Below are 144,179 nucleotides of genomic sequence, written 5' to 3'. Positions count from 1 at the left end.
ATGTCTGTGTGCGTGCGTAAGTGCACATGCATGTCTCACCTGCACATGAGTTGGATTCTTACCATTGGGACAGATGTGTAGATGTGTGTGTGTGTGTGTGTGTGTGTGTGTGTGTGTGTGTGTTTGTGTGTGTCTTACCTGTAACTGAGTAGGAGGCCATGGCGTGTGTGTCAGGTGTCTGACTTGTGAACTGTGCCTCCCCAGGCTCCGGTGAACACTGCAGCATTCATCACATATTAACACCCCTCTGTTTACTGAAGCCCAGCGGGGATCTACAGACAAACAAACAAACAAACAAACAAATCAAAATGGATTCTCAGGGCCTTGCCATTAACACTGCCTCTTACAGACCAATATGTACTACATCCTCTAGTGATGGGCAGATGGCCTACACACCAATGTAAACAATGCCTTTGCCCAATCAATACCTCTCAAACTGATCCTTAAAGAACTGTCTCAACACACGGGGAGAGGGAACATTGACTGTCCGAGCACCAAGAGATGGGGAATGTAAGCATCCCTTTTTTCACAGCCTCTGGCATCACATTAAATATGTCTAAAAATATCTCAGAACAACTCTTTTTACATTCTATAGCATTAGATCAACTGTTTTGACTCAGAGAAAATAGATAGAGAGGATAGGCCTCCAAATGTCCTGCAGTGTGGAGGAAAATAACTAGTTTCAGTATGATTTCCACACTATTGAAAACGGTCCTCATCTTGTTCCCCTAGATCTAACATCACAGCTTTAGCCTATAGGAATAATGTGATAAGTGCTATATGTGAGTAACTTCATAAATCAGCATAAATGCATAAATCTATTATAAGTGAGCAAAGAATGAAAGACAGTGGAAGTCTAGATAATAGTAGATACTTTTCTCTGAGCACAGGGGCGCCTTCACAGCATGCTTTGAGCAAATAGTGAAACGGCCTCAGTTGCAAACACCGGTGAAAGTGGTGTCATTTGAAGCTTTGTTTATGCTTTTCACCTTTGTCAGAATAAAGTGGGATTCTAATTTATCCTCAAGCACATGCCAGACAATTTGCCATTAATACTGCAAAACCCTGGTGATAATACACTGTGCCAACAACGGGGAAAATGGTGCAGACTCACCATTGCTCAACAGATCAGCTCCAACTTCTCACCCTAACTGAAAAGAGGATGTGCTGACTTTCTACTTCCTTCTGTGGCGGCCGTAAAAAATCTCATGTTTTTTTTTTTTTCGTTTTTTTAGCCATGCGTGATAAAACCTTTGTCATTAGCGGGGGGAAAACTGACATCACACCACAGCACCTGGTGATGGTTACACTGTAGGTCATAGTGAGGAAAAGGCAATGGAACTAGTACAGAGCTCAGGATCACACAAAACATCAGTTGTTTTGAAGAGGGGTAAGCCACGTACTACAAGGAAGGATAATTACAAGCAGGCAAGGTGTGAAGGCACCCGTCTGCTGAGCTTCAAAGGAAGCAGGCAAGCGGAACAGAGAGCAGACGTGTGCGCCTAGAGCCCGGCGACACGCGCATGTGTGTGTGTGTGTGTGTGTGTGTGTGTGTGTGTGTGTGTGTGTGTGTGTGTGTGTGTGTGTGTGCCTGTGCATTTGGGTGTGAAAGGGGGTCAGAGTGAACATGTGCATGGGGGTTTGCTTATGCATGTGTGCACACATTACAGTCAACAACGAAAACAACAGCAACTAACTCAAACCAAAAGGAAATGTTTTTCAGATATAAAGCTATTCCTTTATCTGGTTCACGTAGGTAAGTAGTTAAGTAGTTAAGGTGTTAAAGGGATAAGTAAGGCGGTGGGTGGGTGAGTGAGTGGCAGGGTCAAGGAGGCAAAGCTGTACATGAGATACTCCAGAAGTAGACTGACCATTAAGTGATTAGTGGACATCCCTGACCCAGCCATCCACTTCATGCCCAGTTAATGGCTTAGACAGGCTGATTACTCAGGCCACCCCTGCCTTAATGCAGCCCAGCCTGACCTGTGCTAATGACTTACAACCTAGTTGTCTTATTAAACAAGTTCTAACTGTCTCCGGATATCACAAGCTCTCTCTGCTGGTGCTTTCCAAGTATATGATCTGCCATCTCTTCTGCAGCTTTATCTGAGTTCCCCTTCAGACCAAAGGCATACTGGGTTGAGCTTCACTTCCTTTCCAATTCTTTCATGATGGGCTTGACCTTTGGCTAAAATCAAGCTTCATATTTTTGTGCAGCATCATGTTTTCTGTAATACATCTTTCACATCTTACTCCTTTAACCCAAGCATACCAAATTATAACGCCACCATCCGTGTGAGAGATCACAGAAGCTGATTCCTCTTGCCTGCAGTAAAATCGTAATGTAATATACAAATTGATTCATTCATATTATTTTTTAAATGACACAGAAACGAGGTAGGCTGGACAGACAAACAGGCCACCCCGACAGTGGCCTTGAAAGAACACTGAGGGGCCCATTTCACTACGAAAAAGAAAACCTGCAATCAGATATGTTGATATAGACATATAGTTGAGTAGACACCTTCTAGGGAGGCAGGCTGACAGAGCGATAATATTTGGGGGCGATAGATGAACAGTCGCGGAACAGCTGCGCGGGCCGTGGCCCAAAGGAGAACACCTGGTGAGGGTCACTGCCTCTACTCACCAGGAGTAAGGGCTGCTGACAGGCCCTCTCTCACAACTGAACAAGTGCCACGGCGAGGCTAAAATAAAACCCTGAGACAAAAAAAAAAAAAAACACTAAAAATATTCCCATCCCAACAACAACTGTCTTGCAGGGGCAGCCTGGGCCAGCTGGTGTCTGAGGCGTGACTGATTGAGGGGCTCCCTTGACAGCAGGGGAAAAGGACTGACGCCAAACAGCATCACAAACCCGGTTCAAAGCGTGGACAAAGAAATATCAACTGATACAAACCGAAAAGCACAGTGAGGAAGAGTGCATTGAATGGCAGCGCCTTAACTACTGCTGAACACTATCAAACGCTCTAACTAAGACGGTCTTTCATGCCGTAAAAGAAACCATTGTCACGAACAAGGAATTTATAGCAACGCTTTACAAAACACAAACAAGAAGGCACATATGTAATACGGTTCATATAACACATAATACCGGCTGACAAGTTAAAGCATTCTACCTTACTGCATGTCCACATAGCTGGGGTGCACAGCCAGCTAAGACTGTATTGTTATATTCAAATCAACGTGACCACTCACAACTTTGATGTGTTCAACGTCTTTATCGTAAATCCTCCTAGGTTCTGTAGCACGAGCCACGCGTAAGGGAACATAACTCAATTATTTTATATGTATAGGCTTATTCGTCTTATTGTCATCATCGCGTCCTCCTTCCTATAGCTGGGGCTGCAAAGGAAATGCTGACGTTAGGTTAGATTAGCTGCCTCCAGTTAGCTATTCTTCTGAATATGGTTTCAGATAGCGAGATGCAGCATATTCGCGAAACATTCTGGGTGTACACACTTGTGCATTCTGCTTGCGTAGAATATAATACTTTTATGATAGACAAAGTGGACCCGCTGGATATTTTATCCTTACCAGAAACGCTGCAATCGGCGCAGACTTCACTGTTTCGTAGTCGTTTCGACATCCTTTTCGCGTCAAATGCTAGCTAGAGAACTACCGTTAACTCCAATAAATCCCAAAGGTCAGGGGTTTGGGTATTTTCTTTTAAAGTCATATGGTCACTCGAAGATACAAGAAAATTACAAGTGTATTCCTCTTCCCTTTTCAGGTTGTTCATGTATCAGCCTGGTGAAGCCTGGTGCCCACTGACTCAAAGGTGCTAGCTCAGGACAGACTGAGCAAATGAGAAGTGCAACCAGCTAACAAGCTGACAGCTGCAGTGCAGGACGGGAACAGCAAGGGAGCCATTTAGGATGTATAGAGCATTCAGTCATTATTTAAGAATTACATGACATCTTTCGTTAAAATGTCAGAAACAATGCAAATTAGAAGGCCAGTTAAAAATGGTTGAATGCATTGTATTCTGTATGTGATTTGTTCAATCTTTAGTCCTTTACTCTCTTACTAATTAGTCTTCATTAAGCATGGGAAACCGGCGATGAGAGGAAATGCAGATTATTTCCCTCACAGCTGTTTTGAATGTCTCCTTTTAAAGCAACATTACTTGTGTTTTTAATTTAATGATCAAAATCAGATGACACAGATTAATGTATTTGACTGAGGTCCCTTGCCCAGGCTTTTAACCACACACGATGAATAAGAAACCCAAGCTCAGCTATAAAGTCAAGGACACAAACAGCACAGGTAGTAGGATTCTTTGGAAACTCGTTAATCTATGAAAGATTACACTGTGACATATGAATATGGGGTAACCATCTGTTATGACTAAACCGGCTACGCAGAACGCATGACAACCTCAACACGCCCACAGTGCACACTTGACACTTTTGAATGGTCGCGACCAGTGGTGACGTCTCATTTCAATTTCCTATCATCTTACAACAAAATACTGCTATTTCTAAACTATATTATGGGGAGTGTCAATACGCTAGTTGCTGTGACATACATATTGCAGTAATGTTACAATTATATACTGAACAAGTTTTGTGATACAAAAAAAACACCCCCTATTTCACAATAGTTTGAGCCATTCACTTCCTTGTTTTTCAAAAGTTTTATTTTGGAAAGTTAGCGCACTCATTTCGCGATTTGCCTGGACGTTGGTTTCAATACTTGTATCACACAGGACTGTACTGATCAATATTTTCCTTGACATTTGCATTGATGCATTTTAGGGGTCGATGTTTGATATATTTTTCATGGCGACACATAGCTAGCCTATGCTAGCTTGTTGGAACATAAGCTAGTTTAAGTTTATCAAGGAAGAATGTTGCCTGCCGACAACGACGATTTCAGGACTGGGTTTCCATTGCACTCCTTCGTTTGGGAGAATGACTATAGGAATCTGGAAAAGGCGTTACCTACGGTATGCGATCCACCATCTGTTGTTTGAAATAATGGCTAACGTTAGATAATTGGCTTGACAGAAGTCTCTCACGTATTGGCTAGCTTTAGCTAGCTGGATAATAAAAACTAGCAGTTAGCTTTCGCTTGAAAGCATGCGAAAACAATGCTGTTGTCATTTGAACTTTATCAGACTAGTGTTGTGGTCAGTTTGGTTAGCCAATAAAGATTTCAATGGAAGTAGTTATTCAGAATCATGTTTATTGGCCAAGTATCTGATGCTTTCTTGCTGTATTGAATCTATGCTACGAACCCGTAGCTTGTTAGCATAACAGGCTATAGCTAGGTTTACTCAACTGATGATACGTCGAACTTGGCCATTGCAGGACGAGATACAAGGCTAACAGCGATGTAATATTTTAAGGTTTGGTGTGTAGTTGGCATTTGTACTGGGTCTTTTCATTGAGCTCCTCATCAAGTCATTTATTTTAAATACTGCGATCATTCGGTTCTGCACTTCGTTGTGAGATTTACATTTGGTCTATCTCAATTCACTGGATCTTTTGTTTCACAGAACAACGTTGAGGAGGTAGACCCCAGAGGACGAACACCGCTCCATCTAGCCGTGTCATTGGGCCATTTGGAATCAGTGAGAGTACTCCTAAGGCATGGAGCGGATGTCACCAAAGAGAATTCTAAGAATTGGACAGGTGGGTCTTGTCTCATCAACGTTCTTGTTTATTGAACGACTTTTAATGGATAGCGTTTACAAGTGGGGTTGTCTGTTGACTTGCTATCTGTGAAGTTGCCTTATTAGGCTTGTACTCACACTGATACACACACTCCCCTCCCTCTCAACTATTTATCATAAATGTTTTAAAATGTCCTGTTCAGTAAGCTGTTCCATTGTTGCGCTCTTCTGTAACTTCCTTGCTCTACAGGTTTCACTGGCAATGGAAAAGTGTAGTGAACAATTCATATGTTCCATCAATTCATCATTACTATGTTTGATTCAGGATGTTTGATTCAGGATGTGATGATGACATGTATGAGTTTGTGTGTGTCCAGTGCTGCAGGAGGCAGTCAGCACTGGAGATCCTGAGATGGTGCAGTTGGTACTGCAGCGACGGGACTACCTCAAAGCCTCCACAGCCCTCGGAGGGGTGCCTGAGCTGCTGGCAAAGATACGAGAGGTATCTCTCTCTTTCTCTGTCTGCGCCTCTCTCTCTCACACACACACATTCTGTTTCTCTCATTCTCTCTGACTCACTCTTTCTCCTTCCATCTCTTTCTGACATACTTTCCTTTTTTTGCCAACCTACCTTCCATCCCTATTCCTTGTTTAACTTGTGTCTGGCTCTTTTCTCTTTCTGAGAAATGGTGGCAGCCTTACATCTACCTTTAAGTATCAATGCAGACTTTTTTCTGATGAAGCTTCTGATCCTGGTTGTCTCAATTGGACATGTGACCTCTTCTTGCCTTGCCAAACAGTTCTTTACTATTCCTACACTTGAGTGGTCTCCCTAACCGCTCTTATTTTGACATTTTCAGTCTCCAGATTTTTACTTGGAGATGAAATGGGAGTTCACAAGTTGGAGTAAGTTAAACCTTTGTGCTATGCAAAAACACAAATGAAAAAAAAAATCTTCATCTATTTAATGTTTGAAAAGTGATGTGAACCGGTACTCACTTATCTCATCCTTGCTCAAGTCCCACTGGTATCGAGGGTGTGCCCCAGTGATGTGTGTCGCGTATGGAAAAGTGGTGCCAGCCTGCGGGTCGATGCCACCCTGCTTGGCTTCGAAAACATGACCTGGATCAGGGGCAGGCGAAGCTACATTTTTCGTGGAGATGGTGAGTGGCTTTATCTGATGGCATTAAGACAACCCTGGAGAAATACAGAAATGTTTTTTGTTATGTGCCATGCTATGTGCATTTCGGATAATGATATGGCGATTACATGATGTGCATTTTAGACAGCTGTACAGAGCTCATGGAGGTGAACCACGATGACGAGGTGGTGGACACCGAACGTTTCGACATTGAAATGGAGGACGTGACTCTTGACTCGATGCAACCTAACCAGCAGGAAGTGGCCAAAAGGCTGACCACGCCTATCGTGAACACTTTTTTGGACACCAAAGACATCGCCTTTGAGAGGTATGCCTAGCAGGAAAGACCAGCTCATAAACAAAACCACCAGGTTGTTGAGCTGTGCTAAATTCTGTTGACTTTTTACGACTGTGTCCCACAGGTCAAAGTCTGGTATCTGGGGATGGAGATCGGACAAAACAGAGGTTGTTAATGGATTTGAAGCAAAGGTGAATGAGACACTATTCAGAGCACCTGCCTCTCATTTAGATTTTTGCTTACTTCTCAAAGCTATAACAGGAAAAACATGTTTTTGTTTGTTTTTAAGGTTTTTAGTGTAAATAATGTGAATGTGGTGATTCGGACTAGGACTGAACACTTAACAGATGAAGAAAAGACCAGAATAAAAGGTACTGTGAAGGCTACTGTAAATCTTAAAACCACTTGTATTGTAGAAGTAGTGTTGCTTTGAAGGAAACGGTGAGGAACAATACATTGATGCATTAATGCCCTGGTGATTCTATAACAGTCTGCTTTTGACATTAGTGTTAAAGAGGACCTATTATGCTCAATTTCAATGTTTATTTTTTTACCAGATACATGCTTCAATGTTCCAAAAACACAGTATTTTTTCTCACACTGCATCTCTGTCTGAAATGCTCTGTTAGAGATCCTGCGTATTTAAATTTCCCTTCCCGATGAGCCCAGTGTGCTCTGATTGGCCAGAAAGGCAGGCAATAAGCATTGTTTTTTGCGAGATTGCAACATTTTGTTGAGTTGCAAGGAGGCCTCTCGGGCAGCTGAGAAAAATGGTTTCTGTGGGAGAGAGTTTCTTGCTTGGCTCCTAGTCCCTCAGCTTTGTAACTCTGCCGACTGTTTACATGCACAAAAAGCTATATAAAGGAAAGGGAAAACTGGGAGAGCATAATAGGTCTTCTTTAAAATACCTCTGAAAATGACAGGAAGGAATGTAAGTATACTAAATGTTTCTATCTTTGTCCTTTCTAGGTGAGAGGAACATTCTCGAATCACTTCTTGGAACTGTAGAGCAGCATGTCAGTGTCCAGGGGGTAAGCTATGATGACCTCATAACCTTTTGAACTGTACATCTCCACTCATAGATATTTTCCCATGTTGCTTTCAGTTTTTCTGATTGTTAGTTAACAAATACGGTTAACAAATGGCAACAAGTATTTCAGTAATTTGCTGCCAAGGTATTGCATGGATCTGATCACATAACAATACAAATATATAGTCTAGTAATAGTTATCCATGAGAATGTCACTTCTATTAAAATGCCAAATGCATTTGTAGGATCTCACTTTGGAGTATGCTACACCCACCAACCCAACAGCCATCACACAACAGGAGTACTTCAACCCAGACTTTGATCTGCAGGAAAGAGACATTGGCAGGCCAATAGAGCTCTGCATCAGGACCCAAAAGTAAGAGGGCAAGCAGAGAGACCAGGATGAGAGCTAATTTTATTATCCCATCACAGTTTGTGCTGCCAAACGTTGCAAAATAGGTCTTGTTACAACCTGAGCAACTGATTATGTGCTGTGGCTTGCAAAACTTTTCAACCCCCCTGAAAGTCATCACCCTTTTCACAATTACAAAAGATACTAACACATATTTTCCCAATCAATATATCTATTGAAAACATTTATGCTCTCCTATATCTCCAATATAAATATTAGTTATTTGTCTTCTAAAAAATACATTTTAAAACGAAATATACAACTTGCATAAGTATATAAAACCCTGTTCTTTGGAGTTCCAGAAGCATTTTTAAAACTAGCCCGGCTCCAGCGTTGAATGGTTGTGGTGCTGTTTCGCAGGTTCAAGGGCACTCTGTGGATGAGCGAGGAGTACCCACTATCCCTGGTGGAGCAGGTGGCGCCCATCATAGAGCTCATGTCCCGCACCAGCACCCACTTCGCCCGCCTCCACGACTTCCTCATCCTCAGGTTCCCTCCCGGATTCCCCGTCAAAATAGGTACCAAAAAGTATTTTATTCTTATTACACCCCTGGCGTGACATCTGGGGTTACACAGCCCTTTCTTGTAACCTAAGGTCTGGAAGGATTGAAGCATCTGAAATGGCCTTTGAGAGTGTGATCAATGATTTCAAAGTGAAAGGTGTGAGCCATGTCCTCGTTGCCCTGCAGAGATCCCGCTCTTCCACGTGCTGAACGCCCGCATCACCTTCGGGAACGTGAACAAGTGTAGCACGGAGGAGCCAGCCACCCCTGCCGCCACCCCTGCCGCCACGCCTGCTGCTACGCCTGATGCCACACCCTCTGGCACACCTGCGGCCACACCCACACCTTTTGGCACGCCTGCGACCACACCTACACCATCTGGCACGCCCGTGGCCACACCCTCTGGCACGCCTGCGGCCACACCCACACCATTTGGCACGCCTGCTGCCACACCCACACCCTCTGAGGAGGGAGAGGAAGGAGAAGCCACAGGTAGGACACGTGTTGGCCATCATGTGTTAATCTTGTAGATTAATTAAATTACTAGTGCATGCTTAGCTAATTATTCTGATCTCAAGGTCATGGTAGCAATTATGCTCAACAGTTATGAGTTGGATCTTAAGTATTGGTTGAAAAGCTCCAATTCATTTGAAGGCCCCCTTGCAGGTGCTTTTTTGAATGTATTCGCCTTTCTTTTTGAAATTTCGAATTCAGCGAGACTTGCTCCCCTGTTGTAAGAGTTTAGTCTGAAGTTGTGAAACGGGTGTCTCTTGCTGCTTTGCTTTCCTGGTATGACGTGTCTGAGCGTGACGTGTCTGTGTCTGCTTTTACAGGAGGGGTCCCGTTCCAGGTGTGCCCGTCGGTGTTCGCCGTGCCGGCTCACTACCGGCACCGTGGGGGCAGCCGGCACATGCCACCCATCCACTCACACAGCCACGAGGAGGAGCTGCTGCAGTACGCCATCCACCAGAGCCTACTGGAGACTAGCACAGTGCCAACTCAGGTCTCACACACACACACACACACACACACACACATTATAAAGACTCCTAGACGCTTACAATATTTCATACAAGTATAGAAACTATGCATACATTTATACAGAAATCCAGAGAATCCAGTTGGAGGAAGTAGTAGTGTTGTGTTGAGGGCTTACGGTGGCTCTTGTGTGTGTGATAGGAGGTGTCCTGGGGCGATGCCAATGGAACGCTCACTGACGCTATGAGGAGTAGCCAAAGTGATGGGTAAGCGCTTCCCCTGATCTCAATTTTATGATTTTCTTCTGCTCCCGCTCTCTCTCTGTCTCACTCACTCACTCACTCACACACACGCACACACACACACGCACACACACACACGCGCACACACACACACACACACACATATTCGCACATCCAGCACCCACTCTCTTTGAATAGTAAGTTGATCCAGAAATTGAATACATTCATGGACTGAATAGACTACCCAATTTCCTAACAGAAATCATAGACATATTATTTTTCTCCGTACCCTTTCTTATACAGGACCCTGTCGTCTGAAGGTGTTCTTGTGGATCTTGGGGACACCAGCACAGCCAGCTCTGTCTCTGTCTCCGTCTCCAGCCCGGACACCGAGCTGCGTCTGGCCATGGAGCTCTCCGCTCGAGCCAAGGAGGAAGATGAGCGCCGGCGGAAAGAGGAAGAGGAGGAGCTGGACAGGATACTGCAGCTCTCCCTGACTGAGAAGTAAAACCATCACATAAACAGACTGGGTACAGGGAGGAGAAAAGAAACGAAAAACAACTTAGGAGAAGGGAAAAAGGGAGCAAGTCCATATTTTGCTGTTGTAACACATAAAGATTTTGTTTCTAATTCAAGCTCGAAGTAATCCATAATCTTTTGCTACAGAATAGCAGGAAATCTGCAAACCGTCACTTAACATTTGTGGGATGGGAGTCATTTAGAGATGGGAGTATATTTCTGGAGCAGATCTCTGAGGCACTTTTTGCTGTGATCACCATTCTGAATATTTAAGACTCCTTGTGAATTGTAAGCCTCCCTTTCCTCACCCCACAGTGTTCTGTGAGTGCTTAGTTCTGCTCGGTCTTTTTCCATGTCTGCTTTTAAGTCGCTCAACGGTTTGAGTGCGTGGTGGGTGTGGGTCGCTTTCTGCTTTTATTCAGGCACTGAAAGGATACAAGACAAGATGATGTTTGTTGTTGTTGATGGTGCTGCTGGTGACACATTGTTCAGGTTGCGTGTTTTGTGTGTTTGTATGTACACACGTGTGTGTGAGCGCATTTTGCATAAGTGTTTAGAGTTTCGCGATCGAAATTTAGGGTCAGGTTTGGGTCCCAGGGCTTAGCCTTTAAATTGAACAGGCCATCTCAGGGTTCCAGTTTTCCAGACTAACGAAGTTCACAATAGTAGTGAACTTAACACGAGTAGAATAGGTTAAAAAAAACTAATACTCAACTCAGCTTGTCTCATGTTTTTAACAGGCTCGACATAAACATTTTTTAAATGAAAAAAAAAAACAACTGCAACTTTTGGTGCAGTATTTATTTGAACCAGTCTGATTTTAATATTTTTCCATAGCATCAACACCTCAACTTCAAAAACAGCAATAAATGCCATCGTGCCTCTTCAGTCACAGACATGCATATGCTTCACCTGCATAGGCAGCTCATGGGAAATCATTTTTCCACAGCAGTGTTGTATAGCCGGATGGGACAGTGATATCTGTTTGTTTTTTTAATCAAATGTCCATGCTCTGGAAACATAATGATGGAAATGGATGAACTGCCAAACCTAGATCCATAGGAAACCTTGATGCTGCTGCTCTAATGCAGTAATGGCTGTTGATCCTGAACCCTCGCCCCCATCTGCAATGGCGTATGGTGAAAACACTCTTTTTAAGGTTTGAAACGCAGCATATCATCAGATACTGTCTGATACCAATGTCTTGGGTTGACTCATGTCTCCCTGTTAGCATAGATGCGCAGTAGCTAGATCTCTTTAGGCCGATCTACCTATTTTTTCCTCTTTTCCCTTGGAAAGCAATGTCTAGGTAATCCGAGCTGTGCTCCTATAGTTGCCTGAGGACTTTTTTTTGGCACAGAACTGCTAATGCTTATTTTTGCAAAGGGCCTAACGTTCCAGTACATCCCATCATAAACTGGATCAGCACTGATCTACTGGCCAGTGCGACGCAGACCAAAACATGCTTCTAAAGGGAAACACTTTCCTTTCCAAACGTAAGGGTGTGAGGGCTTACTCATCTACAGAGATTTTTGTTGTTGTTTAGTTCATAAATTACTGAATACATTTCCTCCTGTCCTTTTACTCTGGGCTTGAACTGCTGAGAATCTCAATGCCAAATTGCCAGACAGTGTCCACCCTTAACAGACTTAACAAGAGATCAAGTGGTGGTTTAAAATGAATAGGTCTTAATCAAACCGCAGCATGCTTACAGCAGGTCTTACTCGGCATGTTTAAGAATTTGAGAAAGCATTTTATAAATGGTGTATGTCGGCGCAAATGTCTTTTATCCCCTTAAATAAAAGCACTTTATTTCATTTATGGTATGACGTATGTATGTCCTTAAATATTAATTAAAGGAAGAAATTAAAATGTCCAGGCTGTCCTCCTTCGTGCAGTGTTCTATGACGACCAGCAGGTGGCGGTGTCTTGATACTTTCCTGTGTTTGTTGCTTTAGATCAGCAGAGATCATGTTGTATTAAAACAAATGGTTGGATGAAGGGGGAAAAAGAATGAAGCAGGGTCCTAACACCCTCTTCATTTTCAGGGTAATTTGAATGTGGTTGAGTGATCTCTGGTTGTTGGCTATACATAGCCACCACCCACATTCAGATCCTGACATCTGCACATTTTACACAATGTAGGCCAATTACAGTTTCTGAACTGTGTACGTTATGCCAACCTGAAAATTACTGTGGTCAAATGCTGAAATTGTCTATACTATGGAGAATAGAATATTGAAGGCAATGATGTCAGACATTCCCTCTTGTGTGTTCAGGTTTAGCATTGATGTAGTCAGAAATGTACTCTGCTTATATGTACCACAGTGGAAGAAGAGCCTACTTTTTTCACCAGCCATTACTCCATTCAATTAGATGATATTATTATTATTATTATTATGCTCATTCGTGTTATCTTTATGTGAAGTGCTACACTTTTACAGTTGTAATCTTTTTGGGCTTGCTTACATATATTTTGAATTACCATCCTTCACTCCTGTAAATGGAAGGAACCATTTAGGAATCAGGGATAGGGCTTCATGCAAGTCTTAAGACTAGGCTCACCTTTATGAGATACCATAATGGAATGGATTTGCAATAAGCCCCTTCAAATACACCTGTAGTGGGCTATTTAAATATGTTTTGGGAAGTCATTCCCACAGCACTCCTAGAAAGGAAACGTACAAAATGTTGTTACTAATGATTGTGTGAGCTTAGAGTACATGAGCGTAGAGCAATCGACTGGTGTGTGAATGATGTAGGTGGGAAAGACATGAAGTCAAATGTAATAGCAAATTACATAACTAGCAGTCACAATGTGCCATACACCTGACCTAGGTTGGTGGGTACTATGCCAAGAAATGTTATAATTGGTAATATATGAGATGTTATAACTGCTTTATTTGCTCCTCCGCAAATTTGGATCAAGAGAGGACCACACTCCATCCTCATTCTTGCAGTTTGAATGATCACATTAATCACACACATCCTGAAAATCTTTGAGGAGTAATGATCAAATGCTCATAGTCCCTGTTGATGGCTTTTTGTCAAATCAGCAGGAAGACCTGCAATGAGAGAAGTAGGCTAGCAATGGGAAACTAGAATGCGTTTCGTGAACGAACTGCGAGAGTGTGCTTGCTCTGTGACAGAGAGAACAAGTGCCTATGAATTAACATGTATTTACATCTACTCAATCAGTGTAGTGGGGCCTTCTTCCAATATATTTTAGCAAGCCACCAAGCTCAACCATTATATTTTGGCTCCACTGACGTTTAGACATATGAGGGTATCTCAGAGTTTCGTTATACTGACTTACTGAGCTAAGTGAATTGTTGAAATTGCTATCTTGGTAAAAGGAAACATCTCTGTAACAATATTGGAATGAATGCGGTTACATAGCCAGCTTTACTTAAAGTTTATTGTAAGATAGGCCTATATGTTAGACTTAATGCAGTTAGAGTTAGACTGTAGGTCTAGTATCAAACGTAAGCAACACTTTTACTGTATAGCTAGAGAGCACGTGTATCACATTGGTTTATAGTCTGTCAAATTAGTTCTAGTTATTGGTGTTCGTTGGCATAAAAAGTTAGTCTTCTCTTATAAGCCTATAGTACATCTGATTAGAGCTAGCAACCATGAAAAACCTCTTCTGAAACTAAGAAGGATAACTATGACTAAATGTGACTAAAACTAATATGCATTTTTGTCCTAAGACTGAATCTAAAATAGCTGCCAAAATTAATACATCTCAGTGTTCATTTTGGCAGCTATTTTAGATTCAGTGCATATTAGTTTTAGTCACATTTAGTCATAGTTATCCTTCTTAGTTTCAGTCTAGTTTTCGAAAACTGAGCACACTACAACAGCTATGCTGTGTGTACATCCTCAAACGTTTTTCAGTTAACCTAATGATTCAAGGTCTCTCATGAATCATTACTCCCAGGACACGGGTTAATGTTAACTCACGCTATCGGTCACAACAAGTTACTTGGGATATGCTACCTCATAGTTAGCTAACGTTAGCTAGCTAAACGTTTACAGAGGCTAACGTGAAGCTTCAATCAAAAATTATTAGCTAGCTTTCCAAGCTAGCTGACACAACCTAAACACTCGACTGCCCCTTTGAAGTCAACTTAACGTTGGCTAATATATTCTAATAACTAGTTATCATTGACAGTTACAAGCTAATTTACCAAACTCCTTTCTGTCCTAAATTGAGCAGTTGCTGGTGTGAGCTACAATATGGGAGCTAGCAAAGCCATTTCTAGCTCTACTTCACAATACTGCTGCCTAGTGTAATAAGTTTACGTAAAACATAAATGTTTATAAAGTATCAGACATAAACAGGATACAACACACCAGTTACCAATTGATATTATGTGTTTATATATACCGAAAATGTCAGTAAATCCAGATGATGATTATGCTGCTGCTGCTGTTGGTCCCGTCGATAACCCTGGAGTCGCGACCCTGTCAGTTGTTTCCATGTGAAATCAATGGAATGCTTCACTTTTTGGCGACGTATTGACAACTGTCTGTCACTCGCACACTGTGCTTGTAAATTATTTTTCAAGTTTGCACGTACCTATTTATGCGAGTGAAATACTCGCACTGTAGAGCCCTGGAAGGTGTCTCTTAATATTCCTACAGTTGAATGGAGAACGACTGATAGAGCGGGTGACGTCACAATGGCTCAACCTTCCCCATGTTAGTCAATGAGAGAAAAGGGGGATGAAAAAATGGAATAAAAAAGGAGTGACAAGGAGTACCGCCACGAAAAGTCATAGCAGCTTGAACCGGATCGGGCCGGACGTTTTGGTGTTTGAATGGCGTCTCTAGCTCAATCGGGCGAGGAGTAGTTAGCTGCAAGAAAAACGTACGGAATAAACTAGAATGCGTTTCGTGAACGAACTGCGAGAGTGTGCTTGCTCTGTGACAGAGAGAACAAGTGCCTATGAATTAACATGTATTTACATCTACTCAATCAGTGTAGTGGGGCCTTCTTCCAATATATTTTAGCAAGCAACCAAGCTCAACCATTATATTTTGGCTCCGCTGACGTTTAGACATATGAGGGTATCTCAGAGTTTCGTTATACTGACTTACTGAGCTAAGTGAATTGTTGAAATTGCTATCTTGGTAAAAGGAAACATCTCTGCAACAATATTAGAATGAATGCGGTTACATAGCCAGCTTTACTTAAAGTTTATTGTAAGATAGGCCTATATGTTAGACTTAATGCAGTTAGAGTTAGTCTGTAGGTGTAGTATCAAACGTAAGCAACACTTTTACTGTATAGATAGAGAGCACGTGTATCACATTGGTTTATAGTCTGTCAAATTAGTTCTAGTTATTGGTGTTCGTTGCCATACAAAGTTAGTCTTCTCTTATAAGCCTAGGTAGTACATCTGATTAGAGCTAGCAACCATGAATTGAAGATTAAGGGGTCCCCTATCTCAGTGTTCATTTTGGCAGCTATTTTTAGATTCAGTCTTAAGACAAAAATGCATATTAGTTTTAGTCACATTTAGTCATAGTTATCCTTCTTAGTTTCAGTCTAGTTTTCGAAAACTCATTACAATTTAGTCTAGTTTTAGGCACATTTAAAATTCCATATTATAGCCACATTAAACTCATTTCCTTCCCTTCTCAGGCCCAGGGACCTCCTGTGTTGTGTCAACTGCATAGTAGTCTAGCTTGCAGTACTTACATTGTGGATGCAATTAGTCTCCAAGATACAGATCTCATGCCTACAGCTGAATTCGAATTTGTTTGTAATAAATAATCGAATGTGATGATGAAGTACGGTACGCAGCGTCTTAACTGAAGCTCAACTCAACTTGCCGCTAACGCTAACTGAAAACACATCGGAACACAGTGGCTAGCTAGGTAGCTAGCTGCTAATAAGTAACATATATAAGTAACACATCAGCAGTAATGAATCAAGTGTACTGATATTAAATGTACTACTAAATGTACTACTAACATGCCATTCTTAAATTAAAGCCAGTGACATGATGGTTAACGATTAACGAGTTAACGATGGATACCGACAATTAGCATACCTAGCTAGGTAGCATTACCATTGGATTTCAATGGCAGTTATGCTAGCTCTGGCTATCCAGTCAAAGGAGCCTTGTTTCTGGACACGTATCACTTGACGAGCGAGGGCAATACAGTCATCTGGAAAGTTTAAAATGATACTAAACGAAGGGAAATCTACTGTATGGAGAATTTTCTGCTCAGTAGACAATGCAGATTCTAATTAGGCTGGTGGATATGTCCAATGTAAGAAGTGTGAAGTTTTAATGAAATATGATTGATGCAACTGTCGTTCTCCATAACAACTTGGATTAACCTGGATGGCTGGATGAAGTTTCAGACCGAACGTCAAAGATCTTCAATGGTAAGACTTGTCGGTTGTGCCTCTGTTGGTGTCTCGTAAAACGTGAATTTTATTAAAGCATAGCGTGTGTATTGTGTAGCTATTTCATTCCGAGATTGCAGGGGAGTGAAATGCTCCGCTCTGCTGCTGGTATACAGACAGCCGGAAAGGTTAACAAACGGAATGAAATAGCTACACATTACACACGCTATGCCTTAATAAAACCCACGTTACTCACATACTGGTTAACACTGTTAGAGCGGGTGTATAAACTGTACCTGAAACTGTTGCCACTACATTCGTTTTAATATTTTGCACTCTCTATCTAACCACTTCTGGCATTTAAGAGAGCTTCTCCTATGTCAACTGATCTAATGTCAGTTGGCTAGAGTGCGTGACGTCACAATGGCTCAACCTTCCCCATGTTAGTCAATGAGAGAAAAAGGGGATGAAAAAGAGGGATAAAAAAGGAGTGGCAAAGAGTATCGCCACGAAAAGTCATAGCAGCTTGCACCGGATCGGGCCGGACGTTTTGGTGTTTGAATGGCGTCTCTAGCTCAATCGGGCGAGGAGTAGTTAGCTGCAAGAAAAACGTACGGAATAAATAAATAAATAAAGAAAACTTGACGATAACAATACTGTGCTTCCCTTCGGGCAAGCACACTAATAAATAAATAAATAAAGAAAACTTGACGATAACAATACTGTGCTTCCCTTCGGGCAAGCACACTAATAAGACTGTGTGGAAGTATGGTGGAGTCCAGTTGCGTCTTTGTTCTTAACTCAGGTGATGAGAAAAAGATGTGGTCCATGGAAGCACTCTGTTGCCATGGCAAACGATTAGGAGGATGTGCTCTTCTTCCCCCACCTTTTGCATCTGCCGCTAGCAAGAGAACAGACTGGTTATGAGAGGATCAGATTGACGGGGGTAAATGAAGGCCTGCTAATGTCCAATGGTTTGTGGAGACCGTGGACATGAAGAGGAACTTACAGCAGGTACCCATGTTTTAATCTGGAGAGACCTTCAGACATGCACAGGAAAATGAAAGACAAATTAAACTGAAGGGAAATGAGTCAGGTAACATTTATAGAGTATGTATACAACAGAAGTGCAACCCTGTGCAATATCACTTAAATGTCAAATGATTCAAAATTGTATAACATTACAGTTATTGCATTACTTCTGAGTTGAACAGTGTAGTATTTGCTCTTTAAAAACGAACAGTTTAGCTGTACTGTGTTAAAAATACAGGAACACAGTAGGAACTTGATGCAACACCTTTTGCACTTATGATGCTGAACACATTTATCTTGGTCTCATCCAGTGGTTTATTGGTCCCTGGAGAAGTGGGTATACTCTTCATTTTTTTAAGCAGCCCATACATCACAGGATAAACGCCCTGTTTTGAGAAGTGGGTATACGCAATGCTGACTGAAAAATAAGTAGGTATACTCCGTATACCCTGGACTACACCACTGGTCTCATCTGACCAAAGAATGTGCTCTTAATATTCATCAGGCCTCTTTTCATGTTCTTTAACAACGTTTAATCTGTTTAAGATTTTAAGAGCTAAATACTAAATTGGGTCCAACATGTTTGGCGTGAACCTGGCCACAATGAACACATAGTCCCGACAGTGAAGCACAGAGGTGGGAGTGTGGTGATATGGGGCTGCATGTTTGCAAAATGGGTTGGGGAGATGGCATTAATATACTGTATGGCACAAGATGATGTATTCTATACCCATGCCTGAAGTGTTTTGAGGAGTTTACTTCAGTGATGGCTCTGGGGCAGATTGCAGGTGCAGGTCTTTGAGGCTCTGTAGCGCCTCTCCGATGGCAGCAGAGAGAAAAGAGGGTGAGTTGCGTCCTATGACCTGGCTAAGTATGTCGCCTGGCTTGAATCCAATAGAACACCTTTTGGGTATTTTAAGAGAAAGGTAGAGCAACACAACCCCTCCAGAAAAGAACACCTGAAAAAAATTGTCTCTGTATCCTCCATGCCAGATTTTTTGTTTTTTAATTTTACAAGTACAAATACCATACTGTTCAACTTAAAAGTAATGCAATGACTGTAAGGTAATACAATTTTGAATCATTTGACACTTAGGTGAAATTGCACAGGGGGTGAACTCACTTTTGTTGTATAGTGTTCAACTGTAGACTTGTGTGTCAACGTGTGCATGCGTGCTTGTGTGTGTGCGTCTATCTGTGTTATTTATGTCTTGAAAATTCAATTATACTTGTGTATTCATTTCATCAGCCTATTTTAAGATACATTGTGAAATACGTGGGTTATATGAAACAGTGGGAATCACATTAAGATGACAAAAAGAAAACAGACAAGAGATCACTGCTGAAAGAATATTTCAGCAAGACTCAAGGCTCTGCTCAGTGATGAGCTGCAACCAATCTGATCCGAGACTGGTAGGTTAAACTGAAGAGTTTACTTTGTTTTGTTTGATTTCATTACTGTTGCTACAGAAGTCTATTAACGACATGACAGGGAAGGCATCTGGAGGGTTAAACAATGTTAATGTTTTTTAAGACACAGTGTCATAAGTTCTTCTGATGAAATAAGATATCTTAGACCTTTCTAAGGGGATCTAATACCACTAGGTTCTTGGTTTACATTCCCACGAGAAGTAGGATTTCATCTATTAGTGACAGCCACCAAGTATTTTACACCTAAGGCCATGGCCTGTTTTCTGCTTATTCCTGGTCACTATGCTGCAGAGAACCAATGATGGATTTCAGTAGAATAGAGAGGCTCCTTTGTTCTTAAAGGCGCAGTCTGTGAGTGTGGTGAAAGTCTTTTGATATGAGCCAATCAATTTACATCTCTCCCTTCCATGCTCCGAAGGCAACATGTTGATTGGCTGAAATAGTGGATGGCTTGGTTCAAGCAACTTTTATTTGTTTCCCATTGACAGAGCCAGGACTGTGTACAAACACCAGTTTTTAAGGGTACACATGAAACAGACAACTATAGGACAGTTAGAGGCAGTTCTCAAGAGTTTGACAAAAAAAAGTGTATTTGATTTGAATCGTGGACAGGACCTTTACATGACTATACTGAGAGACTGCCACTAAATGAGTAATTTGACATCTTCTTTCGATGAAATGGACAATAACAGTGACCACTGTCATCTTTCTATGGCCCTGTGTAGCTTTGGGCAAAGGTATATTCAAAATATTTAGTATTAACTCAGAAGATAAGAAAGGTCTTTTTGGATACTTTTAATTTCTCTATGACCATTATCAAAGGTGCAGTGTTTGGCACTGGTTGACACAGATCAGTGGACTAATCGCTGTAGCGGATACAGAAAATAACTAGTTTATAGCAATGTTATAGAACACATCCCAAATTTATTCCACCAAAACACAACATATTCACAAACAAAAATAAAAATACTAGCAATAAATATTTACACCAAAATAAGACTGATAAATATAAGGTACATTCTCCTTGCAAAGTAGTAAAAGTGCACATTTTAGGTAAGAAAGGTGACAAAACAGCAGCATAAAAGGGTTCTGGCAAATCAAATCACAGTAACCTAGGCCTATTCTGCAACTAATAGGCTGCGATAATAGTGAAGTGAATACATTTCACTGACAGTGGTTTAAAATGAAACTAGGAAAAGGTGTTTCAACAAAGAAGCCTATTTAGGCTTAGGTACTGCACACTCGGGGGTGAAATTGGCAAAGCTTACAGTTGTGAAACCAATTCCTCCCATCTTAGATTCCATGATTACGGCTTAAGGATCTGAAATGTAGCCTAGCAGCAAATCATTCGTTTGATAGTGTCCGCCCGTTCCATAACAGAAAGGCTCTATCCTTAACACAAAGACGAGGGTAAGTGAATCACTTGTGATTGTCCCATTGTGTGTCCTCCCGTGTCAAATGGTGTTTCCTTGGAGCCTGTTTCACCGACGACGCACAGGTTTGTAAACACACACAGCCATGATGATCATCAACACCAGCAGAACGGAAAACACACTCACGAGCAGTACTGTAAAGCAACAGAGAGTAATCATAAGGCCATTCTCAAAGATAGAGTAAAGCTTAAATTTGGTCCGTGTTAAGCGCTAAACAACCTTCGGGATGGTCTATATGCTAAATTAGTGCTGCTGTTTCCGGTGTAGGCTAGCTTACCCAGATTTTGATTCTGGAACACCACGTAAGGTCTTTCGCTCAGCCTAGATTCTCCCAGTTGACCGTTTGCAACAGTACAAATGGTGGATAGAAATAAAAGAGAAAACAATGTGTTAGAAGACAGATACATCGTTTAGGCTACACAACGAGCAGGTTCGGCATACCACACGATTGAGAGAGTGATTACGGAATATGATAGGAAAGTGGTGGAGCACTGGGAGGATATTGACATTTGTTGTTGCCCAGGGTCCTAAAGCCAACCAGTTCAAGAATTGAATCGCCATTTATGACATTGCCAGCTATACTGCCAAAAGACACACGTTTGTGTATTGGCAAGCTTCTATCAGTGCCAACTAGGCTGTTGTTGGTGTTTTCAAGGATTTTGCATGAATTTGAGGTAGTTAGCTTGCTAGTTTTGGAACAGAACTACTTATTGCTGCTTTACCAATAACGTTCTGATATAGCATGTTTCATATGTGGCTCTCATTTCTGGATTCCAGCACAAATGCACTATTAGGCCGCTTTTAACCCAATACGTTTTAATTCATTATTAATAAGTCCCACCCCGACCCAACTGCTTTAGAAATGTCCCTATCACACTAGCTTTATGATACATAGGAAACTGACAGTGGTATTTGAATCATCCAGCGATAACTCTCCAGTTACTCCATAAGCCATGTATTGTTCTGGGTGTCAGTGCATCTCACTCCATATATCCCACCAGGACCCAGGATTGCAGATGCATCTGTGTGGCAGCAAGCAGCTCGGCCGGCACACACAGCCATTTACTGGTGCACATAATGAAGAAGAGGCTGAATCCATTGAGGTCCCCGTCCTTTCATGTGGCGCCTCTGCGGCAGAGACAGAGGTACATCTCTGCTGCTCCTGCTCACACAAAGGGCTTTGATCACAAGTAGCTCAATAAGGGATTACATTATCTCCTTTATAGACCCTGACCCCCATACCTGAGGTCCTTGGTGCTGTCCACCAATGCCCAGTGCAATCAGTTCAGTAATTGAGGGGGCTGCTCTTTAATAAAACATCTCATTAAAGCATTAAAGCCGCGCTGCTCTTTTTTTCCCACTCTTCTCTGTCTTTTTTTCCCGTTGTAAATTGATGCACTATGGGTAGAGCTGCTTGATGCAAAACAACATGTTAATTAAGAGCGTTCGCTCAAGTGTGCACAGTGCAGAGTCCAAGAGCAGAGAGGAGAACTACGATTGTACTACTTGTACATCAGGTGCAAATATATGATTCGGGCTTCAGTATGACTGTGAGAAAAAAGCATTTTAGTGTGTGTTCTTATCTCTGGAAAATATGACAACAAATGCATGTTCTGTGCTCGTGTGTTCAATCGCTAGATATTCTGTTTGATTTTACTTTATTTTATTTATCAGTTACCGAAGAGAAATTTTTTAATCACAACATTTTTACACGCACATAAAACTTCTCCTCTCACACAACACATTCATATTATATTTGTACTTCAATTATGCATCCCATAGTTAGCAAGATTTCGATTCATTATAACATCATACAATTGAACATATGTTAAATCTTAAATACATGCTTGGCTTTTAGACTTAGTAACAGTATCTCCTGAACTGACAAAAGAACCTTTAAACAGTCTTTTCATGTAATTACATAGTGAAAATAGCAATATAGTTTTGTAAGTCTGGAGAGGCACAATATCAATACAGACAGTATAAGTCTTTGACATACGTATCTACAATACATGATTTAAGGCAGAAAACAATTACATTTTTGATTCACTAACAGGAAAGAGGGACAGAAGTGGACTTGTTTATATTTTGTTAATGATGAGGTAATCTTCTCACTGGCATATCATTTGCAAGGAATCCTCATCCTATGTCAACATGCATGCATATTGGATCAGCCTTGAAATATGTGGGATCATTTCCCAAACTCTCAATTTTGTCACATGGTCATTTTCATTACTATGAAGATACACGGACATAACTTTGAAGTAAGACCACAACCTATATTATTTGGTCATTTTACATTAGAACCAAACTGTTTAGGACCTTTTTTGGCGGGTACCACATTTATTTCAGAACAGTTATGCAAGGGGGCTACACTGATATTGGATTATCTTTATATGATCTTATTAAGAGTAAAATCCTCATGTTCCAAATAACGCACTCTCTCTTGGCTTTTTAGGGACCAGATTTGTACCACAGAGCCTCACATGGGGCCAAATATAAAACCCAATCATTACATTTATAAAAGTGTTCTCATACATATGTTAGTGTTTAAGACACAAACATGTCACATAACATAATCTTAGTTTACATCAAAATACATCAAAATTCTGTTTACAAAATGTGTTTTCAAGAAAACACCTCAATTTTCAAACAATATTTGGTAAAGAAATAATGTTGGCCTTTTTCATTAGTTTCTTTTGCTGCACTTTTATTGTCTGCCTTTCTTGCATGTCAAAATAGGCTTTTAAACCTGAGGTGGAATTCTAGGCTTAGTTTAATTTCATTGTCGTAGTTGGATCCAGGTTAAGATTTCAGAACATTTTTGACATCATATGTATTTAATTATAAATTAATAGTGGCTTTTACACCATGTCTTCTATAGTATGAATTATGAATTATTATGAATGATGTATTATGTGTATTACTATCTTGGAAGTTTTGTCTGGATGTCTTGTCTGGAGACCCAGGATAATGTCCAGTTCTGCCCAGTGCTGTAAATGACTATTGGACAGCAACCATGCCAATCCCATCCGTGTGAAGGTCCGGTAATGTTCGTTCTGGATTCAAACACACTGCAAGGCGCTAAAAAAACAACACAATGTGTTCAAGGTTACACGATGCTGGTAAGGTCTTGGGTGCAGAAAACCTCTCTGGGTTGGTCAGTGCAAATAGCCAGATATTCAGTCCTTCATCTATTCACTCAGTTTTCCATTCTAGTTTGTTGTTTTGAATCCAAGATGTCCCAGTTACACTGACCTGTATGTCAGGATACCCCCGGACACAATAACACATAATCTCTTGAAATCTATCTATCATTCATGGACAACTCAATGAAAATGATTCAAATCGTACCTGCTTCAGAGATCCAGGAGTCCACGCCAGCTTGTACACAATGTAAATGGGGATCCACATGAAGGAGGAGGCTCCAATGAGGCGGCCCACACTGATGGTCCAGCCTGGGTACTTGTAGTCGAACAAGGTAAGGGGCTGAGGGTTGAGTAGTGAACTCACTATAATATACTAAGGGGAAGGAGGAAAGAAAGCACAAGGGTTGATAATGGCTCTCTGTGGTCCATTTGCCCAAGATAGAGGACAATATTCACTTACACATATCTCATAAGGGAACACCTGCAGAAAGACTTCATGAAAATATCACAAAATGGTGAGTTTCAGTATATAAGCTCAAAATATCACATGTTAAAATTACACAAACGCACAAAAGGTGCGGGTCTGGCAGAAATCTGTTGGTTTGGCCATGATCATGTATACTATGGTTTGCTCCATTTTTGCCTATTTCCCTTGCTTTTGTATCATGAGGCATCTGTATTTTGGGTGTGAAGATTTCCATTTGCAAATTTTTTAGCTAAGAGGAAAGACATGAATCATGAACATAAATGGCACCAGAAAAGGGTTCTTCTAAAAGAAAATTGTAGAACCCCCCCGCTGATGTTCCTGAAGATTGTAGAAGCCCATATTCTACACTCCATTTCTCATAAGACATATAGGTTTTGTCTACAATATGCAACAACAGCACTTTTAAACAACCATGAAGCAGTGTTTGTGTATGTGTCTGTTGCCTGCAGGCTGAAAGTAAACACACTTTATCTTTCTTTTTTGTCTTCCAGGAGCGCAACAGAAAGCTCATAGTGAAAATGTCAGCCTTTCAGCATTGGTTCACCATGGGGAAAATTAGAAATGATATATGCAAAGTGGAGCCTGGAATATTAAATCATGCAGGGCAATAGAATTGACATTTTCACAGATGGGATTTGAAAATAGGAGCCACAACCAGGATGCAATATGGCAATGACCAAGAAAGGGAAGTTAGGTATGCTTCCCACTCATGTGAAAAAGGACAACAAACTATTGTAAATTCTACTGAATAGTATATCTGAGCAGCTATAAAGGCAGCAAGGCAAAATTATAACATAAAGATTTTCTTCTGTAGTAATTTCAGATTCTGCAGCACAAGTTGAATTTATGGAATTTACCTTTTAAGAAACCTGGTTATGAACTCCCATCAGCTCCCATGCATAGGTCACAAAGATTGCTTTGTGGAAGTTAATTCCCAGTGGACCATTTGTATTAAAGTGTGGTGCAGTCAAGCCCAGATCAACAGCTTGCTTTTCCAAGAGTGAAAACCTGAGCTTACAGACTGAATGACTTCACTCCAAAATGTTTTTTATAGCTGGCATTAAATGTCATGCATAAACCCTGGCTGCTTTTAAAAATGAGCTATTCCATAGTCTGTCCTCTGTTTTCAGACAACTAAAATAGACAATGTATTTCTTGTGTTGTATATTTGCGTGTGTGTGTGTTTTCTTGCTTGCTTGTGAAATTCTTTCGCTGCAACTTACGGCCAGAAAGGCTGGGCTAATGGCTACCCAGCACACCTTCCAAAACATCCCAGGACTGTAACCCAGCATGGACTTGATGTCATTACTGAACCTTGTGATACCTGAAATACAAGCAAAAAATAAGGTGAAACACGAAAGCACATGATCACTGAAAACAATTAAAACAATATCTTGTGTTTCACAATAGTAATGTATTTTCCTGTACTTTTAAAACTGTCATTAAGGATAATACGATTTCTCCATGATTCATGTTTTGTTGTTGAATGAAGTGGAATTAGTGGGCCACACAATTGAACTCACCGTAGAACCAGGAAACAGCGATGGCCTCCAGGAAAACAACAGCAATGATGGAACTGCCAACCCCAAACTCCTCCAGCAATTTAACCACATACGCACCCCCCTGTCAAAACAACCATTACTCATCAGCCCAAAGACGCCGACTGTTCTTTTGTCAGGAAGGATTAGGCCATGTGTAACATTTAAAAAAATGGTAACACTAGAGTGGGGGCATAGAGTGCCAGTACATCCAAATGTGCAATCATGAGTTGATGTAATTCAAACTAGTCATTTTATCTTTACATTTCATATGGTGGTGTAAATATATCCTCCCTAATGAAATTTCAGTAAACACAACACTATGTCCACAATTCACTCCTGCTGCTAAATATCAAGAGAGGGGTGAAAAAAAAGCCTTAAACCCACGTGAGTGAGTGTGCTGAGAGAGCCCATAAAGCACAGCACGACGAGGCCGAGGACAAAAAGCTCCCGACGCTGGGACAGGTAGTCTGGGTACTCATCCATGACGGCTGTGATGATAGCCTCCAGCCCTCCGAACTGAGAAATAAAGAGGAACAGACAGGCAGCTTGCGTTAAGACTTAATTCATTCCTTTAGACTGATGTTAGAGCTGTGCATGTTGTGGCTGCTGTAACAAAGTGCCATCTGAAAACATTCAGGTCAAGATAATGTTCTTATTTTATTCTGACATTCATTTAAAGGAAATGTACAACGTAGTGAGACACTGAACAGCTTGCAAGTAATCTTTGGGTCAAGGACAGGGGCTATTTGGATAAAAGTTACAAATTGATTCTAGAAACATACATGAGAGGTCTAGTATTAGTCCAATTTGTGTTTCTGTTAGATTGAGTCGTTCATACCGTGCTGTCCAGTCCCAGTGTGATCATCATCATGAAGAAGATGATGGCAAAAAATGTTGGGGCCACCATATTTGCAATGGCTTCTGGGTAAGTTATGAAGAGCAAACTTGGTCCTGAAAAACAATCACTCTCATTTACCTCAGGTAATGTGATGTTCACAGAAAGCGTGGGAGTCTATAAATCACTTTATGGTCATAAAAATTATACTTGTACTGTTTTTTTTTTTTAAACACATTTGACATACATTTGAAGAGGAATTTTGTCTGGTATGAAGCACATATTCAGAAGACTGTCTAAACGATCTAAATGTCACCTGTATCTCTTGCAACGTCTTCCACATTGACCCCACGTTTCTGAGCCATATGTCCCAACACAGTGAAGATGACGAAACCAGAGACAAAACTGGTCAAACAGTTCACCAAACTGGTTACTATGGCATCCCTGCAACATAGCAAATTGAAAAGCGAAAAGAAATATTTGAGTTTGTCTGTATTGCTCAAAAACACAAGAATGGTTTTATTGATATACACATTTGCTTATGTCCGTGTCTTAAAAATAGAATTCCTGGCATATGCATTCTCTGGATTTGTGTCTGCTCTCCCCATCTTGTTGAACGAATGCTAGGTGTAATGTTAAGGTGACGACTGATTCCAGATGTGCTTGTGTGAGCTGTGTGCCGCATTTAGTTTCTCTAAAATGGAACCGAATTGACAGTTTGTATCCTGCTGCAACATCACTTACTACTACTAGGCGTGTATACCGTACACTGTTCTTAAGGTGTGAGTTCTCCTAATCAGATTTAGTTGTTTAGCAGACATCATCAGTAAATCTTAAAAGTGCAGCAGAAATATTGTCAGTTAATGTGCTAGCTAAGGTCTGCTGCTGGGCCAGCTGCATCTGCTCTGTTGGCAGCGTTTACACAACCCATAAGTGTTGAGCAGGCACATGTTCATCCCAGCTGTCTGCACTGCACTGCACTAAAATACAGGCAGAAACATTCATGGGGGTCCCCCTTTGTAAGCATGTGATATGGGACAAGGGGCAAGTGCCCTGCAAAGAGGACACTTGTACATTTGGGGGCATACCAAATATGGGTTTTCTATACATGTGCTTTATCCATTCTTATTTTCATGAGTCCAACACATATTCCAATCATTAGTGAACACATTATTTTCAGAATGTACCTTCACATGAAAGGAATAGAAAGGAAGCACGTCAACAATCTTAAGGCAGTTACTGGAATGATTGCGTTCATTCATATCTTACAAAGCTCATTCAGGGCACTTCCTTGTGGGTATGCGTGTCTGGACAGTAGCATTTACATTAACCACATGCAAAAACAGAGCTGTATAGTAAACTTAATGAAGTTTACTCTTCTGGACTGGCCATAGCCAATTTGTCTCCATTGACTGTCGTCATCACTCTTTTTCTAAATTGCATTTGCCCTTGAAGAGTTTTAGGGCATCTGTTGAGGCCAATCCATACACTGACTCAATTGGTGGGTGTTTGTTTCTTCCTTCTTTGTGTAGACAACAGACCTGAATGTAAATGAATGATGCTTTCTATAGATAGCTCAGCTCGGTCATTAAAAATAGTCATTACCGTGCACCACATTAGAGATTAGACCAGGAGGTAGCAGGTACAGTTCTGTACAATTTCCTGGCTTCCTGACTTTAAGCCAACCATACCTCAGTGACACGAGGGCTCCACATCAGTACGATGTGATGGGAATAAATTGATTAACTTGGTGAACCGGATAGATAGTGACTGTGCCTCAGTTGTGAAAATGACAGTTGGATCAGCTCACTGACCTGTAGCAGTTGTTAGTGAAGGGATTGTAGCTGGAGAGTGCAAGAAGGACTCCAAAGCCAGGTCCTAAAGAGAAAAAGATCTGTGCGGCAGCATCTACCCACACCTGCAAAGAATTACACAGAAAATGACCTCTCTAATTTCATGATGAATGATACAGTGAGATCCAGATCCAAAAATACACAAGGTTACTTAAAATAAAGTGGGGGCATTTATGAATAAATCATTCTTCCCCTGAAATCCCCAGTGTTACAAAGGTCTTCAAAATTTCTTAGCAGTGGGGGCCACAGCATCATTGAGAGATCAGGGATATACTGAGTAATCCTTGCATGGTTGATCCAACTGACTGTTCACAGCACAAAGAGATCTGAAGAGCTGTGCTCAGTTTTGAAAATGAAGACAGAGTGTGTGGGGGATGGTGTGTGTGTGTGTGTGTGTGTGTGTGTGTGTGTGTGTGTGTGTGTGTGTGTGTGTGTGTGTGTGTGTGTGTGTGTGTGTGTGTGTTTGTGTGTGTGTGTGTGTGTGTGTGTATGTGTGTGTGTGTGTGTGTGTCTGTGTGTGTGTGTGTGTCTGTGTGTGTCTGTGTGTGTGTGTGTGTGTGTGTGTGTGTGTGTGTGTGTGTGTGTGTGTGTGTGTGTGTGTGTGTGTGTGTGTGTGTGTGTGTGTGTGTGTGTGTCTGTGTGTGTGTATGTGTGTTTGTCTGAGGTGGGGAGAATTTGTTTGATGATGGAGAGAAAAAAATGTAAACTAATTACGCATGTCATTATGCTTCCTGAGCTTTACTCACACATCTAATTCCTATCCCTGTGAGTGTGTGTCCATTCACAAGCATGAGCTACAGAGCTCATTGGGCAGCAATAACACAGGAATATACATTAGGTAGCAAAACTGAATACAACACCACCACTACCTTTGAAATACAATACAAAGACCACTAGTCAGTGCTACAGGCTGCTACAAAGGCACTCTTGAGAACATATTCGTCTTCATCTGACCATAGCATCTGGGTCTGGATAGAATTACCACGATGTGGGTGTATGTGTACTGAAATAGTTTTGTTGTTGTGCAGAGGTTATAAGTGGTATATTTAATTGACGGCATTCATTTTTGTATCGTTAACCCCGATTTGCTCTGGTGAGGTACTATTGCTGTTTTCTTTATATATATTTAGACATTTTCTGATGAGTCTAATGCTTATTTAAAATATCTCCGTCACTAAAATAAGTTATGACTTCCGTACCTCTGCCAGTAGTGCTTTTGATTTCCAATATGAATGTGTGCAGCAAACATGTTCCACCACTAGGCACAGGTGTGGATAGGGATGTGGATACAGTTACAACAACTCACACTGGTCTCCAGGAGTTTGTCCCACTTGGGCTGCAGGTAGAACACCACACCCCTCCAGGCCCCCGGCAGCGTGGCCCCGCGGATGAGAAGGATCAGAAGCACCACGTACGGCAGGGTGGCAGTCACCCACACCACCTAAGAGCACAGAGGCACCCTCTCAAAAGTCTTACTGGTCCTCTGATTGGGAGAGTTCTTGCATCCTACCTGGTAGAGCAACACTCCAATTATGTAGTGATAAGGTACATACATTACCTTCAATTTAGTCTCTGTTTTGTCTTTTTTTATTGTTAAATTGTTTGATGAATGAGTGAAAAGAAAACATTTGAAAAGCACGTGATCAGATGCATGCATGACAAATGGTCGATAATGTGGTGAACATTTGTATTTTACAATGTCATACATTTCATGTAAGCCCTTTCCATCAGGTCACCTTATATCCTTTAATCAACAGGTGTGTCTGTGTGAAGACTCTGTGATGTGGCACTGAACTCACCTTCCCTGAGGTCTTCACGCCCTTCCAGAGGCTGAAGTAGACAATGGTGAAGATGAGGAAGAGGCAGAGTGTGAGTTGCCAGCGGACGCCTCCCACGTTACTGAGCCCGTCGGAGTTCTGGATCTGCAGCACGTTCCTCCTGGTGAAGACAACACACAGTGAACATTTCTGCACCTCTGTAGTGGATGGATAAGTGTGAGCTTCATGTAAAGCCATTACTTCACCAGGGGCCATGGTAAATCAGTTTTCAGTCAGATCACAAGGGCTTGGTGAAGTGGACAACAATTATGGCAGTTGGCTCACTTATGGACCCACTGAGTTACACTTTTTTAGTGCTTTTACTTGTGCCATCCCTGTCTACCCAAACACACACACACACACACACACACACACACACACACACACACACACACACACACACACACACATACGTGTAGAACTCCTCTGCCGGTGAGCGAGAGAAGTTGGTCCAGTTGACGCTGTTCTGAAAGTAGTCGGTGCAGTTTTCCGTATTCCAGGCGTTGTTGCAGCCGGTCCAGGGTAGTGTACTGGAGAAGGAGGAGTAGAAGTAGAAAAGGGCCCAGGCAATGATGGTGTTGTAGTAGAAGGAGACATAGAGGGCGATGATGCAGATGGCATACCCTATTCCTGAGGCCAGCAAGAACAAGTGACAACAACGATTTAATATCAACAATCATTTTTGTATGGATTTCACAGCACAACACTTTTGTTTGCAAAGCAAATGCAATTAGCACCATAAGCCAAAGAATCAAGTTCAAAGTTTCTTTCTCAACTGCATCTAATGAATGGCAAACATCAGAGTGATGAGCAGTGACCAATTAACAACTGATGATGAGCAGTGAGCAGTGACCAATTAACAACTGTTGGGAGATGCCAAGTGAGGTACCTTTAAATATGGGACAGATGTGTTTCCATATGGAGATGGCCCCTGTCCTGTGGAACTGTCCCAACGCTAACTCCATGTAGAAGAGAGGCACACCTCCGAAGATCGCCATGAGAATGTAAGGGATGAGAAAAGCACCTGTGCATGAGCAGGAATAAAAACGTACACATCAACCAGTTACATCATCATAATGGTGAAGTGGATAACATAATCAGACCATTCCTAATTGTCATTTTAAACCAGACGGCTGCATTTGAACTTGATGGGAACCTTTAAATGTACATGTATGTGTGGCTGGGGGGAGGCATTGAGGGAGTACTAAGAGTGAGGATGTAAGAGATGGTAAGAGAGATTATGAGAGACAGACAAAGAGCAAAGGAGAGAGTCAGAGAGTGGGCTGCTTTTAGAATGTCACTTTGCTGATATTCCTTAATCACTGTAAATGAATGACTGTTGTTCATATTCATAATCTTGCAAATGAGATGGCATGCAGTGAAATTGTGTAAAACGATTCATTGCATACACTGGCAATTATCTATATAGAGACACATATTATTATTTGGAAAATGTTCACAGCTAAGGACTGTAATGAAACTGGATTAACATATTCTTTGGAGCTTTGAATACATTTCTCACCCACAACCACAAATCAGACAAGCCAAACTAAAATGTTTTATAACATGCAAAACAAGACTTGTGTTTAGCCTTAATTTAGGTAATTATAGCGACAGTAAATGGTAGATTAAATTATTACACGGATGCTCCAACAGATTCATGTCAAGATTATTTACTGAGTATACATCTAGATATGGAACATATTACTGTTCCATGACCTAGTCACTGGATGTATTAATTTAGGTCACGTCCTTATAAGGATTATTTTCATGTTTCCAAGGACTTGCTCCTGTCGTTGCGTTAATGTCAGTCATGTCAGTCAGGACCATGGATAGCTCCTGGTGTTTCTGTGCAACTCTTCTGACATCTTCCAGTAATAATTTTGTGTAATTATTATAATTACTGAAAAAACAAACAACCTTTCTATGACACACAATCACCCTAGTAGTGTTATATATAACATCACGATGTTAACTTATGAGTAGTTTTATCCACACAAAAAAAACTTACCACCACCATTTTGATAACATATATATGGAAATCTCCAGACATTTCCAAGATCCACAGCAAAGCCAATGACAGATAAAAGGAAATCCATCTTTTTGCTCCATCGGTCCCTGGTGTCAGTTTGTGTGATCGGCACTGGGTTGGTGTTGTATCCGGAGTTCGATGTACTCTGGGCACAGAGATTCCCACCAAGAGCCGAAGAGTCCTGTTGAGGCATCGTTGGTCGACCAGACACTCCGGTAGCTGAATAAGTAAGTTTTTTTTTTGTTGATAAAAACTTACTGCCGACTGAGGTAGAAAAGACTACCAAAAGTGGTGGTGTGCGGAAGAGAATATGCAGCACTTTTGGAGTCGCATCCAAAGGTGAAGGAGAGAACTCAATCCCACCTGAGTGCACATGCAGCAACCGAATGAGATTACCGGAGACAGATGTGCGCGAACGCACATGACACCGCTTTCTTTTTTGCAGAACTACACAATTGAGCCTCTCACAGACATTTGCCTTTGCAGTCTTTATTTAATTTAGTGACCATTGGAAGTCGTTTTTTCGTTTTTTACGAAACGTTTTAAACATATGAAGAAACTCTGGTGACAAAGAGGCAACTGAGTTTGCAGCACAGGAAACTGTGACATAAAACATTGTGCCAGGATATGAATCAAGTCCACACGATATCAAACACTAGAGATGAAATAATCTAATTGGCCAATGCGTACAATACCATTTATTTTGCATTCATAGTGAACCTGTGGGATTATTCGTTTTCTTCATCCTTTTTCTTTAAGAGACTAATTTATCAGTTTTCATTTTTTTCCCCTTTGAAGTTATGTGACAGTCCTGTTTAAAAATGATAAGTACTTGTGTCAACTTCTGTTGCATTACATTTTATAATTTACAATTAAAAAAATATATATATTTATATTTACATGTCAGACGTTAGAGATTTGAGGCTGTGGTTCATATCTCAAAGTTAAAGATATTTCAGACAATTAGCAATTATCCCAATACAGCAAGGCAATATAGACAGATACAAAAAAATGTGTACATAACAAACAGAGTACATCAAATAATTCAGTAGCCTCTAAGGCCTAGCCTACATCTCCAACAGACCATGTCCTAGGGAAACTGGTCATTTTATTGTTCAGAAAATCTGTGCATTCTCTTGGGTCACATATTCACATTTTACACATCTGAGGTGGGTGAAGGTCCTGAAATGAATGCATGAAATGGAGGAGATGGCATCATGTAACACAGCTCTCAAAAGCACAGAACCATTTTGAGAAAATAATTTACTGAACTGCTTTTAAAAATGTGTTGCATGTACTGTATGTCTTAACAAGAGGCACAAAGCGTAGCGCAGAACAAAACATTTTGGTGAGGCACTTTGAAACATGAACACAAACAAAGAGACATCTAAAGAAAAAAGCAGTGGAAACCCCTACATCTAAAATCTCTCAGTAGAAACATCTCAACATCCTCAACCTCTTCTCCAAACGACCTGACCAAGCCCTGATGGTTGTATTTGTCTCCAAAGCTCCTTTTACTGAGTGAGTCTTGGGGACATGCGTGTAGAACACGTGTGAACCTGTGACATTTTGCCTGATGATGTGTAAACGGCATCTTCTGAAGGCCAGGCCCTCTCGTGCCTGGAAGGCTTCTGTGGAGCCAGAGCAGAAAATAACATTTATGTGGTATGACTGGGCTCGTTAGCAGAACCTAATAAAATGAGTTTGTAATTGAATCCACCCGCTTTTAGCACTGGGTGATTTCTGAAAAGTCCTAACTGGATCTAGAGACTGCAGATCTCTTATGGGTCAATGGACCTAGAGTGCACAAACGAAGTTAGCCCATGAAAATGGAGCTGTCAACGGGACAGGGATGAATGGCCATCTACTGCGGCAGTGATACAGTTCAACCTCCTGTCCTTGGAAATACAAATGGTTGGAAAGTTTATTGGTTGGTTGGTTTGTTGGTTTGTTGGTTGTTTTTTTTTTTTTTTTTTTTTTTTACAGTTAATTGAAGTTTTAATAAAAAAGTGAGATATACCTTCACTCTATCTGCACTCAGTGTATTGCCATATACCTTACGATTTGTATTTTCACATAACATGCATAACATGTGAGAAACATGATTTACTTTTGTTGAAAGTTAAGGTGAAAGTCAATCAGAACCAATGAGTTTTTAATATTGCAGGTCTTTTTTAATGATGCCAAATCTCTATTAAAGCACTGACATAATCAGGCTACGAGCATCCATGTAATCTTGAGTAATGCCACTCTGCCATCCTCGTGACCTTTTCACAAGCTCCTTCAACTCACTCACCATTCGCCCCGGTGCTGAGCTAAACGACCAGCCAGGGTGAAAAACACATGGGCCTGTGTGTGTGCGTGTGTGTGTGTGTGTTTGTGTGTGTGTGTGTGTGTGTATGGGTGTGAGGGGGTTGAGGGGGGTTGAGGAGGGGTGAAGAAGTAGGAGGAGAGCACCCTTCCCCCCGACCGCTCCCCCCCAACCCTCGAGGGACCCGAGCTAGAATCAACCAAACCGGCAAATCCACGTCGCTGCTGGCATACAGTTCATGTATCTGAGATCAACGCTGCTGTCAATCTGCACGGGGCCAGCACGGGCTAGGGAACATCAGAATGACGGGGCCTCGCTCGACATGCCCGCGCGACCATTAGAAGCTGTCGACTCGGATCACACAGTGACCTGAGCAAGCCTCCCCATGGAAGAGGGGGACACGGATCTGGATTGGCTGCATGTGCCGGAGAAGCAGGTCGGGTTGCACTTTTGGCTGCTTAACCACAGTTTTCACCTCCCGATTCTTAACTATGGTTGGAACTTCCCTTTTATCATAATTATTGATAAAATACCTCTTCAACAGCATCATCATCATCCACTGTATCATCATCACCATCATCCTCCTCATCGTCATATTACTCTTCCTTTGCATCTTGTCTTTTTGGTCTTTCTCCTTCCCTTCTCTTCCTCCCACCTCATGTCCTTCTCTCCTCCATATTTGGTCTCCCATCTTGTCCCAATCAAATCATCTCCATTGTACTCCTTATCATCGCGATTTACCATTTACCGGTGAATCGGTGACACACTTCATCTTGTCATCCATGTCATGCTCTGTCATCGTCATGCCCCCCCCCGCCCCCTCCGTATTAATGTTTACTATCCCATCTCTCACCTGTGCATCCACTAATGCATTCACCCACTCTCATTTGTAGTGTTTCCCTGCATGTGTTTGTCCATTCTAATGAAGGGGAGCCCTGCTTGTTCTACATCCCCTTACCAACAGCTCCGTCACGTAGGGGATTGTACACACTGTGCTTCACCTCAGCCTTAAACATGGGAAGGATTACTGAGAAGTGTCGTTGTCATTTCAAGGGCCGATGCCTTGGTTTCTTTCAGGCCTGGCGGTTGACCCTCGGGTGGGGAGGGGAGGGGTGGCAGGGCAGGGGAGGGGTGGCAGGGCACAGGAGGGGTGGCAGGGCACGGGAGGTTTGGGGTTTCATTGGTGAGTCACTGTGTGAAACTGGTTGTGTCAGAGCCACCTCAAGGAGAAGTCCGTGTCCTGGCATTTAGCACATTTTGTAACACTCATAAATGCGTATGTGAGAGGAAGTGGAAAGAGAAAATACTGAAAAATATCCACAGACCTACAGAGGACAAGAGTTGGGTACTAATTTAGTGGAATTGTGATATACCTATGCAGGATAGCCACACAAGCTCCAACAGATGGCTTCTCATTTCTTTTGTCCTTCCTATTTACTCTTGTCTTCCATCAAACCATCTTGTTTTCCTTTATGATTATCACATCCACTTTTTACATAGTTTAACTGAAACCACTTATAATTGGGATCATTTACCAAATTTACAATTACACCACTCATTCATTTGAACAGATTTGATTTATGTAAGAAGCCTACAGAACATGAAGTTTGTATTCAGACTCTCTTGGAATCAAACAAATGACCATGTTATTGCCAGAACTTTGCAAATTCAAAACTACAGACCATTCGTTTACTGAGGGTATGAATAATGAATAATGTGAAATATATGTATGATAATATGTATAAATAAATATAATAAGAAGAAATATGAATAATGACATCATGACAACATCAACATTTACTAAATGACCCCCCATCACATTGTATAGTGGTAGATGTATATGTAAATCACCCCATGGCATTGCATAGTGATGTAATTTATCCCCTTGTCTTTTAGTGGCCATTTTCCATGCTGATGTTGGTTAAATTAATGCTGGATCCTGGGTGAAGGATCGATTACACCAAATGCAGTCTCCTGCAAAACTCTTTTAAATATCAGACAGTTATTGAGGAAACATAATGAAATTAGTTTCTGTCATCCACTTTGCAATACATTTATCTTGTCTTGAGCATTTGCAGTATAGTAGGAGATACTGACATTTACACTTAGGTAATCCTCTCTTGGCTGCATCTAATGGTGTCTGTCCCTGCAAATGTGTTAGTACCCTGTTCAGATGACCTTCCAGAGGCTCCTTGCACACTTGAATGCAGAGAGCAAACACTTAATCAACTCCCACCACGGGAAAGCTATTTCAAGTTATCTGAGTGCGCTGTCACAGTTTTATAATGTCTGGATGACTAGAAGTTGAACACTTCAAAAATATCAAGCAAAGCTCCAAAGACAGGCTTCATATAAGAATGAAATGGTGACCCAAAGAAACCATAGGACTCCAAAGTCTCTTTTTGCTTACTGTATGCTTTTACGTCAGTCATTTGTACAGCAAATGGTGTTTCGGATAAATCCATGACCACTGATCAATCCCTCTTATCAGTCCAGGGAAAGACAGATCATACGGCATGATCCTCCTGTTTGGATTTTAATTTGACACATTACATGACATACTTTTCATTTTTTTTAATGTTATTATGAAAATATTATCATATTTTCTGCAGTAAAGACCACCTCCAAATCCTCAAATAGATTCAACATTCTGTGTTTGATTCATTGCTCAACTGAGTGTTTCATGTGTAGTATTTCTTGCGTCTGGCCTTTTGATGTCTTCACATCCACTGTCCTGCCAGCCAGCACACTGCACTTGGATGGCACTTGGTGTGATTGGTGATGTTAAACTGAGAAACACTAGCTCGTTTCCATTTTTTTTTTATAATCCGAGTCAGATATTTAAAGGACCAATTCCCTGCCAAGCATGTGACCAGTCAAACCTGACAGCTGCGATGACTCCTAATGCTACATATGTTCTCACGTCTCGTGTTGGACGACTTTTACCCGTGCATAATCACCTCAGCGTCTGTCTGCGCACTGATGGAGGCTGGCAGTGGAAAGAAAAGAGATAGCGCTGGGTGCGATCATCACTGCATCATTATCTCTCTCTCTCTCTCTCTGTCTTCTCTGGAGGCCGGTGTCATCTTGGATTACCTGGCTGCCCTTACGCCTGCTCATGCTCCTGACAGCTCCGATCTGCAGGCCTCACCCTTACCTATTGCCCCTACAGCAGCCTCAGGGCCCCGGGAGCTCCGCAGTGAGCCAAGACGCGGTGCCAAGACCACACATGTCCACTCTCACAGTGTTTCACCAGTGCTTGGTGCCTCAGCCAATGAGTGTGATTAATGTATGGAAGACTCCAAAGTCTGATTTAGAGATTGTGTGATGTTGACTGGAAATGGTAGTTATCTTATGCCAGTGCTGTTGCATTTATCAACAGGTGTTTGTCACATGCAGCTTTAAACCTAGGGTTAGATATGTTTACTGAATGAGGACTCTGTGCAGAACAACATGAACAAATCTGATCACAGTGCTTATGAAGAGTTTTACGATGTCCCCATCTAGTGGCTGCATAAAAAAATGCAAGTAACCCTGTTGAATGTTGTCATTGACATCACAAAGCACTTCAAATGTCATCTTTTCAGAAATTGTAAGTCGAGCAAAAAGCAAAAAGACAGCATATATCATTCAGAATTGCCAGCAAAAACTGAGGCAAACATGAAGTATCACCAATATATTCTTGTCGTCTGTGAGTGGAGGTCCATGTAATGGTCTTTTAAATATGTTTTCTTTCCTTGGGGAGCATAGGCAAGGCTTAACTAAACTGTAGCAACATGTTTTAACATTATTGAGCAGCTGAGTAGCCTTAGGGAGCCTGTCCCTGTCAGATATCTGACTTGTGAGACTTGGAGCTGAGTTGTAACCATTCCACAAACATCCGTCAGTCAAATGGGTCAAAATATATATTTTTTCTATTCACCTTTTAGGAATAGAAATTCACAGACAATTTACTGGTGTGATGACATTCTCTCAGCAACATACATTGCTGATATAGCTCTGGATCGAATGTCATGTATGCAGTATTTAATTTTTATTTCCAGCGATAGGGCTCCATTTACCCAGGAGACTCGGTGAAAAGACCAGACACTGGCTGCACTGGCTCTGTGCAATTAGTGCAGCTAATAGTCCCCCCAAGGTTGCTTAGCAACTTGTCTCACTAGTGAGGAAGAGCTTTTGTGTTTGTAACCAAATTTCTCCTCCCATGCCAGCTGCAAGCTGTGAGCGCCTCTTGATGGTGGAAGATGGAAACCAGATAAAGGAAAGTCCCCCAACATATTATTCTTTGCACACTAGTTTTCCCCACTCATTTCTCACTGAAATAGTATGCAAGCCATCCTCTAAAATATGGTGTTGATCAGTCGGTTCAACCAAGATGTAGCTGCTTCCTCTGTTTATCTGGTGTCAGAGTCTTCTCAGCTTCTGTTTAGACACAGGGGAGAAAAACTGCCATCTCTTCTGGAGCCCCATGGAGCCGCAGCTTCTTGTTCACTGAACCTCTGCACTCTGAACTCAGACATCAAGCCCCTCCACATAGCATGAATTCACACATATGACATGCAAAGACACATGATTCTCTCCAAACTCCATTTCTAATTAAAGAAAGGTTTTATTTGTATGTGACAGTATTTCAATTGAAACGCGGTGATTTGGAGCCCTGTGAGTATTACATCTTATTATTCGGATGACTATAACTATAATGTACTTGAGCAGTGGGAGAGCTGGTTGATATTGGAAGCGGCATGGATATGTGAAAGTATATTATACAATTACATTAATGAGATTTTGACTGAGGATAAATTAATCTCTGTGTGTGCTCTGTGTCTTTACCTCATTAGCTCTGACAGTGGCTGTGCAAACAAACGCAAGAGGGTGGGGAATATGTTTCAGTATGTTTGTGTGGTGTAATGCTGTGTAAGTCTGTATTTCATCAAGCTGAAGCTGAAGCTTGTATTTTTCCAATCCGTTCGCTATAAGCAATTTATGTCATTGCAGCCCATATACCAGAACTCCAATTAATATTTAAAGTGAGTTTAGTTGTTCTATTTATTTTATTTGGATAAACAAAAACTAAATGTCATTTACAGAGTTTTTGTCATGGTGAGCTGACTGTCCTCTGTCCATAAAATAGTGCTTAATGTGACCTGCTGTACTTCATTTTTGTAATGGTAGGCTATTTCCCATACAACCATTAGGAGTGCCAGTGATTGAGAGGCAAACCTGATTTAGACCACAGTTCAAATTACCACCAGGAGGAAAATCTTCAGTTAGCCCTGCATTCATTGGTACATTTTACATCTTAAATCAGGGGATGTTTTCCAGGTCCTTAATTATAGTCAAACGAAATTATCTAGACTAACCAACATGTATCATTTCTCTGAAGAAAGATGTGCAGAGCCCAGACAACATCCAGTTTAATGGATATGAGACCAAACATCTCAGCAGATACTTCTGTCCCTCGTGGTGGAAAAAAAATACTTTACAACTGCATTATTGATAAAGAGTAAGCCTGTAGGCCAACAGCCTACAGCATAAAGGAAAGGTACGCAGATATCATCTTCGAAAGACCTTTTCTTCCCTAGAATGGTAGTCAGGAACTTTAAAATCCCCTTCTGTTAGGTTGTTAATCAACTGAATCAAAATCATCTGGTGGGTCATCATCATTTGGCAGTCATAGACTAGGACTAGGCAACGCTACATTTTCCAGTTGCAGATTTATTTCACTTTAGTCATTAATAGCCTACAGTAATTAAGAAATGTAAGTTGTATATGCTATCTCTTATAGGCCATTTGTTTCTGTGCACGGTTGCCTTCACTACTGAAATTCTGTAGTGATTAGTGTCGCTTTAAGAAACGCGCTGGTGGGGGCCGACCGTATCGCTACTTCTACTCAGTCGAGAAGTGGTGGCGGGCAGGGCTACACGCTTTGTCCACAGAGCTGTGCTTTAGGAACTGGAGCCATGGCAACCGCAATGGCAGGTGAGGCAAAATAAGCTTTTGAAGATAGTTTGCACTTAAAACAACATGGCATTCATAGTTTGAACCACTCCTCTAACAGTTTACTGACAAATTATCTTTTTTCTTGTTATCTTGCAGAAGCGGAGACGCGTCAGCGTTTGCTCAGGACTGTCAAGAAGGAGGTGGGTGTTTTTTCCGCTTCTGAAGTCTAATCAAATCTAATAAAACAAACAAGCGGATGGAGGGAAGGGCAACGCAAGCCTTCAACACAAGGCAGAGTAGACGTTTTATTCTGGGGATGTTTAAACCCGGCAGGAATAGATTTAGGTGAGCGTAAATATATCCAAACGCATATCGTTTTACTAAAGATGAACTCAAGTTGTCATATTTTGTCAGACTCGATAACGCCATGGAGTGATTTAACAGTAGGCTACTAAATAAACTAGGGTTATCTAGGATTCTTTATGTTCACTTTACATGCTTTTGTGTCATCAATGTAAATACAATGTATTTTTGAATTGGTGGTGCCTCTCCTGGCTGATGAACCATGAATCTAAATTAAACTTCCAGGTCTGGTGACTGTTTTGGTTGAAGCTAGGATCATGGATGGTGGTGATAATTCTGGCGCCTTTGATTTCATATTATTACCCTTTTCTTCTGTCAGCATTATTTTGTGCCATTTATGCTTTCTTTGAACTCCTGTCAATGTAGTCAATCATCCTTCCAGTCAGAAGAAGACTAAAATTAAACAGCTGTTATTGCATGGACAAAATATCTCATCATAGCACAGAGTTTCTACAGGCTACAACAATAAGTTGTCTGTGCCCCTCTGTTAACGAAAGAGAGCCAATAAAACAGGCATTAGCAATTGCTAAATGACTACAGACATTATTGGATTTTACCAGAGGTTGTCAAGATGGCCGGTTTCTGTTCATTTTGCTTCATCTGTTAGATTCTTCATCTTAAAGGCAAATGGTAGTGGTGAATCAAGAGTCAATGTTCATTGTCAAGTCATGAATACGTGGCTTGTTAGTGTTTTGCTGTCACCAGTGATGAGTCATGAAGCCTTTTGGGGACCCAAAGTAACTACAAGATAACCCAATAACTACAGAGCTTGTCAAGCTTCTGTGCACTTCAACTCAATAGTTTGTATTGGAAAAGATGGAAAAACATAAAACTGTAAAAAGTAGTCCTATAGTGTTGTTATAGTGTTAAACGTGAAGTAATTATGTTTATGATAGAGGATTGGAAAACAAATCAAATTTTACTGATTATTTGAAATGGCCAGCTTATTGTATAGCAGAAATCGTTGGAAAGGTCTTTTGATAGAAGTAACCAGTTAAGATTTGCTAGAAGTAACCAGAGACAATTAATTTGAAGGTAGAGTGTACATAACTGTGTATGATATGTCGGCTGTTGACACCAAAGATTGGCAAGTCATGGACCTTTATTATGCCTCAGCATGTGACGGACAGGCTGTCACTGACATCAAATGTGAGGATGACTGCCCTAGAGGTGCTGTAGAAAATAGCGAAATATAAATCAGTTTCGATGCAGCAATACTGCGATACTGCGAAATGCATCCTGAATTCCAATTCCAATTGGCTGTTGTGTCAGTCATTGATTTTCAATATTGATTTCATATGTTTAGGCAATTTAATGATAATAGGTCTTGGAAGAAAGGGTGGACCTAGACGTATTTGTTGTCTTCTATTTTTGTTCTAAAGTGTACTTCAACAGCCTTTTGACTAAATTGCTCAATTTTGATAAATTGATTCCTTCAAAACCCTCAATAGCGTCTGGAATTAATATGTGAATATGGATTCATCTCCACTACTGTCTTTTCCAACAGCTATGCCTTTGGTTGTGGCAAAATCATATGCTTTAGAATAGCAATTTTCATGTGAGTGCTGACAGTGTGGAGGATGTTGTGTCCTGGCTCTGCGTCAAGGTGTCAGAGAGTGAGGACGCGTTCCTAACCCCTCCCTCCCTAACGCACCCACACGCAATCCCACACCCATCCATGGTCATCACACCACTGCAGTGACCCACGTGCTGTCACACTTTCCGTCTTCGGGGAGGAACATGTGACCTTATGCATGGGAGACCATCTGCCCTTGCTGTAACAAGGTTCTGTTGGGATGGACGTTACCATTGCACAGCTCGCTTATCAAATGTCATGAAAAACGTTTTGATGAGAAGTTCACTCAGATCACTCCTTTTATCTTACAAAATTATTTATTTTGAAGAGCTTAACGTAGCAAGAGCAACAGTGCAGCTTATATGTGATGTGCAATGATCAGTGATTTGGAATTTACTGCTAAAATTCATTAGCTTAAATGATGTCTCATGGAAGACAATTGCCCATGTAACTTTGTTACTTTGTCTGCCTGCACAGAATACCTTTCTGAGGGCTCCAGTCTTAATTAATCCCTTTACCAGTCCATCGCCTGCAGTTGTATTTAAATACCCTCAACGGGATTGCAGAGCGGAATAACACCATGCCCAACCAAGTTAGGCCAATACAATGTGATGGATATTAGACGATGTAGTTAATATTCACCTGCACAATTTAGGGATTCCTTTTTTCGGGCTGTGCTGTCAAATCTCTTTGAGAAGGTAATTGTTGTGGATAGTGTTCAGTGGTGTTGACACAACCTTAGCACTCCCTTTCTGGTGCATTGTGCAAGTGGACAAGCCAATACTGTCATCTTGTCAGAAAGAAAAGCAATGATTAACAGCCCTGAAGGATATTCTTTGCCTATTCGTGGAAGGATTCACAATATGGGATGTGGCATTGTCTCTGGTCTGTCTGTAATTTCAACATCTGATTATAATTTGAGAGCATTTGGCATTTGAGACAGGAAACCTTATACCTATAGGAGACAGTCAATAAGATAAGCAAACATGACAGGCCAGATTTAGCACATACAGTATATTCAGGTAGACTCAGATCCTTCTTCGGTGTCATGTATATCAGCACATCGTAAAAACCTGCACAGTTCAAGTTTAAGTTTAAGCACATGTAAAACATGGACCTCTTTCTGCAACAGTGTATTTTTTAATCTCACTTGTTTTCACTGTTGATTAACAATTCAGATAGTTAAAGTTAATAGTTACTCAAATAGTAAACAGCTAACACAATTTGAACAACATTTTCTTTGGACATTATCATCCATGATTTCTGACCACATCAGTGTGTATGGCTCTGTTTAGCATCATAACACCTCTTTTAGAGGTCCTCCATATATTCCCTACTGCAGACTGTCCCTGCCCTAAGCCATAAACACAAACACACGCACACACACTCACGTGTGGGACACACCTGTATTTGCTTAATGGCAGAGCCAGCCCACTCGTGCTTGTGCACACACACACACCTAGCCCCGAGACACGGAGTTTATTTACCTTTCCCTATCTGTTCCCCTCCCCTGTCTCTGCCCACACAAGGAATATGGTTTCAGTTTAAGGCCACGGTGCAGTAAATCAACCTGACCTGAGGGAACCTGTCTGTTGTCTTTGGCCTCAGGCATGTACACCTCTCTGTGTCACAGTCGCTGAGGATCACTGAGAATGGATTTTTAAATGTCCTCCCTCTTGGCTAGGCTTTGCGTGTTTGCATTCAAGAGACTTTAATTCATTCACTTAACTTTCCACCTGAAAGGTATGATAGGTGTTGGTATTGTGGAGATGAATGTGAGATTTCCTTTCATACATTAAAAAATAACAGTCGCAATAGTCACGCGACCCGTCCTATCGATTTTTCTTTTTCTCTCTCTCTCTCTCTCACACACACACACACACACACACACACACACACACACTTATCTAAACACCTGAAAACCAGGCAGTTTGTTTGCTTCAGTGTTTTGCCATGGTGATAGCATCATACAAATATTGCCTGTTTTTGCCCGTTTGATAATTGGAGGCAACGCAAAGGTCAGAAATATTTTCCAGAAACTAGATTATGTCATTCGAAATTCAAATGGTTCTGTCTTCAGAACTGAGTTGCTTTGACACAGTATTCAGGTTCAGACATGGCCTTACATTATTAGAAGATTAAACTTGAGGATCTGACAGAAGAGGACACTGTATCGAAGGCAGAGTAAGTGTGAAACAAGATTGCTCACTGAGATGAAATGCTATATATGTTTGTTTAAGTGGTTTGCTTTTTTTGTGTCGTGAAACAAACAAGTTAATGTTATTTGACTATCTTATATTCTTGGTGCCATGCATTGTCATACAATTTTTAAATCATCTTTTGAACAATTGTCATGGAGTGCTAATGAATGATAGAGACTTGATTTATGAACACTACCGGTCAAACATCTTAAAACAGAAATGTAAGCAGTTCAGTGAATGACCTGAAATGGGACAAAGGCTTGAAGTAGTAGTTATCTTGATGGCGGAAAGGGCAACCAATAACAAGGGAACACAGACCGACCATTATAACCCCTTAAAAGCGAAGCTTTTTCCTTTAGAGAACTTGCAGAGAAAACCAAGATGTCAGAGTTCAGTTTCCTACAGCATCAAAAGGCACCAGGAAACTGGTGGGAAATCTGACAGGAAGAGATATGGCTCACACAGAGCCACAACAGAATCAGAAGACAAGGTTCTGAGAGTCAACAGCTTGCATGGCAGGCAGCTCACAGGACTACAGCTTCAAGCATAGCTTCACAGTAGTTGAAGTATGCAAATCTTCGTTTCAATAGTGAAGAGAAGTCTTCGAGCTACATGTTTGACAGGCAGTAAGAAAGCCATTGCTAAAATGGCAAAATAAGAAAAAGATGCTTGCCCAAGCCATGAAGCACTGGCAGTAGACTATTGAAAACTGGAAGAAGGTCTTATGTATCGATGGATCAAAATTTGACATCTTTGGTTCATCACATAGAATGGTGTTTGTACACTGTTGAGGTGTGACAGGACGGTTCCTCAGTGTTAAACATGGAAGAGGAAGCACAAGGGTCTGGGGGTCTTTTGCTGGATCCAGTCAGGCTATGTCAGAACTACCTTAGAAGAAAAGAACACGACAGTAGGCTTCCAATGGAGACTGTGCTGGACATTCCATGATTTAGATAGATGGATACTTTATTAATCCTAAAATTTCCCTCTGGATTAATAAAGTATCCATCTATCTAAATCATGGAATGGCCATCACAGTCTCCAGACTTAAACCCCATCAAGCTGGTTTTGGGACAAAGAACTGTGAAAGCAAAGTGAACGTCTGCAACACTGTTGGGAAGAACTCTCTGAACAATATTTGATATCCACTGTAGAGAGAGTACCGCGTGTGGGGTCAGCTGTTATATCTGCAAAAGGTGGCTACTTTGATTACTGGAAAACTGGAAGAATAACTTTTGACTAGTAATGTATTAACACTAACTGTACCAAAGGCAATAACTGAATGAGCGAGTGTTAATGGAATTGCTTGCATTTCTTAATGAAATATTGCATTGAAACTTTTTCAAGCAGCCATCACTATTGTTATCCCCATAAAAGGCAATAGTTTGTCACCACATTGAATGATTCCCTAACAAAAGAGAAACAATTCCTTATCTGAACAAAATGCGAGGGATTACAGGAATGACATTTTACTCTGAGATCACTATTTGATTAGTTTATCTTCCATACAAATATCTGGCAGGTCACCTACGCCTGCTTTCTGTTATGAAGCAACCTCAAAATAAATGACCTGTCAAAGGAAAACTAAATCTTTTGTGGTTGTTATACTAGAAAATGTTATGCGGATAGGCCTGTGTATGGCCTTTAAAACAGCAGATCACCTCTTTCATTGCCATCAGTACATGGGGAAAAGAGTTACACTTTCAGAAAACAAGCTACACTCTTTCCCTAAAGACATTTAAGACATTCATTTAGATTTAGCTCTATGTGGCTGTTGTCAAAGGCTCAAGACTGATTAAACAGCAGAAGGGTCTGTGTATGCAGGTTAAACACGAGGTTCTCATCAGCACTTGACTTGATGTGTAGCCTATCGATCCCTCTTCTCTTCCTGATTCAAACAAGTGCCACTGCTGCTGCGGTGCCCGAGGGCCTCTGCTGTCTGTGGCGACACATGTGACCCATCAGTGTGGACGCTGCGGTGACATCCAGAGGCGTGCAGGTTTTATCCCTTGCCGATGACAGACGTCTACAGTCTCATCACACTCCCTTTTAGGATTTATGCCCCCCCTTCCCCGGTCGCACTGACTCACACTGGAGAAAGCCTGACAGAATACCCCCCCCCCCCCCCCAGCCCACCTGCGCCCCTCACTTCCCCCAACCCTCAAAGCTCAAAGGATCTGAAATGATTTGCTAGACGAGGTGCTAAGTTATACGCCGTGAAGGTGGCAATGATGACGACAGAGAAACTCCCACCTCTGATTGGATTTTTTTTTACCGCCGGGGAGGTGAGTCACCGCCGCTGGCCGTGCTCCCGTTGGTGTTAGGCACAAATGCACACATGTAGGAACAACACAGGCACACACTACGAGAACTATGTGTACACAAAGCAGATAGTCGCCTGTCTGCACAGTTCAAATTTTTTAGGGCTATGTACTGTACCAGGAGATTATGTTTCCGTGGGATACAGCGTTCACATGGGATACAGCGTGTTTTCTGAAAAAAACATAGAACGTTTTTTTTAGCACAGCAGCAAAACTAATTGTCATGAAGAAATTCTTAGCAATGCTGTGGTAATACATAAACACAATAAAAACACCTTGAAAAAGACATTCCATCCCATTGTTTGGGAACTTGGCAAATTAACTGCACATTTGTCTGTGTCTCATCTGTATGTGTGTATGTGTGAATGTGCGCGCGCAGACTTGTTTGGGTTTTCCGCTGTAATTTCTGACCTGGGGAAAGACACACAGGGAAAGACACACAATAACAGGAAATTGCTGCCTCACACTGATTATCATAAGCCTAATTAGCTGGTTGCTGGGCAGCCCTAATTTGATAAAGGAATGGCATGTGTGATTGTGTCTGTGTTTGTGCGTGTGTGTGTGTGTGTGTGTGTGTGTGTGTGTGTGTGTGTGTGTGTGTGTGTGTGTGGTTAACGGTTCAGAAACACTGAAGTTTTGCTGGAACTGGGGAAGCACAGGTTCTCATGAGGACGAAGCTTTTCACTCCACATTCAAAGATTGCTTACCCTACACCCATTTAAAAAAACGTTTGGAGTGCTCATGTTTTCATCTACTGATGACAGTGTGATGTGTCTGAGTGTGTGCGTATATAAGACTGCAGGCCGGTGTGTATTGTTGATGCTGAAAGGCTGCTGCTCGGTGAGACTTCAGAGGCTGCTGCCTAAGGCACTCTGACATTCTCCCTGCTCCCTCTTCACCCGGCTGGCCCCGGAGCACCCATCTGAAGTTCTTTCCTTTCTTCCCCTGTAAGACGCCGAAGATTTGATCAAACCTCCTTTAAGATTCAGCCTCTCCACCTACCTACCCAGCCAGCAAGCCACCCACTCGACCTCACCTCCATGACTTGATAACTGGTGCAAACTGGCTGGTGACTCATTCTCTTGAATGTTGTGTGCTCGTCTTGCTCTACTCTTCCTTTCTCTCTCTCTCTCTCTCTCTCCCTCTCTCTCTCCCTCGTTCTCTCTCTTTTCCCACTACCAGTCTCATTGATGTCTTTTGCATCATCCTCTGATTATATATATCTCTTTAACTTTTTTCTTTCATCATCCTTTCTCTATGTGTTGAGTTGAGTTTTGCCAGTTGATCAAACAACCGCAAATCAGTGTTAAATGTAGAAATATTTGCTTGAGTTAAATTAGAAATGTAATAAAGAGTGGTACTGAGGACGTGGTTGCAAAGAGAGCATTCGGGGATACTGTTTACCTGTCACACAATCTGCCGCTAGTAGCAAGGCTAAACTTGGTGTTTTAAGGTTTTTGTCTTTCTTGTACCCTTTTCTCCCAAACCACAAATCCTTACTTGTCGCCATGGATGGTATGCGCTGGTGCTGAGCTCCCCACTCACTGATGGAGTCTTTCTTTCTGTTTTGTTTTAGGTGAAGCAGATCATGGAAGAGGCTGTCACCAGAAAGTTTGTTCATGAAGACAGTAGCCATATTGTGTCATTCTGTGGTAAGACTGCAGGGAAATGTACAGCACATTGTGAAATGAATTCGTTCCTACACTCACTCATAGATGGAGAGAGCTGGAGGAGAGGGAGAGAATAAAGTAATCTGTGATGGGAAGGGTAAAGGTGGAGCAGGATGATGAGGGAGGAGGATGGTGGCTTGGTGGAGAAGTACAGGAAGGGGTGATGGAGAATATGAAAAAGTGGCAATGGTGCTTTATGCGCTGTTGTGAGCTCATGTTAGGTTTATTTCAAATAATCCCGGCTCTCCCGGTTTCTCCTGGCTCTCCTGTTTTCTAGTGTGTGTGTGTGTGTGTGTGTGTGTGTGTGCTTGCATGCATGTGTGTGTGTGTGTGTGTGTATATGTGTGTGTGTGAGAGAGAGAGAGTGTGTGTGCATGTGTGTGTGTGTGTGTGTGTGTGTGAAAGAAAGTGTGTGTGTCTGTGTGTGTGTCTGTGTGTTTGTGTGTGGGTGAATGTGTGTGTGTGTGTGATTGTGAATGTGTGTTTGTGACTCTGTGTGTGTGTGTGTGTGTGTGTGTGTGTGTGTGTGTCTGTCTGTGTATGTGTGTGTGTGTGTGTGTGTGTGTGTGTGTGTGTGTGTGTGTGTGGTGTATGTTTAAAAGCGTGTTTGTGAGCACATGTTCCTCATAGCTCCATTAAGTGTTCAAAGTGCCTGTTTAAAAATGAACTGGTGTCCAATGGTTACGATCCATATGTTTCGTGTGGGAGACCGCAGTTTGGGCAGAGGGAGTGTTTGTTTTGGATGTCTCCTGTGGAGCATCATGGAAGATCCACCAGCAGACTGGGGTTGTCACACTGTATTACCCCACTAATGCCTCTGTAACCATGCTGAGTGCTGGGGGACTATTGATGCGAGAGAGAGAGAGAAAGAGAGAGAGAGAGAGACTCCAAATGCTTCTGTAGCCATGTTATATGTTGAGAGAGAGATAGTGCATTTTTCCCACCTAATGCCTCTATAACCATGCTGTTTGACGAGGAACTGGATGGTTGAGAACGATAGACAGAGAGAGAGCTGAAGGTTGGGTGTGTGCGTGTCTGTGCATATGCGAGTGATCACGCATTGGTGATCCTGCGTGTCATGAGTGTGATGGTGTGCAGTGCGTGTCTGTATGTACATTATGTGTGCGTCCATGCGAGTGAAAGCGTCCACCTGTCATTTCCACTCTCCATTGGCTGTCCAGCCTCAATAACCCCGCCCACCATCTGCCTCCCTCTTCCTGAAATGGCACACTGTGAGTCACACGCCGCCCCTGATCCTCCACTGGTGGACACACTGAACACAACCAAAACCAGAGACAAATTACAATCAGTGAACACACAGAACTTCATTTACTGTAATTACCACAGGCTGTGAAGCACCAGACAAAAGGCATTTTTTTATACTGTCCAAGCCTCCTAGGTGTATGTGTGTACATAATTCACTTGGAGTCAAAGTCTGTGCAGTAAATGAGGCTTTATTCACACAAGAAAGCACATACCTGAAGAGCACAGTCAGTGTGGACACATGTGTCCAATTTCCGATTTCAGTCCGATTTAAATTGGATATTGGACACATGTGTCTCCCCAGAACTAGATTCATTGTGTCCGACTTGAGTCCGACTGGACTCCGATGTAAACCCCTGGACACACGATTCGATTCCGCTGGTAATTGGACTGGGCGCGCATGTGTCTCTCGTATCTGATTCAAATTGGACAACAACAACTTTTGCACGTGCTTGAGATCGTGCCCACAGACATATACATGCATCATATATGTCTATGATATGATAATCGCTGCTAGACGCTCAGTTCTTGTGCTCCCTCTCATTCACGTTGAAATACTGAAACCGAAACTAAACCTTTGAAACTGGAACGCAACTGTTTGGGACAGAACCCGCTAATTCAGTGAACAAATATTTTCATATTACTTTTCCACCAGTTGTTAGTCATGTTATCCATTCATATCGATGTGAATCAATCAATACTAATACAACTTTAACTGTGGTGTGTTTTTGTTTCATTTCACAACGTATTTACTGTATAATCAACGGTAGCAGATGTAAACATTCCGCATTTGATTTGAACTGACGGCCAAGGTCTAGATTGGTCACTGCCATGTGCTTTGAGATAGAGCAGTTAACCCCCCATGGAGACCCCATGGAGAGAATTGGATGGGATCGGAGTGCTGCCATCATGTGCCCGCACTGAGTGTTTTGGCAGTTTTCTTGTCCCTGACTTGTAACTTGTAACTTGTACCTGCAATAGCCCTACTTGCCATATATGAAGTGATGTAGTAGCCAGTTGTGCCACAAAAATGTCTGTTTGATGTTCTGTTGTCAAAACATTGGGAGAAAAGCGCACCATCTGGCAGGGCTGTCTAGGACTGTTATTTTTTTAAAGTGAAGTAAACATTTTAGTGTCATTAGTCATTAGTAACGAAACTTTCACAATCTGTTACTTTTCTCAGTTCTTTTAGTTTGGAAGCAGATTGATAACAGCCATTAACTCCCTCTTTCTCTTACTCTTACTCATCCTCTCTCTCTCTCTCTCTCTCTCTCTCTCTGGTTCTCACTCTGCTGCTAAGCAGCATGTCTCTGCCTTACTGTGTGGCATAACCACAGCAGTAAGCAGTAAGTGTGAGAGTGATTAGCATAGAGGGCTTCATTAGAATGGCAACCTCACAATGAGACCACACTGCCTTTGCTGTGACATTCACAGCAGAGGTAGTAGCACGATTGCTGGGCGGTGCCAAAGCAGACCTCACAGAAAAAAAAAAAAAAATGCTCTCGCCGATGCACTCGTCTCAGTTGTGAGACAGGTGAGATTGTTCCTGTGACATTGTCACATCGCTGAACAGGCTCCTGTCTGAAGTGTACGGCTCTAGTGACAAGAAGATGTTGTTGTTACTAAATCTGGTGTTGAAAGCGACTCTGAGGTCTACTCCACTGTCAGAGAGAGCAGCTCCTCACAGCTCTCTCCCCCTGTGACAGTCGCTAGCGATGCCGAACCTCTCCTCTTCTGACACATCTCATTTAGCCACCTTCTAGGTTAGCGGCGTGAAAGACTGATGAGAGGCCATTCCTCTCCACCGTGTGATTGTATTTTTCACAAGAGCCCCAACTGCCGGTAAAAATCTCAGCTTGGCCCTTTGCCTCCAGACAGAATTAACCCTAGGCCTGGTATGTTGCTGTGGATATTGCCGTGGTAAAATTGCTGCCAGGTCATTAACGGTTGCCTTCACCACCAAGGACCAAGATGCTGACTGATAGTGGTGTATGTTTCCCCCCAGGTGTTGATTTTGGTTTATTGCTTTTGTTTTTGAAGTGTTTCAGCAGGTAGGAGTAACCTGATAAAAAGTATAATTTAAAGGTACAAACACGTTTTTTTTTGGAGCACACACATAGAACTAGACAGCTAGAGGACTACGAGGAGAAATTCAGTGAATTGGACAATATGTGTTAGGGATTAGAATCGTGTACTGCACCTTTAAGCAACATGTTGATGATTATGTATTACCAAGCTGGTTCTGGTGCCATATGCACAGATTGCATTCCGTGTCGACTCAACAGGAGGCCATGCTGGTCTGTTTGCTTTTGGGAGGCTGTTTTTTTTTTACTGCTCATTTGCGGTTTGAGTGAGGTCAGTGAATTAATGCTATTGTTTGTTTTCTTTCCCACTGGATTATTGTGCTACCAATAACCAAGGTAAATGTAATGGCGCTATTGGTCTGAAATGAGAGTATTCTTAAGGCACACAGATACACAGCCCACGTGCAAAGGGTATTCAGGCTAATGCTGTATACCTGAGCAGAATGAACTATTCAGCATTTCCCTGACAGACATCCATTTTCTTTTCACTTTCTCACATTCCTTTTTTGTTTTTCCTTTGGTGTCTTTCAACCCTTTTGTCACAATTAACCTCTTTATCAACAGACGCCAGATGATGCTCATGGAGCATTGAGAGAGGTATCAGGAGCAGGTCTATCCTTTCCTCTCATGGACACAAACACACCATTCTTACCCGCATCTCAAAGGCCCATTCTGTCCCCTCTGGTTCCATACACCGATATTGATTTCTTCCTATTCTTTGTGTTTTGCCTAATAGCTGTAATAAACCCCTCTCTTAGACATAGCCCACCTTCCATTAGTAGCCCTGCAGCACCAGAGACAGCCTATATTACTACAATTCAGCATCTTGAAAGGACAGAGTGTGTGTGAGGACCTCCCACCTAGTGAAAAATGGGAGTAAAGGAAAGACTTTGGCCGAAAGAAGAGAGAAAAGGAGAATGAAAGAAGTGATAGGTATCAGTCAGAAGACCAGGTGAGAATGAAGAGAGATAGAGAGAGAAAGAGAGAGAGAGAGAGAGGGTGAGAATGAAGAGAGATAGAGAGAAAGAAAGAGAGGGAGAGAGAGAGATAATGTCACCAAGTCTGTGAGTCACTGATTCGAAGAATCTGAAGTGCGATTGACAGATAATAAGAGGTAATAAAGGCATGACAGAGTTTCCACTGGTCACAGACCTGTGAGTTTAAGGGATTCTAAATGAGAGAAAGATGGAGAGAAAAAAAAGAGAGAGAGAGAGAGAGAGAGGAAGAGAGAGAGAGAGAAAGGAAGAATTAAACGAATAATATGTTAGAACTGTTTCTGACAGGAGAAAAAAAGAGACAGAGAGATAGAGAGGGGTAGTAGAGAGAAAAAAGAGAAGGAGATGGATGAATCACAGCCCAGCCCTTCACATCTCTCGCTGAGCAGGAGTGCACCATCATCAGGGGTTCCCATGACAACAGCCTTCCCTCTGACCCCATGGCGAGCCGAAGTCCTGGGAGATCTCTCTCTCTCTCTCTCCCCTCTCTCTCTCTATTTCTCTCTCCCCCCCCCCCCCCCTCTTTATCTCTCTCTCCCCTCTCTCTCTCTCGCTCTGTCTCCCTCTCGGCAGTGACAACACAGCTGAGGGCTCTGCCACGTAGGTCTCAGCACTGCTGTGTGTGTGTGTGTGTGTGTGTGTGTGTGTGTGTGTGTGTGTGTGAGTGTGTGAGTGTGTACGTGTGTGTTTGTATGTGTGTGTGTGTGTGTGTGTGTGTGAGTGAGTGTGTGTGTGTGTGTGTGTGTGTGTGTGTGTGTGTGTACATATGTATGTGTACACATGCTTTTGTGTGTGTGTAAGTTTCAGACTCTTTTGTGTGTGTGTCTGTCTGTTTCCTTGTTTTTCTTTATAATAAATATGATGGATTCACCCCTGAGGACATGACCTCTTAGAAATAGACACGACCATTCTTACATTTAGTGATCCTGCTTCAGGCTCTGTCCCATTGTGCAGACTTTGATGACAAAGACCACATCTTTATAGTCGCTGTCTAGAACTGTAACCACACTGATGAGCTTAGTCAGATGTGTCCAGCCATCAGGTCGTGGCATTGATGAGCACTGATTCATGTGGGCTTTGTCAAGCAGGAATAAAGAGAACTCTAGCAGGACAGAGAACCACTATTACAGTTAATATTGATACTGTGTGGGTGAGTGGGTTCTTCAGCGAATCAATAAAAGAAGAAAACACGACTAAACACGACCCAGCTTTCTCCCTGTGTGTTAACTGTTATTAACCATCTCTCTCTCAAATCAATTCAATTCACTCAGCTCAGTCCCAAGAGATCATATTAGTACGGCCTTAACACAGGATAGAGTAGTGCTTTTGAAGCAAGTAAAAAGACAGGTGCAGTATATGCTCAAGACACGTCAAAGGGGAAAACAAACAGACAAACTAAAGTGACTAGCATGACACAGTATGACACAGGATGTGTACATGTTCGTATGCATATGACAGAATGTATATACATGCACTCATTGTGTCACAGTACATCTATTTCTGTTTTTTTCCCTTTCTCTCGCTGTATGTGTGTGTGTGTGTCCGTGTGTCTTGATCTGAATGTGAATGTGTGTTTTTATCCCTGCCTTGTCCTCAGCTGCTGTGGAGGCATGCATCTTGCACGGGCTGAAGCGCCGAGCGGCCGGCTTCCTGCGTAGCAACAAGGTTGCGGCACTCTTCACCAAAGTGGCCAAGAGCTTCCCCCCGGCCGAAGAGCTGTGCCGAAAGGCCCAGGACCTGGAGCAGCTCATCGAGAGCAAGTGAGGACGCCACTCCGCCCCAGATCTCTCACCTATCACCCGACAGTGTGCTACACTCAGTCTCAACCCCTTCGTAGGCTGCACTACTGTGTGTTTCAAACTCCTCACACTATGCATTATATAATGCCACATTACCATAAAGCGGCCCCTCATCTGTGCAGGAGCCAATAGGACTGTGTTGATTTCTTCTCTTTTTGAATTAGTATGTGGAAGTGGTTCAGGAGGTACGTGTCCTGCCATGTTATATCTCCACCCTACAGCTCACACCCAAATTACCTTTTAGTGTACTAAAATTAGTGTACTACTTTTATTTATTATTTAGCCTCAGCTCAAAACCCTGGCTCAAAAGTATTTCTCATTAGAAAAAATACTGGCGAGATCTTTTAATCTCAGTATCCAGTATGTTCTGACACAGTTTCACATTTATCCTGTCTCTGTCTGTCTGTCTGTCTGTCTGTCTGTCTGTCTGTCTGTCTGTCTCTCTCCCTCTGTCTGTCTGTCTGTCTGTCTGTGCATTTCAGGAGGAGTCAGACCTTGCCTCGCCAGGACAGCACTCGCAAGCTGCCAAAGTTTCCTAGCTTCTCCCCCCATGGCTTCAAACACCTTTGGATCCGCACCGCCCTCATAGAGAAGGTGCTGGACAAGATCGTGCTCTACCTGGTAGAGAACAGCAGGTGAGCTAAGACAGGCGTGAGGTAAACAGATTCATTTAAGCTATAGTGGGTCTTAAATATTGGCCATCTCTCCCTCTTACATAACGTTATTTTGTTTGATGAAGTACAGAGATACTTCAGTTCTCATAAATACTGACACTGATGTCTTCTTATGTTCTAGTAAGTTCTATGAGAAGGAAGCCATTATGATGGATCCTGTGGATGGACACATTCTTGCCTCGTTGTTAGGTATGGTGTCTTTAATCATGCAGATTTATAAGCTACATTGAAGGCATAATAATAATAATAATAGTAATAATAATAATGTATTTGTATAGCACAGGTTATCATAATATACGTAATATAAATACAGCCGCGGAAAAGATTAAGAGACCACTTCAAAATTATCAGTTTCTCTGGTTTTACTATTTATTGGTATGAGTTAAAGTAAAGTTAACATTTTAGTTTTCTTCTATAAACTACTGACAACATTTCTACCAAATTTCAAATAAAAATATTGTCATTTAGAGCATTTATTTGCAAAAAAATGACAATTGGTCAAAATAGCCAAATAAATGGAATGTTTTCAGATCTCGAATAATGCAAAGAAAACAAGTTCATATTCATTTTTAAACTACACAATACTAATGCTTTAACTTAGGAAGAGATCAGAAATCAATATCTGGAAACACCGCATCTTTTTTGTTATTTTGACCAATTGTCATTTTCTGCAAATAATGCTCTAAATGACAGTATTTTTATTTGAAATTCGGTAGAAATGTTGTCAGTAGTTTATAGAATGAAACAAAAATGTTAATTTTACTCAAACACAATAAACACCAATAAATAGTAAAACCAGAAAAACGGATACTTTTTTTAAAGTGGTCTCTTAATTTTTTCCGCGGCTATATATATATATATATGGATATTTAGTTCTGCACCCAGAACTGCATTTGAACTGAATTTGAACTGAATGTATGAATCATCATAAAAGATTATGTGATGAAAGTTGCAGCATGTAATTATTTTTGCTTTGATGCTATGCTTGAATGATGGTAATATTGTGGTTCTAAGTAGCCATTAGTCTTCATCAGTCTTCTTTCTCTTTCTCTTGTCTCCCTCTCTATTTATTAATGTCACTCTCTTTCGATGTATATTAATGTATCTTCCTGTCTCTTTCTCACTACCGCTTTATGTATCTACCTGTTTTATTTTCTCTTCTGCCAACTCTGCCCTTTTCGGTTTTATCCTTCTTTGTGTATCTCTTCTATCTCTCTCTCTCTCCCTCTCTCTCTCTCTCTCTCTCTCTCTCTCTCTATATATATATATATTTATCTCTCACTGTCTCTCTCTGTCTCTCTCTGTGTACCTCTCTTCCTCCATCTCTCTCTCTCTCATTTAATTTTGTTGTATATAGAAGTGATATAAATATAGTGTAATAAAGGACTTTGCTCTCCCCCTCTCCATCCATCTCTCTCTCTCTCCTGCAGTGGGGCCCTGTGCTCTGGAGTACACTAAGATGAAGACAGCGGATCACTTCTGGACTGACCCGTCCGCGGACGAGCTGATGCAGAGACACCGCATCCACAGTGGCCACTCACGGCAGGACTCCCTCACCAAGAGGCCTGCCTTATGCGTACGTAACCCAGAGGGGTGGCTTATGTGTACGCAACCCAGAGGGGTGGCTCTCTACCTTATGCGTACGCAACCCAGAAGGGTGGCTCTCTACCTTATGTGTACGTAACCCAGAGGGGTGGCTTATGCGTACGTAACCCAGAAGGGTGGCTCTCTACCTTATGCGTACGCAACCCAGAAGGGTGGCTCTCTACCTTATGTGTACGTAACCCAGAGGGGCACCCTATGCGTAAGCAACCCAGAGGGGTGGCTCTCTACCTTATGCGTACGTAACCCAGAGGGGTGGCTCTCTACCTTATGGGTACGTAACCCAGAGGGGTGGCTCTCTACCTTATGCGTACGTAACCCAGAGGGGTGGCTCTCTACCTTATGCGTACGTAACCCAGAGGGGTGGCTCTCTACCTTATGCGTACGTAACCCAGAGGGGTGGCTCTCTACCTTATGCGTACGTAACCCAGAGGGGTGGCTCTCTACCTTGGCCTTGATGCCGTGGCAACAGGCCACCGGATAAGAGAATATGAGAGAATATGAGAATCCTGACACAACTGAAATTACATTATTATTTTTTCAGGTTAGATTTTATTGAGTTCACTTTTAGTTATATATGAAATGCTGAAACAAGAAATCACTCTAATTCAGTTCATTTCAGGGGAGTTCTGTCATTTTCTGTGTTATGTTACTGTGCATTTAAGTCTCCCTGGTACAGTAGCCTACTCTTAAAAGGGGATACATCTGCTCCCTTTCAACATCTTTCCCTCCTCCTCTTCAATTTATTACTAGTTTCTTTTATCATTTATTCATATGTAGCTGTGTTGAGCTGCCTGGGGCTTAAACTGGTGCCTAAAAGCATGGTGTGGTCAGGCACAGTGAACGATGTGCCATTATTCAGCTAAAAGATCCAAATGGGTTTTTTGCCCCATTAGTAACCTCTGTGGCAAAAATGGCCTTCATGTGGCTTTTGAGGTTCCTAAGCTGTTATCACACACACACACACACACACACACACACACTTGTGCACATACACACACACACACACACACACACACACACACACACACACACACACACACACACACACCCCCCCCCACACACACACACACACACATACACACACACACACACACACACCTACACTTACAGACACAATAATAGAAGGCTTTTTGTCACTCTTGTTCTCTCACCCAGGGAGAGAACTCAATACAGAGTCCATCAACGGAGGCAAGGGGAGATAATGTCGCACAAGCCCATGTGATAATGGTTTAGACCAATTTTGACCATGAGAGTGTAAGGTGGACATGAGGTGGTAATTAAACATGGTGCTTTTATGTGCCTGTTTGTTGTTTGCTTTGCCGGAGTCTCAGGGTGGAAGAGGGAAGTTATAGTAGCTGGACAGGGGTGTTAAATATTGACACCATCAAACAGGATGATGAGCTGAGCAGAAAGTCAATATAAACCAGTGTTATATAGCATAAAGTCTGAATATGGCAATGTAGAATACTTCATGAATCACATTGTTCAAAATGCACTTCACTACATGAATATGAAAGGGCATTTTTACTCAACAATATTTAACCATTTTCCTACAGTCCTTTAGTGCTTACGGTTAGTAGACAATAATTCAATCTGTTAGAAATTCAATGAAAATGTGGGTTGCAATGAGTGCTTCACTGTCTGTAATGTTATTTGTTTTCCTCATGAGTACATGGGCACAGTGTGCTTTAGTCAGTTTGGGGGGGGGGGCTGCCCTATTTTGTCTAGTCTCTTTTGTTTTTAGCAAATACATCAACATCATTTTGGCTGTTGGGAGAATGGATGCACAGACAAATAGATGGATGGACAGATAAGTAGATGGATGTAATAATCAAGAGATCATATGATTGAATGAGAGGATGTCTAGATGTATAGAAATAAAAGGAATAATTAATACATGTCTAAAGCATGAATGGATAGATAAAGGGATAATCAAATGAAAGGGCCTATTATAGACAGTTAGCCAGACACACCTGTAGTTGAAAACATATATTTCTCTCCTATCAGATCCAGAAGAGGCATTCTAGCAGTAGCATCGATGAGAGGCCCTCTCCGTCCCCTTCTGCAAGGGACTATGTGGAGTCACTCCACCAGAACAACAGAGCAACGCTCCTGTTTGGCAAGAACAACGTCCTTGTACAGCCGGTACGCACACCCACAGTTTTAAATCTTCTGTCTGAAATCTCTGAATTTACTAATAAAAGCTTCATGGTACCTTTAGCCATCATGACTCCTTACCATTCATCCGTGATGGAATAATCAGAATCATTCCATTCAAAAGCAGGAGGTTAGATTAACCACCATTCTCTTCGTAATGACAGAAAATGATCTCCTTTTAAGTTCTTTGTGAATGATTGACTTAACTAACGGAATGAGGTAGCGGCAGTTCCTTTCACAGTTTCTACAAATCTGTTCTGCTCCTTTTTGTCTTGCCATCAATCTGAAAGCGCTTTAATATCAGTGAATGTCTTGTGGATGTCCAACTCCTCCAGAGGGATGACATGGAGGCCATCCCAGGGTACCTCTCTCTCCACCAGACGGCCGATGTCATGACCCTGAAGTGGACACCCAATCAGTTGATGAACGGATCAATGGGAGATCTGGAATATGAGCGGAGGTAAAATCAATACGCCACAAATGACAAGCCCTCTCCAATCACCCGTGACAAAGCCAGCTTAGCCAGCACCTCAGGGAGCTATTCAAGACCTATTCTTCAGGGCAATAGAGAACCTACCACTACAGGCTGAGCTAACGGCTTGACCTGTACGTATGAGCTACTTACTCACATTTCATTTCATGGAAGTTTATGAACTTCCAAGTTGCTTTGCATCTGACCCCAACCGTATCTGCTGGATATGAACATATGAAATACTATCCAGTGGCAAATGTTTGTCATCGTGCTGCTAGTCTGGCGAGGGCTTATATAAGTTGTCCCACTGTGACCCTGGCCTCTGTGTTCAGGCATTAATGGCCTGAGGATGCAGGACAGGGCTGTAAAGCAGCAGTCTTTGGAGGGGGAAATACTCCTCTCTTTTTATTTCTGCTGTCTAATACCGTTCCTGCCTAGCACTGAAAGGCTACAGTAAGCCTAGAGATAAAAAGCCTGGCAGACAGAATACATACATGCATAGTGGATTCATTGCATTCTGCAAGATTTTTTTTCACTTCTTATTCTTATGATATTCCATGTCAGACACAGAATTGTAGGTATGTGGCCCATTAAAGTACCTTCAGATGCAAAACCAAGGGATTAGCTCCAAATCCTGTGAACCAATTACTCGAAGATTCATGTACTGTTTCTTTAATACTAGGAGACGTCTGCAAAGAGGTGCCAGATTTGGTGAGAGAGTGACTGATCCTCTGCAACTGTGTTTTTTTTAATAGTGTTTACTGGGACTATGCTATGACTATTCCTTTGGAGGAAATAGTCTATCTACACTGTCATCAACAAGGTAGGATCAACACTCCTCATCTCATGCAGTGGTTACACACCTACTGACATCGTTCGTCGTTCGTTCGTTTAAGGGGGATCAAGCTGAGAACCTCTTTGTTGTCGGCCAATCTCAGCAACCCAATTTCCATCAGGAAGCAATTCTGTCGTCACTGACATCGTTGATACAAGAAATGAAAAAAGAAAGAACTGAATTTTGAACTGTGCTTACAGTGCTAGTCACAAAACCCTCAACCCCACCATGGTTTCATTGTCAGGATACTTCAGGGAATTGTTTTGATTAAGCCACTGAAATGATTTTTGTTTTACTCAGAAACAGACCTGAGATAGTGTCAGTAAATTACTGTGGAGATAATGGCTGTATTTATCCCTAATCACATCCATTTCAGTAATTATCTTAATCATGGTGTAATGTCCATTTCGTATTATGGCTTATGGCTCTAAAATAATAGCTTTGGATGAATGAAAGAAACGCTTTCTTAGACATAGAATGCTTATGTATACGTGTGTTACCATAAATCAACTAGTTAAATTGGCATCCCCTGTAGAATGTCATTACATGTATAGATTGCCAGTTATACATTTAGTGTATAGACCAAGTGGTCAAGGCTCTGTAAATATATCTATTCTGACGTGTTTCTACATTGTGACTGAACCTCTGGACCTCTGCTATTATGCCTGTGGCATTACAAAGCCCTCTTCACTCTTTCTGTCTGCATGCTTACTGCTTCCTGTCTGCGACCCCCTTCAGTGGACAGTGGTGGCACGGTGGTGCTGGTGAGCCAAGACGGGATCCAGAGGCCCCCACTGCGCTTCCCCAAAGGGGGCCACCTCCTGCAGTTCCTGTCCTGCCTGGAGAACGGCCTGCTCCCCCACGGCCAGCTGGACCCACCGCTCTGGTCCCAGAGAGGAAAGGTCTGAGCAACAGCACACTTGTTTGAGTTACAGTGGGCAGGAATAGAGAAGTCACGTGCCATGGCTCCTGTGGCGCTTGGCAGGCCTATACAGAACTAATAAACTGCCTTTTTGTATGTTTTTAGTCACAGTGAGTCTGACATCACAATGAGTGTCTTATATGACGTATATTATAAATATTTAAGTATTGGAGATGGATATAAATCTGGCCAAATCTGGTATAATTCAGTTGTAAACAAACTGGATAGATGTAATTTGCCCTTCTCCATTCTTCATAATCACAAAATAAATGATTTGTAGAAATAACAACAGTCAGTTTTGAAACGCTGGTCTATTTTGGAGACTGACCCCCTCCCAGACACGCACAAAGCTGAGCACCATATGCAATGGTGTATGGCAGCATAACCTAAGTCTGTTGGAGTGCCCTTGAATAAATTATGAAAACCACCCACGCCTACAGGCTAGCTGAGCCCCAAGCATCTCTCAGCACAGGCTCTCCCTCCATCACAGACTATTGGTGTCCGCTGACCTTTTTAGTCACCGAAAATTCAATTCTCTGCTTCAATGCGGCTTCAGTAGAACCATGTCTTCCCTGGGCGATCCAAAACAGTAGAGGCAATTTACAATCTGTGAATTAGAGATGTTTCTTATATGATCATTGCTTTCAGTGTTTATGGCTGCGGTTAATTTGAGGCCGTTCAGGTAGGCTTTATGGGTTGACCGGGAGCTGTGGTTGATGGAACATAATGAAGTGAATTTCTACACTGTGCTGCAGTTTATAGAGCCCACAGGACAGAGGACATTCAGGCAGGCTCCGCACCATTAACTTCATTGTGTTGTAGAAGGCAGTATGATTATTGCACTTTGACTTGCTCTCACTTCCTCGTTTCAGTCCATCCAGATGGTCTTTGTCTTTACCTTCTCAGCTTCATCACTTGTTGTCATTCCTCATAAACTGTATTTAAGCTTCCGCTCCTCTGTTGGAAAGTATTTGTATTATCCATTGTATTCTGTAGTAGGCTTTCAGTATATTGTAACATACCGTTCCTGCCTAGCACTGAAAGGCTACAGTAAGCCTAGAGATAAAAAGCCTGGCAGACAGAATACATACATGCATAATGGATTCATTGCATTCTGCAAGATTTTTTTTCACTTCCTATTCTTATGATATTCCATGTCAGACACAGAATTGTAGGTATGTGGCCCATTAAAGTACCTTCAGATGCAAAACCAAGGGATTAGCTCCAAATCCTGTGAACCAATTACTCGAAGATTCATGTACTGTTTCTTTAATACTAGTAGACGTCTGCAAAGAGGTGCCAGATTTGGTGAGAGAGTGACTGATCCTCTGCAACTGTGTTTTTTTTTTAATAGTGTTTACTGGGACTGTATTTAAGCTTCCGCTCCTCTGTTGGAAAGTATTTGTATTATCCATTGTATTCTGTAGTAGGCTTTCAGTATATTGTAACATAGAATAATTCAAAGAATGATGATGTTACTAACATTACATGCGCGTTGAGTACTATTATATGAATGGATGACTGTGATAATGTGATTGGTAAGTGGATGGTTTGACTGGAGCACTGACAGAGACAAACCTCTCTGTTTTTAGGGTAAGGTGTTCCCTAAACTGAGAAACAGGGGTACTCAGGGTTCCTCTGACTCCATCTCTGATAAAGAAGAAGATGAGGCCACAGACTATGTCTTCCGCATCCTGTTTCCCAACAGCCAATCAGAATTTGGTAAGAGAACGATGTATTTTATGATGTTTATAACTCAATGGTAGAGTCTCTCCTTAATGTGAATATATATTTGCAGCTCTATGTTGCGCACTAGCACAAGAAACACATCATTTTGAAACAGAGGCTGTTCAACAAACACTTTCCCATTTGAACAGGACTTTTATCTCATTGGGTTGCACTGTTGTTAACCAAATGAAAAAAACATACGGCTCGTTCCTTACAAAAAGCTCACCAGCGCACCCTTCGTAACTTATCATACTGAAGCGATATTAGAGTGGAGAGAGCCAGAGGCAGACGAATGAACCTATTCGGTGCACACCAGCTGCTGCCGCACACTTGAAGGCAGTGAGGAAATCAGAGTCTGAGGGGAAAGCCATCAGTTTCCCTCCGCAGATCTTGTCAAACCCGGCAACGCGGCTGCACCACATTCCTGGTGACAGAAGAGAAAAGAGCTGTGGGCTCACCTGAGCCTTGCCTTAAGGCTGCCTATTTATTTGAAATGATTAGGCATATAACAAATGAATCACCCACTATTTCAATTGGAGTATTTGCCTGTGTAATTTGGAATAATTGCCTGTGGGTATTACACAACCCTAGGTGTCATTTTCCAAAAACCTTTTTCCATTTGTTGTTTCATTTAGTTTCAGTATATTAGTTAAACTATTTCTCATGATCTTTTTCATCTCACCCAAATGTTTTTCTTCTGATCTCTGATTCCATCTCGTTGTATATTTTTGTTTTAGTAACTATCACCCACCCCTCCCATGCCACAGTTGGGGGCAGCCTCCTGTCCCGCACCCTCTCCCAGCATGCCCCACCTAAGCTCCAGGTCCTGGTGGTCCCCAAACGCTTCTGTAGCTGTCCAGGGGGGACCCCGGTTACTCCAGAGCAAGCCTGTAATCTCATCCTCTGTGTCTCAAGTCATTTGTCATGTTTTTTTTGTATGTCCATCTTCTGTTCTCATCTCTCTTTTTGTCTGTCCTGTCTCTCCTCTATCCTTTTATTGTTTCTATGCCCATGGGCCATGCTTGTCTCTCTGTCTGTGTTCCTGACAACATTTCATTCTGTCCATCCTTGTCATTTCCAACTAAAACCTACATTCTCCTCGTTCTCATTCTGATATCCATATCCATTTCTGTTCAATCTCTATGTACGTCTTTTCGTTTCTCTTTATCCATCTCTGTCATGTTTCTCTGTATCCCTCTCTCTCTCTATCCGTGTCTGTCCATCTCTTTGACTAGATGTGTCAATATAACAGCCGTCTCTCCGTCCGCCACTCTCTCCTGTGCCTCTCTCTGCAGCCCTTGCTCACTCTGCCTAAGGGTATTGTTGTCCTGATACACAAATAATGAATGGATGATTACTCTTCCACGCTTTTATATTTTTCTTATATTAACCTTCCAAATAACACTTGCTTCTTCTTTGTATTACTCAGCCTAGGCTCTTATCCACACTGTGAGTAATCTATCACTCTCTGGCCTGCGGGACAAATTCCTGCAATTACACAACTGAGATACACTAGCATACTGCATGAACAAACATCTTGGAATCAGGCTGTTTACTGCTGTGAAAATGATTAGTGTTGGCTGAAGCAATTCTGGTCTTGTAATTGCCATGAAATTGGTCTCCTAGGCAACATCTTTAATGTGTTATTTTGTTTGTTTATTTCTCTTTTTTCGGTTTTTTTTCTCTCCAGATGTTTACTGTGTTTTGTAATCCTTCGGCAGATCTCTGAATCTGAATCAATAATGTTTCTTTTTTTCTATTATAATCTCCCGGGCTCTTGAGAATGGGGAAAATCAAAGGTGAAACCTGATCCTGTTTTGGCCATGCAGCTTGCCGCAAGCTTTACAGAAGCTTTTATGCTGGCTGTTGGTATTGATTGAATGCATTCTCTCTCTCCTTCTCTCTCTCTCTGTTTCTCTGTGTGTGCATGTGTTATGTTTGTGTGTATTTGTGTGTATGTGATCACATGAGTGTCCATGCGTGTGTGTTTATGTGTGTCTTTTTGTGCATGTGTTATATGTGTGTGTGTGTGTGTGTGTGTGTGTGTGTGTGTTTGCACATGTCAATATGTGCACTGTGCACAGCAACACCAGACCTAATGGACCAGGGGGCCACCATGTGGCAACCCACTCCCAGAAAGTCCTCCTGCTCTTCCTGTTCCCAGAGCAGCTTCTCCGAGGGAGGGCCTCCCAATGGCTGCAACCACGACAGGTACCGTACGGACTGCACTCCGCTGCACTTAACTGTGTGCGTCAGGAGTGTTCATCAAGGTTAAATCATTATGTCCTCTCTCATACATATGTAGATAGACCTTTAATTGCCTGAGTACAGCTGCGGTACTAATGCAATTCCATTGAATGTTGTTGTTGCGTAAGAACTTGAGATAGATTTTAACATATTTATGACTCCGTTCCTCTGCAGAGCGCCCCTCAAACTACTCTGTGACAACATGAAGTATCAAATCATCTCCAGGGCTTTCTATGGCTGTACGTTACGTATTCAGATTCCTCCCCTGTTACAAACAACACTGACTTGGTTGTCAGCTTATGATGTTATTGGGGTTTGTGAATACTTCAGTGCACTAAGGTGTTGATCATGTTGAGCATTGTTCACCACAGGTTTGCTGATCATATGCAAAAGTAATTTGATATTTATATTGCCAATTTCAACTGTTTATCAAAGACTTTGTTTTCTATTCTTATTATATGACTGGTTTTCAGCTTAGATTTATTTTCTAATTGCTTATTTGTTGCATTGTTTGATTAAGAATTGACACTCAATGTGTTTGTGTCTATGTGTATATGTCTGTGCGTGTGTGCTGCCCAGGGTTGGCCTACTGTCGCCACCTGTCTACAGTGCGTACTCACCTCTCGGCCCTGGTGAACCACACCATCGTGGACCCCGATGTCCCCTGTGATGCCTACGGGGGCCTCACCACTGACGTCTGGCAGAGCTTTCTACAGGACTGCAGCGTAAGGGATATACATTTCTCTCTATGTGCACTGTGGAACGGAACACAGCTTTTCTCTTCCACACACACAGCCTCAGAAGAATACCGACATTCACTCACACACAAATACTCAAACAATCACTCATCCACTCGTTTCCTCTACTTAATTGTACTCAACAGTTCTGCAAATGTGAGTTTGTCTTCAAGATTCATAACATGCCTTTACATGGTCAAATATATCTTTCCATACAGGATGGCGCATGTTTCACGTACTTTACCATGTTTCAAAGAGACTTGCTTGATTACCCCTCTGTGATCATGACTCAATTTCCTGTGTTTAGTGATAAGTTGCAGTGCAGTGCAACCAGTGACCCCATTCTTTGGAACTTTCCCAGCTTTTATGCTATTCATTAGTTCATCTGCATGCAATTAAGAGTAACAGTAGCTCCAGGAGCATAGAGCATTTACATTTCAAGTCAAGTCAAGTCAAGTCAAGTCAAGTCAAGTCAAGTCAAGTCAAGTCAAGTCAAGTCAAGTCAAGTCAAGTCAAGTCAAGTCAAGTCAAGTCAAGTCAAGTCAAGTCAAGTCAAGTCAAGTCAAGTCAAGTCAAGTCAAGTCAAATTGATTTATAAAGCACATTTTAAAACAACTCACGTTGACCAAAGTGCTGTACAATTAGATCACAATAAAATATAAAATCAAATAGAGAAACAGAAACAAAACAATTAGATCACAATACAATTTAAAATCAAGTAGAAAACCCGAAACAAAAAGCTATTGTAAAGCTATTGAATACTTATGATCGGCATTCGAACGTCAGCCTCTAAATGTGGACCACAGCTTCACAGTGCTGCCACAACCCTGCTAAGCTGAGTCAAAAGGAAGTCACCAGGCTCATGCATAATCATGTATGGCTAATCACATCTCCTCCATTCTCAGCCATAAAAACAAGGAGCCGGGAGCTGGGAAAAGATGTTTCTGCACGGTGATATTTATCTGTTTCACACTCCCGAGAGACTCTCTATTCAGCCTATTATATTTTTTTCTAAGAGCCGGCTGAATGTTCCGGTGACTCACCTGGGTTTATGGAGATTGGCCATTGTGCCTCTGAAACATAATGAGGGGACATCGTGATTTATTATGCACCGTCTAGTGAATGTATTATAACATGGGGGATCTTCCCTCTGCCTTGCACCTGCTATTTCTGCTGTACATAAATAAATGGTTGTAATCACATCAGAGTGTAGGCATATGTGCATGTATATGTCCCCTCTGCTTGTATATTATGGACTCCTAAGGGACTTGTTCATTTGACCTTTGAACTCCTCACCCATCCCTGCTCTCTCTGGCAGTCTTACGAGGAGACGGAGCTGTTGAGGCTTGTGTACTTCGGAGGCGTGGAGCCCTCGCTGCGTAAGGAGGTTTGGCCTTTCCTCCTGGGCCACTACCAGTTCGGCATGTCTGTGACCCAGAGGAAAGAGGTTTGTGACAAAATCACATTGGCATCACACTGATTACTGTATATTAATGTCTGTGACATTTGCTAAGGACAATTATATTCATATATATGAATTTAAACTGTATTTATATCTAGGTATAGCTATAACAACAGATGTCTATTTTTATAAACACCATCATTACCCTCACTGGCATTGGAGTAATGGTACTTACAAGTGCTCCTACTAGAGGCTTGGTATGCAACTCCTTTGTGCTCAGTGCTCTGTCAGTCACTCTTGACTGCTCTCACATGATTCTAATTGACCTCCGACCTTTGCCCTGGGCTGCGGGTCTCCCTGGTGGCAGGTGGACGAGCAGGTGCGCCTGTGCTACGAGCAGACCATGAGCGAGTGGCAGGGCTGCGAGGCCATCGTGAAGCAGCGGGAGCGGGAGCAGCACGCCGTTGCTCTGGCCAAGTGCTCCTCCGTGGCCAGCATGGACAGCTCCTCCCAGAAGCTCCTGCACAGGGACTCCACGCTCAGCAACGAGGTGAGGCCCACAGTGCATCTGGCCCAAAGCTGACCCATCTGGCTCAGAGCTGCCGCGGAGCCTTCAGGTGCCATGGGTGAGGAGAGTGGAGCAGTTTCAAAGGAGAAAAGGAGGGTTTGATGAAAGCACAGGAGATTCCCAAACAGAACAAGGCTATAGCTCAGCAATACAGGAGTGTATGGAGGTACTCATGTATGTCAGTGGAGATTGGAGAGGAGGCAGAGGGACTAAAAGAGTGAGACAGTGCTAATGGGAATTCTGGGAGCTACTCCAAAATAAGCCTGTGCTGAAAGAACTGTGTTTCTGATATCATGGCAGCTTTCAAAAAATAATGCTTGTTCATTGTTTTGTTCCAATCTGTTGCCTTTGCTGTCCTTCTGTGGGTTAACTCATTGGCGCCTTCTACTGGCAGTCCTCGCAGAGTTGCAGCTCAGACAAACAGAGTAACGCTCGACTCCAAAGTGACTCCAGCAGCAGCACACAGGTATCATTACTCACATAACTGCTGGCATAAGATCTCAAAACTAATCTCTTGGTTTACAGTATCTTCAGACTCTTACTAAAGGATCTCCAAATTGCAGATTATACAATGCATCATGTAAAATGTCTCAAAGTTGGACTAAAACTAAAAATAACAACTCTGTTATGTCTGTATGTGAATTTATGATTTCCCCCAAAAAAGACAAGGATAGACAGTTAAATGCTCCACTGTCTACTGTACTCTTTTCCTCTCAAAGCTCTTTCTAAACTGATATTCCCCATCCCCACACTCTCTTCCCGCTAGTTCTTCACTGCCTCCCACCCCTTCCCCTGGACCAGCCTGCTTCCCTCTGGCTTATTCTTTCAGGTGTTCGAGTCAGTGGAGGAGGTGGAGCAGATTGAGACAGAGCCCAAGGGCGACGAGCTCAAGCAGGCGCCCAAAATGCCCAACGGGGCGCTCCATAACGGCACCGGCTCCCCGGACTCAGGCCACCCTTCCTCCAGGAACTTCTCTGTGACCTCCGGCCTCTCAGATTCGCTGAGCACAGATGACAGTGGCATTGTGCACGAACCCAGCACTCGGAGCACAGGCGTGCCCCAGCAAGCGGCCGCACCGCCGCAGGTGACACTCCAAAGACACCAGGCACAGTCACCAGCGGCCCCTGGGTCCTCTGTAGGCTCTGAGTCCGAAACCCCACAGGATAAATGTGAAGACCAAGCACAGGAATCACAGATGGCGACGGAGGAGAAAGAAAGTGTAGAGCAGGAGAAGGAGGAAGCCGACATGACCACAAACCAGGGGGAAGAGGCTGAGATGGAGGAGGAGAGTGATGCCAAATCAAAAGAAACAGAGAAGGAGGAGGGGTCAAAGGTCAAAGAAAGTGTCGTGGAGACTACAGTGGCACTAGTGACAGAGGAGAGGAAAGCAGAATGCCTGAAAGAAGAGGCACTAGTGACAGAGGAGAGGAAAGCAGAATGCCTGAAAGAAGAGGCACTAGTGACAGAGGAGAGGAAAGCAGAATGCCTGAAAGAAGAGGCAGAGGAACCAAAAGCTGTTGAAGAGATCGCCAAACCCACAGAGACAAAGATGGAGAGTGAAAGAGAGGAAAGTGGGAAGGCAGATACAGGTGCTGAATTAATGGTGTCAGAAACAGGTGAACACAAGGACACAATGGAGGCTTCTGGAACAATGGCTCTTAGCAGTGACGGGGTGGAAGTACTGGAGACCGAAACAAAAGAGGGAACAACATTAGAGACAGATAACACTATTCAAATAGAAGAGGATGAGACAGTGGAGACAGAAATAAAAGAGGAAACAACATCACAGACAGATAAAACTATTAGAATAGAAGAGGATGAGACAGTGGAGACAGAAACAAAAGAGGGAACACCATTAGAGACAGATACAACGATTCAAAAAGAAGAGGCTGAGAGAGTGGAGACGGTGGAGACGGGGAAATCTATTGAAACAAAAGTGAGCATGATATCAGAGACAGAAACAGCTAATGAAACTCAAGAGGATGTTTCCTCAGCGGTAGAGAAGCCTTCTGAAATAAATGAGGACGAGACATCAGACACGAAGAAGGAAATGATAACAGAGACGGAGAAGACCTGTAGACCAAACAAGACAGAAGCCGAGCCTGTGGAAAGTAAGTCCACAGACCCACAGGTCCCAGGAATAAAAGAAGATACACCACTTACCGCTGATGAAGTGGTGGAATCCATGATGGTGAAAGCATTAGAGACAGACACTGACACAAATGAGAATAAAGCAACAGAGGAAGGACAGGCTGTGGAGAAAGTGAACGCAGACGTGGCCTCACTAACAGAGGAAAATGACACATCAAAAACCGAGGAGACTACAGAGGGACAAGAGAGAGAGGCAGCAATGCCTGCAGAGGATGAGGAGTCTGCAGAGATGAAGGAGGCGGGTGCCCTGACAACAGAGACCGCTGCTGATGAAACAGAGAATAGCACGCCAGCAGCACAAGACAATACAGACACAAGGGGAGACATGGCAACAAGCTGCAATGCTAAATCAGGTGGAGATGACACCTCTGTTTTGAAAGAAGCCACAGTAACACAGGAAGATGTGACATCAGATGCACAGAAGTCAGACAGAGAAGGACAGGAAATGACATCAGATGTGGGGACAGACGTGTCAAAGGGGGCAGACACAGAAGAGATGTCGGCAACATACAAAGAAAAGACCACAAAAGAAGATGAGGCAGAAGCAAAGGATGCTGGGGCAGAAGAGAGTAGACCTCCTATTGTATCAGCAGCAGTATCAGCAGCAGTTGCCAAGGCCACACAGGTCACCAGAGTACTGGAGGTGGTCAGGGTTCACCAGCCAGAGATGGCTTCAGCTGCCTCGGACCTGGATGATTCTCCATCGGCCATCGAGATGGAGGACATCCCCACGGCACGGATGCCCAAGGCCTTGTGGGAGGAAAAGCCCTTGTCTGAAGGTGCGGGGGACCAGGCTGAAGGTGCTGCCATACCCGCGCTTGAGCTTGGACTAGAGCAGGGTGGTAAGCCTAGCCCAGGGTCTGCCCTGTCCGAGGAGCCAGAGATGGAGAGCTTCTACCCCCCGTTTGACTCCCTTGCTGTGGTAACTAATAAGACAGAAGCCACCTCTCCAGTTTCTCCTGGAACTACCTACTCTGTAAGCGGACCATTTCACACAGCCTTTGTTAGAATCCATATGTACAATGAGGCCAACTGAGGACACAAAATGTTTAGTTAACAAAACCGTATGCGTTAGTAATATAGCATACAGTAAATAATTGTATCCATTTTTACATGTACAGTACATGTGAATGAATGTTACTTAATGGGTGGGTGGTTGGATTACTCCTCAATCTTTTGTGTGTTGTAGCAAGAGCTTTTGGACATGTACACTCTCAATCTTCACCGCATTGAGAAGGACGTCCAGCGCTGTGACAGGAACTACTGGTACTTCACCCCGGCTAACCTGGAAAAACTCCGTAACATTATGTGCAGGTAAAGAACAACCCACATTTTATACTTTTCCTAAAGCTTCTTAAGTTCTTAACTATTCTTTTGTGCCAGCCAGCTAGATTTCCCAATTATTCCAGCATGCGATTTTTTAACTAGGAGACAGACCTCACCCCCTAACAAAAAAAAACAGCTGTCTCATTCGACCATAGTCCCTTGTCTGTTCTAAAACTGTTTTTCTTCTACATCTGCCATCTACAAAGCAATGCTCATAAATTCCACCCATGCACTCCAAGTGTCCAAGTGGCAGTGTGTGGATTAGAAAATCCTGACCTCCATTGCTCTGTGCAGTTACATCTGGCAGCACCTGGAGATTGGATATGTGCAGGGTATGTGTGACCTCCTGGCCCCGCTGCTGGTCATCCTGGATGACGGTGAGTCTCATTTCCTCTCAGCTGCCTTCTGTCTCTCCTTTCTTCTCTTTCTTCAGCTCTCCTCCCCCTCATTTCCTCTTCCCTCACTCCCTTTTTAATATCCCTCTATTGCTAATAGATTTTAAAAAGGGCAGTGATTGAGGAAAAAAATCATAGTGCTGTATCTGATCTTATTTGCCTGCAACACTCTTGTCAGTCAACACTATACACTGTCTCACACACACGCACACTGCTCTTCCGTTTCTTTCCTGTTTTCTGTTACTTTTCTCATTCCCTCTCTCTTTCTCTGTCCTCCATAACCTGTAATGTGGTTCATTCTGTATGGCTTCTCTCTCAGAGGCACTGGCTTTCAGTTGTTTCACTGAGCTCATGAAGAGGATGAACCAAAACTTTCCGCACGGCGGGGCGATGGACACTCACTTCGCCAACATGAGATCTCTGATTCAGGTGAGGCTTTTTTTCCCAAAACCATTTGCCAAAATGAAAAAAAAAGACCACACTCAAATTAAACTCTTTCATTTCATTCAAAACATGCTTCTTCTGTGTTAGAGGCAGACAGTTGCTACGATGTAACATACCACAAGTTTGAATCGCTAGCTGTATTTCAAAGACCATGCTGTCCAAACTACCGGAAAGCCTTCACCTCCCACTCTCCTCCTCTCCGTGCAGATCCTGGACTCGGAGCTCTTCGAGCTGATGCACCAGAACGGAGACTACACCCACTTCTACTTCTGCTACCGCTGGTTCCTGCTCGACTTCAAAAGAGGTAATGACATCCCCCTGGGTGCATGTTTGAATGAAAGAGAACTGGCAATTATAATGAGGAGGAAACTCTCCTTTCTTCAAAGTCCTAGACTGTCAAGGAGAAGTCAAGCAGTGATCCTTGCCAGCGGTTAATGAGGTTGATGTGTGCATCAGAAGATTAGGAATCTCCACTTTTAGCAGGAAGCAAAGGTTTGGCGTGAAAATTCTTAAAAATCTGAACCAGGAGTAATGGGTGGCAGACAGTTTTGTAAGGATGTGTTGGCATGGATGTTTGAGAGAACAAGTTGATTAAAGTTCCTGTGTGACTCTTCTGTTATACATGTGTCAGTGTCGGACCATGTGTTAACTCAATTTCAATGTCAATAGTACTACCTGGCCAGCAGCCAGAAAAAATGGCTGCCTCACATTTGAGAATAATCAGTTAGAGGATAATCCTGATCCGAATTCCTACCATTTAAACCAGGATAATCACCCTCAAAACCAGAGTTTTAGAATCAGGGACATCATCTGTTAAAGGGAGAGAGCAATAGTCTCCGTCACATCATCACTATGGTGAGATGTCCCTAAACAGATTCTAGACTTGAAATAGATGAAGATTGAACAGTGCCCCTGGTTTAGCGTAATGGATTGGGCTTCAGCTGAAACTCATGAGAAAAACTACCCATTTGGTCCTGATCTACCTGGATATTAACTTCAAAAGGCATAAACCTAGCAAATATAGGAGATGTGTGTACTTACCTTTTTTTTTATAACTGCTTACACACATCTTCTAATTTTTTTCAAAACTCTACACACAATTTGCAGAACACCTCACATCTCCTGCAAAAATCAATCACTGCATTAAAAACACAGTATTTCCATTTCAAACTAATTGTTTGTGTGGCAAATGGCTTTTTCAATCACTGACAACATACTAGAGGGATGAGGTGCAGTGTACTTCATAGAATAATCTGACAAAAAGAATATATAAAAAGGTGCACAATGCTAGAATGTACAAAATAGTTTCCTAAAAAGGCTTCTAACAGCAAACTGACCTATATTAAGTAAACACATCAATATTATTTAGGGTAGAAGAGAGCAGTAACAAAGAGTGCATTACCGAAACAGTGTTTCAAAGTGTTCGGTAAGGAAACACATCACACACAATGTTTTATGGTATGGAAGATCAATCAATGTCCTTTGGAACTGAGTATTCCATGTCTGTGTCCTAGAAACTGAACAATGAGTAATGTTTGATTTTTTAAAAATGAAATTGGAAGATGATTGGAATATTGGTTAAACCTCTCTCTCTCTCCCTCTGTCTGTGGTAACCATCAGAGCTAGTTTACGATGATGTGTTCTCTGTGTGGGAGACCATCTGGGCAGCCAAGTACGTCTCCTCCAGCCATTTTGGGCTGTTCATTGCCCTGTCTCTGGTGGAGATCTACAGAGACATCATTCTGGAGAACAACATGGACTTTACAGACATCATCAAGTTCTTCAATGGTAATGGATGATGTTTATGTTTCAAAATGTAAAATTAAACTATAATACATATTGAAAATAAAATGGAAATCACAATATGCAGGATTCCTAGTCTCTGAAATGATTCATGTTTTGCAACATTTGTGCACAAAGTAGTTAAAGTGTATGCAGTCCAACCTCTGCTATGAGAAAAGTTTATTTTACATCAGGTAAATATCAACTGAAAGATTTCTGTTCTTTTTGTTCTCATGCAGAAATGGCCGAGCACCACAACATGAAGCAGATTCTCACCCTAGCAAGAGACTTGGTGTGCCAAGTCCAGACTCTCATTGAAAACAAGTAATTGAGAGCCAGCATCTCTTTCTTCCTCTCTCCCTCTCAAAAAAAGAAGCTTCCCGCTGTCCCTTGCTGCATCACACAAACAGGAGTCTGATAGACTTCTTAGGCCTTAAGCAATTGGAAACCTCACAATGGAGGAACTGAAGTCTCCTCTACCTTTACTCTAATGTACCTTATACAGTACAACTCCGGCATTCTCTTAGACAGTGTAAAACTCACCAATCATGGTTGACAGTTTCAACTCCTCAGTACAGCTGACAGAGAACGATGTCAGCATGTCAGCCTGTTTCTGGATCTTCTTTGGTGGTGGTAATGATGATGATGATGATGATGATAGTGTTCAATTATCTGTGTTTCTCTCGGCTAAAACCGCTCCAGTCAGGGTTCTGCGTCTTCACTCTGTGGCTGAGCTTGCGTGATTGCAGACCTTAAGTGTTCTGTCTATTTTTGTCAGTTTTTCTGTGTATTGTTGTGTAGGGGTTTATAGCTTTTTTTTGAACAGTCATTGTTTGTGTGCGTGTGTGTGTGTGTGATCAACATGCTAAATGCAAGGTCAGTTTGTTACCCATCAGTCCGTCAACAGACAATAGGCAAGATGCGTTTCCTTTGATCTATTGATACAGCACACTGATGGAACTCTAGATGCAGAGGATACAGCTTCATCCATCCTACATAAATCACTTCACCTGTGTTTAAGAGGAAGTTAAGTAGAATGTCAATTGTATCATCTGCATCCAACACAACTCTCTTTTCCCAATTTTACCTACCACATATCATCAGTATATCACAGAACAATTTACCAAATTCAACACAACAAACATACAGTATGGGTGCCCTAATGTCATTGACGAACAACAAGCAATAAGTAATGCCTGCCATGCATGAGTTAAAGCTATTGTGTGGGGCATTGCGCTGACTCACAAATGTTTGTGCTTAGAAGCTTGCTCATGGTATTATATTAGCAAAATGATTTAAGGTTATTATACTAGCTCAAGCCCATATGCATTAGGCTTTGCTCATTGCCAGTTGCCCTTCAATGGAATTAGGGCCCCCTTGTCTTACATGGGAATTCAGCAGGCATATAGCTGTGCCATTATTTATCTATTACATTGTCATTCACAACTCACTTTTCACAATTCTACCTCCCACATATCATATCAGCAGTATATCACATATATTTCAGGGGAATACTCCAGCATATATCTGTGCCATTATTTAAAGGAAAGGAAGAAACAAGAACATGGTGTTGGTCTTACACCTATGTCTATTGATCAGGAGGAAACATTTCCAAAGGAATTGTGTGGAAGTTGAAACCACATCAGTGTAGTCCATTGTACGTGATAATTTCTGTGAAACGGTTGAAGTTTGTGTGTGTGTGTGTGTTAGGGAGTGAGTGCATATATGTGTGTGTGTGTTAGTTGAAGGAAGTGCCAAAGCAGAGGCAATTTAAGAAAAATACAGCGCTTCATTTATATAGATATATTTATTCACATCAGAGAACCGTATATTATGTACATGTGACCAGGTTACTTGAGAAGAAACTCTGACCAGTGCTTTTATTTATTTTCATTACTCTGTGATGTATTGTATATACTGCATAAACTGCATTGCTCACAGATTATCTAGTAACGTACTTTTGTCTTTTTCTGCTAAAGTCCTTTGTATGAGACTTTCCAAATGCAAATGTTGTCTAAGGGCATTTAGGCTTTGTATTGCATGCCCTTCAGCTTTCTATTTTTACTATAATGCTGAGTACAACGCTTTGTGGAGAAGAATTATTAACGTGATTGGAAACACACTAAAGAAAATGTGATTGTGTGTACGTGTATGTGTGTGTGTTTATGTTGCACCTTCCAGAACACCAGCCATGATGCATTTATCACAGGTATAATTATATTGACCATTCCATCCTATAGCATCCTCTGTCTCAGAGCTTGACATGTAACTGGGTCTACAAGCATAAGTTAATTCATAGATTTAGATGTCCGGCGTTGAATATTGATGGTTCCTTTGTGATAGCAAGCTGTTACATGTTACCATTGTGAGAGAAAAGTTATTTGTATATTGTGTCTTATTTATTTACTTGCTTATTTATTCATGTGTTTGTTTCCGCTTTTGTACGTACAGCTATTATATTTATTATATTGTTGGTTATTGATATATCCTACACGTTCACATCCTATATATCTACTAAATGGTCTATGTGTTTATATAAAAAAAGATATAATAAAATGGAATTGTTCTATTTTTTCCAATGCCATTTTGATGTTTGTTTATGGGCATTTTCCAGAACTATAGGTGGAAATAAGATTACTTTTCTGTTTGTTTAAACATGTATTTGGACATTAAGGAGTATACCCATACTTCCTAAAACTACATTACCAGAGCACATCACCATGCCTGGAGTTGTAAATATTTTAGACAGAAGAGGGTGCTTCTGAGCAGGTTTGACCAGAAACGTACCTTGAGGTGCCATATTGAAAGGTGGATCCAATCATTTCATTGTGCGTTTCAAGTTCTTGCTTTATGTTCACTTATTCAATTAATTTTTCACACAGATGAACACGACAGACTAATATTGACATTATCATGGCTAACAGCTAAAAGGACTCCTACATCCAGCACTGAATGCTTCTCACTATGAACAATCACTACATTAGCTGTCATAGATAGAGGAAGGCATCAGATAGCACTTCTGTGCTCTCTGTTCTCTTTCTGTACTCTAGGGATTTCCCCCTAGTCATCCTTTGTAAAGTGTATTATTTACTATGGTATGTTTGTCAGTCACTGGGCTTTACACAAAAGCAGCCTTGTGAGATCGGCACCCTGTTTAATACCTTGTTTGTGCCCAGCAGCCTTGAAGACGATGCCCAATGTGCTTATTTGTGTATGTGGTATGCAAGAAAGAACATTTAATTCAATTGACCCGTAGTTGAGTATGTGATGCCCTAAAACAGGACTGTGCTGTGAACACTGTGAACACATTCTTTGTCGAAAATGTAATCCCAAAAATAAGAGCCTTTAAATAAGCATGCCATTGAGATCTCCATTTTTATTTGGAGATAGGTTTCTTCCCAGTTGCTTATATCATCATCATCAATATCATCATCGCACAAAATAAAAAAAATTGAGAAAACTAATAACATTAAAAAGTGTCAGCCCACTATCATCCTCTCACACTCATTCACAATGCCTTTCTTCACATGCATGTACATTCACTCGATCTTACTGTTTTTGTCTCTCTCTCATACACACACACACACACACACTTTAAAAAAAAAAAACGTCAGTTCCTGCTTGCAGAGGTCTAGCTGTGCCGCACTCCTTTGAAGTGGGCCTGGATCTGCTCTAGTGATTTGCCTTTGGTCTCGGGCACAAAGAAGATGGTGAAGAAGACGTTCAGAGCACACATGCCAGAGAACAGCCAGAAGGTTCCAGCAGAGGTCAGGGCATCCTGAAAGCCATTAGAGAGAGTCACGCAAAAGGAGAGGTTTCCACAGACCCTCAGTATCACCCTAACGTATCCGAAAACTGTTGTATGTGCCAACTCACTGATAATAAGAAACTATGATATCGACATATGGGATGTTTATAAGAATTTCAGCTGTTCATATCTAACTAGATTGGACAAGAGAGGGAATATCTAGAGTAGTTTTAACTGCTACAGGATGATATTGGATGTAGATGAAATGCAATTACAATATCTATTGAGCTACTAGGTGGGCAAGTCCACCTAAACAAAGGATATCTGTTACCGAACTATGTCAGAATCTCTCGCACGTACCATGAGGTTGTGGAAGGTCTTGGTGACGATGAATGCGGAGCTCCAGTTGGTCAGAACGCAGAGCGAGCTGCCCAGCCCCCTCGCTCGCGTGGGGAAGATCTCAGACATCACCAGCCAGGGTGTGGGGCCCCAACCAAGGGCAAAGCCTGAGGAGACGTCAGGCCATTCCAGGTTAACATGCAGTGATTCAGTATCGGCTTGTGGAATCAATAGAACTAAGTACAAGTAACTCTCTGAGATGGCTCTGACATAATCACACACCAAAATCATTTAGCAAATGGTTTTGTCTAGTGGAGTATAATCCTGTTGAGCAGCAGAGGCATTTCATTGGCTGACTGCGCTGCTTTGGAACCGAGCCCAGGATGATGGAGTTGCTGTGGCCACTCTCCCTATAATTTATCTGTGACAATGTTCAGCTGGAAACATTATACAAGCAGCCCCTAATGCATTAACAAGGCAGAACGGAGTCTGCTGTGCCAAACAAGGCAGCCCCATTACTCTAAAAACTATGCAAAGATCTCTAATGAACACATACACTTTAGAATGCTAGGAATACACAGACACATTTTGCATTGGTTTATATTACTGATTTGGTTGATTAATGACATATGAAGTATGATTAAAGTCACCTGCACTACAGTACACTACAGTGCGTGATTAACCTAGGCTTGTTGCTTGCAAGTGTGCAATACACAGACAGTATATTGTCCAACTCTGATCAACCTCAGCTATATTACCAACCAAAAGCTTAATGTAAAGTGAAAATGTGATATACAGCTTGGCCAGAGTGACTTCAATGTCAACATTTGATCAGCTATTCTGATCTCAAAACTAGGAACTCATCAAACTATTGCATAATCTTACTGTACATCCTCACTGGTCCTTGAGATCACTGATCAAAGGAATTACTTTAAACGTGCACACCCAGTATAGATATGTTATGAGAAACCAACCGTGCTTGATGTGCACACCCAGTATAGATACGCTATGAGGAACCAACCATGCTTGTTGACTTGTCTCTAACCTGTACCTAGAGGAAGCGTCAGACCTGACTGTTCCAAAGGACTGTGGATAAAAGTAGAATGGTCCTTTGCAGAAGAGGTAGCTAGCTACAGACTGGAATGAACAGTGAATCCTGGAGTAAGGGTGCGTTTATCTCCACACACAAGCAGCCAAAGAAAACACAATTATTTTTTAAGTAATTGGCCGTGTGGGGTGACGCTTACACCCCTCCCTTTAGATCTTCCAGTCATGGTGTTTTGGCTGTTCGAATGTCTAGGTTAACTTGAATGTGACCCCAAGTACAACTCTGGACATTGACTAGTACTTTCTAACCTTCATTCGTTCCGACTCTTGACGGTTGGATCACATGATTCCTGTAATGGCTACTGCATAAACAACCTCGTGATGACCGTTGAGGCTCCAGGAAGCCACATCTGGTGACTTGCGTTAGAAGCCCAGCCCCAGCAGACAACTTGGCCAATTATGTAATTGCATAGGTGATGCCAAGTAACTCCCTTTGAATGCTGAATGTAACTTTCCCGTAGGATTTTCATGAGGTCAAAGTACAATGCTAGGTGTACCCCTCTCTGGAAGGATTTGTCATGGTTGGGTTGGGGTGCTTCTTAACTTAAGCAGGTTGGCTTCTACCCGTGATTTCATGTTAAATATGGCAGCTCATTTTTAAATTAAAAATATATAATTAATATCAACAAATCATTTTGTATAAATGGCACTGGGACTCATAGGTTTGTTCTACAAACATATTATTGCCGCATTCGGGCAATTCAAAGTGAATGAATGACACTCCACTGCAATATAAGCCTCATGCTCTTTGATCTGTGTGGACCTCAATTGGAAAAAAACACCTGAAGCCAAAGCCAAGTCTAAACTCCGATACATGTTCATGTCGGTAGGCTCAACATGACCACTTTTCAGGAAAATTGTACACCTTTGTGTACCAGAACTACACGCTGTAATGTTCAGTATACCTGCTTAATAACTAAACACTACAGGAGGACAGATGTACTTAAAACCAGTAACACTGCTTAGGCAGATGCAGATCATTGATTATTCAGTGAGAAACTATGTTCCTTACCTGTAATGAAGAGGCCCATGCTAGCTAACGCCAGCCAGGCCAGGTCAGGTTGAGGGTCTAGACTGATTGGACCTGGTGTTTCCATGGCGACCCCATGCCCTGAGGCACTGCTGTGTGGGCTTGCGAGCCAGAAGTACACTCCAAACAATGCTGTACTGATGGCCATAGCAACACCTTTCCACAGAGACAACACAGTGAGTTGAGAGTGAGAAGGTGATTGCAATGATGATGATAGCAAAACACTAAAAACATTTAAACATCGATCCGTCCATCCATCCAAGATGATGTTTATGGACTTAAATCTAGAGAAGCTTTAGAAGTATCAACATGGCTACACCTTCAGTTCTCTACAGACACTTAAGATACTTGACAGGATGAGTGTCAAGAGTGTCTACATGCACAGTAGAGTTATTAGTGTACCTGACAGGATAAGAAGAAGTTTCCTGCCTGCCCTGTCCATCAGCAGAGCTGCCACGGCTGTGAAGACCACCTGGATAGAGGCTACGATCACAGTGGCGACATCACTGTTCTGGAACAGTACATGACATAATCGTGATTCATGCGGATGGACATTGTGGATGACATTCACAGACTGTGTGTAAAGTATCACAATATACACAATGTTCTCCCCGGAGCACAACTTAAAACCAATCTATACCTTGAAATGGGCCTTTTCGAAAATAGACTCGGCATAAAACATGATGGCATTGATGCCCGTGAGCTGCTGGAAGAGCATCATGACAATCCCGATCGCCAGGGGCTTGTAGATGCCTGGGTCCTTGAGATCCGACCACCCCAAACTGCCTCCCTGCAATCAGCAGTCATTATACAGGCAGGTTTAAAACATGGCCTTAAACAGAGTTAAAACAAATGTTGAGGGGTAGTATGTCATTCACAAGAAGACTCCAACACGGCATGCAACTGGTGCAGATAACACGGGTATCATGTGACCAGGTCTTACTATGCTTTGGTCCTGCAGAGTAAGCTTTCTGACAGAGTGAGTCAGAGAAATGGCCTGATGGTGTTCTTTACAGAGGTTCCCTTCAGCACTCAGAGCATGGCCAAGAAGCAAAAAAAACACAAAATACCAGTGTGTGTGTGTGTGTGTGTGTGTCTGTGCGTGTGTGTGAGAATGGGAGTATATCTGAGTGAGTACCTGGTTTCCAGTTTGTATATTATCGTGTACACTTAGTAACTCTCCAATAGCAAATCTCTTTGTTGTGGACATAATGGTTTTCATGTCCAACCTCATATATTCTTACACTGTCAGTATAAGGAGTCATCCACTTAATGGACTACAATAATATCTCATATTACACCAAAATTTGTAAATGTGATTCATTTGCTGGGTTTGCCTTCTTTACAATTGTGCCATCAAGACTATTGTTTGTTTATGGGCTGCATCACCTGGTCTTCCATAGCGCCCTCTATCCTGGCACACTCCTCCTCCGGCGAGGCGTCTGGCCCTCGCAGGAACCGCAGGGCCTCCTGGGCTTCGGCCCGCCTGCCCTGGGACACAAGGAAGTGAGGCGTCTCGGGCATGAAGCACATCAGCACCAGCATCAGAGCCGGAGGCACCGAAGAGACGACCGCCAACCAACGCCAGCCCAGAAACAGACCTGAGGGAGACGGAAGAGAGAGGGGAAGACAGTCAAGACAGCGGGAGTGCAAATCAAAGCCATCAGACAGGAGAAAGACAGATGTGGCTACATGCCATATTTACATTTAGCCATTTAGCAGATGCTTTGGTCCAAAGCGACGTACAAGGGAGAGAACAGCTATCTGACAACAGGGGTGAAGCGCTTTGGTAAAAAACATGACCTGTCTGGATGTGTCAACACAGGGTTACTCTTAGTCTCAGTACACAGCTGCTGTTCCTGCTTGGTCATGCTCATTATTGCCATGTCATGGCAGCAGAACTACAACAGCCACAGGACTGATGGAGTTGGTCATGTTCCAGTTCAACTGAACTTCTTTACTGAATACATCTCCTTTATCATAAACAATGAGCGTGTTCCATTATGCCACTATGACTTGCTTCCTCTGCACCTCACTTTTTGCTTTTGGCACAGATAGTTACATCTGAAGCTACGCTGTGGCCACTATTCTTTGAGTGACATTATGCGATGTTACAGCTCACCTTGCCTTATGTATTAAGCAATCCTGCAGAGTGCAAAGTTAGGAAAACCTGCAAACAGAGGTTGATGCTCCTTACCTGCTATGTAAGCCCCCATGATTCCAGTTACCACCATGAGCTGGACACAGGAGCCCATTGTTCCGCGCACACGTTCATGGGACATCTCTGAGATGTAGAGCTACAGCAGGAAGGGTGGAAGAGATGAAATGAAGATGAAACTCATTTTACTACATAAAAGATACATTAAAGAGATGTTTTTTTGTATCTGCTTTTTTTGGAGGGTCTCAGCGAAATGAAGGGATAACCTAAAGAAGTGTTTTAAAGTAACACTATGGAGTTTCTGGAGCCGCCACCTAGGGGGCTTCTCCTTGCTGGACTATTCAGTAACTTATTTGCTGTCTTGCTTTGTCTTGTGTTGCACTTGCTTGATGTTTGACTGTGTTAGGAAAGTTTTTGGCAAGCTAACCAACATAGCTATCACAACAACATTACAAAGAAGCCGACGCGAGAGCACTTATTACTAGCATCAATGTCCAAGCGTGTTATAACAAGCTTGCTAACATCGCTAACTAGATGTCTTGCTAGTGGCTAAACTAAGCGAAACCTGTTGTTTGTTTATGACAAACATCAAGCAAGTGCAACACAAGATAAAGCAAGACAGCAAATAAGTTACTTAATAGTCCAGCAGAAAGTAGCCCCCTACCTGCCGGCTCCAGAAACTCCATAGCGTTACTTTAAGTTCCTTGGGAACTGAAACTGTGACCTTGATAATGCTGACACGAGTCACATGAGGACTGAAGAGCTTTTCAGAAAAAAGAAAAATAGAGACTAGAACACACACACACACTAAATTATAACAAGCCACAGAAAAAGGACTCATATCTGTCATGGCATGTCTACACCATCACTGCACTTTCTATACCTACACATACTGTAAAAAAAAATATATATTAATATTTACTGGATCACTCCTGCAATTTATGTTACTTCTTGCACTACTAATTAGATGCTTACTGTATTTTATTACAGCAAAATGATGATAATGTTAAATCTACTCTAATGTTAAATCTAATCTCATCTCTATTTGCTTCTGTCTGATGTGATATTGGGAGTAAAATGAAGAATTTTCTAAAAAGTGTGCTTCACCACTTAAGACAAGCTAGATGGCACATATAATTGCTATCTGTAAGTTAATCTAAATGCTGATCTAATGAAGTCAGCTGACTGAAAACCCAGCAATGTACCTTCAGAGATCACACTGCAAGACTTTATCTTTAATACTATTACATTTCCCAAGGCCATGTCAAGACATACACAAGCAACCTTCCCTATAAACACACACAAAAAGACTCTACCTAAGTGCTGGGTTTTACAAAGGCAGTAGTCTACCGACATCCTCGCAAACAAAACATACTGACAATCACTTCTAAAATTACAGAAATCACTTTATGGATTTAAAAAAGTGAAATAAATATAAGCATGTGTCATTTTCTTAATCTCATTTCACTGAGAGCATGACAGAAAAAAATCCTTATACTTAAGACAGATATATTTGGCACACTTACTGGGACAACCAGGGAGGTGACACCACTAGCCAAACCTGTGAGTATCCTCCCCAGATACAACATCCAGTGGTTCTGGGCAGTGATGATAATGGTGAAGCCAAAGATGTATGGCATGGCGCAGAACATGAGGGTCAGTTTCCGTCCAATCTTATCCACCACCGCGCCACCCAAGAGGCCACCAAGAGCTGCCCCAATGGTCACCACCGACTACAAGGCAATACAACACGAATCAACACAAAAGCCATTATATCAAGTCGCAATCTATAACAAATTACGTGAAACTTCTGTAGCCTGGTTAATAATATCAAGGCATTATACTCCATCTTACCCCAAACCAGGAAGCTTCCTCTGGGTCAAGCCGCATCCGTGGGTCAGGGATCCTACACAGGTCTGGGATGGCAGGAGAGCTGTACCCCAGAACAAAGCCAAAACTAAGGGGACCCAGGATGGCTGCAAATGTGGCCAAGTAGAGCTTTCCATTTTTCACCTTGCTGTGAACAAAGTAAAAGACGACATGCCTTCATGTCCTGCAGTGAAGATGTAGCCTAGTCTATTTGGTGTTTCCCATTCCAAAACTGATAATTTAGAGGGCCACTGGTCAACTAAAATGATTCATTATATCATTTTAGTTTATTTACAGCCTAAAATGTACAGGAATGCACAGTTTGAATGATGGCAGCTTAAAAGGCTAAGTAGGTGAATCTAGGAAGCTACACACACACACATACATTAGATAAGAGTTAAATAATTGTCTTTCAAACCAAAGCAATGTAATTTCCCTTACCCCAGACCTTTATGTCGTTTTCATTTCGGACCAGACAATTATTTGACAGTTTCACACCATTCGAAGATGCACTTTTCGATGCAAATACCAAAACTCCTATTTTCATATGCAGAATGTTCAAGTGACTTGCTGTCACAACCTCGAAGTCTATCATAGCTGTGATTTTAAACAACTGACAAGCCTGCATTGCGTGTTATTATAATAATAATAATAATAATAATAAACTTTTAAATTTGTATAGTAACTTTCATGCATAACAACGTAGCTCAAACTGCGAATCGATATTCTTATGTCTACTTGTTAGGATAAAGATAGTGATCTCTTTTCCAACAACAACTTTTAGTCTACTTACTCCAGGTAAGAGCTGCGCTCCAACTCTCCCTCGTTGTCAGAACCCAAAAGAGGTCTTGAGGCTTCATCTCGGTCCATTTGCTGAAGAACCTAGTCGCGTGAAATTCAACTGCTCCAGTATCGTTTTCTGTAGCTCTTAGAGATCGCAACTCGCAAAAGACATTCATAGCGCGGGTGCCTGAAACACACTGACTCTGTTTTCCAACACAATCAATCTGTTAACTATGTCAAATGTCAGCTGATGTGCATGCTAACTGTTTAAAAATGTTTTCCGGAATATTTTGACTTTTCAAAATAAAAGCTCTATTTCCATTGTCCTATTTCACGAACGTAGCCTAGTCTGTACGTTTAAACTAGGATGAGGGGAGGATGAATATAGGCTACTATTACTTTGATATGAACACATATTTCCAATCATGGTCAATCGCCGTGGACAGCATTTACTACGTCCCTAAAAAAAAATGTAATTACATGAGAGAGAAACGTTTGCGCAAAGGTCTTTCCCATAGGCTACTTTCATTTCCATGCAGCTGTTCTGAAGAGATACCATTTCCTGCCCTGACCACATCCCTCCCCTTTACATGTGCGTCTTAACCATACAGAGGTCTACAAACCATTTGGTAAACTCATTAGACTTTGGTGTTCAGTGACATTAATTGTATATTATGTGTGATGATTGATTCAAGTGTCATTTTCAGAAATGTGGCTTGATAAATTCCGAAACCACAACTAGTCGGCTTTAGCGCAAAATCGACTAGATGAATAAAACAGATTGTTTTCAAATTAAATTAGAACAATATAGCATAGACTTCATACATCACCATAGGCATATGTAGCCTGTACGACATAATAACACGTTTAGATGTAACCATGAATTGCAATGTTAAAGTTGTTTCTTTTACTGCCACCCGGGAGGCTACAGAACCACATAACATTCACTTTACGTTCCCTTGGTTACAATTGTAGTCTACAGTGTCATTGTTTGCAGTTACTACAGAAACTTTAACTCAAGCTATGCGACGCCCAGCGAGAAAGAGAAAAATATACTGCAATTCGTTAAAATGGATTCAGCTCTGCATAGGAGCACTTCTGACTTTAACCAGGTTTGTTTGACATTATTTGAAAAGTGTTTGAATTGCCTACATTGGTAGACTTTGCTTCTGTGTTGCTTCAAAGCACGTTTCTATTTTTAAATTGTATTTCTCTCTGTGTGATTAGTCTTGAGACCTATCCTGCACTCCACCTCCTCCTCTCCTTCTCTCCTCCTCTTGTTCCCTGCACTCCACTTCCTCCACCAGATACACCACTAACCAAGAACAAACCACATTTTAGTAGCCCTAGCATCACTCATTAGTTGATCTATGTGTTTTCTGTATGCATTTATGTAGGGCTGATATAGTCTGATATGAACTATGCTATTCTTAAGCCTATGTTATTAAAGCTACAATGTCGCCTAACTTAAAACATGATACACTTTTCTCTGTACCTCTTTAAATAGTTCTACTTTTACCCAAGTCTATATACAAGGCCTAGGCGACATAAGTATAAACTAGGCTTAACTCTCTTAAAATACATAAAAGGTCCATCAAGCAATCTTTAACACTGATGTGCGGTGTGTTTTACCCCAGTCAGACAATGACACCACTTCACTCACCCCATCAGAGTCAAAGCATCAGGAAACACCAGAACAAGGTTTCCAACGTTTTTTTGGCTCAAGCAATATCTTCAGAATATTAGGAACAAAACCTGACCGACCAGACCTGCGCAGTGACCTCATAATAAAAAACAAGGTTGAATCGCTGTGAGTATAAAAAACAAATATTATCTTTCAAAACAGTTATACTGATAAATATTAAAGTACATTTAAATACATATAAATATAACAACAAATCTTTGGAATGCCCACTCCCCAGATATGAGTCAGGATTAGAAGCCATGTCTAAGTCAAAGTTTGAAACAGCAGTAATTTGTTTCAACAAGGCAATCAGTCTACAGCCTAACCAGGTGAGTGGAAATAACAGGGAAAAAACTTGATAATTCCTTTTCTGTCATTTGGGAAATGTAAGCTATAGTCCTATAAAGTAACTTTCTGGGGATATGATATCCACTGTAAAAACGATAAGTAAAGATGTTTGTACTAACTGCTGACAGATTCGATTGTATGTGGAAATGGGAGAGGCCTATCTCCAACTGTGTGATTTCCAGTCTGCTGCCCAAAGTTACAGGCAGGCTTGCTATTTAGACCCAGAAGAGAAAAGCTTCTTTCACCGTCTTGCATTCATCTACTACATACAGGTACATTTTTATACTTACAGATTGGTAGAGGAGACAAATGTTTATAATGGTCACAGGTAGTGGACAAAGTGGTATTGTGGAATATATTTAGGCTAGCCCTTAATTTAAATGTTTCACTGTTGAAGAAGAGACTGTCTGATACAGATACATAGTGGATAAATAAATAAAAATAAAAACATTTCAAAGTCATCAAATATGATTTAAGAATCTATAAGGCCAATAGACACAGACGCAACTAGGATGTATGATGTCTGTGTGTACGTTGCAATGTTCATTTTCAGTCCGCAAATTCACTCTGATACAGTTATTGTCAAATTCAGCTTATGGCCCTCTAGCAGTCTGGTCAGTGTGTTTATAAGAATACAACTTTTACACAGTCATAAACAATTCCAGCTGATGAACACGTCTCAGGAGGATGAAAGGGTGTGGTGTGATTTGATTGTCCAGAATCGCGAACTCTGCCTTTAAAACTTCCTGTTACTCCTTTCTTTGTCCACAGGGTCAATGTCTCTATGACAAGGGGATGTTTCTGGAAGCTCTTGAGTCTTTCTCCAAAGCAACTGAACTGAAACCTAACTTTAGGTCCTATCAGTTTAGGAGGTCAGTCTGAAATTTGGTTAATCATAATAAGAACAATGTTAAGTCATATGGTTATACAAGGATTTAAAACCATTTTAATTACCAAGCCAAACATTAGCTGGCGATAACATGGTTCTGTAGAGCTTAATGATTCAGCAATCTCAAGTTCTAAATAAAACTAAGAAGCCAGACGGATTCCCAGCCTTTCAGCTTTAGTCATTAACTTGTTCTCTTGTCTTCAACTAGCTACATGTAGATATTGCAATGTTTCTTTTTCAGTGCAAAGTGTAGCACAGTTCAAGTGTAAGTGTCCTTTTTCACCCTTCATTATTCCTCTTATGTTTTTCTTCAACAAATAGCTTGGCGTGTCTGACTGCTTTAGGGCGATACAATGACAGTCTGAAGCTGGTCAAGCAGTGGCTGGAGACAGACGAGCAGACTGCAGACCTCTTTGTTCTTAAAGCCCGTCTGCATCAACAACTCTCCCAGGTGGGTGACAAAAATCAGCTCTTTAATGTTTAAAAGTACACACAAATACAGAAAGTATATTAATACTCGTTTAATTAATAGTAATAAGCTCTCAGTGGATACCGATTATCATCTGTGTGACAGCATTTCTTATTTTAAACTACTACATCATAAAGGAAACTATTCATCATTTTAAGGTGTACCTCATGACATCCACAAGAACAAAGCACAGCACTAGCAAAAGATCTCTCATTACAGTAAATGACATTTGAAGAATTATCCTTCCTGTGAACATCAATCAAATCATATTCACATCACATTTAAATTGAGATAATGACAATTTTGAACATCAGTGGTGGAGCCTTATCACTTCAGACCAACCCTGCTCAAATGGTAATTCCTTAAGGCTACCTGCAGGTGTCGCTCTGCTACCACAGCCTGAAGTCAGCCCTCCAGCTGAATCCCACTTGTCCAGAGGCCCGTGGGCTGATGCGGCAGCTAAAGGAGGCTGGGGAAGTTTTTCAACAGCAAGCCCGGAGTAAGGCAGTGGAGGGGAACCTGCGAGACGCCCTGGCGAGGAACAACACCTCCGTGCAGTACAGTCCAGAGAGAGCGTCATACTACCTGTTCAGGTGAGGTTTATGGAGGGTGATTCAAACATCCATTTAAACCAATATCTAAAAGTCATAATATATATTGCTTGTGTAATGGAGTATCTTGTTAGTAAAGAATATTGGTTGGTGGGGCTCTTTGGTATCTGTGTAGAAGAGCGTGGACAACATGGGAAAACTAACACCACAGTTCTTGTCAACAATGGACTGTGTGATGGATTTGAACATGTGTTAGAAGTCAAAATATAGCAGTTTTACATGTCACCAGCAAATGAGTTTTCATTTGCTGGCTGTTACATTTATGAAAACACCACCAGCAGTTACAAACACATAATCCATTGTGCTTCGGTGTCCACTGCGATTTTGCTTCCTGGCGTCCTCTAGAGGGACTCTGCACCGCCGACTGAAAGACTTCACCACTGCCATCGAAGATCTCATACAGGCCATTGAACTGAGCGAGTTGGTGCCAGAGGACGCTCTAGGGGAGAGACAGGAAGGAACTGAGGAGATCCAGGAAGAAGCTCACACCCAGCTTGTGCTGACCTACAATGATTTCGCCGTGCACAGCTTCTCCCGCGGCTTCTATAAGGAGGCTGCCATGCTCCTTAGCAGAGCCATACAGGACCACAGGGATGCGAGCGGCCTGTTCATTAACAGAGGAGGTGATGAGATGTAGGAGGCCATTATTTTTGTTCAGGGGTAGATTATCCTGTAGTAAATGTTCCTCTTCATGGATTTGTTAATTAGTATGTTTATATGTGTGTATGTTTGAGATACATATTTTTCAGTAATTTAATCAGCCTACTGGGGGTGATATAGATAGTGACATTATCATGAGAGTAATTGTGGGTTTAATATTGGTGGAAATCTAATATTAAATGAAATGAGTCCCTACCAATTAGTTCAACTTTACAGAGAAGAGCAGCTGAGGATTGTTATTGATGTTTACAAGCACTGGGCAGGGTCAGAGGTCAAATGACTGGGTGCTCATGAGAAAGTCCTGCCTTGCGCTGAATTTACTCATAGAGAAAAGCGCTGACCTATGATCTCCCGCAGCAACTGCTCATGACTCAGTGTTTCTTCCATTCACATTTAAAGCACATTGCACAGTACGCACAGCACAGACAGCCCACTGTCTTTAAAAAGTTCTATCACAGTATCCATAAAGTCATTGATCTATCTGAAAGATCTTGCTCACTGAAATATACTGTATATTCTATGAAGATTGCTTCTTTAAGCAGGGGGACTTGGTTTTCGCTCTGGCTGACTATCAGCAGGCCGAGGAGCTGGACCCCCATAAAGAAGCCATTTGGACTCGGCTGGCTGTCATTCACAACACCCTCGGTCTCCAAAACCACAAAGACAGGTCTCTCACACAACTCCTAAAATGCTTCTGAGATGAAAATGTAAAGTAGCCCTGCCATTTTAATCTGGTTCTCATGCATTTCATGTTTTCATACTCACAGAAAGTATCAGGAAGCAGCTAAACAGTTCACATTAGCTGTTAAGTACAACCCAGGAGTCAGTCAGTACTACGAGAACTGCCTTAAAGCACATTACGAAGGGCAGAAATTTGACATGGCAAAGGAGTATGCCATCAAGACCCTAATCCTGGACCCCACTAATAACCAGGCAAGTTTTCATGTGCAGCTCGCAAAAGCTGACTTCATGGGCATGACTTCATGACTACCTGCTTCTCCAACCTCCAAACAGCTACTGTATGTCAGATGTGACTTTTTAATTTAATTATTGTATCTCTGTGTCTGACACTTGTGAGAAAGGAGATGTGAGTTTCATAATCAGGAACATAAAACTGTTCCCTTTGTCCAGGTGGAGCCTCTTCTTCTGAGACTGTTCCCAGGATGCTCTCTGCCGGATATCCTGTCCAGTGAGATGACCCACACACTCAGGTCTCAGCTCAAAGACCGCATTAATGCCCATAAACAAGCAACGTCTCCTGTGTCAAGGTAAATCAAGTCAGAGAGCTGCTTGCACATACAAATATATATTTGAGATGAAAAAGTGCCCATTAGGCACATTCATCCATGTGTGTAGGCCTACTCAGAGTTACAGAATTACACATTTCAGTCCCAGGCTGATTTTTTTTTGTCAACCACAAAATTCCATTGTGTGTAGTATTTGCTTCTCTGTTTTTAGACTGACCGATACACTTGGACAGTTGAAGGTCCTGGATGAAACAGATAACCAGTCGGAGGAAGCTCTTAATGAAGAGGAACATACAGACACATAGAGACCGTACCCAGTAGACTGTAGACATGACTGCTTAATAAAACAACAACCAGACAGCAGAAATCCTGAATGAACACATTTACTCTCTGAACACTATACAGAGATACACCTTTTGATTCAATTTCCTCAGATTCAGTGATTGGGCATTTAATACTTCTTTATGGAAACCTTATGGAAATATTTTTGAGCCACTTTATGGCTGCACTTACCATTGCTTTGAGTGCTCGTAAGGCAACTGTAGAAGTGCCCTTAGGACCAAGAGAATTTAGTGGAACATTTACTCTCCATGAATGAAATAACATTGCAGGTGGGAAAATATTGGAGTCTATAGAAGACTATGAAACCTATAGAAGACTAAGACTAACTTGTAGTTGTGGTGTAAGCGTCAGGGTTAGTTATGTTATGAATTGTGATAGGGATACCTCAAATTTTCAAAGTGGTTTCATAGTATGACGGATACAGGAAACCCCAAGACTGGTAGATTAAATGAAATGAAGAAGAGATGAGACATCATCATTGACTTGATAAAAGAGTTGCTCAAGGATATGCTAAATTAGCAGTGGTTAGAGCTGGAGCAGAGTCTGTTAGGGTTCTCTCTTTCAGCAAGGCCGCAGCTGCCATTAGCCCTGCAGTCCACAGTAATTGCACTGACAGCTGACAGCCAACAGCTGATAGACTCAGCACTCTCTTTTCCCTACAGATGATGCCCTCCCTGGGCTGTCAGCGAAGACCTGTAGTCCTTTCTCTGAATAATTCTGCATTTAGCAACTGTTTGGTTCTCATGTAAAATGAAATCAAACTTGCTCTCCGCTGTTAAATCATAAAACTTGTGATTAAGACTTTAGACTTTTAAGACTTAAGGTTCACCTCCCAAGCAGCACTTTCACAACATATTGCATACACTTGTCCAGAGAGTTAAACTTTCACATCTAATTAGAACCATGTCCTTTGGTGAGTTTCCCAATACAATTGTCTGTTAAATTAACCTTTACCTTTAAATTCATGGGTGTTACTTGAATGACCTTGAAAAACCCTCTGTAATAAATAGGGTATGGCTTGCTTTTCATCATGGCTTTACATTAAAGTAGCGGAGCATTTTTTTCTAAACATGAGCCCATAAGCAAAGACTAGAAATTTGAAAAAATACTGGACGAGTAACTGTTTCACTTGAAGATATGCGTATGTTTTGGCTATAGATCTGCCAGGTAAGTAATAAAATAAAGAATATGTATCCTCATCTAACAGGAGCAGATGACTGATATGACTTTGTATAGTCTCTTGATAGAACTAAATCACTAGTTATTATATAAAAAAATGCTTGTGGCTGGCAGAGTCTTACAGTGTACTGTAGCAAGATTCATTAGACTCGTGCTCCATCAGTGGTCGGTGGTGTTAGCACTTAGGGGAGTTTCCTCGAGACTACATGCACGTGTGGACCGCAAGTGCGAAAAAAAGAGAAATCTTCAATAACAGGCAGTGGTCGCAGTGAGTCCAGAAGTGCTGTACGCCGGCGTAATAAAAGTTTCAGGTTTCTCTCTTGACAGGGATTGGGAAGGTGGCCAGAAGAGGCTGTGGCCGCCAGATTTTCCCTCAGACAAAAACATATTTCTCCAAGGCACTGGCCTCCTGTCAAAAAGTCCATTGTGGACCATTTTCATTCACCTTTGTCAAGAGACTGTTTTGTCTAAAACATGCAACACATGTCTGTAATTCTTGGACAGTGTCAGGAGCAGGTGGAGGAGACATTCCTCAGCGAATATCATATTTTTTGATGTTTGATGAAAATGTCGGCTGCTTTCTGACATGACAAGGCAAAGTGCACACCAGCCCTCTGCTCTGTCTGTCCTCTGTAGACCATGAAATATGCACACACAGTACACGCCACCTTAATTTCTTTTATTTCCATTTTAAATAGACACATAACTACTACAGTTAATGTAGAAAAAGTATATAACAATAAATATATATATATACATAACTGGCTTGGTAATGTAAATCTATGTAATCAACTTATCACTGCATTACATACCTCAAACAGGTTAAAAACTAAATATAATCACTGCCAATGACATGTGATTTGGGGACTGACTGGCCACAATACTAAAATGGCTATGAGACTCTCACCATGTTGAAAGAAATATGCCTTCATGATCCCCAAATGTATAAAGGTACAGCCTGAAATATTTAACAGCACCATGTCTGGAAACAGAGACACAAAATCTTTCCACAGAGACAGTTAAAAAAACAATGTAATCCTCTGGGAGAGATGAAGATACTGATGTTTTTAAGACCAGGGCCTCGTTTCCCGATAACGATGTATCTTAACGGCCTACGTGGATTTTCGCGACATCGTACACTAAGTAGCACTTTGTATTTACGTGCGTTTCCCAACCATCAACTTAAAGTCAGGTGCACGAGCGCAACGTGCACGAGTTCTTAAGTAGCTCTTAGGAGCTGTTTACGTCAGGTTAACCTGTTTACGTTAATTGCTGTGAAATTAGCTAGCCTATGCGTGCATCGAACGTGCAATGTGCACTAAATTCGGGGCGGGGATAGTAACGCCATCTCCAGCAGAGAAGCCTATTTAAACTATGTTCCCATTGTAAGGACATTTATTACGATCTGTCTGAGAGTGGGCTGTCAAAGCTAGCATCTTCAAAGTCATACAGTACAGTAGGCTACATACATTCAATAAAATTAACCTACATTTGAGTCCAACTGCATGACCATTCTTGCCCTACACTTACCCTTACAATAAAGAAGTGATCCTATTTCAACCATAACTTCATTTTAAATAATGTCTTTCTTTATGACATTTAGTTTATAGTTTAGACAGCAACGTTGACATCTACAGTATATTCAACTGCATCCACTACATAATCTCAAACTTTATTTGTTGGTAACTCTCCAAAAAGGCTACCATTAACACATTTCTTGATGAAAAGGAAACATGCATCACAATAATACTTCAGTGTAACCTGTACCTATGTGGAGTGCAAATATGTCTTGCCATTACACTACCCAACAGCCCTACGTCTGCTAACACTACAGAATGCATAATTCCTACGGGCAATGCACTAGTTTTGTATAGCCTAATCTTTATTTTCAAATACTCAATATTCTTTATTTCTATTTTGATGGGAATAGGCAGGTGAAACAATGACATTCTCATGATGTGCTATACACAGAAACATCGTTTGGATTTCTTCTACATAATATACAACCATCTAGCTAGAAGCTACCATATAAGCCAATGGAGTGGTGGCATAAGCGCTAAATGTGCCATCAAACTACTGTTTGAAAGCTTCAGTCAAGACCTAAATACTCTGCATTGGTCGCGTAGCACATTTCCGATCAAACCGAGTCATTATAAACATATAAAAAGTTGTGTAGATAGCTTTATTCATGTAAAATATTCCTCGCTTCAAGTAGCCATGTTTTTTATTTTTTATTCCCCTTTCTTCCAAACGACGGTCGAACGACGCCCCTGGTGGATTAAATCGCTAAGTGTGAAGTTACTACTGGTCCTGACCACACGTAGAATTCTTCTCAGCGAAAGATACACTTAAGCTAAGTGTGGCGTTGGGAAACCCGTCTGCAACGTAGGAATCCTCTTACGAGCGATTTCAAGTGCTTTTTAGGCTAAGTGCGCGTTCGGGAAACGAGGCCCAGAACATTTTTCACTTGTGTTTCGTTTTAATGCTCTAAACTTCTTTTCAAAACTTGTCTCTGCAATTCTGCCGGGGTGCAAAGTAGATGGTGAATTTAGAACTCAGTATTTAATCCTATTTAACATATCCGTCTCCTCTTAAAAGCCAGTCCCAAGTTGTAGATCATTTCAACAATAAACCCGCAGAGCACAGCAGCAGATTGTTTAATGGCTCCCGGTCAGGTGCAAATCTACTAGACTACTATACTGTTGTTTGGGGACCCTCTGCGCTATCTAGTATACCTGGGCACTGAGACACTTTCTCAGTTCCTTACTGTTTTCTGCATTTGACCTCTTTCTAGCAGTCCTGAGTCTATCAGAATCTTCTGATCTGGAGTACTAGTTCTTACTCTCATGAATGTCTACGTTATAAGATGGTTGCGTGTAGTGGGAGCCCAGAACTGCTTGTCTTTATCCAAGACTTTTGCATGGGCACTTTCCAAATGGTCTTCTCGACTTTATCTTTTTTATTGTTTTTTTCCGCCGTAGGGGCGTGTAGTGGGAGTCCAGAACTGCTTGTCATTATCCAAGACTTCTGCGTGGGCACTTTCCAAATGGTCTTCTCGACTTTATCTTTTTTATTGTTTTTTTCCGCCGCAGGGGCGTGTAGTGGGAGCCCAGAACTGCTTGTCATTATCCAAGACTTTTGCGTGGGCACTTTCCAAATGGTCTTCTCAACTTTATCCTTTTTATCCTTTTTTTCTGCCGCAGGGGCGTGTAGTGGGAGCCCAGAACTGCTTGTCATTATCCAAGACTTTTGCGTGGGCACTTTCCAAATGGTCTTCTCAACTTTATCCTTTTTATCCTTTTTTTCTGCCGCAGGGGCGTGTAGTGGGAGCCCAGAACTGCTTGTCATTATCCAAGACTTCTGCGTGGGCTCTTTGCAATTGGTCTTCTCGACTTTATCCTTTTTATTGTTTTTTTCTGCCTCAGGGGCGTGTAGTGGGAGCCCAGAACTGCTTGTCTTTATCCAAGACTTTTGCGTGGGCTCTTTCCAAATGGTCTTCTCGACTTTATCCTTTTTATCATTTTTTCCCGCCGCAGGTAGGGTTACCTGTGATCAAAACAGAACAGAGTCAGGAGATTGGTATAGGCCTGGATTTGGCATGTTCAAGTGAGTAAGCTGTTGATATCTTAATGACATGAGGGTTCACTGGACTACCCAGCACAACCTAAATGTCCTCTGGAGAGACTCTAATGATCCATGTCCCTTGGACTCATGAGCATTTAAAGCAAGGATCACCTCTACAGCTTTGGTAAAATAAGGAGTTGTGTCATACGCAGCAGCAGAGGGTGTAACATTTGAGTTTGGCGGCGTTGCGTCCTGTTCCCGCGTAGCGATTCTTCTTTGGGAGAAGAAGGACAAAGGACACAACGAGGGACAAGTGGTAGAAACTGTGGACGTAGGCATATTCCCATTCCTGTATGGACAGATCAGGAAAAAATTTAAGCCACAAATATTAGTTGCCACACTTTTGCCATGTCAAAGCACCAGGGGTACATTAATGTTGCTGGGAATGTAGCCAGGTACCTCAAAATAGAAGCGCAGCATCAAGGCAAGGGCTCCAAAGCAGCATCCTGGGCCCACCTGTTGTGTGTAAACACTCTTCTCTGGGTATAGGCATCTCTTCTCTTTCATCTGCTGCAACTGCAAGGTGACACATTGAGACTCTTCAGGAAGTGGCATGACTAAAATCCAGGAGTTTCCACAATATCATACTAAAGCGTTAAATCAAACTGGCCTACCCAAACTGTGTAGAATAATAATTATGCTGTAATTGCTGATGAAAATAAGTTTCCTAGTGGTGCTACACTATAAAGTGTGTGTGTGTGTGTGTGTGTGTGTGTGTGTGTGTTTGTGAGGTTGTAACATCCCCCATTTGGGTGTACAATGCCCCAGAAAATGAAAAACAAAACCAAATAGTGGCTCCACTACCTTGGTCTTTAAATAATTGACATCATTTATACCATGTTTTGCACCCCCTGTTGGTTCCTCGGCACTGCACTCACCCATTTGACTGTGATCAAAAGCACAGCTGATCCTATGGGGCCTGAATAGACACCGTAGCCCAAGCGGTCCTGGTATATCCTCACTGCAGTAGTCAGAACTCCAAACATGTTCAGAGTGCCGCGCTTGGGCTCATCAAAGTCACCCAGAGCTGGAAGACAGAGAAAAAGAAGATGCAATACTGTGCAAAAACTCATAATATCTTCATTAGTTAACTAGGACACTATACAGAGAGCATGCCTCAAAGGATAGGCTGTCATACCAGGCATACCAGCAATACCAAGAGGGGGGTCTGCAACACTTTCACAAAAGTGAAGGAGCATGTTTATCTGATCGAGATATTTGGTACTTGAAAATAATGACATTAAATAAGTTGTTCTGGCTTCATAGTAAAGGTGTAACTATATTTAATGCTAGACCATCATCTTTAGTATTTGAAATTAACGTGTCAACCAATTATTAATGGCTCTGCTCTTTTGCCTTGTATTTAAATCCATTAGGCATCGTAAAAACTTTCTATTTTAATCAGTGTAAACATCAGTGTTAACATCAGTGTTTCATTAAAGAAATCAAAACACACTTACCCAGCAGAGTGACCCACATGGAGATTGCTGTGCCGTAAATGGTGAAGTACTCCAGGATTTCATATTTCATGAAACAAATAATGGACAGGCCCGGTCCTTCACAGGCATGCAAGATCTGTGTGAGAGATAGTTTTCATCCTCAGCAATGACATTTTGTGTTCCTTTCAACATTATATCATTTTTGTGAAAAATATCAGGAAAGGACCTTTTTTTTTTTTTTTTTACAGGATTGACGCATTTGGGCCATTTCCAGTTCATATTGACACAGATGTGCATCCAATGTGATGCAATTTGAATTCTGTGTATGTAAATTAGCCATTAATATCTGGACATATCCTCATTTCACTACCTGCCACCCATTCTACATCAACAGATAGAATATAAGACAATAATAAACAAGATAATTCACAATGTAGTTTTCGGTACTGTGAAAACTGGATAAAGACTTAATGATAAGGGCACCACTATGCTTGACCAGTTCAATGACATTTATGTTGCTCTTCAATACTGTTAACTACTAACGACAACTACATTGAGACGTTTCAAACTTCAGACAGTCAATTTGTACCCAGTTTCAACACAAACGATGTAGAGCCACTCTGTCCTCCTTACCACTGTGAAGAACATGGTGAAGAAGTAGACCATAGCCTCCATGTGAAATCCCCTCTTGGTGGCGATGCTGATCAGAGGCATGTACACCAGGCTGCTGATCATGGGCATGAGCATCTTGGCAATATATGCCCCCATTTTGGTTTTAATTCTTCAGCAAGAGCCCTAACGGTGTTTGAAGAGAAATGATAAGGCTTATAGAGTGTATTCCTTCAGAGCCAAAGACCTTGTCTGGGCAGGAGATACGCGGTGACCAACACTGTCACAGTCACACACTTACACACACAGCTGTCTCTCTCGTGAGGAGCTTTAAAGTTTAAATGTCCAAGCAGCAACACTTGAGGGTCCATGTGCCTTGTCATCAGAGAGACAGCTGTCTGAATGTTGCTGTGCCATAGCAGGGCACGTGTTTGCTCGGCCTTTTTTAAACATTCTAGACTCCCAGTCAAGGGTCACTGTGAGAACATTGGAAACTTAAAAGAAATCTTGATAAATGGATATCTTTTGGACAGTTTTTCAGCTAGCAGATCTTTGGTAAAGACCCAAAACTTGGCTGTGTTTTTTGTTTTATTAAAAAATGACATGTCCTGTGCTACCATTCAAATCCCCTGGAATTATTGTTAAATAAACATCTAGTAACAACACTTAATTCTGATTAACTACTAGAATATCACCTTCTGAAGTTTTTTTGTGAAAATGATTTGAGCCTTGCCTTTTGTGCAACTTTGCAGTGTGCTGTGATCATTTCTAGTATTTTCAAACCTACTTTGGGATAAGTTACTGAACAATTTGGATAAGATTTGTCCAGTATTACTGCTGATATTCCTACCAATAATTACACTGGAGTTGCTGTGTCATACGGACATCCATGGTAACAGGCCCAAATACAGGACCACTCATCAGAATTTGAGGGTTGGGTTGGTATGTGTTTGTGTCCCAGCTAGTCTGAATCACACAGAATACCAAGCTGCCAGATGACAGACATACTTAAACAGGGATGTACTTACTGTCATGGGAATGCTTCAGATTCCTTGTTATAAATAAATGTGTATTTCACAATTATTTTTTTTAAAGAAACCACAATCTCCTCTAATGTCTGAAAAGGTAACCAATCAAACATTTGTAGAAATATGGAGAAAGCTTAATTCCTATTCTCAGTTAAGAAGATTAAAATGTATTGTCAAATGAGGTAGAGGTGTGGAAATGTACTGTGGGCGGAAGCCAAAAATCTGAAGCGTTATGGCTTAACTGTATTCTTTTGTAAAATTATCTTATGGGAAGCGGGTCATTCTGTAACTGGACCCTCACGAAACGCCCACTCACAGGGGACAGTGTTGTCACTTCTACTGAATGCTCCACAGCCCATTATATGGGAATGTTTATTTAAATCCTGTCCCACATACAGAACGCGGGACTGCAGAGCACTGTCCATCCGCTATGTAAGGACATGAAAAACCTCACGCCTGTCTTTGTTTTTGTTACCTTGAGCGAGCGAGTGAGAGTTGCCCCCCTCGTGTCTCCTCATTGCCCTGAAAGGACACGGGAGGCCCCTGTGCTGTACCCTGCTTCTCCTCCTCCTCCTCCACCTCAGCTGTCCCACCTGCTCAGGGAGGTGCCCGGAGGAGGACAAAGGGTGCAGTGTGGTGAGAGTGGGCCTGCCACACGTTTCGCATTCCCCGAGTGGCTCAGCGCTGTGGCCTGCTTAAGACAGCATGAAAACAGCGGCTCAGCTGCCCTGGCTTGGTGGGTGGGTGGGGTTATGGGGTTGGACTCTCCCTCTTATCTTGTGTATTCCCCTCCCCCATCCCCCATCTACAGGCATCTGCTGACCTCCACTGGGGTGGGAGTGGAGAGGAGAGGAGGGGGAATGGGCATAGCATTGCCTTCTCTGTGAGATGGGACATATGCACAACTCAATTATGGGCATAGCTAGGACTTCTCTGTATGGAAGGGATGTGAGCACAAGTCAGTTATGTTGACGATATGTCCTGGTGTAGCAAGCATGCTAAGTACATGTCAACAATTATGAGAGTCTTGGCCTGTCACTGCTGTAGTGGTAGCTAGTTTTAGTTTTACATGGTAGTTAGACGTTTTAAATGGCTAAAAGCAACACCGTCACAAAAAGCCTTTTGATTGAGTGTCTGAATTGGATTTGTGATCTCTTTGGCGTTAACGGCATTGGTGGAGTGAGAGGGTTTTCATACCTACACCTCAAAAGAAGATAGACTGAATTTTACACAAATAAAATTTGTTTCCAAAAGTTTTAGTGGGGAGTTTAGTGTGTGTGTGTGAGTGTGTGTGTGTGTGTGTGTGTGTGTGTTTGTGTGTGTGTGTGTGTGTGTGTGTGTGTGTGTGTGTGTGTGTGTGTGTGTGTGTGTGTGTGTGTGTGTGTGTGTGTGTGTGTGTTTTTATATGTGTGTGTGTGTTTGTTTGTATATGTGTGTGTGTGTGTGTGTGTGTGTGTGTGTGTGTGTGTGTTTGTGAGGTTGTAACATCCCTGATTTGGGTGTACAAGGCCCCAGAAAATGAAAAACAAAACCAAATAGTGGCTCCACTACCTTGGCATCTCCGTGGTCAATCAGCACCCTCTCAAGCAATCAGCACCCTTGGCAACCGCCTTTTCCCATGGGCCTGTCCAGATTATAAACATAAAACAAACACATGAAATACACTCCAGAAAAAAGAAAATAAAGAGGTAAAAAAAGTAGGGCACATCTTTGCCATGTACAGTACCTTTTTCGGGCAACTTTTGGAGGAGAAATGCAGAAAGCAAACCAGTAACAGATTGCAACTACACCTCACACAGTCAATTCCAATCTGTTTATATGAAGATAGCTGTTTTCGCACTGCAGTTGCTTGCAGTCCTTTGCAGCCCAATTTGATAGCAGGAGAAAGCAGTCTTTCTCATTTGACGAATGTCAATCCTTGAGCTCAGTAGAGCCTCTCAGTATCCCAGACTAAAACAGTCACACACTGTATTTGTCACAGTCTGTTTTTACTGTGGGAGTCTCCATGGCTAGAGGCGATGTGTTGTGTCTAGAAATGGCCTAAAGTTTCTGCCAGCTGCATGCAATACAAACACATAAACACAATATTGTTAAAAAGTAACTCATAACATTATCCATATCAAGACAATCTTAATATTTATATTTCTGAGTAACGTTTCAATTATGGTATTCAGTGTGTGTCTGTCTGTGTGTTAACTTAACTCATTTTTGTACATCTGTTCAAACCTAGCACACTTTGTAACAAAATTCTTACATATCATCTTTTGAATAACTTCTGGGCAGGTATGGACTAAAAATGAATAGCTGCACATATGAATAGGTGGATGGAACATCTGTTTGATGTTTAACTGGATCAGTCCCCTGGACTGAGAGCAGGACGGTCACAAGAGCAGGCAGTTAGAGGGCTGAATGCTGTAATGAATTGGACACTGAAACGTATAGACATATTCACATTTTTACAAACTCCAGCCTGGACTGCGCAAGTTAGCTCAGGCTCCCGGTGCCAGCTGGAATGGCGACATCTGAAAGAGATTTTTCCTGTGATGAAGAAAATTAGACGCTGGTTGGAGTCCAGAGAGAGTGTTCATGAAGAGTGCAAAGGCAAACACTGTGCACCGCAATTAAAGACATTCAGACACAAGCTTTAGATTCCTTCTATAGACGCATATTCTAGAAAAAAAATGGAATAAGTTTTTATTTTAAAACCATTTTTTTTATCAATTATTAGGTTAGTTTATTCAGTGGATCCTTAAAGTCCAAAGAAGTGATGCCCACACTAATATTTACTTTAAGTGATAATAATGATATTTCCCATATCTACATCACAGAAGAAAAGCCTGAAAGTAACCTCTGTTTGTATAAAGTTAACTAAACATTTCTTGTATACACATACATGAACCCGTCTCGAGGGTCAAATAGATTAATATTTATGGCTTTTTATAAACTAAACATGACATTGTTTATTTTCACAGTTGACCAATGTCTTTCTTTAAACTGGCAATTTGGTATATTAAAGTCATTGTATTGGCACATTACCCAAAATCATTTACACCATTGCACAGCATTTGGATGGAATGTCTTTACTAACCCATATTTAAATGATTATGTGTGTGTTAAACTCTGCATGTGTGTTAAGCTGTGGTTGTGTGTGTGTGTGTGTGTGTCTGTGTCTGTGTCTGTGTGTCTGTGTCTGTGTGTCTGTGTATGTGTGTGAGTATTTGTGTGTGTACTGCATCTCAGAATCCCCATTTACAGACTCAGCAGGGGTCCATCGCATGGCAGCCAGATGGCCGTGTTGCCATTGCATTCCAAATGTGATTGTCAGTCTGTCGTCCGCTACCACTGCCCTGTGTTGCTCTGCCTAGGAGCCCCATGGTCTGGAGGGGTTACCAAACGAGGGCAAACATCTGGTGCGGTAATGTGGTGTGCGTCGTCCTCTTCCTTTTTCACAAATTCCTTCACAGCGCCACTTCATACGTTCATGTAGACTGAGAGAGAGAAAAAAGAGAGAAAGAGAGAGAGAGAGAGAGAAAGAGAGAGAGAGAGAGAGAGAGAGAGAGAAAGAGAGAGAGAGAAAGAGAGAGAACGCTGCCGTTCCTGCAGACTTGTAGACTGTACAAATCTCCTGAGCCATCTCTATTGCTGCGCGGATGTGTGCTTGAATGCAGTGCTTCAATGAGCTCTCAGTGTTGCAACTGGTCCCTAATGCACAGACCAGGCGCAAAGGCAGCCCAGCGAACGCGTGGCGCTCCACGGCAGACATTACAGGCAGGCTTGGTGGTCCACAGCCATCTGTCTCTGCTTTTACTCTGCGCTTAAATCTTTTTCTTTCTCTCTCTTCTCGCTTTCTTTCTTCACTTCTTTCTTCCTTTCCTTTTGCTTTCTCTTTCTCTCTCTCTTTCTCTTTCTTCTTGGTGTTTTTTTTTTTTTTTTTTTTTTAAATCTCTCCTGTTGCCTTTCTCCCCACTGTACCCCTCTCCCCTGTCTCGCTCTTGTGCTCGGCAACCCAAACAATGCACAGTGCCAGGTGTGGCAGTATTACCACAGCAAAAAAGGTTGGCAGTGGGAGGCATGAAAGGTGAGACAGGGAGAGACACCATGGCATGAGTGCTGGTCTGGGGTGGGGGTGGGAATGGAATAGGGGAGAGGGGAGGGGAAGTGGGGACTGTGTGTGTGTGTGTATATGTGTGTGGGTGTGTGTGTGTGTGTGTGTGAGAGAGAGAGAGTGTGTGTGTGCGTGTGTGTGTCTGTGAGGGAGGGGGTCTCCGTGGGAAACAACAACTTCCTCCCTGTCTGTCTGCGAGCCGCTTGGCTGGGTGTGACGCTAGCCGGCTCTGCTGTATTGCACAGCACCAGTAGTAGCAGCAGCTCAGTGCTTGGTACTGGGCAGAAGAGAGAGAGAGAAAGAGAGAGAGGGGGAGACAGAGGGGGAGAGTAGGAGAGAGGGAGAGAGAGAGAGAGAGGGGGAGACAGAGGGGAAGAGAAGGAGAGAGACAGAGAAAGAGAGAGAAAGGAAGAAAGAAACTTTTTATGTATTTCTCACTCTGCCACTCTGTTCCTCTGTTGCCGTGGATCGCGGGAGAGAGGGAGAGAAGGAGAGAAGGAGGAAGAGAGGGAGGGGGCGAGGAGGGATGCAGGCACACACCTTACTCTCCTCAAAAGACACATCTTCACAGCCTCACCACAACGGCCAGCCACTACTCACACTGACTCAGCTGCACACAACTCTGCAACAGCCCAGTGGACTGCAGTCAGGTGAGTGACACTCATTCACAGAGACATCAGTGTTCATGTCTGTCTGTCCTGTCTGGGTGTGTGTGTGTGTGTGTGTGTGTGTGTGTGTGTGTGTGTGTGTGTGTGTGTGTGTGTGTGTGTGTGTGTGTGTCTGTCTGTCTGTCTGTCTGTCTGTCTGTCTGTCTGTCTGTCTGTCCTGTCTGTCTGTCTGTCTGTCTGTCTGTCTGTCTGTCTGTCTGTCTGTCTGTCTGTCTGTCTGTCTGTCTGTCTGTCTGTCTGTCTGTCTGTCTGTCTGCATGTCTGTCTGCATGTCTGGGTGCAAATGTGTGATGTCTGTTTTGTGAGGGACACTCTGATCTGTGCAGTTTTCAGGGAGCCAAAGAGGCTTGCGTCTGGGCCCACAGCAAAACAGACCGAAATAATAATGTTTATTCCTCTGCAGCACATTGTGCTGGTGCCAGAAAAACTAGAGTTGACTGCCTGTCTGCCAGTTCAAGGAGAACTGGTAATGCAATTTCCACTCTCCACAATGCAAACACCATCCTGGCACTCTCGTTGACATAGATGAGCTACAGCAAGAGCACGCTCAGAGATGGTAGACAGCAAGGCTGCGTTTTGATGACACCAAAGGCCAAGGGAGCAGTAATGTACCAGTCCAGAAAATGTGGCATCTTCTTAACTGGCTCTGGACTGGTGTAGAGAAGCTTTAAGAGAGCTAGAATCAAACATAGGGACATATGCTGTGGTCAGGCGCTAGGCAGTGGGGCAAGTATATCACTTGTAGTGGGGTGAGCGAGGACATGACCCCATATCATGCAAGGTGTAGTATAACAGGACACAAATGAGAAACAACTGTAAAGGCTGCAGGGGCAGTCCGTTTTAATGTTTTGTTCATTGTTTTGGTGCAAACTGGAGTGTTATGCAATGTTAATTAAATGCATTATGCAAGGCATTTAAACAGTCTCGTTGTGATGTTATTGTTCTGTCTGAGTCACTTATCAAAGATTAGTTCGCTAATAAGGTTTAGTGCTGTATAAATGTGCATTATATTAGACATGATTTATAAGGAGCTGAATTGTTTACATTATTTTCAAGTTAAGCGCAAAATCAATTTCAGTGTTACAGTTTTAGATCTGACTGCTAACAAGACGTGATGGAGCGGCCCAATGTGAATACTCCTCCAGGAAATCAAATCAGCTTTCAGGCTCGCAAGACAGCTTGCAGATTGACTAGAGCATAACATTTTCAGCTGAAACAATACACCGAAGAACAACACTGGAATCTCTGCCGTGAAGTCAGTGTGAGCCGATTTGCCACATTTGAGGATACCAAAAGTCCAAACATTTCAGTTAAGTGTTGTGGAATGCGGGGAATGTCCACTGGGTACATTTTGAGGATGAAAGTGAATTTTGCTACAGAGGGACAGGGCTGGCACGGGTTGTGAGTAAACACTGGCAGCCATGGAGGTTGCTCATGCTTACTCTGTTGAAAAGCTGGCTGACAGGCACTTCTGGGTCCCTGCACCCAGCAGAGCGCTGTTGATCCAGGTCTCAGGCCTCCGTGTAGCATCCTTACAGACACCACTGACTGGAGGCAAGAGACACAGCTGACCTCTCCTTAACTTTCCCCAGTCTGCCAGGACCTTCAGCTGGATGCCCTGCTTCATGGGGACGACACAAGGGGATTAAAGCTTAAGAGATTCAATAAAACAAAAACGGAGAGCATGAAAGCGAGAGGCAGGGAGAGTAATGGAGAGAGGAGAGAAAGAGAAAGAGAATGGGGGAACAACTGTACCATCAATTTTCCAATTTTCTTCGGCTGTAAATGTGAGAAGGCTGCCGAGAAAAGGAGGAAGCTGAGTCTGGTTTGGAGCCACTCTCCCAGAAAGGATGAGTCTCCTCAACCGGCCTCCAGACAGACGCTCTCCGGCGTCCCCCCAGGGACAACCCTGCTGTCTGTCTGCTGCCAGGGAAAGAAAAACACTCCCCCAAGCAGGAAGCCCTTGGCTTGGGGGGAAGCAGCCGGGGTATGGGGTGGGGTTGTGATGGAGGTGGGGGGGGAAGTGGAAGAAGTTGGGTGGGGGTGGGGGTGGGGGCTGGGGCGCGGGACTGTGTTTACTCTTCTCCATGGCCCAGGAGTCTCTGAGGAGGAAGGTCTGTCTCGGCCATGACAGCCTCGGTGTAGTCTGTGGGAGACAGTGTGTTTGGCAAGCTGGACCTGCTCCAGCTGTGTCTGGAAGCCTAATGAAGTCCAGGTGCTCCTGCGGGCAGTCTAAGACACCTGTCACTAATATTTAGTGCCAGAGAAAGCCAGACTGCAAACAGAGCTCGATGATTTGCTTGCTTATTTTGAGAAGGCTACCTTAAGTCATGGCTCTGATGAGGAGAGATTTGAGGGAGAGAGAGGTCAGTACAGGAGTTCAGATAGGCAAAGGTTGGGTTCTTGGAACTGGGACAGGATGTGTGTGTGTGTGTGAGTGAGTAAGTGAGTGAGTGAGTGAGTGAGTGTGTGTGTGCATGTGTGTGTGTGTGAGTGAGTGAGTGAGCGAGTGAGTGAGTGAGTGAGTGAGTGAGTGAGTGAGTGAGTGAGTGAGTGAGTGCGTGAGCGAGTGAGTGAGCGAGTGAGTGAGCGAGTGAGTGAGTCTGTGTGTGTGTGTGTGCGTGTGCGTGTGCGTGTGCGTGTGCGTGTGCGTGTGCGTTTGCGTGTGCGTTGCGTGTGCTATGCGTGAGCGTGTGTGTGTGCGTGTGCGTGTGCGTGTGCGTGTGCGTGTGCGTGTGCGTGTGCGTGTGTGTGTGTGTGTGTGTTTGTATGTGTTAGTACAGATATGTGCTGTGGACCTTTGTACGTGCTTATGTGCATTTATGAGTAGTGTGTTTACATATCTGCCTGAATGCGTGTGTGATTCTAAGCCTTTCTATGATTTATTGATAATCATCCAATCTCAGTGAGACAGTTTATAAGCTTGTCCTTTGTTGGTCAGTCTTAACTGTCTGCTGCTTGTTAAATGGGCCAGAGTATACCTGCTTAATCAGCATGTCGGTCTTCCTTGTTTATTTCACACCATGCCTCTGTGGTGCTCCAAGCGACAAATACATTTGCAGGATCAAATAGAGTTACACACTTATCTCTTAACCAAGGATGTTTATTTTATATGGTTTTCCTCTTGTTCTTTTCCTTTCAGGATGAGGATTGTGTTGGGAGACCAGTGGATAGAGAGCAGCTTGGTTTTGATGGGTATTGTGACTCTTTCTCTTTCCCTGGGAAACCTCTCCAACAGAGGACAGGTTGGTTACCTTTAGATTTACTTCAATTGTTTCAACCCAGTGAAAGCATGTAAATTGGTGTACCACAAGGTTCTGTTTTTGGACCCCTAAATCAATCACACTTTAATCTACTAAAATGTATGTGACTGGTTTTATAAATATTTCTATAATTGCAAATATCATTGACATTTCTGTCATTGTACTATCATGACGTTTAAGACAGTCACACTGTTTAATTTAGGAGGAGGGTGTTGCCTCTAACAGTTTGGAGGATGAACAGGAAGTGACCACGTTCTGGTGGGGAGAGTGGGCTAAATGGACTGCTTGCACGCGTACCTGTGGAGGCGGAGTTATGTCCCAAGAAAGACACTGTCTGAAACAAAGGTCAGCAAAGGTCACTCTGGACGTGTGATTTTAAAATAAGCGTAAACTATTGTAGATGCACCATGTTCGGTACTATGACTTGAGAAAAAGAGTTAAATCGCATATTTACATGTCAACTGTACTGTTGTTCAGTTCTGCCTGTATTTTAAAACTAATAAGAACTTTCCCATCTCAAGAAAGAGAACAACAGCTGGCAAGAACAATATGACCTGTACAGGCAGTGCCAAAAAATACCGCCTCTGCAATACCAAGGTCAGTTTATTCTCCGAACCCCAGACACCTATAAAATAGGATTCGAATACCACTCAAGACATTTATTCGTATTTTACACAGTATCGTTAAATTTGTTTTATCTTTTCTCCTTCAGCTGGCTAGGATAGGTTTAACCTTGGCTCTAAAAGTACAGTTCTTATTTTACCTCTTTAAGACCTCCATGACAGTAAGGTGGTGGAATGTACGTTATGTTCAATAATAGTATTATGTATGTTACAGGATTGCCCCTCAACTGGAAGCAGCTTCAGGGAGGAGCAGTGTTGGTCCTTCAATTCTCAGATTTACAGTGGCAAAAGCTATGATTGGAAACCCCTCTATCCTGGTAAATAAATTCAAAATCGTTTATGTGTTTGCACTGAACATATCTTTTTTTAACCTACTCCCCTCCTCCACCACCATGTAGAGGGGTAACTTGGAGTGTTTATGTGTTCTTGCAAGCTCAGAATAACCACCTCTAATGAAGCATACTCATGGAATCAAAACATTAAGATGAGACTCTGAGAAGTCAGCTGAAGTCAGATATCTAAACAGAGAGCAAATACTGAGGTGTCTGTAAATGTTTGACAAAGACTAATGTGTTATGGCTGTATGCAGATTGAAATCTGTCTGAAAGGAGAAACTATATATATCAGTTATGAATCATAGTGCAGTCAACAAAGTCTAGTAATAACAAATGACAACAAAACAAACAGACTTTTCTTCATCTTGCAGACGACTATGTGCATATCTCCAGTAACCCCTGTGACCTCCACTGCACAACCACTGATGGCCAGCGCCAGCTTATGGTGCCAGCCCGGGACGGCACGTCTTGCAAGTACAGCAACTATAGGGGAGTGTGTGTAACTGGAAGATGTGAGGTACGTTAGGCACCCGTAATCCACGTGATTCCAAATATTATTATTGCAGAAGTCTCATAGCACGCTTCAATCTCAGGAGGGTGGAAAAGTTCAGGTTGAGAGAGTGAAAGTAATAGCGCGGCCATGTTTTTGCTCCACCCATGGACCGAGACAGCTGATTTCACTCGGGGGCTCTACCTCCTGCTACAGGAATTGGGCTTATTAGCAAATCCAGGTGGCTGACACAAAATACTGGGGAGGACTTTTGGTCTCTGAACCTGGAATTTCCACCCCTAGTAATATTGTAAAAGTGAATTTTTGCGGCTCCTCTTGTGACGTCAATGCCAGGACAAAGAAATTTTCACAAGGGTGTGTAATGTAACAATTTGGCCCTTTCCAAATGGACACAAGGTTGTTTCAGGCTTAAGAAATGATCAAATTACATTTCCCCCTACTGTGCAAAGAGACACAGCTCTTGAGACTGTAATAGTGCATATTCATGACTTCTTTTAGAGAGTAAGGTTTGGAGGGGGCTTATCTTCTTGTTACCCAGCCAATCGGGTGCGATGGAGTGCTTTTCTCACCCAAAACACTGGATAAGTGTGGTGTCTGTCAAGGGGATGGCAGCAGCTGCAGCAGAGTCACAGGGAACTTCCGACGTGGGGCTTCCAATCTGGGTAGGATTTTGGATGACACCACTTGTTCTTATGGAGTTGATGCTGAAAAATTGTATCCTGCAACCTCTCTCTTTCTCTCATGTTGGTCTCATGTCTCTCATGAATCCTCAAAGCTGCTCAAAAAATTCAAAACAAAACCACAAAAAAATCTCATGCCTGTATAGAAAATACATTATACATATTAAGGAGAAGTAAACCATACATTTACAAATAGTAACTATACACTTACATCTTACTAATTTCTCATTTGTTCTCTCTTTTTTATGAAGGATATTCCTTCATCACTCAAATCCCAGAGGGCTCTTGGGATATCCAGATAATTGAGAGGAAAAAGTCAGCTGATATCCTTGGTATGCTAACCTCTAATATCCCACAAACAACCATGCAATGGTGTGAGAATATTAGTCCCTCAGTTTGTGCACAAAGTTTATGTGACCATAAAATGTTAACATCTCTTTCCCGTAAGAGCAATTGAAAAACAGAATAGACTACATGGGTTTGTTTACATATTGTAAATCCAAAATCATTTATAGTTTTACAGTATTTTAAATTGCATCTCTCAGCAGTGAATAAAGTAATTTTTAGTAATTGCTTTTGGGTGATTGGAAATGTCAACCTGTGCATTTGATATGAAGTCATCTGTCCAGCGACTGGCGAGAATTGTTTAGAACCTCCCTCTCAACCCTCCAGCTGTGACAGATCAAGCTGGGAATTTCTTCTTCAACGGCGCATACAAGGTGGACGCCCCTCAGAACTTCCACGCAGCAGGCACCATCTTCAAGTATCGGCGGCCCACAGATGTGTACGAAACAGGGATCGAGTACATCGTGGCCAAAGGGCCCGTCGACCAGCCCATCAATGTTCTGGTACTGTAGCCGAGGTCCTCTCTCCACCGCCAAGCGCCCACTGGGTAATCTCACTCGCTGGCAGGCCCTGCGTTTGATTGAAAGTGCTGGCCGCAGTTCTGGCATCTGTGATGCTGATTGAGTGTGATGCATTAGCTCAAGGGGACTGACTTGAGCAAGCACTTTGCACTGTAATGCTGAATGAAGCTACTGTGTTGTCATTCCTGAGTCATGGATTAGTCTCAGATTTTACCACTGACGTGTACCACTGCCCGTGGAGTTGCTGCAATTCCATCTGGGTGCCAGGTTTTTTTTTTCGTCTACTGACCAATGCATTAGAGTTAAATAATGCAATCTGTAAACTAGTTAGAAAGAACATGTTATTTAAACTTCACTGATGCTGAACTGTCAAAGCCTTTAAATCCTTCAGAATCATACAGGTTAGACATTCTGCTCCTGATGCATACAAAAAAACTTTGTTAGACTTTTGTTTAGAACAGGACCATACTATAATATAGTATAGTATCATATTATGTGCCAGGTTAACATTGAAAGTCATATTTTGCACATTTGCCCTTAGTGTAAAGAAGCTTACTTAGTTAGAGGAATTGTTGGCTAAGAAGTGATATTTCCATTGACTTGTCCTGGACAGTAGATGAAGATAACATTAGACTCTATCTTGTGCCCTTCTAAGGTGTGGAACCAGAACGGCCGGAACCCCTACATCACCTACGAGTACACGGTTCTTCGGGACGCTCTCCCTCCAGTCTCCCAGCCCCCGCTCTATACTGGCCCGGATGCCAGAGGAAACGGTGACATCTCGGTGGAGGTGGGAGGCGGGGGGCTGTCCCAGAACGAGACGGTGTATGACAGCGTTGGCCTGGAGGGAGAGCCAAACCGCATGCAGAGGCCTGGCCCAGAAACAGGCGTGGCAGAGGGACAGAAGATCAGTGGACAAGTGTCCAACGAGGTGTACACAGAGACGGCTGGGGGGGACTGCGAGGACGGAGCTCTGGCCACTCCACAGCAGCCAGGTGTCTCAGGTGAGCACAGACTAAACACACACACACTAACTCACACTTGATCCCAAGGCTCTGGTCATTTCACAGTTCTGTGAATCCACTCGTGTTTGCCTTGTTTTAGCCTTCTAACATGTAAACAAATGCTCAAAATCTTCAGTGAGGTTGTAACTTATTCATTTCCAAATAAGACCTGCAGTAAAGAGCTTGCCACACCCATATATAGTCTGTGATTTTTGCTCCTTTCTAAATATGTTTGCGCACAGAACTTTATTCTCCCATTAGCTTAATGAGACAAGCCCCTCTTGTTAGCACGCTATCATCATTACTTTGTGGGTCAAACTCTACCCTGCATCTGTACTAGCCCTTGAGACACTGCCAGTGCCTTTATGGCCTTCCACTATTGGCAGGCTCTCTACAGAAAGTGCTGGCCTCCCAGTGAGTAGCGCATGCATCAGTACCTTACTACCCAGATGCGCTGAATAACTGGATGTTTTTTTTTTTTTTCATCAGAAATACTCTTTTTGCCGGCCCATAGGCCTCCTCTATTATTCATAAACATACACCCAAAGATGAGCAGAGAGGGATGAAAAATTCAGTGAGCATTTTTAAGGCACCCTCTCTCACTCTTCACCAACACACCACCTCTAAAAATAGACAAATAGCTCTGTAGTGGGCCCCCAGTATCAGACCGGGCTGGGCGATCTCTGTTTTTTTATATGTCGGGAAGAATGGTGAAAGGCCTCCAGGTGCATGATGGGAGATTTCCACTCATCATCAAAGTCAACTTACTGCTGAACTCACGTACATGCGCCTCTCACAGTCCTAGTCATCACTCTGCTTGCTTCACTAATCTCAAACATGTAATTAGAGAAGCTTTCAGCGGGTATTGTAGCATAATTTTCTAATGATTAGATGTATAATTCTTGATTTCACATTCATTTAAAAAACTGTTTTCTATTGAAGTGCTTTGATTATATCAACTCATTCAAGGACTATTTTGATGTTTTCTTATCCGTCTTCTCCACAGAGGGAAATAGCAGTCAACCCAGTGGCTTGGTTGCCCCACCTTTAGCCACACCCAACAGACTTGGGGACAAGATGTCCGACTCTGAAAACCTCATCTGGAGAATGTTGATGGGTGAACAGGATGGTCAGGACAAGCTGATGGTGAATATCACGACCAATCAGCTCCTGACGCAGGGGGAGGGACAGTTCTCGGCAGAAATGGGGCCACTGGAACTGGACTATGGCGGCCTGGAGTCAAACACTGGCTTCAGTCTGAATGGCTCCTCATTCCTGGAGTTCACGCTAGCGCGCAGAAACGACACTGGAGACCTGCCCCTCCAGAACAGGACCATGTTCCCTGGTCTTAGAAATGGAAACCGTACGAGTCGGACCAGGTAATGAAACACACATATACAAACACACACACACACACCCTGTAAGTCAATGACACCTCAGTACTCAATGAAACTCAGCTCTGATTGAAAGCAGAGATGCTGAGTCTGATGTTTTCGTTCATCCTTTCAGTATGTTACCATTTGGGCTTATTACACTGTTGCAAAACAGTCAGTCATATCATCTTCCATATCTCTGTGGTCAGGCAGAATTATTGTTCTATTTGGATGCTAATCAGACCACAGACATCTCATTACCATGTGCTCTTTTTTTGGCCTTCAGTGGAGGGTATGTAGACATGCTGGATAGTCTCAGCTGAGTGAGAGACCATGTTCCAGGAAATGGAATGTGCTCTGGGCCTCTCTCTCTCTCTCTCTCTCTCTCTCTCTCTCTCTCTCTCTCTCTCTCTCTCTCTCTCTCTCACTCTCTCTCTCTCTCTCTATCTCTCTCTCCTTTTTTCAGCAGCCATGCTCTTTCTATTTTTTTTTTCTCGCTCTCGCGTAGACGTTCAGAGACTGCCAAGCAGGATTGTCGGCCAAGCTAAGGGCCTGGCTGGAATTGCACTCCATCATTTTTATAATTCATGTTAGCTTCCCCAGAGAGGTGTCCAAACAGCACCTCACCAGCCCCGCCGCCAGGGACCATAAAACACATCACATGACCGCACTACCCTTCATGGCGAGAGGGGATGCAGACACACAGCAAACAAAAAGAAAAGAAACAAGGAAATATGGAATTTGCTTTGCGCCATATTTCAATGTGTCATAATGCCACTGCAGTGCCATCGATATGATTGGCCCTGATAAAGATGTGATTTCATATGTGCCTCAATAGGTAAGGTGAATTTGAAATTCATTGGATGTGCTGCAGCTAATCATTGTGTGCGTGTGAATATAATTCTAGTCAGTGACCGTTTTCAAAGATATATTAGATTGTGGCAAAGAGAGTACACAATTATAGGTCAAGGCCAGTTGAACTTGTACTTGTCTGTGTGGACGCACACTCACAGTGCCTGTGGTGTTTTATGAGGATGTCTTGTCTTCCTGCTCAGGAATCATCAGAAATTCCTGCAAAAGAATTTCAAGCTGAGTCCAGCTGACATGTACCGCTGGAAACTCTCCTCTCAAGAGCCCTGCAGCTCGACATGCTCCATCGGTAATAACTCACATGAAACACACACGCACGCACACACACACACACACACACACACACACACACACACACACACACACACACACACACACACACACACACACACACACACACACACACACTCACACTCACACACACATACACACACAAGCACACAGACACACTCTCACACACATACACACACAAGCACACAGACACTCTCACACACACACACACACACACAGGCGCACTTACACATAAACAAAAATGCACAGGAACACTCATGCACAAGCACACAGACAGATAGACACACACACACACACGCATGTCTGCACAGCAGGCTTCAGGAAGCCACATGATGAATACCACAGGTACCAGAGAAGATAGAACACACACACAGTCATTCAGAAGCATACCTACTTACACACACACACTGATGTCTGCACTACAGGAAGTAACATGACATAAACTATCGGTTCCAAACTAGAGAAAATACATCCCTTTCAACCCCGGTTTTTCTCTTGAGAATAATCATTTGTAAATGGTGAGACTTCTCCTTCATTCCTGCCAGGCGTGTCCAGATCCTTCGCCATGTGCGTTCGTTATGACGGGGTTGAGGTGGAAGATAGGCACTGTGACGAATTGACTCGACCAGAGCCCGTCCATGACTTCTGCATTGGAAGGGAATGCCAGCCCAGGTGCAGCCCCTATTACTGTTCACATACACATCCAATTCTCTAGGTACAGTCTGTGACAATCCAATACACTTTTTTATCAAGTTTACCAAATTACTCCCTGTGGCCCTCTAGCTGACCGTTCTGTGTCTGTGCAAAACTCTGGCAAACAATCCTGGCTTTTTAAATGGAAAACAAAGTGGCTCAGGCTGAGTTGTACACTGTTCCAGCCAGAATGTTGCTTCAGGAGCACGAAAGGGAGGGGTGTAATGTAATTGGATGTTAAGCCAATATCAACAACCTTTCAACAAACAATATATATATATAAAAAAAAATATCAATGACCTTTCACCATAATCACAGACTGTACCTTTAATTCCGGGGCATGTTTCAGTGGCTGCTGAACCCTGCTCACTGCATCTGCTCTCTGCATCTCCGGCCCTGTCCCCTGCAGATGGGAGGCCAGCAGCTGGAGTGAATGCTCTCGGACCTGTGGCGAGGGCTTCCAGTTCCGGCTGGTGCGCTGCTGGAAGATGCTGTCCCCAGGCCTGGACAGCTCCGTCTACAATGACCTCTGCACTCTGGCTGACCTGGAGCGCCCCCCGGAGCGCCGGCCCTGCAAGAGCCCCACGTGCGGCCCGCAGTGGGAGGTGGCCGAGTGGTCCGAGGTATGTGGATTTGTGTGAATTGTTAAACTGAGGGCTGAGGACCTAAAGCAGAAGATAAGGTGTGTGTTTGTGTGTTTGTTCAACTGGGCGACGAGGACCTATGATCGTGCAATGGTGCAAGCTACACATTCCTATGTTATGAAGACCCCTCACCCGTTTTTGGGGCTGAGAGAGATCTGATTGGTTTGTTTGCTCACTGCAGTGTCCCGCTAAGTGTGGAAGCAGGGCCCTGGTCTCACGTGATGTCAGATGCTCAGACGAAACCAGGCCGTGTGACGAATCCACCCGTCCACCAGGGGCCAAGAACTGCACCGGGCCACCGTGTGAGAGACAGTGGACCGTTTCTGAGTGGGGACCGGTAAGACATGATGAATCACTGGGACTGACCGCTGTAAGTGCAAGTTAAGCACTAGTCGAAGTGCCAGTTTAGGAAGGGAGGTGCTCTCTGAAGAGGTGGTACTGCCTTCAATGTGCTGTAAGTCAGGATTCTTCAGCCTCGTGAAATTCTCCAGCTGAATGTCATGCTTTTACATGTCATGCATCAGTACCGTAGCCAGAAGTAACTTGGGTGGGCATGTGACAAATCAGGTGTGCAAGAAAGAACCAAAGCAAAAAGTGATTTGTAGATCAACACAACCATTTTTACACTTATTTTAAGATGTCATTAAAACATTATAAATAAACAGTATTTGCCTACTATCAGTGTATTGATAGAAGGGTACTGGTTTTATTTACTGTGGATGTGTTTGATGTGTGATGGTTTTGAGCAATTAAGTGGTTGAGGTGAGCTGCAACATAATTTCTTCATTTAATGCTGTAATGATTTCCCCAAATAGCAGAACTGTTGCATAAAAGCAATGTCAGACTTGGAGCAATGTCAGACCTGGACTGCAATGGTCTACTCACTGAACATCTGCAGCATTGAACATGCAACTACATCACATCAGATTTTCCAGTAGCAAGGGTAACCACACAACCATGAGACTAACGCAATCAGCTGTCCTCGAGGGGCCCTCTTCCAGCTCGGGGCCTGTCACAACGCTCCTAGCTGGGTGCGCCAGCTTTAGGGTTCAGGCTACACTCGAGCAGGCTAATCTAAGTTTCCCCTTCGCTTTGTGAATCTCTTCAGTGCTCTGGGTCATGTGGGCAAGGGAAAATGGTCCGCCATGTGTACTGCAAAACACCAGAGGGGCGAGTGGTTCCTGAGACCCAGTGCTCCTCAGAAAACAAGCCCCTGGCCATCCACCCATGCGGGGATAAGGACTGCCCACCGCACTGGCTGACACAAGATTGGGAGAGGGTGAGGACACTTTTTGTTACGCTTAATGGTAGGATAACTGTTTGACTTCAAGTGCTCACTATTATAGTTATAATTTATAATTTTTATGTACCATTAATATACTAAACTTGTAAATATTTCTATTGTGTCAGATTTTTTTCTTTCAATACATTTGTCTTGATTGATGTGCCTAATTATTGTAGTTGATTTGAAATGTTAACAATATTTTCATTGACCATTATTGATGTGTGCTACGGAATTAGAGATGCAACTTAGTGATTGGTAAAAAAAAAAACACTTTCTCTGGCTCAGTGCAACACAACATGTGGCCGTGGCATCAAGCAGAGGATAGTTCTGTGTGCGGGCATCACCGGGGGAAAGTTTCAGACCCACGACGATGAGGCGTGCGACCCTGGTGTTCGTCCTGAGCACGAGAACACCTGCTTTGAGAGACCCTGCTTCAAGTGGTACACCACGCCTTGGTCAGGGGTGAGCTAGCTCATGACACCCGTAGGACTTTAATTAGGATTAATTTGATCGAACTTCACCTTGAAGGGCCATCATGTGCAAACAGTAACACAGCTGTTTTTTCTCTAAGAAACACAAATAGGCGTCAACTTAGAGTCAAGTTAGGATCAGGTTGTTGCCAGGGTGATTTGATAGTTGGATAGTTAGTAGATTGTTAAATGTTAGTTTAATAACTGCTGGTAGTTTCTTGACTAGGAAATAGTTAATCTTTTAAACAAATTGTTACCATAACTTTAGAAAAGATTAGTCATGAATGACATGTAGGCTACAAGGCATTGGCAGTTGTATTCTTTTGATCTGGCTTAAGGTCAAGATAGCTTTTTGTGAAAATTACATTTCAGAGTTATCAGGCCTATCAGGGCCTAATCAATAACAAACGCAATCACATTTCTCACTTGTGTTTCCATTATGTGATTTTAACAGTGCACTAAGACTTGTGGGATAGGAGTGCGCATGAGGGATGTGAAGTGTTATCAGGGAAGGGAGCTGGTGAGAGGATGTGACCCGCTAACCAAGCCCGTCGCAAAGCAGACCTGCGCCCTTCAGCCCTGCCCAACAGAACCTCCAGGTCTGGTCAAACCGCCACTCATTATCATAGAGCAGTTCAAATGTCTGTTCAAGATTTTTCTTTCGGTAAAATCAGTTATGAAAATGTTTTGTAAGAGGGTGTGGACGGAAGTGTCTGACAACTTCTATGCAAACTTTTGAGGCAGTTCAGTAGCCTATGCAATGTGGTCCTTTCAGTGAATTAACTGTTTTTCAAAGCCATAGGCCTCTGTGTACTTCTGTTAATTCTTCTAGATACTCACACATAATTTGACTAATGTAGCCTAGTTAACTAACTAGCTCAAATAATTTCATAGAAATTAATGTTATCTACTTAGCCAGCAAGATAACAGACACATGTATAATATTGCTGCTGGTATAAATGTTCTAAGTAGTTTACTTTGTGTTTGGATTAACCCAGATTAATGTTGCCCGGGGGCCTGAGAGCTTGCTCCATTTGAATGTATGTATATCATTATTATTTTTTTTACATTTTTTATTATTATTTGTAGTTTCTCTCCTCTTCAATCAGGTAAAAAACAGGCCTTGAGTGAACAAAATTAATTTGCAACTTAAACAACACCACCTCTTAGTTCTGAGTCCACTGAAAGAACCTTGATGAAAAGAGTTGTTTGCACAACATTCAGAGAAGCCTACCTATTATTGGAGACACATGCAGGCTTCAGCACTTTAACGTAGGTTGCCAATGGCAGCCAAACAAGTTGGCTGCTGTTGTGGTACAGAGGTATTCGCGCATGGCCATCACATCGCGTCAACTTCAACACAACACAGACTGGCCTTTAGAAGAAAAATCACTGAAGTTCGCTTTTTGACTTGTGTTTATTCTTTAGTAATCTGAAATGTTTCTGGTGGTATTCAAAGCCTGTTCTTAAGTGCTAACTACCAACACATCACATCACGTCACTTTGAGAAAAGGCATTGATCTAGGGCAAATGACCTCAGCGCCTGCACAGCAAAGAAAACAGTATGGTACCCATGGAAGGGAATGTCAAATTCGGGCTGTCACCTTAACTCTTTCCAACTCAAACTCCTAATTCCACTCAGAAGGCAAACATTCTGCTTTCTCTTCAGTCTAAGTAATATAAAATATATCCTACAAAACCTGTATCCCATATTTTTTGAACATTCAGGAAAGTAAGTGGCAAGACGAACACATCAAAGGCAGAACAAATACGAATAACCGAAGAAAACGTAAAATTAAAACGAGAATAAAAAGTATAAAAACAGAACCTCAGTGATTCAGCAGGATGGCCAACTAATCCAACGAGAAAAAGTTGAATAGTCCGGCACGGGACTTGGAAAGAGAAGACAAAAAGATCAACAAAATGATTTGAGGATGTAGATGAGGGCCATAGCTTTGGTGACAACTAGATTACAACCAATACAAGAGATTTGTATCAGAATACGTATATGTTAGAGCCCGAGGAGCCCAGACCCTATTCCTATTAACTGGTCACGGCCTTGATGGCCACTGGAGCATCCTTCCCCATGGCTGCAAGCACACTGATTAAAATCTCTTCACCAGCATCATGTTTGGTTTCAATTTCCTTGCCCAGGTCACCCTCAGGCAAGCAAAGGTCCTCGCGCACCTCACTGTTGTCCATCAGCAGAGACAGAAAACCGTCTTTGATGGAGAGCAGCTGGAAGTCATTTCTCTTGATGTTGGGCACGTCCATGTTTTGAGTGGAGAGGCAAATATCTTCATATTTCTTACTGGTGAAAACATCACTACCAACAAAGTGAACCTTTTTGTGACCATGCTTGCAAGTGTTGGAGGTGGACATCTTAACGATCTTGCAGGGGCATCCCTTTAGCACCGGAAAGTCATTCTTGTGTGGAGCGCTGCATTGCTGGGGATAGGATAGGAGGCCCCTGTATCGGCAGTTGTGTAATAAAGCTCTGGATCTGCCATTATGAGGTCGTTTTGAGGATCGCACAAAGAGAAAAGGCTGTATATCATGACATATATATGTACCAACTGGTCGAATCTAGGTCAGCATTGGCCTTAGATGATTTAAAATAGAAGATGGTGTGTGAAGCCATTTTCAACCCCTAAAATGCCAGTTTTTATAGAAAATGGTAATTTTGTCACTAACCAACAAGAGCATTGGTGGGTTGCATCATAGTACAGTCATATAATTTAGTTTGCTGCTCAAAAAACACATTTAAGTGTACACTACCTCTTTAAGTATATATGGAGCGGTTGGAGTCAGCAAAATATGGGTGTGCATGGGAAGACCTCACCTGTAACTCTGTTTCCAAATAGCCCTTATTGTGTCTGGATAGAAAATTGAACAAAACCTGAATCTGAACAATTTCTTCGCCCTCATTTGCCCTTAAGACATGATGCCCTGCATAATTTTTACAGTCACTGCTTTGAGCATATCAGAGAATTTAGCCTATGCACTTAGTAAACAAACTAGCTGTGTAGGCCCATACAACACGACCCACCAATGAAATTCAAAATCAAATCTCTCAGCTGCTCTGAAAATGTATCATTTCTACTTTCTCTAGATGAGAACTGCAACGACCGTCCCACCACAAACTGCTCGCTGGCCCTGAAGGTGAACCTGTGCAGCCACTGGTACTACAGCAAAGCCTGCTGCCATTCCTGCCGGACCCTCCGCTCCTCCTAGTCACATCCCCCGAGGCACGGAGGCCCAGCGTCTGAGGCACGGGAGTCCTCGCCCCCCTTAATTCGGGTGGCCCGCAATTCAGTCGTTTTTGTCTGTTTTCAAAGATGGGAGCCATAGCTGAACTCTGACCTCCCTCCAGGAGGTATCATCCCCCCCATGTAACTTTCTGCTACATGTTTTTTTTCTGCGATAGAATACATTCTACACCGAATAGGATACAATGATAAAGGATAAACAGTTAGTGTCAATCAGTAAAATTGATAGCTTTATTGTTAACTGTTATTTTGTTTGTATCTATCATTTACTTATGTGAATGAAACTAAAGTGAAATCTCTTGTTCGTAAGTATTAAATAATATTAAATATCCAGCTGTCAAGCTATATGCATCTTTTTTCTTTGTTTTGAGTGTGTTTTGCATTTTCACTGCCATTGAAGATTCAGTACTGTATTTCAAAGGAGAACCCGCATTGAAGTGACACTGTGTAGTAACACAAGGGGAGAAGAATGTCATTTAAAAGTCAAAGAGCACTCTGAGAAATATCTCAATTTAACCAGCTCCCCGTGAAAAAGCAGCCGTTAATTATTTTGCGGATTTAGTGTTTTACAACATGTATATTCAAAGATACCATTAGTCAAATATGTGCCTATTTTCATGGAAGGACTTATTAAATTATTTAAATGTTATATTGCATGGTTTCAGTGTCAGTAATTATTGGGTAAATGTACACTGTTTTCACTTCCCAATTCTATCTTGCTATATCACTTTGTTGTTCTATCCCACACTGATATACTGTTGATGTGCATCGTACCACATGTTTATTGCATTTTGCCTTGGTTGAACTGGACATGAAGTTTTCACTAACCACAACACTTGTAATACACAGCTTCCATGCCCTTGGAAGATTCCTGACACTTGAACATGTACATGTTGAACATACACTCACTCACACACTCATTGTACAGTTGTGACCTTTGTATTCAAAATCACATTCACTTTTAACACATAACATACATTACCTAGGTGATGGAAGAGAAATTACAGAGTGTGTGTATCCTCTCAAAGATTTTCATCAATATACATACTATACTTCAATGTATATATTTCAATGCTTTTTGCCTCATTCGAAAGTTAAACATCAATGAATTTTTGTATTCACAAATACCGTTGCATTTTAGCTTGGCAAAAGTTGTTTCTGCTCTATGAAATGTCTCTGAGAAACATTTGACAATAAAAGGATGAAAAGAGAAAAATGTGTGTGAGAATATAATTTTTTCCAACATTTTGAAATTAACTGAGATAATCTGATATTATGTCAAAATATGTTGAATAAGCTGATGAGAGACTTAATTTTTTTTTTGCTATATGCTAATATATTCATTAATGCAAAATACTGATTGATTTCATCCATTATCATTAATTTTTATGTAACATAGGACAATGGGAGGGGAATGAAGGATGGAAAGAAAGGGGTGCGTTATGTCAAAAAAAATAGTGGCACCTGTACCTAAAGCGTTTATATTAGCTGAGAGTCAATCTGAATGATGTGACTATTAAAAAGAAACTCAGAAGTGTTATAGATGTATACGTATGTGCATAAATAAATAAAGGGAATATAAATAGGTAGTATGTAGATATATAAATAGATAAAACAATGACAAAAATACATCTATATGTTCAGTACACGTAAGATCCTTTTGATCTGAAAATATCATTTACTCACCAAACATAATCTCATGATTTTTCATTCTTTTTTTTCTGAAGTACAGTTGATATCATTTGAGTACTCGTGCCATTAACAGGGAATAATGATGAAGAAATGCATTAACAGGAAATATTGGAAAGAAAAGCAAAAGTTTGTACTAGATGGCACAACAATGAAGCTCAATGTTATTCAGTGACATACAGCAAAATCGCTTTAGAAATATAAATGTACAGTATAGATTCAGGCCTGTCAAACTCAACACCTCTCTCATGTCTCAAAAAAACCCACCATGCTAGCACTTCAGTAAGTCAATTGAGGATTTTCAATTGATTGTTGTTAGCATAGGAGTACTATTAAACCTGGAGTTGTTCAAGTACCCATGAAGCAAAGATCCCCATCTTATGAGTATCATATGGGTATTCCAAAATCCAGGTGAAAACTTAACCTATGGTCCTATGTGAGATGAGTGATTGCACAGAGAGAGGACATGAGGTGGACACCTGTGACTGGCTGATGATCATCATCCATGATTGGCTCCTCGTATACTACAGTGTCCATGTCCTATGATATAGTGCCCGAAAAGATCAGTGGTGAGAAGAAAAAAGAAAATTACAATAATCAAATTAAAAAAACCTAACAAATAAATTAATTTTGGACAAAATCTTCTGAATTAATACTTTTTCAAAGGATGTCAAATTGAGACCTGCTTTTTTGGCAGCATAGCAGACTTAGGCCTGTATGTGTATGGGGTAGCCTGTCAAGCCCAACCAAACCCCAGCCAAAACCCTGCCCCTGTAGGTGCTCCATACTGCTAGGACAGCTCTAGACATCGGTGCTGAAAGTGCGGCGGGCCACCACCTCATGCATGGTGACCCAGCGGATCAGGTTTAGCTTCCGGAAGCCATCGCCGTCTGAGTGCACATCTGAGTGCACGTCAAAGTCATGCTGTGGCTGCTGGTAGCTAACTCTGTCCCCGCCGTTGCGGAGGGTTTCATGTCTATGCATTGTGTGAGGCAGGAGGCCTGTGCAAGATGGGCACAATGCATAGCCCGGGGGCCTACGGACGCCTCGGAAGGGGTAACCACAGGGCAGACATGAGGGTCCGTTAGCCTCGAAATCACCTATTGTGAGTACGTGCTTGTTGCTGTAAGGCGGAGAGGGCGGCCCGGACGGGGGCCCAGATGGGGGCCGGGAGGGTGGCGGCGTGTAGGACCGCGTGAAGTAGTCTGGTGGCGAGGGATGATCAGGGGATAGGGACAAGTCTGTTTCCTCTTCCTCCGGCTCTTCCTCCACCTCCTCCTCTGACGACAAGTCCTCCTCCTCCACCACCACCGGGACCTCTCTCTTACAGCAGTAATACTGTGTATGTGTGTTTATGTGTGTGAGAGCATATATATGTCATGGAGAAAAGAAAGAAATGGTGTTGTCATTCATGTTGAGTTCTTAAATGCTGGTGCAGAAATCAACAGTTTGACACTACCGCACTGCACGAAAGCAAAGAGGCACAACCATAACTCGAAAATGCAAAAAGACACGCATGCCTCCAAATTGTTTTGGTGAATGGTAAACAATAGAAAGACATACCTGTAGCCTGCAGTAACATAGTGTACTAACGATGGTCAGCAGGATAAATGCAGCTAAAAGTCCACCAATGATAACCACTGTTCCGGCTGTCATTCGAAATCTTCTCCATCAACAACCTGCCAAGCGTAGAGGTTTGGTTTAAGTCAGGTTATCTCTCCCTGTTCCAGCCCAATAATAACTTAACCTTGATCAATTACACAGTGAATAGCAGCTTTAACTAAATCCAAAATCTGGCTACCAGCATACTGCCCACTACCAATGGCATGCTTTACCAATCAGTATCATCATACAAAGTGTCAGTGTCAGTATCAGTATACATACTGCTTAAAAGACAGCCAATGGAAAAAAAAAAAGAGCATGAGATGTCTTCTGTTCCACAAAACTGTCAGTTGTAAACAATTGTACTTCAGTGAGGCCCTCAGTGTATAACATGTCTGCAGTATTTTCAAATGTAAAGTTCTGAATAACATTCCAAAAGAAGTTGATTTACTGTGCATTATAAAGGGACCTATATTGGATTGTCTCTCTACAGTGATCAATTCAAGTCCAGCAGGAATGGTTTCTGGTATGACAGTTTTTCTTATGGCACAAGCCATTTCTGCTAACCACTAATAAAGCTTGCAGTTGATATTTAAAAGTGAGCAGACACCTGTATTCCCTTGTTTAACCTTAATGTCAGAACTTCACTGTGTGAGAAAAAAACAACTACACGACGTAACGGAAACTATAATTACAACCTCTGTAGAAATGCTTGAAATGGACTGAATTATGATACACTGTCTGGCAGAGGATGGTATTGGATATCTGGTCAACTGTCTTGACAACCACACACACACACTTAGAGACAGTGAGAGAAAAAGAGATCATGTGGATTGCAACTTTTAACTGCTGAAATGGGTAGTATGATAGGTTTGTTCTTTTTCTTAGAGTGTGTGGTGTTCTATCATCGTTTCACACCTGGCTCATGTCTCTCCTGGATGTGTATCAGTAAACCTGTGTTTCAGTACTTTCATCAAGTGAATTGCTGTATTATGCAATTTATCTATGTTAAGATTAGTTAATTAGTTAAAATGTCCTGCTTACATATAGGCCTTTATAAAGACAGAGAGAGAGAGAGAGAGAGAGAGAGAGAGAGAGAGAGAGAGAGAGAGAGAGAGCGAGAGAGAGTCTATAAATGAGAAATTAAGTGACCAACACTACCCTTAAAACACACTATACTTTGGGCAGCTTTTAAAGGGCTCCTTTGAGCTTTCACTGGTGAGAAATTGCTCCGTCATCTGAAATGAACGACAACACCCTCAATGGCTCTCTTGTAGTTTCTCTCAGGTAACCCTTCAGAACACAGGGAGCCCTCTTACACCTTTCCTTTAGCAGGTGGTCATGCCAACAACACAACTGTATGGCTGAAGCTAATGAACCATGGTGGACAGGAACTATAAGATGCTTTATTCAAGCTAGGAGCAGACAGATCCCCATTGAAAACAGTTCAATCTGCGCAGGCAAAGAACAGGGGAATAGTATTGCGTTTGGGAGTGGTCTCAGGATGTAGGGATTCGAGGAATTCATTTTTAAACAGAGGAAACGTGTAAATTGAGGAAACAAATTAGGGCGTCACAGTAGTGATTTCGAAGCGTAAGGAAGCGACCCAATAATTTCAGTACATATTTAGCAACTATAGGCTATTTTTTTCCCAGTTGTGGCTCCAGGTTTGATTTTAGAACAGACTGTTAAAGCCCAATTCTTAAAATGATGCACTTTTTAGTAACACCTTTTAGTGTTCATGTTACAAGCATGCAGCGATAATGACACATTCAAATTCTCCACAAGCTTTCTAAAACACATACACACACTTTTTTCTTTGACACTTCTACCATTTTCTGAAAACGCCCCCATACCAAATAGTTTACAGGCATGTTTAAAATCTTACCTTCAGACCAATGGAATCGTTCCATGCCTCATCCACATCGGACCCAAGTTTAGTGCACGGCATCTGAGTGCGCAGCGGATCTAGATTGTGTCCAGATGCCTCTAGCCCTTATTTATTATATGCAGTAGCTAATAAAGTAACAATGAGATGCTCTTCATTTTCATGTTCGTCCAGTTCACACACAAGGAAAATATGGGGGATAACATTCACCCGAAAGTCCACCAAAATTCACTGACATTCTTTCAAGAATTGCCCCCCGCATTGTCCTCTCCGATCAAAAACGATTGTACCGACGACAGGACACAGAAACGGATCTTAACTTTTCCATCAAATCAATTGCATTTCTGCAGTCAAGCGGTAAAGCAAAAAAGTTCATTTGTATCCGCTTTTAGACGACAGTGTGAGATCCATTCACCTTCAAGTTGAAAAAAGTCCTTATGACTGTCTCAAAAATGTCTTCACTGTCTCAAACATGGGCTATTCTTTCACTATTACCTTGAGAAAAGAAAGAAAATCGAATCTATGCCAACAAATAGAAATATCATGTCAATGAGTAACTGGATTTGTTCCGACAACAATATGTTTTTTCTTCTTTTCTTTTTTTCTCCTCCACGGTCTGATGCGCACCGACCGTTTCCGCTAAAGTCAACAAGCTATCTTAGTTGTGGCGCACGAACCAACGTGTGCGCATGAATGAGTTCAGTTAATATGACGGAATGCAGTTACAAAGCATCTAGGTCTCTTCACCTGGAGCTTGAAAACTAGTTTTTCCCAAACACGCCATAGTGCTCACATGGTATCACATTATAAGAGGTTCTTCTCCGCATTTTGGCCATAATGGTTAAAAATATTTAATATATAACCATAATATACTGCTGCTACAAACATCAATACCTATACTTAATTTATTGAAACTGCAATGTTAACAGCAGCAAACTGTGACTGGGAGCAGGTAGGCTAGCTGGTGATTTTGTGTGTCCTAAAGCAAAAGGAAGAATAGGTGCACAGGCTTTCTTGATCAGGCTAAGGTCAGCAGATCAGCAGACGCTTCATAGTAATGTTTGAGCTGATTGGGTGCGTGTACCAAATACTTGCATGCACTTTTCCAGGAAACTTTTTCAGCGTAATAATCCTCAGGAACATCTTCTTAATTTACATTGAATGACGATGTTGGTGTGCTACTTGGACTTGTGTGTGTGTGTGTGTGTGTGGGGGGGGGGATATCACATTTGGCATTTATGAAAATGTACACAAGTGATTTAAAAGGGAGCAATATTAAAGAGATAGATTCACTGTATTCATACAAACATGTTGTCTTCCATGAACAGATGTTTTCGTAATTCGTCCGTTTTTACTACCATACAAATATAATAGCACATAAACACACCCAAATCCCAACCATGCCTGCCTGGGGCTCTCTGCTAAATCACTGTGGACCAGCAGCACTTTAGTCCCCGTTGAGTGAGGAGAGCTTAGGGGTGGATGCGTAAAACGTATTCTATTGCATTAATAATTAAAAATTGATATGTTAAGAGAAGCTGAGATTCTGCTGTATAGTATAAAATCTGAAATATTTATAAAGGAAGAAGCAGCGAAAAGTTGAGCCATTTATACCTGCTCTAGGACTTTCGTAATCCTTCTTGGGCTGGGTTTCCTAAAAGCATAGTAACGCTAAGTAGTTCGTAGAATGCTGCCTCTTATGAATCATCTTATAATTTCAGAGCGTTTCCCGAAAGCAACCTAACTCAAGTAGTAGTCTACTTGATTACCCTTGTAGATTTACGTGTAGGCTACCTTCTCACTGGGGTCACCAGGAGGTACAGGTAAATTAGAACTAACAATACATGTACCAATGTTATTCCAACGGTACAATTTCATTGTAGTCAGTCAGCCTTTAGCTTAAAAAAATATTCTTCAAATATGATAAACACATAATTGGCAAAGTTATGAAATGGGACATTTGTAGAATACTTAGCCTACTGATTACATTTTTTCTAAGCTTATCTTTTTTCCTTGGGTTCCTAATGGCCGGTGGATATTGTAGCCTACATTCAGTAGGGACTAGGCCTAGCTCACAAGTTGATGCAGAAAGTGGAAGAGATTGAAGAACGAAGTTCCTTCAGAGGAAAAAAAGCATAATAATGAATAAGAGAGCGGAGTAAAGTGTGCTGCGTCAAGATCAGCCATGTGCCAACACTTATTTACTTATTTTCTCAGTATCTTCGTCGACCTCTTCTTCATCTTCAAATTCCTTCTTGGGGCAGCATGCCACTCACTGTAGACCACTTGCAATTGGCAAAGAGCAGGCGTGGGTTGGACGTCTTGAGTAGGCTTAACATGTTGACAGGTCCTGCAACAAACCCATTTGAAAACGGTGTAATTTTATAATTTTCATTAGCATTATTTGTGTATGTGTGCCATACACATACTCAGAGTTAGTTTATAGTTAAATTAGATGTGCAGTTAAAGTTTATTAGTCTTTGAGTATCTAGGTCCTGTGAAGTTCGAAAGGTGGCTGTGACGTCACTGATATCACCAAATCAGCACTGTTTACATGGACAGCGTTCGTTAACATTCATTGTTTTGGGAAACTCAGGCCAACGTTTTCAGGACCAGCATATTAGATCGGCCTACAGAGATGGTTATATAATGTACTGGAGCATGTATTAAAGATGTCAGTGTAAGATCAATACATTTTTAGATAAGTGTAATTCTTCTGTGAGTTATCAATTGCATCAGCACATATATAACTGTATTAACTGATAGGCCTACAGAGTAGCCTGTGTATCGTATGGATTTGCTTGAGGTTGTCTTAACCTATAGTACTTAATACATTACATAGAAGTGTATGTGTTCTTTAACCCATATTAATGCATTCCATTTAGGATTACTTAACAATCATCTTTCAATACATGAGTTTACAAACAACAACATTTATGAACATTAGTTACTGTTGCAAATCAACAAAAATTGTCCCAAGGGTTGCAGTCATTGTGTGGCTCAATGCTCTGGCATAGGACCAACCACAACCGCTGTAATTATTACATGAAGTATTTAACTTGTGCCTTCAGTTAGTTTGTTAGAATGAAATTATGGCAAGTGTCATGGCCAACAGTGTCATTCCTCACCAGACCACAGAATGCACATGGTAGCCTAATATGATGAAAGTGTTGACCAATTTGCTGTTAATCTTTCTGGTTGGCCAGGTTGCCTATTTAGTATATGTGTGCTATCCGACAGGTGAATATGAAGAACGAGGTCATCTTAGAATGATAATTCTGCCATTTAAAACTCAAGTTATGCCTTATTCTTTTTTTGTGCCCTGCTGAAGATGAATACCATTTCTATGTAACATGCAAACACCGACTCAACACTTTTTTGTGTCATTTTTTTGAGCATCTGTTTAGGCATTTTGTTTTAAATGTAAACCAAGTGGCTGACAGTCCTATGGTGAGTGGTGCCTCCTTTTCAACCTTGCCCCAGGTGGGCTGCCAGGTGGAGTATCCACACTTGAGCGGAGTCAGTCCTGCTTCCTGTGGCAAAGGGCTTCTGCGTCGGCTCTGTTGTGGTGGGACATTCTCACATTCTTGAGGATTGTGGACACTGGCTCCCGTCCATGCTCATCGGCTGTGCAGTCCCCAAACCCCAATGTTTATAAAACATATAGAGTTTGCTTTGTATTAGCCCCTCTGACGTCAAAGGTTGGGAGCACTTCACTGAACTTCTTAATAATTCCTTGTATCAGTAGCAGCCGTGCGTCATAACACAGTCTGGGTAAAATCTGAACTCCAGACAAAATGTATTGATTGTAAAGGGGAAAAAAAGAAAGAGAATTCTACTTTTCTTGCTTCAAGGGCTGCCCATCTATGGAATGCACGTGGCTGGCAACCCGAAGGGCTCATAAAACAAATGAAGGTTTTTCGTACGTGAATCCACCTCTTATTATTTCCATTTAGAAAATTGGCATGTTGGCTTTAGTGTGACCATCATTTCTGCCATTTACACTCTCAGGTTTGAATTGACATCAAAGGTTTCACATTAAACATGATTTCTAAGGCAATGCAATAAAATAAATGTAATGCTATGCTATACAGGGAAAGACCGGTAGAGACACACAGCTGCAACTCAGTTCATGACAGTAGAACGTTGTAGCCTTGTAACTTACTTTTCCTATGAATCCACCTGAACAAAGAATTTTTATGGACTTTTTCAGTCTAAAATGTATTGATGTTGTTATGTGTCTCATTTGTTTACCATGCTATCATTCTGTTTGGATCTCTGAAACAAGCCAATCAGTGAAGTTCACCATGCTATCATTCTGTTTGGATCTCTTAAACATGCCAATCAGTGAGGTTTACCATGCTATCATTCTGTTTGGATCTCTGAAACAAGCCAATCAGTGAAGTTCACCATGCTATCATTCTGTTTGGATCTCTTAAACATGCCAATCAGTGAGGTTTACCATGCTATCATTCTGTTTGGATCTCTTAAACATGCCAATCAGTGAGGTTTACCATGCTATCATTCTGTTTGGATCAGTAAGAAAAAAGCAATCGGTGAAGTTCACCATGCTATCATTCTGTTTGGATCTCTGAAACAAGCCAATCAGTGAGGGTTTACCATGCTATCATTCTGTTTGGATCAGTAAGAAAAAAGCCAATCGGTGAAGTTTACCATGCTATCATTCTGTTTGGATCTCTGAAACAAGCCAATCAGTGAGGTTTACCATGCTATCATTCTGTTTAAATCAGAAAAAAAAGCCAATCGGTGAAGTTTATCATGCTATCATTCTGTTTGGATCTCTGAAACAAGCCAATCGGTGAGGTTTACCATGCTATCCTTCTGTTTGGATATCTGAACAAGCCAATCAGTGAAATTTACCATGCTACCATTTTGTTTCCTAAAAAATATACCATCGCAGCCTGATGATGTATTATGCAATACATAGAACATTCCATACAAACAGAATTCCATATTTCATTACATTGTCAAGACAAAATACTTTTCTGAAATTCCATGATTTTAACACCTTCAGACGTTATCCATGCGAAATTTAGAGGAGATTTAGTAGAGATTTATTGGTTCACAAATGTCTTTTAATATACTTCCCAGATCACACCCAGCCCCTGTGCTGTCACCAAGCTCCTCGCCAGACCAGGCTGCGAAGCCAAAGAATGTGGGTCGCACCAATGCAGTGCCTACTTCAAGGCTCTCAATAAATGCTGGTTCCATGTTGCTGTCGTAGGGGTTAGGTCAGGTATTACTGTGACAAGAATGGATCCATTACCCCCAAACTCAGCCCGCCACCCTGCCACATCAGCTGAGGGGGAGCCAGGCAAAGAGAGACTGATCACACCTTAGCCATTAATACACATGAGGGGAGATGTGCTACTGTACCTCCTCACAACCAGCAGAGAGAGAGAGGGGGTAGGGGGGTGGGGATGGGAGAGTGGGGAGAGGCATCTTTTATTCATCCATTCAGGAGTGCAGCACAGAAGCACTCTTAGATCCCTCATTCCAGGAGCCCGCGCCAATCAAGCATGAGCAACTCTCACTCTTTCTCTTTTTCTCTCTGTCTCCACAGACAGGAGGGAAAAGCTCAGCAGTGCTGCAGAAAAAAAGGCAACTGTTAAGTTTAGCAAGTATGTTCAGCCAGGACATTTATGCAGTATCCGTCAAATGTCCCCTCTGGACGGCAAAAACATCACGTCCACCTCAACAGTTTTTCCCCCCAAGCAATAGCCCTCATAAACAACTCTTGCACATGAACTTTATGGCACCTCACAGCACTTTATTTATTTAACTTTATTTAACATTTCTGTTGTTTAACTACCCCCATTCCTATTTATGATCATACTGGTACTTTCTTGTATTGTTGTTCTGTCTTGTCCCTTTGTTCTGTTCTATTTGTGATGCTCCAGCCTGCATGAAGAAAACCAATCCAAATTTCTAGTACCTTTGTACATGACGAAATAAAGACATTGAATTTAATTTAATTGAATGTATAGGGGCAGCTTTCCAACACAGCTCATTGCTTCAAATTCTCAGATTATTTTCTGATGGCCTACTAGGCCACTTAGCCACAAGGTGGTGCTGACACTCAGGTTAGCTGCGCTGTCTTTAACTGCTTCTCAGCATCCATGTGCTTTTCCACATCATAGTGTTTTCTCATTTATTTTTCTTCATTGTCATTTTCCTGAACGGAAGTTCTTAATATAGCAGCCGTTAAAATCCTTCATCACTCAAAGCTCCTGTTTGGCAAACAACGGCCCTTTTAACTTGTCAGCAGGCACACCATATATACACATATATACATACACATACATACATACATACATACATGCATGCATACATACATACATACATACATACATACATACATACATACATACACACACACACACACACACACACACACACACACACACACACACACACACACACACACACACACACACACACACACACACACACAGACACACACACACACACACACACACACACACACACACACACACATACATACATACATGCATGCATGCATGCATACATACATACATACATACATACATACATACATACATACATACATACATACATACATAAATACATACATACATACATACATACATACATACATACATACATACATACATACATACATACATACATACATACATACATACATACACACACACACACACACACACACACACACACACACACACACACACACACACACACACACATACACATACATACATACATACATACATACATACATACATACATACATACATACATACATACATACATACATACATACATACATACATACATACATACATACATACATACATACATACATACATACATACATACATACATGCATATGTGCAATTACTCACTCTCACTCAGCCTGCATATTTCAGCCTGATAGCGTGATTGCATATCATCTACATTCACTCTCACTTCAGGAAGTTTATAAGATGTTATACTAGGTGCTTCAAGGTCTGTAAATGCTTCTCATTGACACAGAATATGCACTTGGCCATTGCTCACATCCAGAGTGAAATGTTTTTTTTGATTTGAACGCATTGTGAGCAAAATGTGACTTAAGTAGTCAGGCAGCACATTTCAAGTCCCAGCCATATCTGGATGTAGTCGCTGCTAAGTGTATGATCATCACAGGATGAGCCTGAAGAGACTGGAGGTATGAGAACAGTCCTTAATTGTTCTTTTCGATCCAGTGCTGCCCTCTACTGGTGCTCTGCAGTAGTGTTAGGGTCACACTGAACAAAAGGCCTCAAATCCACTACAGGTAGCAGAAAAGGTAAAATATGTTATGCTTGCATTAATCTTCACATTTCAAGAACTTGTGCCATGCCAGAATTGAAACACTGATTAACATTGTGAATACCATGCTTTAGGCACCATTCTCTGCGTCCATTTGTTAAATCTCTCACATTTACAGAAGGGCAGCTCCAGATCCAAAGCAGCCCACATAATTTGTCAGCAACAGAGGCAAACAGCTATTCGAATTTGAGCATCCTGTTCAGTGTTAGTGTCCAAAACTTTTCCTACGCAGCCACAGCAGTGTTAATAATCACCCATCTTATCTGGCCTTTAGCAGGTCTGCTGACACTTTTCTCAGGATCCACGGCCAACTAACACTTGCATGGGGTGATGGGTCACTCACAGTGGTATTAATGATGCCGTCATATGGGCAATTCGCATGGAGGTCAAGTGCAAATAAAATACTCAATTGGCTTGAACAGGACTGCCAGGGGGAATGACTGCTTACTTACCTGAGTGGAGTCATGTCGCTCATACAGTCTGATTCTCAAAAATACGCATTCATAATGCATAATACACACTTCTTGGCCAACATTTTTTGATTTTCATAATGTTTTTAAGCATTTTGTCAATCACAAAGACTCTTTTTATGAGCTCTTTAAAAAAAGGAGGGATAAAGAGAAAGATAGAGAGTGTATCGGTGCAGAATGAAAGACAGCAAAGAAAATAGGGAGGGAGGGAAACTCAAAGAGAAGAGGAGGGTGTGTGTTTGTGTGTGTGTGTGTGAGGGTCAGAGAGAGAGGGAGTGAAAGATGTTTATGACTGCAGGTATATAAACCAGATTAACACTGAGACCTGTGCACGCTTCGGACACACTGGCAAGGTGAGCACACACAGTGATTTTACTCTATTCTTTAAAATCATTTAATTAAATTCATCACACAATGTGACACATATTTACATATTCGTATTTGCACATGTGACGAGAACCAAATTCAAAGGATGTGTTGATTCTATAGGATGTTTTAATGCTTGCTTAATGTGTTGCCATGCATTTTTCAATCTTGCTGCAGATGAGGCTCGCTCTGCTGGCAATATTGGCTGTTCTACAGCTGGGGGCTCTGCATGCTCTGACAGCTGAGCAACCAACCCACACTCTTCGGGACATAGTCAAAAGAGGTCCTGCCCAAACGAAACGTAAATATCAACTTAATATTACAGTAATTCATTCAGAAATGTGTAATTCCAGCTACTTGACCAAAAGTGACATTTTTAATCTAAATCTATTTGTGACATTCTTCTGTTCATGTTAGAGTCTCTTCTGAAGCCCCACCTGAAGGATAGAGTTCCCCCTCTGAGTGACAGCGGTCCAGTGCCAGGTCCTGACACACCACCAGAGCTGGTAGACTCTCGGGCCGAGTCATACTCGTTTGGGGACAACATCAACCTGAACTGGACAAAGTGGGAGGGCTCCCTTCCTAACGCAGCAGTGGGCATCTACAACGGCTATACCTCCCGCACCGACTACATCTGCAGGTTCAAATGCGAGGCTGGCTTCTACACGCCGAGCAAGGGGCCTTACTGCAACTACCCGTACGCCGAACGAGAGTACCACGCTCCCGAGTTTGAGATCCTGGTCAACAGAGACAACTTTGAGTTTCTGGAGTGAGTGGAAGGATGATAAGTACGGCGGCGTGCCCAAGCACTCAGTCAGGACCTGCGGCTCAGCCACCATCTTTGTGGGCAAGAACAAGTACGGGCTGGGAAAAGTGGTGCCTGAGCACGAAGCCTTCTTCCTGCCATGGGAAGGGGATGAGTACTGGTACAAGAGCTACCAGGCCCTGACCATCAACAGGGACGCCTACACCCAGCACGTGTCGCACGTGGAGTACAACATCAACGAGGTGGAGCTCTTCCAGTACCCGCCCGAGGCCATGCACCTCTCCAGCGTCACCAACAACGAGTGCCGGGAGATCACCAAGACGGTGACCATGGAGAAGACCACGGAGAAGGAGAACACGTGGAACATCGGCCGCTCCACCATGCTGGGCATCACAGGGTCCCTCACCGCCAAGATCCCCTTCATCGGCACGGGCGGGATAGAGCTGGGCGGCGAGAAGACGCTCTCGTTCGACCGAGGCACCACGGTGGTGGAGTCCATCACCCACTCCCTGGCCGTGGAGCTGACAGTGCCGCCCAACCACACGTGCCGTGTGCGCATGGAGGGACGCAAGATCACCGCCGACATTCCGTTCAAGGCCCGCCTGAGCCGCACCTACTTCAATGGGGAGACCCAGTGGACCTCCATCAACGGCATGTATGACGGGGTCCAGATTGGAGAGGTCCGCACGGTGGTGGAGCGCTGTGAGCCCGTGCCCGACGCCCAACCATGCATCTAAACTCGACTCAATTATCACCGGCCATAGCACTGTGAGAGAATGCTGATCTGACTGAATGTGTTTCATAGGTGATAATGTCATTCATGTCACTGACTGGTAGATGTGTTGATTGAATAAAATATCATGAAAATATAAGGACATTTTGTTTCATGATGTGTGGTTGCTTTTGTGACTGTATAAAGAATGGTTACTTTGCACTTCCACATTCACATTTCCACATGATTACATTTTTGGATAATGTGAAGATAAAATTGACAATAAAGTCTCTTTTTCACACTGAGGCTGCTCTGAGGTAAATGGTCAGATAATAATATAAAATAGGTGTTACATCCACAACATGAATGAATATTTCATGAATTGCAGTATCTTTTGCTCTGAGATATTAAAATCATTGCATTGTGGTAAATATAGGGACAAAACAGGACAAACTGCGTGTAGACGTTTATATTTTATGACTATGATACCACATGAGACACACTTAAGGAAAAGGACAATTTCCAGGAAATGATTCTACAGAATGAAAAATAAAATGCTAGATATTTACTAAGCATATTGATCTGACTACAAATGAGACCTTTATAAATGAAGGCATGAAATCACATACAGTACATATATTATACTAGAGCTAATATAATCTATGTAACAATATAACGGTACAACAACTTACTCAAAATAATATAAATGATCAATGAACAGAGCATAAGCTTTAATTTTTTCCCCTTGAATTCTGCACTTGCATATATGCAATAATGTTATCTGAATGAACACCCTCTTATCTCATTAGAAGATACACAGTAAAACCGCTGACACTGAAGGTCTTATTCACTGACACACTTTCACTGGGTCCCTGTTCACTAGCAGGTGGCCCTGTTCTCTAGCAGGTGGCTGATGCTAGTGACCTAGCAGGTTCACTAGCATCAGCGTCTATTCAATGTGCAATAGACATCAATATATCACATATTAGAACTGAACTTCTAAGCTTCTGTACCAGGTTTTTGTATCAACAGACAATATAACCAAAAAGCTGTCAAAAGAGACAAACAATATAGTGAGTCTAAAATAATGAGATAATGGCTACACTGATCAAATATGTCCCATGTAATCCACATGTATGTAAAGACATGCAATACTTTTAGGTCAAAAGGTCATTGGTTTATTGTGGGTATTTAAGAACGCTTCGTAGATCCCATCTGTCAGTGTACGGCAGGACTCGAGGTGAAACCTGACAAGGTAAGACCAACTCCACGATTGATTGACTCTACAGCTAATATAAGCTAAGAAGCCATTGGACTTCATAGAAAATGTAGTCCCATTGTCACACAAATACCCTTTTTTAAGTTATTTGTTGATTGTTGCTCTTATACGTAAATTGATTGGTTCCATGAAAATGTAACACACTAAAGCTGTTCACCTGTTCCGCCTCAAACCAATTTTATCAGTCAAGATTGCGTAATACTGTAAAATAAAGTACTACTCAACAATCACTAAAAAGAAAATACGACATGCATTGTCATGAATATTACAGCTTTGCTGAGTTCTATGAGGAAAACTTAACTGTAGTGGAGAACTTCGGTTCTGCGTGTACTTTTAAAAAGTGCTGCCATATTGCTCAACCTTATATAACTTAGATTTGTGAAAAAATTAAAAATCTGTCAGCTGATCCATGTAGCGCACATATAGACAGAAGCTCGTTGAGTTTAGGGTTTTTGTTTTTTTCATCATTTCCCATCAAGTATTGTGCCTGAAAAGGCCAGTGGGAAAACAAAACAGAATAGGTCAATATAAAAAATTAAGAAATCGAACAAACTAGCATTTCTGCAGCACAAGCGCTACTCCTTAAAATAAGGGTCTGTTGAATAACGACTGTTCTTAGGGTTGCTATCCCCTTTCTTTTTACTGTGAATGTTTTCATATATCATAATCTTATACTTATGATTGACCTCTTTCTGTCTATTTATGCATATTTGTTTGATTATGGTTTGTGTGTGTGTGTGTGAGTTTGTGTGTGTGTGTGTGTGTGTGTTTGTGTGTGCGTGTGCGTGTGCGTGTGCGTGTGCGTGTGCGTGTGTGTGTGTGTGTGTGTGTGTGTGCATGTGTGTGTGTGTGCTATGTATTCCTGTCATCAGATGAGGCTACTGCTCCCTATGCTCTGGGCTGTCCTGCAGCTCTGCAGACCGGCCCTGTTTTCTGAGACAGGTAAGATGAACACATATGGAAACAAAATTAAATATATTATAAAAAAATCGACTAATCTTTGTGACATGTTCAACCAGTTTGACCCCAGGCCTATAAGCTAAAATTCAGTTTTTTGTTGAGATCTAGTTTTTAGCTATTTTTTGATAAAATCAAATGATCCGTCCCATGTGATATAGTGAATAAATTCTCATTAGTCATTGCTGAGAAAAGAAAACAGCTCTTGTGTGGGTCTTGTGGTCGGATTCACAAAATGTACTGTTTACACAGATGTTGAATTTCACAGAGCTGTTAGAGGTCATTTGTGCTGCAATCCAACCCTTGTGTCCTTCGCTACCAAAAGTAAACATAAAAAAAGATAAAATATCTCCTCCTCATTTGGTAACATTTATTTTTGGGAAAAGCAATTAACCTTTTGCTGACCCATTTTCCACTGGGCCACTTTTGTGATGTGTTTATGCAATGGCCACCATGAGGAATTGTGTTTTTCTTGGTGGCTTATTGCTGACAGTCATCATATTTGCCATAGATTAGTTATGTTTGTAACCAAGTATTGCTGTCAGACTTCCATTTGGCATCTTTCACTGACCTCATACACTTCCAAAGTATAATTATGAGAAACTTAATTTACATATACAAATGTACTATTAATTGTTTGTAACTAGCTGTTGCTTTTTGGCAAATAATGGTTGCAGGCAGAACAGCAAATTATGTTACAATGCACAAAATGTGAGAAGGTGCCTATGGAACATAACCACATACTATGGATGTATATCCCATCCTGATGTTATAACACAGATTATATCTGTCTGTCTGTCTGTCTGTCTGTCTGTCTGTCTGTCTGTCTGTCTGTCTGTCTGTCTGTCTGTCTTTCTGTCTCTCTGATTATGTATCTACTTTCTTTCACAGAATTCATTCTTAACCCAGAGAAGGGTGAGTTGGTGCCCCCCTTTGACACCAGTGCCCCAGTCAGACATCCAGACCCTACCCAGGATGGGGTCCCGTCTGAGTCTCTCATGTTTGACGTTAACCCAAACCTGAAGTGGGTCCCCTGGAACGGCACCCTGCCCAACGGTGCAGTGGGGATCTTCAACGGCTACACCTCACGGCCCGACTACGTGTGCAAGTTCAACTGTGAGGCTGGATTCTACACACCAGAAAAAGGTCACTACTGCCAGTACCCTTACTCAGACCAGGAATACTCAGCTGTCAAGTTTGACATTTTGGTCAACGTGGACAACTTCGAGTTTATTGAGTGGATCGAAGATTCCTACGGGTCTGTGCCTAAAGCCGCAATCAAGACGTGCCCAAGTGCTGGCATCTATGTGGGGAAGAACAAGTACGGTTTGGGGAAAGTGGTGCCTCAGCATGAGGCCTTCTTCCTGCCGTGGGAAGGGGAGGAGTACTGGTACAAGAAATACCATGTTCTCTCCATCAACACCGAGGCCTACAGCCAGCACATCTCCCATGTGGAGTACGGCATCGATCAGATCGAGCTCTTCCACTATCCCCCCGAGACCATACAGCTAGCCAAGGTCACCAACTACGAGTGTCGCGAGGTGGAGAAGACCGTTCTGCTGGAGAAGACCACCACCGTAGAGAAGACCTGGGACATCGGCCGCGAGACTCGCAATGGCAGCATCTCCACAATGAAGGCCAAGGTCCCTATCCTGAACCCTGGCACTGTGGACTTCACCAAGGAGCAAACGGTCAGTTTCTCTGAGGGAACCGCGATGACAGAGTCCATAAGTCACTCTATCTCAGTCCGGGTTCGGGTCGCCCCCAACCACTCGTGCGCTGTGAGGATGGATGCCAGGAAGATGACGGCCGACATCCCCTTCACCGCCCGCCTGAGTCGCACGTACGACGATGGGAACACGCACTGGACCGTCGTGACTGGGACCTACGACGGCGTGAGGATCGGAGAGATCAACGCCGTGGTAGAACGCTGCCAACCGATCCCGGATGCTCCTCCATGCTTCCGGGAGGAGTAGGCTACTGATAGGGGCTTTCGTGTGTACCACAGCCATCAGTGGAATTGATAAATAAACCATAACGGGGAAAAAATGTATGTTTGTGTTGTTTGCCTTTTTTTTTATCACTTTGCTTACCAAATAGTACCCTTTGTTTGGTCTTTTGACAGTGTTCAAGTTGATGACCAAACTGAAAAGCGTGGTTAAGTTCAGTAAGTGCTAATAGTTTATTAAATAATAGGTAGTGTGGAATGTAGTGTTCTTTAACCTGACATTCCATCAAGCTGAAATACAGCAACAAACTGTACATGTATTATCAAGACATTCAACAATGATGTATTCTCTAAATCCATCAAAATCATAACCCTATGAGATAATACGACTTAAACGATTACAGGAATGAAGTCTAGTTTCAAAAGGCAAGGTAATGAATAACCACCGCCACAAGGTGGGGCTGGTACACCAAAACTCCCCTTCTGTCTGCCTGGTCAAGCAGAGCTTGTTTCATCAGACGGGATGCCACTCATTTTGCATTTATATATCATTTATTTGGATTAGGGTCAGATACAGTCATCAGACTATGAATAGCCTACATCAATGAGAGAAACAGCATATCAGAGTTTCTTAGTGGTTTTCAGCGGCTACATACCGTAGGAGCCTCTCAGCATCCCTATGTTCTCAGTTGTTTAATGCTCCTGGAGAGAATTTCAACTAAATTCGTCAAAAATAAGTACTTTGCCTAACTATTACACCCTGGGCACATTCAAGCCACTGAACAGTAAGACCCACAGTGCTGTCACCTTACATTGTAGCAGGTATGGCTTTGATCTGTTTCGGTATAAAATACTTATCTGACAAAAGCTATGATCAAGTTAGGTAGTAGGCAACCCATAAGGGATCAGGCCTCCATGTTTGAATCCTGTATCCTCTGTATCCACCGCCATGTCTGAAGCAGAGATAACTTTGCTCCTGATACGGTAGGTAACACTATGATAAAACATAGTAAAATATTTGTATGAAACAATTATGATTCTTATTTCTTTGTTAGCTTGTTCGGTTGACCAAGTGTTAAGTAAGTGTTGATCAAAATGAATAATAACTACATTTGAGTGTGTCTCCTGTGTATATCACAGGAGTCTTCCATAGCCAGGTTTGACCTTTTCTTCCTGCAAGCCTCAGTGGATCAGACTTGCATTCATCTGAGTGTGGATCAACCAGACCATTTTTTTTTTAATTACATTAAATTACACTAAAATGAATTAATAGTGGTGCTAATCCATGTCTGATCTTCAACTTGTCCACTTCTACCTTTCAGGCGTAGAGAGCCTGCCTCAGCCTGTCCTGCAGTAACACCACTACTGTCTCCACCAGTCCAAACCCATTCACTGGGCTTCTGCCAGGAGGGGCTGCATGTTAACAAAGGAGGCAGGAGAACAGATAGAAGTCGGTTGGGGGTGGGGGTGGGGAAAGGTGCATGAGGTACTGCCACTTGTCCTTACATGTTTGACATTCTGCACAGTATAGGTGTTATGGTCATGCTCTTGGTGCTTCAGTATTGCCCACTATAACTGAGGACAATAGATTAGTGTTATACAACCTTAACCTGTTGGCAGGTGAGCTTTTTATTTGCACAAAGTATTAAACACGTTTGGTGTTTGAGGAGTTGAAGAGCTGATCATGAGTGACATGAATATGAGCAGTAAGCAGTCTCACAGGAGTCGAGTCAATATTGACCCGGGAGATTCATTGTCTCCTCTCCTCCCACCTCACTGCTTTGCCTATTTGAAAGATAACATAGGAATCACAGAAATGTAAACACAGTCGCAGGTGCTGTGGTTAAGAGGAAAACACACAAATACAGCATAAGGTCAACTGCTAGAGAACAAAGACCCAAGCCGTTTCTACTCAACATCTATGGAAACAGAAAACTCGGGCTAAGTTGTCTAACTTTTTTCGTTGAGATGCATAATAATCCTGCTCAGTTCTGCTCTCTCCCTAGTTTCTCTGCCGCTCTGAAAGTAAGTGGACGAGAAAGCGAGCAGGCGAGCGAGAATCAATGCGCCTGATATAACAAGGGGTCTAATGAGGATCAGAAATATCTTAATAAAGCATCCTAATCCTGGCCTAATCCTTCATTACAGTCAGCGCTTCATTCACAACTCCTATCTCCAACGTGATGGCACAGTCCTCCTCAATAGCAGCCGTTCCCAGCATCGCTCACACTGTGCCCCGCACTCTTTTGTCTTTGTTCTCCACCAGCGCTATTTAATCTCCTCATTAGGAATTTCAAAGTCACCAGCCTCTGTCTGAAAAGAGTACTTTTTTATGGGGTGCAATTGTACTGCACTGGGTAAGACGATTAGAACTGGAATATGACATATGTTTAATGGTCTGAATCTAAGGGGACTTGGTTACTTTTGAATGGGACTTAGGCTATGTGGTAATTCAGTCATCAGGAGGTGGGAACGTTTCTTTGCTTTGGTCAGCTGTTGTAGGCCATTCACTTTGAAAAAATAAGTTTCAATGGAGAAGTTGATTTGTGCACATGTTTCAAATATTTATAATTGGATATGTGTGTGTGCGTGTGTGTGTGTGTGTGTGTGTGTGTGTGTGTGTGTGTGTGTGTGTGTGTGTGTGTGTGTGTGTGTGTGTGTGTGTGTGTGTGTGTGTGTGTGTGCGCGCGTGTATGGGTGCGTGCGTGCGTGCGTGTGTGTGTGTGTGTGAGAGTGATTACAAAATCTTTTTATTTGGCAGTATGAAATTAATATCAAGACAGAGGTGCAGACATTATGTCTTATTGACAACAGGGGTTTGGGTGTGTGTGTGTGTGTGTGTGTGTGTGTGTGTGTGTGTGTGTGTGTGTGTGTGTGTGTGTGTGGGTTTACGTATGTGTGCAGTAGATCAAAGGAAAGTGTAATATCTGAATTGGTTTGAAAAAATAAACATCATAGATTTCTTTTGGTGAATTCAATCCATTCCTACTCCAGGGATTATGCATTAATATCCTGCATCTGGAGGAGAGAGCTCATTCACCGTTCAAATTTGATAACACTAAAAAACTAAGATACCCTAAGATAAAACTAAGACACACACACACACACACACACACACACACACACACACACACACACACACACACACACACACACACACACACACACACACACACACACACACACACACACACACACACACACACACACACACACACACACTTCAAAAACTTGAAAGGAGTCAGATCAACCCAAACATCTCAAGAAGGCTTTCTGGTGGAAAACATTGTTTAGAATAAATATCAGTTCCCCAAATAAATATCAACTACTTGTTTTTGGAAGTGTGCCATTTCTTTCTCATTTCTTTTGTCTAACTTCCTCAACGAAACCAAACAGTGGATATGAAACTAAAGACCAGACAATAATATTGCAACATAATTGACAAAAATAAACAACAACATTAAGCAAATAAAAAATAATGACACCACATGTTCCAGTAGTAAAAAGACTTTTGTGACCCTTTACACACTTACTCTTCATACCACCTCTTTAATTATTACATGACCTGTGGGTAAACCCCCTTTCTCTTGGGCACACTCTGTAAATATTTGCCTATGGGGGTTCAGAGTGGAGCAGGTGTGTATGTGTTTCTTACCTCTGCATGTTCACGCGCGTAACTGTGGGGGCTTAACCGTGATAAGTGTGTGTGTGTGTGTGTGTGTGTATTCGTGTGTTTGTGTACCAGCAGCAGCTTACACTCATTGCAGGTGATAACGATCTCCAGGAGACACCCGGCACACGTTGATGCTCTAGGGGTGGGCGAAACTGCTGTTGCAAGCCCCAACAGTGGCAGGCCAGCGCTGTGGTTCCCCTCCGTTAGCTTGCCCAGCAGTCCTTCTTTTGTTGAGTGAGACACAAACAGTCCAACACTATTTCTGTGTTATATGTGGAAAATTCCAGTGCTGATCTGGCAGCGGAGCCAAGGGAACCTCCCTATCCCTTCTTCACCTCCTAAGAGGAGGTCATACACATGTGACTAAGTCAACTGGAATTCCTATGTGTTGTATTCAGGATCCCAGGGGTGTTTGTTTGGTGTCAAGGTATAAGGGAGAGTTAGCCAGAATGGTTCTGAATAGCTGTTAGTCTTTTCTTTGTTTTAAACTTGGTCATTCATTTGAATTGTTTAAGCTTAATCATTTGGCAGTTATTCTTCATTACACATTTCTTCATTTTCCGAAAGGGACCTCCTTTTTTACTGCCAGTTTGGCATATACGTACACACCTACAATAATTATGCACTAGATTGGATGATAACCTACTAGGAATA

At 42.2% G+C, this 144,179-nt stretch overlaps 10 protein-coding genes across 12 annotated transcripts in view; 5 read left to right on the top strand and 5 right to left on the bottom strand.

The window, feature by feature from the left end:
• Positions 1 to 3,727, bottom strand: part of git2a (G protein-coupled receptor kinase interacting ArfGAP 2a) — a 21,760-nt gene extending 18,033 nt beyond the window's left edge. For all 3 annotated transcript variants that reach the window (XM_080852809.1, XM_080852808.1, XM_080852807.1), the window contains exons 1-2: positions 3,556 to 3,727; positions 139 to 272 (exon numbers count right to left, since the gene is read on the bottom strand). In XM_080852809.1, the coding sequence (XP_080708935.1) occupies positions 139 to 272; positions 3,556 to 3,607 (186 nt within the window). In that variant the 5' untranslated portion in view covers positions 3,608 to 3,727. The remainder of the gene's footprint in view (positions 1 to 138; positions 273 to 3,555) is intronic.
• A 941-nt stretch (positions 3,728 to 4,668) lies between these two features.
• On the top strand, positions 4,669 to 12,530 carry ankrd13a (ankyrin repeat domain 13A). The gene is made up of 15 exons (XM_080852153.1): positions 4,669 to 4,969; positions 5,522 to 5,657; positions 6,016 to 6,140; positions 6,499 to 6,544; positions 6,658 to 6,801; positions 6,924 to 7,107; positions 7,202 to 7,268; positions 7,367 to 7,448; positions 8,047 to 8,108; positions 8,353 to 8,483; positions 8,880 to 9,037; positions 9,209 to 9,514; positions 9,856 to 10,025; positions 10,202 to 10,266; positions 10,546 to 12,530. The coding sequence occupies exons 1-15, from the start codon at positions 4,871 to 4,873 to the stop codon at positions 10,748 to 10,750; spliced, it is 1,980 nt and encodes a 659-aa protein (XP_080708279.1). The 5' UTR covers positions 4,669 to 4,870; the 3' UTR covers positions 10,751 to 12,530.
• Positions 12,531 to 24,027: 11,497 nt separating this feature from the next.
• On the bottom strand, positions 24,028 to 32,931 carry slc6a4b (solute carrier family 6 member 4b; the record flags this gene model as incomplete). The annotated part of the gene is made up of 13 exons (XM_080852633.1): positions 24,028 to 24,108; positions 24,379 to 24,546; positions 25,884 to 25,984; positions 26,184 to 26,283; positions 26,586 to 26,717; positions 27,040 to 27,152; positions 27,353 to 27,480; positions 28,851 to 28,954; positions 30,196 to 30,330; positions 30,689 to 30,827; positions 31,120 to 31,336; positions 31,596 to 31,730; positions 32,718 to 32,931. 13 exons carry the CDS (start codon positions 32,929 to 32,931, stop codon positions 24,028 to 24,030), a joined length of 1,767 nt encoding a protein of 588 aa, XP_080708759.1.
• An 8,090-nt stretch (positions 32,932 to 41,021) lies between these two features.
• Positions 41,022 to 75,271, top strand: sgsm1a (small G protein signaling modulator 1a; the record flags this gene model as incomplete). Its single annotated transcript, XM_080852632.1, has 27 exons — positions 41,022 to 41,028; positions 41,146 to 41,189; positions 49,027 to 49,102; positions 55,060 to 55,222; positions 55,744 to 55,896; positions 56,057 to 56,124; positions 57,366 to 57,511; positions 59,548 to 59,685; positions 60,033 to 60,157; positions 60,925 to 60,992; positions 61,743 to 61,906; positions 63,519 to 63,648; positions 64,392 to 64,544; positions 65,739 to 65,865; positions 66,076 to 66,140; positions 66,481 to 66,626; positions 67,957 to 68,085; positions 68,408 to 68,590; positions 69,003 to 69,074; positions 69,438 to 70,358; positions 70,512 to 71,735; positions 71,949 to 72,073; positions 72,380 to 72,462; positions 72,800 to 72,909; positions 73,132 to 73,228; positions 74,545 to 74,712; positions 74,946 to 75,271. 27 exons carry the CDS (start codon positions 41,022 to 41,024, stop codon positions 75,032 to 75,034), a joined length of 4,974 nt encoding a protein of 1,657 aa, XP_080708758.1. The 3' UTR covers positions 75,035 to 75,271.
• Positions 75,272 to 78,337: 3,066 nt separating this feature from the next.
• slc2a8 (solute carrier family 2 member 8) lies at positions 78,338 to 85,879 on the bottom strand (the record flags this gene model as incomplete). The annotated part of the gene is made up of 10 exons (XM_080852997.1): positions 85,751 to 85,879; positions 84,943 to 85,105; positions 84,615 to 84,821; positions 83,128 to 83,227; positions 82,320 to 82,531; positions 81,571 to 81,720; positions 81,333 to 81,441; positions 80,913 to 81,086; positions 78,815 to 78,960; positions 78,338 to 78,484 (listed from the first exon to the last, which is right to left on the bottom strand). The coding sequence occupies exons 1-10, from the start codon at positions 85,825 to 85,827 to the stop codon at positions 78,338 to 78,340; spliced, it is 1,485 nt and encodes a 494-aa protein (XP_080709123.1). The 5' UTR covers positions 85,828 to 85,879.
• Positions 85,880 to 87,918: 2,039 nt separating this feature from the next.
• Positions 87,919 to 91,953, top strand: LOC308376335 (tetratricopeptide repeat protein 16-like; the record flags this gene model as incomplete). The annotated part of the gene is made up of 8 exons (XM_080852631.1): positions 87,919 to 88,044; positions 88,544 to 88,644; positions 88,983 to 89,112; positions 89,509 to 89,723; positions 90,087 to 90,374; positions 91,169 to 91,334; positions 91,533 to 91,669; positions 91,860 to 91,953. The coding sequence occupies 8 exons, from the start codon at positions 87,919 to 87,921 to the stop codon at positions 91,951 to 91,953; spliced, it is 1,257 nt and encodes a 418-aa protein (XP_080708757.1).
• A 4,982-nt stretch (positions 91,954 to 96,935) lies between these two features.
• On the bottom strand, positions 96,936 to 99,000 carry mymk (myomaker, myoblast fusion factor; the record flags this gene model as incomplete). The annotated part of the gene is made up of 5 exons (XM_080853144.1): positions 96,936 to 97,082; positions 97,193 to 97,309; positions 97,672 to 97,820; positions 98,254 to 98,368; positions 98,866 to 99,000. The coding sequence occupies 5 exons, from the start codon at positions 98,998 to 99,000 to the stop codon at positions 96,936 to 96,938; spliced, it is 663 nt and encodes a 220-aa protein (XP_080709270.1).
• A 1,046-nt stretch (positions 99,001 to 100,046) lies between these two features.
• Positions 100,047 to 120,784, top strand: LOC308376334 (ADAMTS-like protein 2; the record flags this gene model as incomplete). The annotated part of the gene is made up of 20 exons (XM_080852630.1): positions 100,047 to 100,051; positions 100,399 to 100,605; positions 107,785 to 107,887; positions 108,108 to 108,250; positions 108,427 to 108,502; positions 108,743 to 108,845; positions 109,235 to 109,380; positions 109,913 to 110,036; positions 110,306 to 110,386; positions 110,727 to 110,902; positions 111,576 to 111,924; positions 112,931 to 113,303; positions 114,353 to 114,456; positions 115,004 to 115,130; positions 115,561 to 115,774; positions 115,977 to 116,132; positions 116,904 to 117,074; positions 117,366 to 117,542; positions 118,005 to 118,149; positions 120,663 to 120,784. 20 exons carry the CDS (start codon positions 100,047 to 100,049, stop codon positions 120,782 to 120,784), a joined length of 3,102 nt encoding a protein of 1,033 aa, XP_080708756.1.
• A 2,502-nt stretch (positions 120,785 to 123,286) lies between these two features.
• Positions 123,287 to 124,164, bottom strand: fam163b (family with sequence similarity 163 member B; the record flags this gene model as incomplete). Its single annotated transcript, XM_080853153.1, has 2 exons — positions 123,287 to 123,846; positions 124,072 to 124,164. The coding sequence occupies 2 exons, from the start codon at positions 124,162 to 124,164 to the stop codon at positions 123,310 to 123,312; spliced, it is 630 nt and encodes a 209-aa protein (XP_080709279.1). The 3' UTR covers positions 123,287 to 123,309.
• Positions 124,165 to 134,600: 10,436 nt separating this feature from the next.
• On the top strand, positions 134,601 to 139,880 carry LOC308376333 (uncharacterized protein; the record flags this gene model as incomplete). The annotated part of the gene is given in 5 exon segments (XM_080852629.1): positions 134,601 to 134,960; positions 134,962 to 135,685; positions 135,975 to 135,985; positions 137,820 to 137,889; positions 138,796 to 139,880. Coding segments are annotated over 5 exon segments (2,250 nt in total).
• Positions 139,881 to 144,179: the final 4,299 nt, after the last annotated feature.

The sequence above is a fragment of the Sprattus sprattus genome (assembly GCF_963457725.1).
Source record: "Sprattus sprattus genome assembly, chromosome: 15".
In the NCBI taxonomy this organism is placed as follows: Eukaryota; Metazoa; Chordata; class Actinopteri; order Clupeiformes; family Clupeidae; genus Sprattus; species Sprattus sprattus.
The sequence above is the reverse complement of the archived record's forward strand: the minus strand, read 5'-3'. Positions and strand labels throughout refer to the sequence as shown.

What these genes read in the sequence shown, in the direction of transcription:
- ankrd13a (XM_080852153.1), top strand. Translation starts at nt 4,871, where the DNA reads ATGTTGCCTGCCGACAACGACGATTTCAGGACTGGGTTTCCATTGCAC. An exon ending in GAATTCTAAGAATTGGACAG is followed by an intron (nt 5,658 to 6,015) that starts GTGGGTCTTGTC and finishes GTGTGTGTCCAG; the next exon opens with TGCTGCAGGAGGCAGTCAGC. An exon ending in AGAAAAGACCAGAATAAAAG is followed by an intron (nt 7,449 to 8,046) that starts GTACTGTGAAGG and finishes TGTCCTTTCTAG; the next exon opens with GTGAGAGGAACATTCTCGAA.